Raw genomic sequence first — 144,179 nt, 5'->3', positions numbered from 1 at the left:
CGTCCGATCATTGGGTCCAGCATGGCAAAGAATCATTATAAACAAAAACAAAATAGCAGAACTAACATAACCATAGCAACTTTAAGGGCATATTCAGGAGTGTTCTAGTTCTAGATGCATAATTTATGTTAGTTTTAAAATTTAAATCTAGAAATTATAACAAAATAAACTGGCAGCCCTAGCAGCGTTTTATCTGTGTTTCAAATATAGAAAAAATAGCAATGTATACCAGTTTTAAATTTGACAGTAGAACTGGTCGAAAAAATAAAACTAAAACGGATTGCTGGGGATACGTTTGTTTCAGTTTCATTTACATTATAGACCACCCATATGAATCTTGCAGCTGCTGAATTTGCTCTAAGTAAAGTTGCCAGGTAAAACCATTTTTGCTAAGTTTACCATACCAAAGCTGTACAGAAGAATAGGCTAGGTTGAATTGATCTTTCGGTGAGCCAACTATTAGCAATCTGTTTGTATGGGACCTAGAGGTATTATTATTTGTATTTGGTACAACGGGTACAACTAATATGTCAACTAGTTAGCCGAGTTGGGTAACGGCTACCAAAAACGCCATGCTTATGTTGACATACACTCATAAGACGTAACCTGCGAAGAGCGCGTGCAATACCAGACGCCTCCTTTGTTTGTTTACTGACGGAAGTTGACAGCTGGTAACGTTCATCCCATCGCGAAATCAAACTTACTGAACTTATTCTTGAGTTCATCTCTTGCCATTTGAAAAGTTCGACCTAGGCACCCTTCTCCGTTCTGCCGAATACCGTCATCATTTGACCCTACTCCATATGTTCGCGAAACATGCGCACTTGAAGCCATGTTCCAAGCTGTAGTGTACTCTCCGATTCTATTCTTGCACTTTCCTTTCATAAAGCTTTCATAAAATTCTCAGTACTTGACCGGACAGGACGGGTTCTGAAACAATCTTGTGCAGTATCTAAATAAAGCAAAGTGAAAATAAAGCCTTTTGTGATGTGAAGTGATCTAATAATTTTCTATCGGGAAAAAAATCATTGAAAAGTGCTTTGAATCGGGCAAAACGATACCTTCCGTAACTGTTGGAGCTTGTGATGGAGTGCACAGAAGTGTAGAAAGAAAATCGACCCGAGCTTGTCGCTGGACCAGAAGTCAAAAATCACGGTGATTAATTGCATCACACCCAGGAGAACCGATCCAGGAAAGTCATAGGTGGATTATGACTTCGTACCCAACTTTCGAAAGCAGTAACCCGGAGGAAATTTTCTACTCAACCTATGAACCGTCGAAGGAAGGTACGGGTACAAGTTGAAGTAAAAAAAGAATGGAAAATGGCACCAGGACGGAGAAAAAATCTATTGATCTAGGATGCTTGTTCTTCGTACTCTTAGATTGGATGTGTTTCGCATTTATTTTCGTTTCTGATTGTGCCATCTAGATTATATTTTTCTGGTTGAAAAAAAAAACTATTACATTTATTGTTTCCTTTTTCTCTGGGATTTCTGGTCCTAATTTCTTCTTTTGCTACCATGGATAAAACTACAGAAATACTCGAGTATGCAGTCAAGATTGGCATTGATCCAGAGAAGGAAACCAACCTGATTTATCTCGCCCGGCAAGGATTACTGCATCCGTTGCCGGAAAATTGGAAGCCCTGGTAAGTGTATATTGATTGTTTCGCTCTCGTATATTGACTTAAAGCTCATATCGATTAAATTGTTCAATTTTCGAAGTTATTAAAAAAAATATCCGACGAAAAGAACAAAATTGCTCATATTATACAAAGGGAACTTTTAAAAAAGACGATGGGTTCTTTCGATGTGAGTTTTATTACCGGGCGGATGACTTTGTTTTCATGAAAAAAAAATTTATAATGATACTTGCACCATGTTACAGTATTAGCCTATCTTCCGATCGTCCTGTCTGTTATTGTGGGTAATGCTATATACTTCTCTTTCTGAGTATTTGTAATCGGCATGTTTTGGAAGAGGCTGTACCGAATGGCACCACCCTGCTTATGATGCGTAAGATTGAGATGTCGGGAATTATATAACAGCTGTGCTTAAAACATTCAAATCAGTACTATCCGAAAGAACCAGCGAACTATGACAGAAATAATACATTGTTTATATACACGGTTACAAATCCATTGCCGGTACCATGATTAAGAAATTATGAAAATCATGAATCATGTCTGATAATGATGATTCTATGCGCAAAATGATTCATATCATGAGCAATAATTCATCATTTTGCTCATAGAATCATCAATAAAAGGCATGATCCCATAAGAAAAAATGTTCCATGATTTTCATAATTTCTTAATCATGGAAACGGCAATGGATTTTTAACCGTGTAGCGTTCTTTGTTATAGAAAAGATAAGTAATCAGTAATCTATACAGTTACCCTACAAAAGTCCATCGGAATTTGTAGAAATAATTTAAGCCAAGTTCGGATGGCACTGTATTCGAATTTTATTCAATGTTAAAAATATGACCTGATCAACATCTGAATTTTTTATATAAATAGATTGGAAATTATATGTTATCAACAGAAATATTTTCAAGAGCAATTATGAGAAACGCTTTCGACGTTTTATCTTTTTCATATAGAAAGGCTTTGCAAACATTGTGAAGTCCGACTTTCAATTCGATAAACACTTGACAAAAATAAGCACTTGGTTTTCTCGGGAATGGCTGAGCCGATTATTATAAACGTAAATCCATACGAAAGGACTTATGGTTCAGAAGAATGATATTGGACCCGTATTTGCATGATAGCTCGTGAAAAAATGTAGAAAATATGCAGAAAGATTTCCTTAGAGAATTGCATGTTTTGGTTCAAATTGCAGGTCTTATAACCCCATAGAATGTTATATTGAATATTTCACGTATCCGACTTCCGATTCCGAAATGTGCTTTCAACTCTCCCATAGACGGTTTGACCGATGTTCACAAGCGTAAATGAAATTACAATACATGGAAATTGAATTATTTTCAGATCCATTTTATGGCTCAGTGAACAGTTTTGGAGTTTTGCTAAAACATGGCTTTTGTGGTATTTGACTATTTGACATTTTCGTGGAATTCAACCGAATCTTAGCATACAGAACCGTGACGTTGTAGCGTTTCAAGCATGACGATATGAAAAGCAACAAATTTCTACTGGAAGTAGTGGTCGAATTGTTGAGTTCTGTTCAGATCCGACTTCCGGTTCCGGAGTTACGCGATGATGAGTGTTAAATATTTCAAACTGTCAAAAAAGTGACGGCACAAAGGAGATACAAATTCTGGAACAAACCTTTTTATCCATTTATATTTTCGTAGAATATATACAACTTCCCACAGACTATTTGCCGGTTCATTTTGCTTCAGTAGTTGCCAAAATATATCTCTGTCACTGAGTAACCTTTCCTTGTAAAAATCGTTCTCATAAAATTTCCTAGTTTCATCGATATCTGCTTGCTGACCAACTGCAAATCTTTCCAACAGTTTGAAAAATCGCACAGAATCATTTTCGAGTCGACTTTTAAGTGACGAAATCAATTGATCAAAAACTTCGAGCTGAGATTTCCTAGAAAAAATCCTTCGATTCAAAGTTCTTAGTCTTTTCTTGCATATGTCATGATATTTTGCATATGAATTGCATAAGGAGTGTATCGATGAGTAGTTAGCAACATTCAAACAGTTATTACTCTGAAATGGCTTATTTTTTTGCAGCGTGTTTTGCGGTGACATGTTTGTTTACATGTCAATAACAGCTGCGCAATTGATTGGTTTCGGTACGGTTTATCATTTCAATGATGAGTCGAATTGATCCGGAAACGCGAAAGAAAATTCTGCACACTTGGTGCTCAGAAAGTGGTGTCACGTACAACCACGGAACGACCGAAATCAGCATTTTCGCGAAAAATTTAGTTGATTTGCTGATTTTAGTTAGTTATTTTTTGAGACAACTAAAAAATTCTTACTTTTGCTAATTTAGATTTTTTATTCTCATTCCCTTAATAATAATAAAATATTTGTTGAAATGACTATTTTTTTTAGTTGAATTCACAAATTAAACGTGCTGTCATTTCTTTTTTTTTTCATAAATACGTTTATTTCTTAAGGCAGTTTACATAAGTTTTTCTTCGCCGTAGCATCACTTTTACAAAATATTCTTATTCTAATTTAATTCTAACATAGTCACAACGTTTTGAATTTATTAAAACATATTCTCTTATAGCTTAAATATCATCTTAGGTAACTCGTCATTAATTATGAAATCTACTCGGAAATATTATTTGAACCAAACGATTAACTTCTATAATTTATAAAATAAGCTGCTATTTTCAGACATTTTGTTGATAATTTCATAAACTGTTTCGAGTTTGTTTGTATCATTACATAATTTTTATTCTAATTTAGCTTTTGGTTGAACTCATGGACGCAGCTGGGATCAGAACTAAGTCTTAAAAGGGGCCTTTATTAAATTGAAACTCCAATTTTCTTTATGAAATGATAAATAAGTTTCATGTATGAAAGGTCACGACAAGCAAGAATGTCTCGAACTGGGATATTGGATAGTCTACCTTGGGTACGCAAAGAATTTATTAGTTGAGATCTGACATCACGATACTCCACGCATGTCCAAACGACATGATCAATATCCCGATAACCTTCTCCGCAAGCACAATGATTAGTCTCGGAGAGCCCAATTCGAAGGAGATGTGCATCTAACGTGTAGTGATTGGACATGAGTCTGGACATCACACGAATGAAATCCCTACTCACATCCAGTCCCCTGAACCATGCCTTTGTCGATATTTTCGGAATAATTGAGTGCATCCACCGACCCAGATCATCTCTATCCCAAGATGCTTGCCAGCTGGCAAGTGTTCTTTGGCGAGACGAGCTATAGAATTCGTTGAAAGCAATCGGTCGCTCATAAATTTCACCCTCAATAGCACCACGTTTGGTTAGAATATCGGCTCTTTCATTGCCAGGAATGGAGCAATGAGCCGGGACCCAGACTATAGTGATTAGATAATTATTGTTCAATATGTCGTTCAGGCACTGTTTTATTTTGCCCAGGAAAAACGGTTCATTTTTGCCAGCAGCGTTTGAGCGAATGGCTTCAATTGCACTCAGACTATCTGTGAAGAGGAAATAATGGTTTGGAATTAATGTGACGATTACACTCAAACTATAATGAACTGCTGCTAGCTCTGCTATATAAACAGATGCAGGTTCTTGAAGCCTAAATGAGGCCGAAACATTATTGTTGAACATACCAAACCCTGTCGCTTCTTCAATTCGCGATCCGTCCGTATAAAACATTTTCTCAGAGTCAATATGCCTGAACTTACTTGAAAATATTTTTGGGATTTCCGTCGAGCGTAGATGATCCGGGATTCCACGCACTTCACGCTGCATGGATGTATCGAAAAATAAAGTTGAGTCAGGGGCACTTAGGATGCTGACACGGATAGGAATATATCTTGAAGGGTTGATTTCCTGTGTGCTGTCATTTCTTAGCTAAGGCACATTTCATTTCCATTCAACTAATTTTTCAGTTGAATCAAAGAAACAAAATGTTGTTTTCAACCAATATGAATGGTTGAATTGGCTTCTGCAATCTGCAGCTATATGGCGCCCTGTCACCGAAACGGTAACACCGTAATGACTACTATCCACTAGATGGCACACTACTGCCGACAAAATTTCAGACGCGGTTGTCTTTTCCATATTGGCAGGTATAAATACGATGTTGTATTGGAGAAAAAGACAAGAACATAAACATCTTTTTGAATTTTTTTTCTTTTTAATCACTGTTTTCTTCATTCTCACTGAAAACTTTGAGCACTCGGAAAACAAAAACCTAATACGAATACTTCATCACAATTAGAGTGAAACATTCGAAATTCACTTCACTGTTCCGCGTAAAAACATTATTACGCACAATCGCTTCAAGTGCGCACAAATTCTGAATAAATACGATTTCCACTAACAGTTTACGACATTTTTACATATCGGTTTAGAAATTCAAATAAAGATATATCGAACACATGCGAAAAACATCAAAACAATTTTCAAGCAGTTTCAATAAAACTGTCCTTTTTAGCTTCTTGATGGATTGTTTTGCTTTGACACTTCTCATGAGTTTTTGGCTAATAAACTTGTTAATAATACCCATTTCAGTTTTGTTTTCTTTGTGCTGTGCTTTGTGCTTCAGTAATGATGGTGATAGATAAATAGAAACAAATTTTCTGATTTTAATAACAAAATTAGTTGTCAATGAGAATTTCGTGTTGGATTGAAATATTGCTGGTTTGTGTCCAGGATATTCACCAACTAAACACATTCTCTAAAAATAAGAGTTTTTTCAGCAAAGTAAATTCTCAATTTTAACTAATTTTATAGTTATTTTGGAAATTTTGTTGTTAAAATCAACTAATTCAAAAACAGTAATACGAATTAGGCGCAGAGCTAATTTCGGTCGTTCCGTGACGAAATTGCAAAACGGGTGAAAGTGCACCACACCAGTCTCAAAAATATTATCGTTCGGTAAGATCCTTTCCATGAAGTTCGGTAAGACCCTTTCCATGAAGAATTTGCCCCGAACTTAAAAGTGGTTGAGTACATCAGGAAAAACCCATCAACGTCTTCGCGGGATTTGGCCAAGGAGTTCAACACCACCATCGGGATGATTCAACGGATCAAAGTTTGGAACTCCCTGAAAACGTACAAGAAATATAAGGTGCCGAAAAAGTCCCTGGTACAGCAAGTTCAGGCCAAAACAAGAGCGCGAAAACTGTATAACAGGATTCTACAGAACAAAGACGGATACATCCTGATCGACGACGAAACCTACGCCACCTACGAAATCGGTGTACCAGGACCTGGACGACGCTGACACCACGGTGGCGATGGAAAAGTTTGGGTAGAAGGTGTTGGTCTGGCAAGCAATTTGTACCTGTGGTTTGCGGTCGTCGATTTTCTTCACGAAGGGCACAATTAACGCCAAGGTGTACGAGGAAGAATGTTTGAAGAAGAGAATGCTGCCACTGTACAGAAAGCATAAGACTCCTCCTCTCTTCTGGCCGGATTTGGCTTCAGCCCACTACGCCAACTCCGTTCTACAGTGGTTGTCAAAAAATAATGTATAATTCGTGGAAAAGGGCATCCATCCACCGAACTGCCCGGATCTTCGGCTAATTGAAAGGTATTGGGCAATTGTCAAGGGGCACTTTCGGAAGGAAGGTACAGTGTCCCAAAACATGCAGGAGTTAAAAAAAACTGGACAGCTGCCACCAGGAAAGTCACAAAAGTAACTGTGCAGAATTTAATGAAGAATGTCAAGTCCAAAGTGCGAGCGTTTCACAGAAACTAGGATTTTCTTCAATATAATCAGTGAAATGCATAAAAATGTATTTTTTTCTACAATATATCGAAAACTGATGTCAAAATATGTTTTTTTCGCTTGAATAAAAATTCAATAATCAATGTTACTAACTACTTTTTGATGCAGTCCTTATATTGTTTTGAAATTTCAAAAAAAAATCAAAAATGTTTCATACAGAATTACCTGTAATGTATTGATTTGTATACGTCCATGGGAATTCCATGCAGGATACAAATTTATTACATATTACCAAAACTAAATACAGAATTGTGCCTACTTCTCATCTTCCAACGCAATACAAAATCAAACCCATGTTTTGTTACAATATTTACTTGCTTCTGGTCTGCCGCCTCTTAATTTCGGGTCTTGAGTGTAGTTTATTTGGTCAGATTATTCTTATTATTCGTTTATTAGACCTCGGCTTAAAGCGTCACCAGTATAATGAAAACAAAAATGTATACAAACTTTTTATTCATGATTCAATTCAATTTTTCAAACTGTTTTTTATAGTAACCAATGAGCTTCAAGCAATCTTGTATATTTTACTTGTATACGAATATGGAATTGCCATTAAAGTCTCATCAGTTCTGCATGTAAAGCTGATATAAAACCACAAAATGGCGAAATAGTTAGCTGTAACAATGCAAAGGTTGATTGCTTGATTTCTTCACTAGTAATGTTGTTATAAAGCACAATGTGCAAATGTCAAAATTGAAAAAACGAAAACAGCTTTGCTAATGCTATTACATATATGAAGTTTTGTGTTAAAAAAAACTTCCACCAGATTTTTTTATCCCTTATCATTAACCAAACTGAAAGTGAATCAAGAAAAAGCACAAAAGAACTGCTCTGAACAGTACAGTGGGCATGTCTGTTGTGATGGTGATTACCTTTCGAAGGTATTTATTGCTGCTGCTTCTTCTATTTGAACCATGCCGAATATATTTGAGTGTAGTGAAATATGTTCAATTTAGATTTTATTGCTATTTTGTTCAGAAACTTGACATCTTTAGCAGTGCTGTCTAGCCGAAATATTGATTATTCAATTTTAAACTACATTCGATTTGCAATGAATAGAATTAGCCGAATAAACAAGAGAAATGAAAATAAGATTTCAAGATTTCCATTTCAGGAATTCGATAGAGTTATTAATTTGTTACCTAAAGTTTTGCTTTTCACCAATCCGCTATATTCTAAAGTACAATGGAAGTAATTTCCTTCGTCCCTACTTGATAAATGAAAAGCTTCATTTTGGAAGAAATGCATGTCCCAATGTTCTTTTTTATGCTCATATTATGTTTTTGTCAGGCAAACTGAGCTTTTAAGATTTTACAGAAAAAAAAAGAAAACAATAAATCGGTATTATAATAACATTATACTTGTTGTTGTTATTATAAAAATCGCTACACGAAAATTTTTCAACTTCTTTGTATAGACGCCAAACAAAAACTAACCGTACGATATGCGTCAAAATTTGACAGAATGTGTATAAAAGTGTTGCCAACGTTGAGAGAATAAAAGTTTACCGATTGGACAAGCGCGGGAATTTTAAAATGAAAATTCCGGTTCTTTTTTTTATCATAAGGTATATATTTGCAGCATAATATCGCTAATGGTTGTACATTTTATTCTAGCGCTTTATAATCACATCGTGTCAACTATGATGCTAGGTAATTGCAGTGCTTTTATGGATTTAAATTTCTAATATATGACTTAAACGTAATGTTAAACTTGCAATACGACATCTATATCGTATTAGTCTTGATTTCATGTCAGTTCGGTGCTGTCACTTAATGCTTATGATTACTTTAGGTCATTGCCTTGCTTGATTTCCGCAATTTTTCAATCTGCAACTGCTTAAATTGTGCAACGCATTTTGGCGACTCCCTGACATAATTGATTAATTCCTTTATCGTTCCAATAAACTTTCTTGCCAATAAAACTCTTTCAATTGAATCGTGAACAAAATTACTTGCATTATATTTATGTATCAAATCATGTTACTACCCATGCTACCTGCTGGGCCTGGGCATCGCACCACTTTTACACCGGTTCCGCATAATGGTACGATGGCAGATCCGACCAAAACAAAGTGTCTCCTTTGTTGGATTGTAGGAAGGGCAGCTGACGCTTATGGAGGCATTCTTTTCTGTATTTGGCTGTTGATGACGCCGGTCACAATGAACAGTTTGCTTGATTTGATGCATCCACAGATCCCCTAGTGCACCAAATACTTCTAACCGACTTTGTCGACCTTTTCCTTCTCGAACGTCTCCGTAACATCTGAACGGAACTTGGTTACAAAAATAAAACTTCAAGCCTAGGAATCTGTTTGGTTTTCACTCTATTACGACGCGTTTCTGTTGCAGCATTTTTTTTGACGAAACTTCGCACATATAATCATTACACTCTGAACATGTTTTAGCAAGTTATACACAAAAGGAATTGCTATATTGTTCCTAGTACAATGTTTGGACTTACGGTGAAACTCTCAAAGAGTGAGCACGTCGTCTGCTGTTAGTGCGGTAAAAATTCTAGTATTTCGCGAGTAAGAAAGATTTTTTGCAATGCAGCTAGGTTTTCTCTGGTAGTGCAGTGAAAAAGAAAATCCATTGGACTAAACACGAAAAATTACTGATACTAAAATTTAGGTTCCTATGCCGTCGGCCCACGTCACCTCAAGTGAGGTGCCGCCAAACAGGTGATGGAAGATCGATTTCAAGCAAAAATGACATAAGGGTAACGTGATGATTATTACAAACGTAAATCAAAGTATGCCATATTTGCTGATGTAATGAAAAAAATTGTACATGGTCTTTAATAGGAAGCAAATCTTCCTGTCGATTTATTCGATTTTTCCTGCAACACGTTTTCCAATACACTTATAGAGTGTACTATTATTTTCGTTTCGTGCAATAGCTCTGAGTATATGAAAAAAAACGATGTATACGATTAAAATTCGAATCGACCACGTTTATTCCACAAACTTAGCATCAATTATTCTTCGATAATTTTTCTTAGGACCAAAGCAATGGTATTCAAATTAGTCGTAGCTGCTGATTGTAGGCCAACTAATCAATAAAACAGTATGTTGCATCAGTTTACGAGATTGATATAGGATCCAATTGTCCGGTATGCTGAATGTGCTTAGGAGCTGTCCATAAAAGACGTCACGCTTTGTTGACGATTTTTGACTCCCCTTGCCCTCTTTGTCACAAATTGTCACAGAAGTAAAGACCCCCCATCCCCTATATCACATGTCACGAATTCGAAATAAATAAAATTCATCTCAATACATTCTCAATATGTATGACAAACCATACCAATATGAGGGAAAATCGATTTATTAAATGCTGTCATTAGATTAAAAAATATCCCTGACATTACAAAATAATCGGAATTATTTAATTAATATCAATTATATAAATTAACAAAAGTATTTGGTTGGAATTGATGAAACATTTAAATCATCTGTTTTATTCCTCCTAGCGGTACACAGGTATATTATTGTTTTAGGTAAACAATAATATTTCCTTAGTGTAGCATACAGGGCTGAGAAAATAAAGACCAAAACCTCATCAAAACGAGATCACTGCCGAAGAATCTTTTCATGATCAGTTGTTCAGTGAATTTTAAATCACATCGATCAATATCGGTACTGATCTTCCGGTGGTACCCTGAATTATGTGATATGCACATTGAGTATGATGGTGTTAGCGTGTAACAGTGGGTGACAGTGCGGGATAACGGTGGCTTGCGTTGAGTCAAAGGCCGAGAACGAGTGTCTAGAATATAAGTGGATATCTGCGAAAAGAAGAATATCACATTGGCGATCCTGCCATGATAAACTGAACTGGAGAATCTTAAATTCATTATCATCATAAGTATGATTAAGATGATTTACAGACGACGAGAAAGCAGAAAAAAAGAAAGAACGATGTTAAGCTTTTTTTTCAAGTGTTGCCAGAAGTGCGCAATGAGTGAGCCAAGTTCAGCTCATGGCAAATAAAATTAAAAATAATCAGCAATAAAAACGATAAGAGATGCGTTGGGTTAAGCAAATAAACAACATGGAGTACATTGCACCGAGTAAAGCTCAAGGTCAATATTAAAAAAAGAATAACTGTTGCGTCGGGTTAAGCCCATGGCCAACATAAAGTTCATTGAACCGAGTTTAGTTCATGGTCTATATTAAAAGAAAAAAAAAGAATAACTGTTGCGTCGGGTTTTCTGCAGATTTTTTTTGAATTTTTTTCTGGTAAATCAGAAAAGGGTTGAAGGATTGAAATATAAATGGAGGCAGATGTTGAAGACTGGCATTGACAGCTTATAAGACAGATAACCGCGGTTAGCCTCAATCAAAACCACGGTTAGATCTCTGTAGGTAGACTACAAATATATCTCGGTAATTACAATTGTTATTAACTGATATTTATTAATACTGTTGTTGATGGGGAGGATGTGGTATCCTGAATTATGTGATATGCACATTGAGTATGATTATGTGTAGCAGTGGGTGACAGTGCGGGATAACGGTGGCTTGCGTTGAGTCAAAGGCCGCGAACAAGTGTCTAGAATATAAGTGGATATCTGCGAAAAGGAGAATATCACACTTCCGTCACACAATGTGTAGTGATTTTGAGCTAAAATGATTTTTGATTTATATAAGTTCAATCATTAGATGATTCGATAAGCTTTGATGTTGGTGGAGTCCCCCTGTCACAAAAGGTCACGTTTTATGAAACACCCCCCTCCCCCTTGCGGCGTGACGTTTTTTATGGACAGCCCCTTATAAAATAAATATTTTGTCATTAACTTCCGATACTAGATCAATAAAAATGCCGTGTAATTTGTAATTGGTGGACTGGATGGAAGTGGACATCTGCTTTGTACTGCACGTAAATTTTTTGTTGATAAATTGAAAATAAAACAGACTAATTTATCCATGCATCAGTAATATTTGTTCTATCATGATTACCTTTCTTATCGGTAAAGTATATCAAAAACCGAAACAAGTTGCGTTTTTTGTAGTTATAATTTTTCTACCAGCTCCGTGATATGTGGCCAGAAACCGATACACAGCGGTTGAAGTAAAAGTTTTTCGCATAGCATCTGCAGTGTTTACTGGATAAAAAAGAACGACAAACGTTGCGCTCGGTAGAGAAAGATTGTTCGGAAAGCAAACATTTACTTTACGCTCAATCATCCAAGCCACCCTAGATTGAGCTCATTGCTCTTACCTTTTGGCTTGCTATAAGGTCGTGTCGGAACAGGATGTCTAGGAGTGAGCAGAGATATGTCAGTTTGTGCTGGTTGTTGGTCGCACTTCACAGAGCAATCAATAATACATGAATGAAAACCATACTGGAACCCTTTTCGGTGCCAATTTCGGTCAAAGTGGTTAATGGACAGACCTTCTTCAGTGCGAGAGCTACGGCCGGTAACTTGTTCCTATTCAATTCGTTAAAGTATTTACATACCCATAGTATCAATAACCGAAAACAGAACCTAAGCAGATCTAAGTAGGACTAGAAAACATTATAAATACAGATGCAGAAAACCGCACTGAATGGGACCTGCATGAATTACCACATGCATTCTATATGCAGTGTCAGTAAACAGTTATTATGTATGATTACTAAACAGAGAACAAACATCCACACACCTAAGCAAAAAGTGTAAATTTACTTCTTCTGAGACCGACAGCAAAGGATACCCCAGGACTATAGCTGTTAGGTAAGGTAAGGTAAAAGATCACACATTCGAGAGTCAATAATGACTGCATTGAACAGCTTAAGGCCTAAATCGGCTAAGTGCAAGTTAATTTGTTAAACCCGTTTAAATATTTTTTGACGTAAAAACCGGATAAAAACATTGAATGCAAATAACCTCGGTTTAAAAGTCGGTATTCACAATAATTGCATATCCTTACTACATGAGAAAGGCAAAAATGAGACTCCATCGATTATTCACGAATAGCATGAACAGGATTGGTCCGAGATGGCTTCCATGTTTCGATTCGTAAAGAACGGATGATATCTTCTAAACGTGCCTCAGAACTATTCCAATTTTTAGGTCATATTAGTTGATGGTAAAACTCATTATGACTGAAAACGGTTTCAGATTCCAGAAGTAACGGTCGAAAACTCCAAAATGAAACTCATATAGAGTTCTCAGAGATGGCTTGAGGTTTGAGAACAGATAATAATTTGAGTACATAGAGAAGCAATAGGAGCCCTGAATCGTTGATCTTACACTCCGGGACAAAAATTGAGTTTTACAGGTGTCTTAATCTCTCATACGATGTAGTTCACACAGACTTAATTTGTCAAATGACATGAAATTTCATTTGTAATGACTTATTGTTGGATTAGCATGAATTTTACTGGTTTAGTCTGTAATGTGTAATCGGCTTGAGGGTTAGACTGTATGAATTTAAATGCTTCTTTTACCAGCCAAGCAGATGTGTGCTTCTGTGGCTCAGTCGATCAACGGACGTACTTTGTGATCTGATGGTTCTCGTTTCATATCACAGTAGTCGCTTTTATAACTTTTTCTTGTTTATTTCAATGAATTTGATGTCATGGAGTTTTAGACATAATATTGTGAATATGTATGCACGTAAATTTGCGTGAACTGCGACGTTCCATTTATGTGCATTTAATAAAATGAAAAATTACAGGATTTTTTTCGAGGAATGTAGCTCTTATGTACCAACGTACAGGGCCGGTGAAAGAGGTGGGTACGGTGGGTTGTACTACCCATCCGAAAATTCCAAAGGTGGGTAATTATCCACCTGAAATTTCGATCGATAAACAATGGTAATATTAGTATGATTCATAATTAGAAGATTTGTAACTTAGAATAATAATGGAAGGATGTGAAGATATGCAACAGCAAGGTGAGACGTGATTTCTGTTTGCTCAAACGAACCTTCACATCTCACCTTTCCGTTCTTTATCTTCACATAAATAAAAAAAAACTTTTGACGTAGGATTACATTTTTGTTTTCTATACTGGGGTGCAAATTCAAAATACAGAAAATAAGACCGTACAAACAGCGGTCAGGTTTTGAACATCTACATTTTTAACTGATATTCGATATCACAGATAATGATGATCGAATCTTCAATTAGTAACAAAGTATTTCTAATTTTTCCAGTTTCTCAAACCATTGTCATAATTTCCTCCAACAGATACGGCAATTTTATATACATAAGCTGCGGTTTCTACAAGATTTCTGCTCTTGAATGAGTGCGTTCGCATTTAAGAAAATCGCTCATAAAAACAAGATTCAGTATCGCATTGACTTGCACTCTGTGCGGTTCGATACTACCCTACAAAAACACATCGTTCAAAAAGTCCAGGAAATAACTAGGATTTTCAAAACTTGCTTAATTTTAAAGTCATAATACCACAAATCTTTATTTTTAATCCGAATATGGATAACACTTCTCAAACTTGTTGGGCTTGCGTGGTTTTATCCCTTTGAAAAGCAATGTTTTATCAATAAACGGAAATAGTTATTTTCATTTTTTCATCAATAAATAAGTAACGTCACTTATATGTCGGTAGGCTTAGTGTTTGTAGTCCGATTGACGTGAAAGTTTGACACCTATCATCTTAAATTTGGAACTTTCGGAAAATGAGGTTAATATGACATTTCTTTGAATCAGTCCCGGAACCTTTCGACTAAAGTGATATGCACATCAGCGGCTAGACCGTTTGTGGATTTATTTTCCGCACGAGACACATTTTGATCGAAATTCGGCAATTTTTTCATATTCGAGGATATTGCAGGGTAACCTCAATCACGAACTACTGGACGAACGAGTTCAGCACCTTCCATCATCAATCCCAACAAACTTAACTGTCAGGGTAACAAAAATTCTCAAAAAGTTAATTGCGAAAATTCACTGACACAAATAAGTTTGAAGGGAACACAAAAGACAGCTGTCTCAATCCTCAAAGCAACTTCAACTAGTGTCAAAATTACTGCCAAAGTAATTTTGACACTAGTTGAGTAGTCCTACGTCAACCGTTTGAACAACTCCATAGTAGTTTTATGTCGTATTTAATGCTTAAATGTGCAATTTTGTTTTGAAACAAAAAATCGGAAACGTTTAAAACTTCGAATTTACGCGTTTAATGCAAAGTTATATCGAAACAAAATATTAAAAAAATCGATCTTGCTCTTTTAAGGGATAAATAAAATTTTCATTAAAATTAAGGTATACTTGAAAATAGGGGGTCGTTCCCCCAGATACGAAAAATTACCCACCTGGCCTTAACAAGTTTCACCGGCCCTGCCAACGTATTGGGCCATATGAATAAAACGTAGCATGCTTGAATTTCGGTAGTAAATGCTGCATGTGGATCACGTTCCTGTCAAAAGCAGAGACTTTACTACACAACAACGTTCGAACATGTAGTATTTACTACAATTTTTCGGTAGGTAGCTCCAGAGGTTGCTACTCGTGTATTTGCTGATAAAGTGAAGTAGAATAATTAAAACAAAACCAAACGTGTTTTACTCTGTGGACTATGTTTTTGAGAAGATACTACAAACAACAGACTTTACTACATTTTATTCATACGGCCCATTGTCTCGGAGGACTTGCCACTGCGAGTGGAAGGTCTTATAGTTAAAAAAAAAAAGATTTTCATATGGAGTTACGGAATTACTAGATTACATATGCAAAATATGCCTTAGTAATGTCTCAAAGAGGTTTTTTCGGGATCCAGTCCCAGATATATCGGGAGTAGAGGTCAACTTTCTAGAATATATTCTCATATTAACAATTAAGAGAAAGGCATAAACAAATATATAGACTAGACACTGGTGATCTTTTTTTGATGCACATCACGGTCCTCCGTAAAACTGGCAACAATGACGTTAAACTGGCACCGCTGCTGAGTTCCTATATTTACAATTCACATGTCAAACTATTTGAACACTATTTCAAATTGCATGTATAAGGTCAGCAAATACCTGGCGATGATGAAAGTGTTTGTATTTATGCTGTTCAATTGGATAATTGTGTTAATCTGCATGGGAGTAGCAAATTAGGCTGTTTAACGACAAGTTCTCCTTCTTCGTTTGGCATTTTGCATTTAGAAAAACTTCGATCTTTTTCATACAACGCATTTGCCACTACGACCAGGTAGTAGCTAGGCCATGATATCCGGATAACTTTCTGAGAGCAGCTCAACTGAACGAGGAAAACCAAGGCTTTTCCTGATGAAGAAGGTATTCTTCAAGTGATCATTCGAACATTCAAATTCAGTTTTTTAACATCTACTACATACTATACTGAATCTTAGTTTTTTCGCAAGCTGAAGATTTTCATACAAAGTGCAACAATTTAATTGAAGTGCAGCCATGTTCACAAAAGTATTCTGCGGAGAAATTTGGCAATCGAATAAACTATAATAACCATTGTAGATATTTATATGAATCTTTGGAAAGAGATTGCGAATAACTAAGAGTTAGAAAACAAAAGCTGATATAAATACATTTCACCCCTTTCGATTATTAACATACTATTCTAAACAACAAATCAAAAATGCTGCTTTTGTATACAGATATGCCATGTTCAAGATCGGTCATATTTGATCATTTCGGTATGGTGTGAAATAGACCCAATACATTTTGTTCATCGCATCAATTTTGTATTTTTTTATTGGTAATAATATTAATAATAAGACCACTGGAGGCAATATACAAAACATCGGAGCTAGATCGTACTAGAAGCCGCAGCGATGAAGACGAACTGTAATATATATTTTAATTAACAAAAGAAACTAACATTAATATTAATAAAAACTTACTACTGATGAAATTGATTTAAATATTTCCATATTATTAGTCATGTGCAGAGCCGCGGGAAACATCTCCTACGCCTCTGAGGATAAGGCAAATGGACCGTGGCCCGATACATTGGACTTACACTTAGTCACGTTCGTAAATGACCATATCTTCCTGCAACCTGATGTGTTCTAGAGCATCTTGTCGGTTTGAAAAATTATGTATTTTCATGAAAACACGCAACCCCCATTCATAAATCAGAACTGAGCTAAAAAATTCGCTATGCTGAAAAAAATTGTTTAAATCTAGCTATCAAATCCATCTTAAACAAGTTCTTAACCTACCATTCCAAATTCTTGTTCTGGAAGCAGTTTTTGTTCCAGATAAATAATCATTCTTAACTTATGATTCTCGTCTAAGATATTGGATAGTTCATTCCAACTCGTTAATTCCATTATTTTGGAAAGGTATCTACCGTATTTTTTGTACTTAATAAAAATGTGCCGCAGTTCATTCTCAAAATCAGTGAACGTACTTAAAATGTATTCAAGAGATAAGTGAAGACAATCTCTGAAAAAAATCCTCATTATATTCAAGAAATTGTTTTTAAGAATAACCCAATCACCTTTGCTCGACCCGAATCGTATTTCGCGGTGGGAATTTAGCTACAAAATTTTCCAGCATTGTCACACATTTTTCCATCTCGATTTGTTCATAATCCTTTTCAACGAGTTTTGGAGCATTTTCACATGATGAGCTAGGACCACCAATAAGTTCCTTTGTACTACATGGGATTACAACGTCATTTTTTTCTGTATTTTGAATTGGCTGGACTGAATCAGATTCTTGATTTAGCCGGGTTCGTTTTATTTTATAATTTGTTCGCCTATATTTTTCCATCTTGCCTGTTTTATTAACCTGTTGCTTGCTTTCAATACCCATCCTGCGGGCTTTTCCATTCTTTTTCAAACTGGTGTTGCGATTTTTCTTGTTGATTTTGTTTTTTATTTTCAAAAGTTGTCCTTTAATTAGAGTGTTTATAAGGCAGTCAGTAAATCTTTCGAAACAAGTGGGGCAAATATACGACTCATAGTCACAGTAATCAACATATTCAGTTAATCTGTTCTTCACTCCTGATCTACTTTCGGTAAAAAAATTGTAGAATTTTTCTTTGAAAGCTATTAATAGAAGGGTACCGATCTCAATTGCTGCATTATTAGGATATTTGAATCCGTTTGCATGAAGATGATGTTTCAATCTACAGAACGAATAACGATTTTGCAGGATCTGCAATACTCCGTGTTTCAGAACCATTCGTTTACGACACCTTCTATGTTTTAGTTTTGTCACTGCATATCCAACAACATATACGAGAGCATTCATCTCGGCTATATTTGGAAATTGGACTTTATCAAAATCTATTGATTGAAAATAACGCAATGAACAATTTTCCGTATCGATTGCCAGTGGATCTTGTTCCGACTCTTTTACGTTATCAACTAAAGTAACAATCTCATCATATTCACAGTTCGTATTTGTAGTAGCATCCAAACATCTAGCAACACTACTGTATTTTAAAGCAGCTGCAAATTGGTAGCAGTTTGGTGTATCATTGAACCCACAACTGCGTCGAATACTTGAAAACTCATTTTCCAACGCATCATGACAAATGAAATTGGATCGAATGAAGGGTACCCCATATTTGGTATTCAGAATAGTCCATAGCTCTCGGATCGCTTGTATATTATGTACATATCCACTCAAACATGGAGGATGCCGTTGTATTGATGTTAACGAATCATTCGCTTCCTGTACTGCCTGAAATATCGAATGAATAAATGCCAAACAAAAAATTGTTCACACTATATTACAACAGAAGGATCAAAGCAAGTCGCTGGAACGAACATCATGGTCTTGAAAATGTCCTCCATGTTGTTTAAGAACTCCCAATGATTGCTATTTCCTTTAATTGAGGCTCTCAACGGCTGCAAACATTGTGGTATTATCAAAACATGGAAATCAAGTGCTTCGTGTATGTACTGATTCAGATAGACAGATTCGTTATAGATTTATTTTAGAGATTATGCGTGTAAAAATTTTATGGGGAATCATTGTGTAATATATTTTTATCGACGATGTTTATAAAACTAAATTCAATTTTCTTGCTGTAATTGCGATCAGCTTACAACATGAAGAATTACAAATACTTGCCTTGAGTTTATCTGATTCATTACGTGAATTGAATACGTCAAACAAGTTGTCGAAAATTTCAATAAATTCGGCGGTATCATTTGCTTCAGCTCTCAGATTCTCTAACTGTACATGCAATTTTATAGCGTTTGCGGTTGTTCTGCTCAAAGTACGAGTAGCATTTTTTACACTCATTTTTGAAAACGGTGGCAAGAAAACAGCTTTTCTAGTTAACTTTGGAACCAACCGAGGTACGTTTTGTACATCTAGAGAGAATAGTTCGCGTATATATCGGAAAGAAGCAATCTTATTCTTATAAAGAACGTTTTTGGAGAATAGATTATTACGCATTGATTTAATCAAACGCGGACTGTCGTAAAATAGCACTACTGGATTTCCATCAACAAAAAACATTGGGTTTTTTGTATTCACCCCTAACACCTCTGCCGTTTGAATATTGGTTGCGTGTTGGTCCATTATAACTGTGATTGGAATGAAACCTGCAGTTGATAGATGTTTTACAGCTTCAACGATTACTCTAGCTTGACAACTACTGCCAAGTGTTGAATTAGCTAGAAAATAACCAAAAACCTGGAATATTTTAAAAACACACTTTGAATTATATTTTCGGAGTTATTAACAAACTCACCTGCTTGTATTTTGAGCATACCCCTCTAGCCATAATAGTGATGGCTTCATTTGCCAAATTAAAGATGTTGTTGTTTTCGAATGTTTTTACCTCTCCGTCATCAGGCAGACCATGGAATCGATCTGTCTTTGCATGATATTCTAGAGTAGGTTTTTTTGACATACCATCGATTAGAATAGAAACTATTCTGTCAACAGTACTCATAGATTTCGCAGACACAGCCATTCGTCTTAAAATTTGTTCATTAAATCCTGGTGTTAGCCCAATATTCTGTTGCCACCTTGACACTGTTCGAGGATTTGGTAGACAAATGACTTCCGCCAGCCGTAATGATCTATATCCTGTTGCAGATCTTATCTTTTGTCGTGTTGCTAGGGGTTTGATATGATGGTAACGCCTAGCATATTTGTTATTCATTGAGTTTTCGATTGATTCCAATAAAATAGGATTTTGTTGTACATATCTCAACACATTCATTTCATATTTCGTAAACTTCTGTTTCGCCTTCAATTGTGTCCGTAGCTCATGAATTTTATGATTTTTAGAAACCAGCGAATTTTTTCGTCTCTTACACAAAAGGCGAAGGCTTCTAAGCTGTTTCTTTTCGCATCTCAATGCTGTTTGAAGTCTAGAAACTTTAATTTTTTCTTCTTCATATAAGTGATGCAGCGAAAAGTTCGTCGTATCTGAATCTGTAAAAGTTCATGTTTTGAAGTAAATAGCAGAAAATAGATTCAAACGTGATTGGAAAATTTTACTGATTGCATTCAAACGTGATTGGAACGTTTCACTGATTGCACAGACGCAAATCTTAAATTCCAATCAAAATGTGCTATTATTAACATAACACTCGTCCAATCATAATCCAACAAAGGGTGTAGCTGGGTTTGCATATAAAAGCTGTCCCAAACATAAATTAAATTAATATAAACTATAAAAATGTTCAAACTTTTCGAGTTGTTTTTATTCGTACTTACAATTTTGGTACCACTCTAGATTGTACATTAATAATAAATCATTTATGAGTACATTACGCTGTATTATTCTCACATTTAAAAAAAGTGGATCAGTATTATATCAGACTTTCAAAATATTAAATCAATCGAAAAACCATGCGTCTCCATCAAATTATCATAAGATGGAGACGCATGGTATTTAATTAGGAAATCATACACATCATCATACATACTCGCCTTCAAAACTAAATACGATGCGTTTCCATCTACAACTTAAGTTCAGGTCTTGGGTATTGAAGTAATTAATAATAATGAAAGAAATTCATTCCTGATGTTATTTACACACATTTTTTTTTCATTTTACATTTATTGTATTCAAATCAAATAAATCAACCAATACATTGTAGTCAACACTGTATCTCACATTTTTGCTATATTTAGTGAAAGCTCTGAAAAACATTAAAAATATAGTTCTTTTGCAGAAAAAAGTATTCTCAGATATCTAGCGCAAAATCAAGAAAAATTAGAAGCCAAGCGAAATCCAAATAAACTGTTCGTCGACGTTCTGTATCCCATGCTATGAATAGCCAAGTGGCATGAAATGGCTCAACAAGACAATTAAACTCAAACGGCTTAAGCCATTGAAGACGCACATTGAAATATGAGGGAGGAAATTATATGGTCTGGTGCAGTTTTTCATGAGGTGGTGTAGGAAGCCTCGTGAAAATCGACGGGAAAATTATGACAGTTTCTAACTTCAACTTTTTGCGGGATAATGTGAAGGTTTCGTTGATCCAGGCGAGACTATAATATAAATTCGGCTTTCAGCAGAATAGCGAGAATTTTGGATCGATTTTAAAAAGAACAGGCTTTACTAATGAAGACTAGTAGCTACTAACAGTTCTAAGAAATAATATGAAACCAGATAGAAATCTAACATTTCTAACTAGAGCCTTGTTCGAAAGATCGCTCAACCAGCGGGTGATAGATTAATGTCATAAGTGTAAAAGATTATGTGATGTATTTGGACTAAAATCAATCCGTTGTTAACATTCGTTAACATTACTCACGTTACAGAATGGCTATTGACGGGTAGACATGAAAAATATTTCCCCAAAGAGAGTATTGCAACATGACTGCATTTTTTCGTCCTTCGGTACACATGTTCATAAACTAATTTTGTTCGACCCGCTTTGATTCTCTTTAAATTCTGGTCGGAGTACGTACGTATATGTACGATGCATGATTGCATGATTCTTTTTCGTTGTTTCAATCTCCAAGGCAAGCACAAGAGATGCATAAACCACTAGTATTAAATACTCTGCGTTTCCTTCTAAGAAAACTTCAGTGAAGACGCGAGGTTGTTTGTTAATTTTTGTCTTTATAGTATCCTAATCTCCAAGGCACAATGTGTTTATGAATCCTCCATTATTTCAGACGGATGGTAACTCAAATAAAAACTATAATTTAGAAAGTTCATGCCGAATCATACCTGTTTGGAAGTCTGAAAAATGCGACTGATTAATCATATTCCAGAATCGAATTAAAAAATAAATGGTATGTAATGCTTTGACGGACTCAGTAAAATTGTTTTGAAACTTGAACTAAATCGTTACATACCAGTCACCTTGTTAGATCCAAACTCGGTAGGGATAGCGTCTGGTTTCAAGCTACATTGGATTGAATACATTAATAATTAATTCAAATAATAATAATACTATTACCCTTTTGCAGTATTCGATTGATCATTGAAAAATGAAGGCATGAAATGCCTCGAACATATCCGCCGATGCTTCATGTTTGAGTTTTTTCCTTCCGCTTCGTCGAATCCACAAAATCGAATCCATTCTTCAAGACTAGGAAAAAGCGCATTTTAAATATTATTCAAATACTAAAGAATACAAGAATATAAAAAAAATAAAGTATATTACCGTTCGGTTTCCTTTGGGAATTGGAACAAAGAAACAGTCGGAGATTTTCTTCGACAGTTTTTCAGCACGCAAAGCTTCCCCATCTTTCAAAACAAACAATTTGTTACCATTAGCGACAACGATAACATTTGTTTATTTTCACTCACGGCATACTCCCAATCGAAATGATGTCAATGCAATCATTCTTGCGCGCCACCAAGTGGTGAGTGCAGTCATTTTATAAGGTACCGAAAGAACTCTACAATGAATCGAAATTATTTCAGTTTTTCTTCGGCAGTCTCATGTCTTATTATTTGTCTTTGAGAAAGGCATCATCACACCAAACCAGTTTTTTTCTAATAAAGTTTCATATTATGTATATGATGTGTAAATAGCATTTAACAAAACAATTGAAGGAAGTATCCGATTTCTGGAGTGGTCACCACTTGGTACGTGTCAGGACAATTAAAAATTACTTTTCTTGGTGACAATGACATCACTGGTCCTCGTGTAAAAGCTGCCCTCTCAGCAGGCCGTTCAATTTTGTTGGTTTTTGGGCGCTTGTTGAACGACATATTGCACGAAATATTCGTTCAATTTACTGGAACGGTTTGTTGTTGTTTTTGTCTTGCAAAAATAGTGTGAAAATTAAGTGTTACCTTTACATAGAAACAAAATTTGTTGTTATTCTACGTGAAGTAGAAGTATTGTACTGGTATGTAGTGTTAGTTTAAAAAACTAAGTGGAAAAAACTTCGGAAATTGTCCAGTAAAACTAGTCCAACGGGGCTCCAACTCCTCATATTAAAAATGGCTCAACAATGGACCTCTCTCTGCCGGGTTTGTTGAACAAAAAAAATGGCATTCGGTTCAACGGTCTGCTTCAAAATCGGCAAACGAAGGTCCCGTGTTGGCCTCCCGTTGAACGATTGATTGGACTTTCATTGAACCAATGATCCAACGTATTGGACCAATGAAGGACCACCGTTGAACGTGTTTTCTGAGTGGGTGCCCATACTTGCATATCAGTCCCATATGGAAAATAGGTATGTCGAGAAAAAGGCGATCAAAATTATCCGGCAGAAAAAAATGCCCTTGATTGTTGTTGGACGAAGAAATAGGTGGTTTTAAACAATCATAGTCTAGCTTGATACGGATGTAAATCAGGCTTGAAAAACTACTGCTTGTTTCGTTATTTATGCGTGTACATGCTCAATAAAATTCCAGCACACACCCACATTATCTTTCTGTTCGGTGGACATATAAGTTTTTTTTCCAATGGAAATAAAGGGTAAACCGTATAAAGGACTTGTTGTTTAGACATGTGATTACCGATGAGGTCATTTCAAAGCTACGATGTAAACTTTGCGGAATCGAGACAGGAGTTAAATAATTTCCCTCGTGCACAGCAACGCACAACGAGCGTGACATCGGCACAGGATGTCTCTCAGGTATCGGATAACCGGGCTCAACCTCCGTCATTGCTGTGTTAATAAAATATTATGGAAGGGTAAAGTAGCCACAGATAAAATGAAACGACACTCTATTTCGATTCATCCGACCAATATTTCAACACAAATTGAAATTTGATTTGCATGAAAAACTAAATAAATATATATATATATATATATATATATATATATATATATATATATATATATATATATATATATATATATATATATATATATATATATATATATATATATATTTAAACTTTGGAGGGCCGAGAGTCATATATCACGATTTAGCTCAACTGAGCAAATACCTGCGTGTACAGAACGGATCAGGGTCATTTCGCCGAAAGCCGTTTCGCCGATAGCCATTTCGCTGAAAAGGTTATTTCGCCGAAAGGGTTATTTCACCGAATGACATTTCGCCGAATGGGCCATTTCGCCGAATTCCATTTCGGCGAATGCCATTTCGCCGAAAGCCATTTCGCCGTATCATTTCGTCGAATTCTGAAATCGTCTTAAAATTGTAATTGGAATTGATTTAAAATGAAGACAAATTAAAGATGATAGCGTAAACGCGCGTTTTGTTGACCTACACTTGTACTTCTTGAATAAAAATTGATTCTTGTACTGTTGAATAAAGATTGATTCATGAACCTCAGAACGGAGTTCCCAAGAAAACTTGTTGACTATTAGTTACTAAGCATCAAAGCAATTGCATAGGTGTACCAGGCAAAAGTATGTGGTATTTTCCGTTTATTAAGTGAAAATGAAAAAAATATCTAATGCGGCTACGCCACATCGTTTTGGTTCATGTGCTGTCCGACCTCGCTATCGCTCGTTCGGACCTAACTAATGCAAAGAAACCTAGTTTTGAGTAGACCGGGCAAACGAGGTGGTTACAGCTTTGTATGCAAGAGGCCGTCGCTTCCGACGGCGGGTTGGCGGCCGACTCAGCTGGCGTCGGTTTTGTGCCGCCGAGCCATCTTGGCTTCGGTTATGTGGCTGCGCCACATCAGTTATACAAGAGACATAACATACAGGAGACATGACCCTTTCGGCGAAAAAACCCTTTCGGCAAAATGACCCTTTCGACGAAATGACCCTTTCGGCGAAACGATTTTTGGTGAAATGATCTATTCGGCGAAACGACTTTCGGCGAAATGGCATTTGGCGAAACGACTTTCGACGAAATGACCCGCTCTCGCTTTATTCAACTAGTTGACAGTGAAAAAGCTGGATCTTTCATTCGTAGTACCAGGTCTAGCCAACTCGTCCGAGATAGTTAATGACTGACAATTTCCAGCATCCGAATTTCCAACTGCGGGAGAAATCTCAACTGCATCATTCATCTTATGAGGTCCTGTCTCGTACGATGAAGATGCAATAGTTACATCATCCCGCATTTGAAACTCAGATACTTGAGTGAATTACGTATCCATCTCAACAAGCCTTACCAAAAGATTTTTGCCTTGCAGAACTAACAAACGGCCCATAATCGTAAAAGATCAAGAAAGATAAGAAAGATTATGTAGGATATCACAATGAATGAACTAACACTATAAACAACTAAGCATTGTATAAGAGCAAATAAATAGTAATAAATTTACTATTGATGGCTTTAGCTCAACTGGAATTCATATAAAATGAATAATATGAAGTCATCGCTCGGCGAAGACCGGTTATAGTCAGTCTAACTGTGACACGGAACTTTGAGCACCGCAAGGGCAATGCCCACAAATGTTCCGTTTACGACTGCCTTTTTTAGGCTTCTGCAGTCATTCAGTCATCGACACGGAAATACACCTTAACTTGCGAATTCCCGTTTTAGTGGCCTTTTACGACATGGAACAGAAAACCTGTGGATCAATTCTTGGTTGAAATAATACCGCCGGATGCCACACGGCTTACCTGTTTGAAGGTCTACCATTGGGAAAGGTGGACCGTAGTGTTATTATTACCCAAGTAGCAAATGTAACTTATTGAAATTTCAAGAGGTTCTACAATTGTTTTAGAATTGTGTTTTATGTTAGATATGTTCAGAAAGATTTTTAAATATATTAAAATCGTTTGTGAAACTTATACCTGTTACGTTTTACGATAATACCGAAAAAATCACTATAGAACAATTTTAAGTATATCTAACACAATTGTGCAGCAAATCAACAACTTGCCCACGTTGCACTAGTAGTTATAGAAGCTCTGCCAAAATTTTCACATCGTCATGTAAAAACGAAGTAACTAAAACAATGGTTCAACTTATCAAAAATTTTCCAAATGGCTGTACCTTATGATCAAAAAAGAATCGTAATTTTCATTTTAAAATTCCCGCACTTGTCCAATCGGGAAACTTTTATTCTCTCAACGTTGGCAACACTTTTATATACATTCTGTCAAATTTTGACGCATATCGTACGATTAGTTTTTGTTTATCGTCTATACAAAGAAGTTGAAAAATTTTCGTGTGGCGATTTTTATAATGGATGAAAATTTAGAACAACGTGCGTGCATCAAATTTTGTGTTGCAAATGAATTTAAGTGTTCCGAAACGTTGAAAATGTTAGAAAAGGCCTTTGGTGAATCGTGTCTTGGAAAAATAAGGTATAAACGCTTCAAAGGTGGTCGTACAAGCTTTGATCATGATGAGATCCCTGGCCGCCCAACAACATCTGTGACTGAAGAAAACATTGAATCGGCGAAGCAAATCAAGTTGCAAAATCGTTCTGTACCGATCAGAGAGATTGCTATGTTGTTGGGCATCTCTTATGGATCAGCCGAACACATTTGGCCAAAGAGATGATTTCCAACGCAGATAGCGACCCCACATTCATCGAATGCATCATAACTGGTGATGAGGTGTGGATATATGAATATGACGTCGAAACCGCACAACAATCGACCGAATGGCGCTTCGAAGGCGAGCCGTTGTTCTAAATTTTCATCCATTATAAAAATCGCCACACGAAAATTTTTCAACTTCTTTGTATGGACGCCAAACAAAAACTAATCGTACGATATGCGTCAAAATTTGACAGAATGTGTATAAAAGTGTTGCCAACGTTGAGAGAATAAAAGTTTACCGATTGGACAAGCTCGGGAATTTTATAATGAAAATTCCGGTTCTTTTTGCCTTTCTCATATAGAAAGGCTATGCAATCACTGTGAAAACCGACTTTTGAACCGAGTCCCGGAGGGCCGAGTGTCATATACCATTCGACTCAGTTCGTCGAGTACGCAAAATGTATGTGTGTGTGTGTATGTGCGTATGTGTGTATGTAACGTTTTTTTGCACTAACTTTTCTCGGAGACGGCTGAACCGATTTTCACAGACTTAGATTCAAATGAAAGGTCTTGTGGTCCCATACAAAATTCCTGAATATTATTTGGATCCGACTTTCGGTTCGGGTAAAATGTGCTAAAAATTGTGAAAATAAGTGCACTAACTTTTCTCAGAGTTGGCTAAACCGATTTTCACAAACTTAGATTCAAATGAAAGGTCTTGAGGTCCCATAAAAAAATCCTGAATATTATTTGGATCCGACTTTCGATTCGGGAGTTATGGGGTAAAATGTGCAAAAAAAAGAAAATATATGTACTAACTTTTCTCATAGATGGCGCGACCGATTTTCACAAACTTAGGTTCAAATGAAAGGTCTTGTGGTCCCATACGTAATTCCTGAATTTCATGCGGATCCAACTTCTGGATCCGGAAATATAGGGTAAAGTGGGTTAAAAATTGTATACTGTCACGAAAAATGGGGAAAAACCTTAAAAAGTTTTCTTAATCGACCTCAAATGTTTTCCAATTGATAGTTTTTATCAGTAAACGGTCAAACAAACCGATTTCGGCTATTCTTTTAAGAATCGAAGAAAAATATTTTGAAGAATACCACAGTATTATATATGATAGTACTTCGCAATATAAACTATTTTGCTGCCGAGTCCGCATTGTCTTGACTGCTTCATGAAATTTTAGGTCAGTGTGTGCAGTTTTCTTCATTTTTAGAAAAAACAATTCGAAACTTGCAAATAAGTTGTACCAGATTTATCTGCTTGAAATAACCGTAAAACTTGCCGACGTGAGAATATTATCATAAAAGTTTCAGAAATACAGCATTACATACGCAATGAAAACAAAAATCGAATCAGATAAGTTGTATTCGGTTTTCATCTCGCGAAAAAACAGACAGACCTGACATCACTTTTCAAAGATATTGAATGAAAAATTTCTCCTTTCAATATTTACATGTTTATATTCCCTTTTATTTAGGTAAAATAAATCATTACGTTGCGTGAACCATTTTCTTTTCAACACACTGTTATCCTCGATGCCATATTGGAAAATATTGAAGAAAAATTCATTTCAAGATTTTTCAGATTAATTGAAACATCAATATGATTAAAATCGTCTGAAAAGGTGTATGAATGTTTGATAATTTTCTTATACATATTTTAAACACTCTTCTGATCATATCCATTGAAAAGAATTTGTTATTTTCATAGAAATTGATGTGTAATCATCAAAACACGTACATTCGCAGGCGCTTGAAAATTTCAGGCATACGAAGACATGTTTCACCATAAAAATGCAGTTCGTTGTCGATTTTCTATTTACTAAAACATAAAAAATCAATTCTAAAATATGTAGAATTACCATTTATTTTTTTTTTTTCATAAATACGTTTATTTCTTAAGGCAGTTTACATAAGTTTTTCTTCGCCGTAGCATAACTTTTACATAATATTCTTATCCTAATTTAATTCTAACATAGTCACAACGTTTTGCATTTATTAAAACATATTCTCTTATTACTTAAATATCATCTTAGGTAACTCGTCATTAATTATGAAATCTACTCGGAAATATTATTTGAACCAAACGATTACCTATTATAAATTATAAAATAAGCTGTTATTTTCAGACATTTTGTTAATAATTTCATAAACTGTTTCGAGTTTGTTTGTATCATTACATTATTTTTATTCTAATTTAGCTATTGGTTGAACTCATGGACGCAGCTGGGATCAGAACTAAGTCTTGAAAGGGGCCTTTATTAAATTGAAACTCCAGTTTTCTTTATGAAATGATAAATAAGTTTCATGTATGAAAGGTCACGACAAGCAAGAATGTCTCGAACTGGGATATTGGATAGTCTACCTTGGGTACGCAAAGAATTTATTAGTTGAGATCTGACATCACGATACTCCACGCATGTCCAAACGACATGATCAATATATCGATAACCTTCGCCACAAGCACAATGATTAGTCTCGGAGAGCCCAATTCGAAGGAGATGTGCATCTAACGTGTAGTGATTGGACATGAGTCTAGACATCACACGAATGAAATCTCTACTCACATCCAGTCCCCTGAACCATGCCTTTGTCGATATTTTCGGAATAATTGAGTGCATCCACCGACCCAGATCATCTTTATCCCAAGAAGCTTGCCAGCTGGCAAGTGTTCTTTGGCGAGACGAGCTATAGAATTCGTTGAAAGCAATTGGTCTCTCATAAATTTCACCCTCAATAGCACCACGTTTGGCTAAAATATCGGCTCTTTCATTGCCAGGAATGGAGCAATGAGCCGGGACCCAGACTATAGTGATTAGATAATTATTGTTCAATATGTCGTTCAGGCACTGTTTTATTTTGCCCAGGAAAAACGGTTCAGTCTTGCCAGTCATGTTTGAGCGAATGGCTTCAATTGCACTCAGACTATCTGTGAAGAGGAAATAATGGTTTGGAATTAATGTGACGATTACACTCAAACTATAATGAACTGCTGCTAGCTCTGCTATATAAACAGATGCAGGTTCTTGAAGCCTAAATGAGGCCGAAACATTATTGTTGAACATACCAAACCCTGTCGCTTCTTCAATTCGCGATCCGTCCGTGTAAAACATTTTCTCAGAGTCAATATGCCTGAACTTACTTGAAAATATTTTTGGGATTTCCGTCGAACGTAGATGATCCGGGATTCCACGCACTTCGCGCTGCATGGATGTATCGAAAAATAAAGTTGAGTCAGGGACATTTAGGAGGCTGACACGGATAGGAATATATCTTGAAGGGTTGATTTCCTGTGACATATGGTTAAAATATACTGTCATGAATTTTGTTTGAGATCGAAGCTCGACTAGTCGTTCGAAATTATTAATTACCATGGGATTCAGCACCTCACATCTTATTAGCAGGCGTGATGAAAGCTCCCAAAATCGATCTTTTAATGGAAGAACTCCCGCCAGAACTTCAAGACTCATTGTATGTGTCGAATGCATGCACCCTAAAGCAATTCGCAAACAACGATACTGAATTCGCTCCAGTTTGATAATATGAGAGTTTGCAGCGGAACGAAAGCAAACGCATCCATATTCCATCACTGAAAGTATCGTTGTCTGATACAATTTTATTAGATCTTCCGGATGAGCACCCCACCAAGATCCTGTTATTGTTCGAAGAAAATTTACTCTTTGTTGGCATTTTGTTATCAGAAACCTAATGTGTCCTCCCCACGTGCATTTGGAATCGAACCACACCCCGAGGTATTTAAAAGTTGAAACCTGTTGGATCATTCTTCCCATCATATGGAGCTGAAGCTGCGCGGGATCATGCTTTCTTGAAAAGACGACTAACTCTGTTTTCTCCGCAGAGAATTCGATACCAAGATGAACAGCCCAATCGGACAAGTTATCTAAGGTATCTTGCAATGGTTTATGCAGATCAATAGCTTTGGGTCCAGTAACTGAAACCACGCCATCATCTGCCAATTGTCTTAGTGTACATGGGGTTACTAGACAGTTGTCAATGTCATTTACGTAAAAATTATAGAGGAGCGGACTGAGGCATGAGCCTTGCGGGAGACCCATGTAACTATTTCTGAGTGTTGCCAAATCGCCATGTGAAAAATGCATGTGTTTCTCTGACAAAAGGTTGTGCAAATAATTATTTATAACCGCTGGGAGTCCATTTTGGTGAAGCTTGTCTGAAAGAACATCAATGGAAACTGAATCAAATGCTCCTTTAATGTCTAAAAATACAGATGCCATTTGTTGCTTTTGAGCGAAGGCAATTTGGATGTCAAACGAAAGTAATGCAAGGCAATCATTCGTCCCTTTATTTCTACGGAAGCCAAACTGAGTATCTGACAACAAACCGTTCGTCTCGACCCAAGTGTCGAGACGTCGTAGAATAATTTTTTCGAACAATTTTCTGATGCAGATGAAGGTCGCGAAGAAGAAAAAGGTCCCAAAAGAGGCCGGGCCCATTCCCGCGAGGAAGGCTAGGGACAAAGGAGAGGCTTTGTTGGTTAAGGCCGACAAAGAAAAGTACGCCGATGTGCTCAAGGCCATGCGGAGCGAGGCAAAGCTAGCCGAGCTTGGCAAAGAGGTTCGCAGCATCCGTCGTACGAAGACGGGAGAGATGCTGCTCGAGCTTAAAAAGGGAGCTCAGGGCGGAACGGAGCTTGTTGCGCTTGCCCAACAAGTCCTGGGCGATACGGCCGAAGTTAGAGCCCTACGTAACGAGGTTGCACTCCAGTGCAAACGGTTGGACGAAATCGCCACCGCAGAAGAACTTGCCATGGCCATCAAGGAGCAAGGAGGTGTGGACGTCTTACGGGAATCCATACGCATGAGGAAAGGACCACAGGGCACCCAGATAGCTACATTTAAGCTATCGGCCACGGATGCCAATAAGGTCCTCAAAGTGGGCAGGCTAAAGGTCGGATGGTCGGTATGCCCAGTGACCGCTTACCAACCGCCGGTGGTCGACATGTGCTTCAGGTGTTTCGAACCTGGCCACAAGTCGTGGAACTGCAAAGGCCCAGACCGGAGCAACCTCTGCAAGCGTTGCGGCGGCGAGGGGCACAAGGCGTATGCATGCGAAAGAACGCCACGTTGCATGCTATGCGCGAGCAAGAAGAAGGCCACAAACCACGTCATGGGCGGACCTACTTGCTCAACAAGTGGAGGGAGTAAAACAGCATGCAAGTAGTACAGCTGAACCTAAATCACTGTGCAGCTGGCCAGCAATTGCTGCACCAGTCAGTGACGGAATGGGGCATTGATGTCGCGATTCTTTCGGATCCCTATCACACACCGGTAGATAACGGGAACTGGGTGTCTGACGAAGCCAAGACGGTGGCGATCTTGACGACTGGTCGATACCCAGTGCAAGAGGTGGTGAAAACACAAGCGGAGGGAGTAGCCATAGCTAAGGTAAACGGAGTTTACTATTGTAGCTGCTACGCACCACCGAGATGGTCAATAGACCAGTTCACTCGGATGGTCGACATGTTGACCGCAGACCTGGTGGGTCGGAAGCCGGTGGTGATAGCCGGAGACTTCAACGCCTGGGCAACGGCTTGGGGCAGCCGCTTCACCAATAGGAGAGGACAGACGTTACTGGAGGCCCTCGCCAAGTTGGACGTCGTGTTAGCGAATGATGGACTGAAAAGTACCTTCCAGCGGAATGGAGTCGAGTCGTTTATCGACCTGACTTTCTGTAGTCCCGGCTTAGCTGGAGATCTTAATTGGAGAGTTGATGATGGCTACACCCATAGCGACCATCTAGCCATTCGCTACACGATCGGCCAATTGGCGAGAAGCACAAGGAGGAGAAATACTCCCAAAACTCTAGCGTGGAAGGTGGCTAACTTCGACCGCGAAACGTTTTGCGCTGCCCTCGAATTAGAGGAGCACAACGCGAACCTGAGAGGGGACGAGTTGGTCGCTATCTTGTCACGGGCGTGTGACGCGACCATGCCTAGAAAGGCTCAACCGAGGACCAATAGACCACCGGTCTACTGGTGGAACGAGCAAATTGCACGCCTTCGCGCATCCTGCCTCAGGGCTAGAAGAAGGATGCAAATAGCTCGATCAGCGGAGATGAGGATGGAGAGGAACACGGCGTTCAAAGCGGCGAAGCTAGCACTAAACAAGGCCATCAGCGCAAGCAAAAGAGCCTGTTTCGACAAGCTATGCGAGGGAGCCAACTCCAACCCATGGGGCGATGCCTACAGGATGGTGATGGCCAAAACGAGAGGGGCGCTAGCACCCCCTGAACGTAGTCCGGCGAGGTTGAAGGAAATCATAACGGTTCTCTTTCCCCACCACGACACGTCCCCCTGGCAGCCGGCTCCGCTACCAGCGAATGAAGTCGTAAAGGTGACGAACGAAGAGTTGCTCACTGCGGCAAGATCGCTCGATACAAAGAAAGCCCCGGGGCCAGACGGTATCCCGAACGTGGCTCTAAAGGCGGCTATAATGACAAAACCGGACATGTTCAGGGAGGTCATACAGAGATGTCTGGACGAGCGTATGTTCCCAGACATTTGGAAAAGACAAAGGTTGGTACTATTACCGAAACCTGGGAAACCCCCAGGGGATCCTTCGGCGTATAGACCAATCTGTCTGATAGACACTGTGGGTAAGCTCCTTGAGAAAATCATCCTCAACAGGCTAGCCCCCTTCATAGAGGAGGCAGGAGGACTGTCCGGTCAACAGTACGGGTTCCGCAGAGGCAGGTCGACGGTGGACGCCATAACATCGGTGGTAACCACGGCGGAGGTAGCTATACAGCGCAAACGACGAGGGATCCGCTACTGTGCGGTAGTAACGCTAGACGTCAAGAACGCGTTCAATAGTGCTTGCTGGGCAGACATTGCTGATTCCCTACTTCGACTAGGAGTACCGGAAGGGCTGTACAAGATTCTGGAAAGCTACTTCCAGAACCGAGTATTGCTCTACGAGACCGACGAAGGCACACGTAGCACTCCAATCACGGCTGGAGTACCACAGGGATCTATCTTGGGCCCGATCCTGTGGAATATAATGTACGATGGAGTACTGAGGTTGAGGCTCCCTCCGGGTGTCAAGATAGTCGGGTTCGCGGACGACGTCACGCTGACAGTCTACGGCGAATCCATCGAAGAGGTCGAACTGAGTGCATCACACTCAATTTGCTTGGTGGAGGACTGGCTGCGTAGTAGGAAACTGCAACTCGCGCACCACAAAACAGAGGTGATGGTGGTAAACAACCGCAAATCGGAACAGGAGGCGCTGGTACATGCCGGAGATTGCGTGATCCCCTCCAAGAGATCACTGAAGCAATTGGGTGTGATGCTTGACGACAAACTCAGTTTCAGCAAGCACGTTGAATACGCCTGCAAGCGCGCATCAACAGCGATCGCGGCGCTCTCCCGTTTGATGGCCAACAGCTCGCCTGTGCGCTCCAGTAAACGAAGGTTACTGGCAGGAGTGGCAGTTTCGATCCTCAGGTACGGCAGCCCGGTATGGGCGTCGGCACTGAATGTGGAACGCAACGCACAGATGCTGGAGAGTACGCATAGACTGATGTGTCTTCGCGTAATCAGTGCATACCGCACTGTATCGAGGGATGCGGCCTGCGTGGTTGCAAGCATGATGCCTATCAGTCTGATAGTGAAGGAAGACGCGGAGCGCTACAGCATGCGAGGAGACAGGAACGCCCGTAGGGCCTCCAAAGCCGCTTCTCTACGCAGATGGCAACAAGAGTGGGACAGCTCAACCAAGGGCAGGTGGACACATCGGCTCATACCTAGAGTCTCGAGCTGGTTAGATAGACCTCACGGAGAAGTGAACTTCGGCCTGACGCAATTCCTCACAGGCCACGGGTGCTTCAGATGGTACCTCCACAGGTTCGGCCACGCGACATCCCCTGTATGTCCTGGCTGCCCAGACGAGATCGAGACGGCTGAACACGTCTTGTTCGCATGTTCCCGTTTCGCGGCTCAAAGGAGTGAGCTACTGGAGGCATGCGGCAGGGACACCACACCGGAAAACCTGATCCAGAGAATGTGCCACTGCGTAGAGAACTGGAACGCAGTGTCGACCGCGGCATCCCAAATTGCGGGCATATTGCAGCGGAAATGGAGTGCGGATCAACGCGTACCGTAGTAGGCTCAAGAGGGATCAGCGAATAAACGTCGGTCCGGGAGAACCTTCTTCGTCGGGAAGCTCTTCGTCGGAGTAGTCTAGATCCATCGTCGGGGACTAGACGAGTAGTACGTAAAACTGCTAGGGCGCCAGTGAACCGGAAGCTATCCTCCAACCGGAATCACTGGATCGACCCAGGCATCCTCTCGGTCGGGCGTTGACGGGTATCGAAAGCGTCGGTTTCGGGAGGGCCTCCTTCGTCGGGGAACTCTCCGTCGGTGTAGGCTAGATCCTTCGGCGGGGGCTAGTCGAGTAGCCGCCACAACACCGATTCGAGTCGTCGAGGCGCCAGCGAACCGGAAGCCATGCTCCAACCGGAATCGCGGGACCGACCTCGGCACTCCATCGGGTGTCCCGTGTGGTGTAAGAGACTCGGTGTCGGGAGATTCTCCTTCGCCGGGGAAATCTCCGTCGGAGTAGTCTAGATCCTTCGTCGGGGACTAGACGAGTAAATCGTGGTGTAATACCGCTAGGATCGTCAGGGCGCCAGCGAACCGGAAGCTATCCTCCAACCGGAATCATTGGACCGACCCAGGCATCCTCTCGGTCGGGCGTTGACGGGAATCGAAAGCGTCGGTTTCGGGAGGGCCTCCTTCGTCGGGGAACTCTCCGTCGGTGTAGGCTAGATCCTTCGGCGGGGGCTAGTCGAGTAGCCGCCACAACACCGATCCGAGTCGTCGAGGCGCCAGCGAACCGGAAGCCATGCTCCAACTGGAATCGCGGGACCGACCTCGGCACTCCATCGGGTGTCCCGTGTGGCGTAAGAGACTCGGTGTCGGGAGATTCTCCTTCGCCGGGGAAATCTCCGTCGGAGTAGTCTAGATCCTTTGTCGGGGACTAGATGAGTAGATCGTCGCGTGATACCGATAGGATCGTCTGAGCGCCAGTGAACCGGAAGCCACGCTCCAACCGGAATCATTGGATCGACTTAGGCATCCTTTCGGTCGGGTCGTAGACGCGTACCGTAAGCGTCGGTTCGGGAGGACTTCCCTCGTCGGGGAACCCTCCGTCGGTGTAGACTAGATCATTCGGCGGAGACTAGTCGAGTAGTTCCGCGACGTAGCACCAGTTTTGGGTCGCCGAGGCGCCAGTGAACCGGAAGTTACCCTCCAGCCGGCATCACTGGACCGACCTCGTCATCCAACTGGTCGATCCCTCGAGAGCAGGATGCTGATCCCCATTCTGCGTAAAACTGGGAAGGGTGCTGTGAGCACCAATAGCCTTCCACCCCGAAGTAATACCTAGCGGTGGTGCCGGGGAGGTAGGGTTGGAGATCCAAGGTGTTTTAGTGGGTAGTTCCAATCAACAGTTGGGTAGTCCTGTGGAGAGTCCCACACTCCGTGAGTAAATGCATTTCACCTTGTAAAAAAAAAAAAAAAAAAAAAAAACACCCTCAAGCATAGAGTTCTTGAAACGACCAACACCATGCTTGAGTAAATCATCTACCGAAAGACTCGCTTCGGTAACAACACCGTCAATTTCGACATCTTTGGAGGGTATGTAAACTTTATACTCTTTATTGAAATGTTCCGAAGAGACAATATCATTCGCGTGTTTCAAATTATTTACCACAACACGAATTTTATCGTTATTTACTTTTATGATCTCTTTGATTGAAGAGTATCGTGATGTCAAACCTTTATTAATTTGAAAAATGTTTAATGGCTTTGATATACGTCTAAAAAAGACTATCCAAGGCCCAGAAGAGCTCTCCTGATATTTTTTCGTTCGTGGGGGTATCGGATTCATGCTAGGATTTACGTCCATGGATTCATCCATTACATTAAAATTTTTAACTAAACTTTAAAATAAAATTTGAAACCAACACTACACAGTACTCAATCAAAAGGAAAAGAAAAAACTTCTACCTTGAAATTGTTGTCTATCTCCGTTGCACTGCCGTGTAGATACTCGTTGCTCTAGATGTTCTTGTTGGATGTATCTGGACGTTGATACAATGCTGAAGCTCACTGTAGCGATAGAATATGATGTGATGCTACTGCTACCTGACATCCAGCACCACTCGAATTCCGATTTGCTTTCGTCTTCGCCAGCTGTAACCAGCGCAGGTCACCGGTGTATACCTGCGTGTTGTATGGCAGTGGAAAGACCGAGTTGTCTTGTCTCCTTCTTCCTAGTGCTCCGCACCGATATGCTTCTGCACCGAAGTGCCTTCGCACCGGTGTGCCTTTGCACTCTCCTGCTTCTATGTGCCTTTGCACTCTTCCTCTTCGATGTGCCTTTGCACTCTCCTGCTCAGCACTTGTGGCTGTATATTGCAGCCTGGGTAGAGTTTGGGAAACGCCCTTTGTTGTTTCCTTCACCAGCTTGGCCCAGCACTAGGGCTCTTTTATGCAGCACGACTATACGTTTTAACGGCTGCTGCCAACAGGTTTCTACCTGTAGTTCAACCGTTGTCGTATTTAACGCGTGTAAACCAACCAGCGTTATTAAACTGTACGCTTCTATACACAACCTTCTCGGTTGAACGGCTATTACTGAATCTTCCATTTATTGAAAATCACATGTGAAACTTATTCATTAGAAATTATGTTTGCTATGGTTTTGTAAACATCAATTCAATTCTTGTTTACATCAAGTAGTAGTTTCTACGAGTTTTACAGTTGCTTTTTCACAGATTTAATTGCTGCAGTTGTAATATGATCGATGCATGAGTTTTTGTATCAGTTGCTCAATAATTGTGAATAAATGTTCGTGACAACGGAGGAACTTAAATATATGTTGCACAACACAGAAAAGTTGCGCTTTTTCCATAACACAGCAGTTACTACAATAGTAATATGAACTAATTTGATAAATTTCACAATCTGTATAAAAATACAGGACAGCAACCTAACGTGCTACTTGGGTAGCCAGTTGAGAACCGCTACCGACACTTCACGGCTATCTAGAAAGAGCTCAGAAAGAGAAATTGACATTGAAGATCGATTTTCATTGGAGGCTGAGCAGCCGGTAATTTTTTTCTTCTAGGACTCCATAAGGTTTTTTTCAGTTTTTTTTTGTAAGATTTGTCGTTTTTTCCATTATAACTATTTGGAAAAAATAGGTTAAAAAAGTTTGAGCTTTTTCGAAGAAAGAAAATCAATTTTGGGAAAATAAAGTATGCAAAGTGGCTTTTTGTGACAAAGCCTATATGTCCAGAAAGTTGCATGCAAATCTGAGAGGGTGCTTTGTTCCCACATTTATTCGAGTTGGTGCGAAAGTCGTCTCTACCGAAATCCGTAAAAATAATTTGATGTGTATTAGATATTGTGGAAAAAGTATCATAACAGTACTAGGATGGATAAAAACAATTTATTTTTTTTTAAATAAAGGAAGAACTAAGTTTTCAAGGGGAGCGAAAACTTTCCCCTTCTTCCAAGCAAATTCTGGATACCATCATTGAACAAAAATCCTTCGGAATTGGCGACGCGTTGCTCTGCAAATTTCTCTTATTACCCATTTCACAACACGCTGGTCTTACCAAACACAGAACATTGTCCTACGGCCGAAGTGAATTCAGTCGATATTTTTCTTCCTACGAAATCTTGAAATAAATTCTTTTCTTCGTCTCTCGTAATAATACGAAGCCTTAATGATTTCATCTCTAGCCCATAAAAAGAAAACTAAGAAACCAAAATAAGACAGAACAAAATCAATCTTTAGTTGTTGAAATTATAATTTTAAAATACATTCTATTAACAGAGGAACTAAAAACATCACTCTTTATATTAAAACCATTGTTTCAAATTGATCAAATCGAGAAGCATAAACTCGGAAAATAGTTATGATGAACTAGCCAGCAAATGCGCTTGAACCGCATCCCATCCGTTAAGTTTATTGCACAGATGTTGATGATTCTTTTTATATTGCACGTACAAGCAACAGTACCTTCACGGTCGACCATTCAACCATAACACCCACGTGTAATTTTTTATGTATCATGAAAATACACATAGCATAAGTTGAATAAATAGAATATTGTAGTGGGTTGACAGGTAAATTAAGTAACGTTGCTGCACGGTCTATGGTGGAAAATATGTAGCAATGGAAACATAATGCTGTAACTTGTGTGTACGTGATGCTGTGGACAACCTGTGAAGTCTATCACCTACACACAAACGTTGATGGCATGAAATGCGCACCCTGTGCTGATGCATGACTAAACTCATAGAGGAACGCTTATGACTATGCATAATGTCGTCCGTTTTTATAATTTCCTGGAGTGAAGGAAAACAATCGCAATTACTCAGTACACTGCATCATATTTGCCATAAACACACACATTACCCTCTACGATAGATGGTAAAGCAGGAAGCAGGATGCCCATTGTCGGATGTAGCGAGTAATAGTAATTGAAATTTATTAACATTCCCTGATAAATTGCTTTGTACTGTGGGATACTGGAATAACTTAATGTTGGGATAAGCTTTTCAGGCTTATCAGTATTTCTATATTGGTTTGGTTCCAACGTGTTTTAAAAGTTGAGAACCCGCCTTCATGACTATTCGTAACTATTTTTAATGAATAGCTGCGATTATGGATTCGAAATATGTCATCAACGCCAACATCGTAAAATTACTGTGGTTAAACGGTTAGGAAAAATTGGACAAGTATTATGGGGTTCCTTCAGATTACACCTTCTAATATAGGCTACGAGAGTTTCGTGTTTTAAGCGGCTCCCCGATGCTGTTACATAGGATAACGTAAAAAAAACCTGAAATTGTGTTGGCCAATCGGAAAATTAGGAGAGCGAACTCGCAGATGACACATGATGAAAAAAAATATCCTGCTAATGATGAGTGCACATACTCCGTAGTCAAAAACACAAACGCGAGCGCATTTCGGAAGCGTAATTGGCCGTATTGATGCAGATGCGAGTAAACATTTGGCATTCATTGGTAACTGTTGATGAAACCTGAATATTACAAGCCAGTGATCAATATACAATAATAGGAAATAGGAGTGATGCACAAAAAAACAGAGCCGAAGCCGCAATGTTACCGGAAAAAATGATGCCTTTTTCATTTTCATTTTCTCCTGTATATTACAGCAGAAATTCCCCGAAATTTAAAAAGTTTAGAAAATAATTTTGAAGACTTCTGTTGCATAATACTACTACATTGATATACTACATTTGAGTTTAAGTAAGTGAAAATCTATTCATATGTGAGATGCTCCATTTTATCACATTTGATTATTATTGTCGGTACTTCCGGAACCGAAAGCTGGATATCGGCATAGTGACATTCGATTCATTTAACCATACACTAATATGACCTACAAATTTATTTACGATTCTCTATGACCAATTAAATTTTGGAAAAATAATGTACCGGTAGCCGGATAAAATTCAGTAGATAAATCATGGGACTATCCATGGTTTGTTTGATTACAGACTCTCATAATCTGCAAGCTAGAGAAATTAACTAGCAAATCGGATTGAAATGAAATTCAGGAACTTTGTACGGGACTGTGAGACCTTTCATTTTAATCTAAGTTTGTGAAAATCGGTTTAGCCATCTCCGAGAAAAGTAAGTGACAATATTTGTCACACACATACACACTCACACATTTGCTCAGCTAATCGAGTTGCTGTTAAAGACTGTTCCAGAAAGTATGGACGCAACCAAAAACCGGTGCCATTTCGCAATGGTTCAGCATCTGTCAGTTTCAATGGCTGCGTCCTGTTGTTTACACTCTTCTCTAACCACTTGTGCAGTTGTTTATTCGGTTTTCATTAGTTTGTTTCGAAATACGTGGACTTTTAGCAGTACAACGTCGAAAAATTGTGCACAGGACGCGGACTGTCACTGAGAAAGATAGCAAAAATGGAAGGAGTAAGTGAAAAAGCCGTACGAAAGGTCCTGCTAACCCTCGGTTGGATAAACGTATACTGAAGGCGTTCGATCAAAAGAAGGAGGTTCAACGGATCAAAGTTCGGAACTCACAGAAAAACGAACGAAACCTACCCCAAGGAAGACTCTCGAGCGCTGCCCGGACCGCAATATTATACGAAATTGGTGTACAAGGACCTGGACGACGCTGACACCATGGTGGCGATGGAAACGTTTGGGCAGAAAGTGTTGGTCTGGCAAGCAATTTGTACCTGTGGTTTGCGGTCGTCGATTTTCTTCACGAAGGTCACAATTAATGCCAAGGTGTACAAGGAAGAATGTTTGAAGAAGAAAATGCTGCCAATGTACAGAAAGCATAAGGCTCCTCCTCTCTTCTGGCCGGATTTGGCTTCAGTCCACTACGCCAGCTCCGTTCTACAGTGGTTGTCAAAACAATAATGTACAATTCGTGGAAAAGGACATCAACCCACCGAACTGCCCGGATCTTCAGCCAATTGAAAGGTATTGGGCAATTGTCAAGCGGCACTTTCGGAAGGACGGTACAGTGTCCCAAAACATGCAGGAGTTAAAAAAACTGGACAGCTGCCACCAGGAAAGTCACAAAAGTAACTGTGCAAAATTTAATAAAGAATGCCAAGTCCAAAGTGCGAGCGTTTCACAGAAACTAGGATTTTCTTCAATATAATCAGAGCAATGCATAAAAATGTAATTTTTCTACAATATATCGAAAACTGATGTCAAAATATGTTTTTTTCGCTTTTTTGTTCAATAACCAATGTTGCTAACTACTTTTCGGGACACTCCTTATCCGTTCCCGGATTCCGGAGTTACCTACAATAGTGGAACTAATTTCGTTTACTAAGAGATGGTCTTACAGACCTGAGAACTGTTTCACTCTGTAGGTTAACTAGTTGATGGACAAACCTTTTTATTTTTCGAGAATCAAAGAAAATTATTTTGCGAAAATCCACACATTTATATATGAGGATATGAGAGATCGGAGAAAGGAATCATAACACCACTACGTGGATCAAAACAGATTTTTACAAGTAATATTTTGAAACTTTCATAAAACCTTTTGCATGGTATAACAACTTAGAGTGAGAATTAAACAATTGAACATTCTTAATTCAACTCTCTCACAAAAATTTTGTGTCAATGTGACGTTTAAAGTGTATCTATAATACATTTGTTGTGGGCTATAGGACTAATTACTTTTTAGAAAATATTGATGAATTCGATGATCTACCGTTGCATTTTTTGACATCAAATAAGTTTCATAATACAAAAAAGGATGAAATACGAATGACTTTTATGTTTCATTTTCAGAACGCTTTCACTAGTTATGACGCAACGTAGCTAATTTATATCACAATAAAAATTTTTTTATTTGTTATAATTCTTATTTTTATCTATGCATTCGCGATAAAAATGAAAGCGCTTTTTTTAGTTCTGAAAAAACTTAAAGTCGGCAATAAAATTCAAAACATTCTTACTATAGAACTGACCCGAGTAAGTTTATTGTTGATCGTAAAACAGGTTTGAAAACTTTTTTGAATTTGTAATCATTTCGAAATAGATTAAACGCAGGAGTATGCTGGTTCTTTATTTTGCTTTAAAAACCATATGATGAACTGTCCACTTTGCTGAACTCCACAAAAGCCTTTTGAAAACCGCAAAAGCCTTTTGAAAAACTCCACAAAAGCCTTTTGAAAACCATTATAAGATCATAATCTTATAATGGTTTTCAAAAGGCTTTTGTGGAGTTTTCAGTTTCAATGTGAGAATTACGGTGAAATACTCAAGAGAGCTACAAGTATTTACTAAAATTGAAAATGTTACTTGAGATAGCCTTACAGAAAAATGAAATAATCGCCCTTATTCTGAATAACGACGTATTGATTTTTCGATCGAATGTGGTTCGACCGAATCATAGCTACCTTTGATTTTGCTAGCGTTATGGGGAATACTAGAGTGACTATAAGTGGTTGTAGGCACTCTAGGGAATACAAATGAAATACGAGGGAAAAAACGATACGACGTTATTCAGAATAAGGGCGAATGTGTGTTCGTCTTCATGATGTTTGTTAAAAAAATGACGGGGGCGACTATTTTTGAGTTCACCTCGGGCACCAGAAATGCTCACTACGGCTCCAGTGTAAAACACCTTTTCACAGTTGACTGTTCTAAATGTATTATAAAAGATATTAGGGGCTACTTGGGGGCGTATGTGATCCGGCATTTCACGAATCTCTTATCTCATGGATGTGTCGAAAAACACAGTAGAATCAGAAGTATCCAAGAAATGAGCACGGTTTGAAACAAACGAAGAAGGATTAATATTCTGAGCCATGTAATCAAAATACAAGGACACAAAACGGGTCTGTACTAGATATTATATTCTCAGGTGAAACAGTGTTTTGATTGGCTTATTGATTACTCTTGTTTTGAGAAGGAACTTGGTGAATTACAAAAAAATGAATACTTTTGCCATTACCAATGAATTTCCTGTTGCTAAAGAAACCTAAACAGTATATTTTCTATTGAATACTTACTTCTATTTCACCATCTCCTTTCAGCTACAGCAAGCAGGTCAAGGCTTACTACTACTATGATCGGTACACGAGAAAATCACAGTGGGAGCACCCGATAGACGTCCTGTACCGACAAAAGGTTGTTGATGCCAGGAAGGCCTTCTCGTTGGACCGGTCCGATTCAACATCACTGGCTGATTCGGGCTTCCGCAGCCTGAAATCCGGCGCAAGTAATTTAAGTAATAATAGTAGCGGAAGTGGCAGCGGAGGTAGTGGCAGTGGGTGCGAAGCAAAAACACCCGGATCTGAGATTGGTGCAGCGGTAGAAGCTCTTTTTGGTGAAACTATTGGAGATTGCTTTAAGCAGCATCGAACATGTGACGGTCATACGGGTTCTGTTTCAGCGTCTGCTGAGTCCGATCGTGAAGATAGTGTCAAAGAAGTAAACGTTGTGAAGGTGGAGGCAGAAAAAGACGAAGCAAGTGAAAAGAGCGATGTTGAATTAGGCGAAGAAGCTGGTACCGAGGGCGCCAACAGAGATTCGAGTAAAGAAAATAACCATCAAACATCGGGTAATACGGAACAAACATTGGCGGGACAAGAAACGATGGCTTCCGGATCACGAATTTCATTCAATTTGGGATCGAGTGTGAGAGACCGTTCAGAAGCTAGTATGTCTCGAGGATCATTTCCCGGTTTTACCCTAACTGGAACCGGATCGCAGTTCTTGAAAACAAACAAGAAACCAGAGTTTGACAGTTTAGAATTAGGGAAGAAAGAAGAAGTTAAAGGTATTTTAAGGGATTCTAGTCTAACGTTTGTAAGAAATAAAGGGACACCCAATGAAGATTCTTCGGAAGACAGAAAGAGCGTTCGATTTGATATTGATTTGAATGCGGAGCTTAAATCATTTAATAAACTGGAAGCGGTGCGAGATGACTCTTTAATAAATTTTGATGAGATTGTAGAAGGATCCGATAATGATGCGGAAGTGGAGGAAGAGGTAGTGGAGAGTTTAGAGAAAAAGGCTTCTAGTTCAACGGAAACTTCCGGAGAGGATTCGGATGCCAGCGAGGAAGCAGATAGCAAAGCGGAGGTAGCGAGAAGATTTTCTGTTGATCGTGGTAGCGATGATTCTATTCGATTGTTGAAATATTCGATCGCTGATGAGAAAGCAAGATACAAATCAAAGCTTGAAGACGAATTGAAAAATCTGCAAATCAAAAATGAATCTGACACTAAAACCGAATTGGCCAAGGAGCGAAAACGTCATGAAGAACAATTAGATAAAGAAAGAGACAAACTGAAGGAACAACATCTGAAAAATATTGACGAGATCAAAGAATTTTATCAGGTCAAACTAAACGAGATGAAGGCTGATTACGAAGAGGAAAATGAGAAAGAATATAGAATCTATCAAGAAACGCTTCAAGAAGAGTTCGATCGAAGAGTAAAGGAAGTCACCGATGAACACAGAGCTACGATGGCTACTCTTCAGAAAAACCACGATGAAATTGTCGAGGAGCTCGAGCGTGATTTAAAAACCGAAGAAGAGTTACTGAAGAAAGAGCACGGTAAAAATTTAACAGAAATGAAAATCAAATTAGCTCACGAGCTGGATGTTGAGCGACAACGCATGAGAGAGACGGGCGAGGATCGACTGTATGAGAAAATTCGCTGTGAAAAGCGGTTGCTAGAAGACAAATATAAATGTTTGAAGGAGAAGTACACCCGATTGAAGACCGATGTCCGGATTTCCTTGGAAAGACGTAAGAAACGAAGAGAACAGCAGCAGCATAGTTTGCTTAGCAATAGCTACGAAACCGATGATCGTACCAATTCAAGACCAACTCCTCACTATCACTATGAGGGAAAATCCAGTACTCTTGCACAAACTTCAGTTATGATGAATTCGGAAAAATCTTCTATAAGTACACCGCCACCATCGGTTGCCTCCAAAAGATTTCCTGTGAAAAATTACACAATGGAAAACAAAAATAAGTTGTTGCATTACAATGGCAACGGGCACCATCAGGTAGCTTCCCCGGCACTGTCTGATCCACGAAAACCGTACGTCCTCAACAATAATCGTCTGCAGAATATGGATGACACCAGTCAAAGTGAAACGACATATTCAAAAAACTACTTTCAAATCCGTAACATGTTCGCCAACGTTCGCGACGAAAATTGTAGCTCAGATTCAGAGTTCGATAGAAATCACGAGAAAAGTAACAACCCTATAAGTCGACAGAAACGCAAGCTTTTCACCAAAACAAAATCTGCCTCAACGTCAAAACTGAATTCGTCAAAGCATGAACGGGAGCGGCCCTGCACTCCCGTTGAGAATCTAAGGATTCAGCTGAAGAAGCTCGAAGAGTTGGAAGACCAGATTCCGGACTGTAACATGGACACACCTTATCACCTACGCTATCCATTCAGTGATCTAGAGAACAATGGTGGCAGTACTGAGTTAGACTTCTTCAAGCATCGGATTCTACTCGAGCGGGACTCGGTTATGCGTGCGAAAGAATCACTACGAACCCAGAAAAATTTGTTCAAATCAAAACAGCGTGATATCTCGATCAAACACACAATGAAGAATAAACACACGATGGATCAAATCTTTAATGTAAGTTTTTACTTGAAAACCAGCAATTTGTTTACCTGTGTATAAACTTTCAATTTCTTAGGAGGAGAAAGAATTGACCGAGATGGAAGTTTCGTTGCATAGAACTCGGGCTCTGTTGGGCGAAAAAGTTATCCGACTACGTCATCTGGAACGGTCGCTACAAAAGCTGTCGGAAAAGGATCGTCCAACATTACCGGAGAATATAGAAATTAATATGAAACCAAAGGAAACGCTGAGTGATCTGTCATCCTATTCCAGTTCCGGTTTCAGTAGTACTGATGTGCCTACGGAACATGGAAATGTTCGTCATCAGCTCGTTGCAAAAGAGTCCAATGAGACACTTAAGTATTTGGAGCATCTACATAGTGAGATTCAGGATATCTGGAACATTTTGAGTAAGTTCAACCATCCGTAAGTCACCATCTCTGCCCAATGTAATTTAAAATTTTGTTTCTTTAATTTCAGATCCAACTCATCAGGCCACTGGCTACGAAGAGCTGGATTATCTAAATAATCCTTCTCAACATTTCTGCGATATGGTTATGTCGCCAAAGCAAGGTGGAATTTCAAGCTTGGGCACTGCAACGTCACACCAACAGATTCACCAGCAGAAACAGCAACAACAGCACCACTACACTGTGAATCTGCTGGAAAAAACTCGGGATCTGAAGAATTGGTTGCGACAGGCAAAATCTGAGCACGAACTTCTGAAAAAGAAATCCTTTGGATAAGATCAGACGTGTAGGTGCTAGAGAACAGAGTTTTCAATACATATTTTGAAAGTCTGACAAATTTTGAAAAACCGATTTCTCAAACTTTTCAGACATTTGGGAATCTAAATTCTTATCACAACAGTTTTGTTGAAATTTACTCAGTAAGTCGATATACAGCAATTTAAAAGAATGGACTTGGTTTTTTTTTGTAACAGGTTATTTTGAATTCAAGGTTTTTTTTTCAAAATTGCATAACTTGGGAAAAACTCGCTTTCGGTGACGCTCTGAACGAATGAGCACGTTGTTTATTTCGCCGGAGTGTTTCTCAAGAAAGAATGAATTTTAATCTGTATTGCGGCGGCTCTGTGTTGCGACACATCAAGGTTATCACTGACGATCCAGTGAAATGAAAGTCTGAGGCTTGTTTGCGACAAAATCTGCCCAAATTAGATCTGGTAATCATTTATTTGTGTATTATGAATCATCTTAAAACTTATTACAGTTACTCAATTAGGCTGCATGTATAAATTACGAACTTTTGAGTTTACTGCACCCATTGGGGTCTGTGTAGACCTTACTGCAACTGATTTAGCTGCTTTTGTCCAAGATTCTCGATTTTTTCTGTAGTTGTTGCTTGTTGTTTATATTGAGAGAGCTCGCGATTCACGAGATCCCAATTCCGTTTGATAGGTCGCAACTCCGGGCAGTTGGGTGGATTCGACTCTTTCAGTACAACATGGACTCTATTCGCTTTATACCATTCCAAAACGTCTTTGGCGTAGATACTAAATCAGGCCAGAATAGCGAGGGAGCATATGAATGGTAACAATCGCCTATTTAGGCATATTTCACGGTATATTTCCTTGTTTGCGATTCCGGTAGTGATGAAGCTTTGGCTACCAAATTGCTGTACGGCGACTTCCGAATAAATTGCGGGAAACGATCGGTTGAAGATTTCATGTTTATTATTTCCTCACACGTTTTCCATGCTATTTCCTACTGTTTTTAAAATGATAACATAGAATAAGACATAACACAAAGAAAGTGATAGCTACTCAATGAATCGGTAAGATGTTTGCCAGAGAATAATAGTCTAGGCTTTCATCAATTATATGACAGTGGATCCCATCTTATAATCCCTACTTTCCTCGCGGTTCAACCTTTGATAAACCGCTCCCATAGTATATGAACGTACCATTAAACTATAGTGTGATATTAAATTTTAGATAAATTCGATGTTAGTAGTTTGAATCCAATTAGTTGTGAGACCAGAAGATAAACTGAGAGAATGTTAAAGTAAGTTAAGGATAACTAAGAACATGAAGATGCAATCGACAGAAATTAGCAGACAATTTAACTACAACACTTTATAAAATTGTTCCAACTTTATTTAATTACATGCACAAATAACTATAAGAAACAAGAAAAAAAAAACATTTTAAATGAAACATTTTCATTTCAACTAATGTATGCTGAAATTTGAAGAAAATCGCATATTTGGACAGTTTGCTGTGCTCATAATGTTTTGGTTTTGGATTCAGTTGAACACAATACGATTGAATTTTCAATACGAGTAAAAACTAACAGTTTGTCACTCTATTATTAAATATACAGGAATATACAGAAAAATTTAAAAAAAAGTACGAATTGGTCCAGTCATAAAGACAAATATTAATTACGACAGAGATTATTTTAACATTCCATATTAGAATTTAATAAACAAATAATGGATAAAAATTTGTGTAACAGAAAAACAAGTATGAAAGAAAAATATTTAACACGATCTTGTCGGCAAAATATCAAGAAAAAAACTGTATCACTTTTACGTCTGGTTTGAAACTACGAATTACTACATTGTATACGTGAAAGTATGTTTGGAACCTGAAAATTGTATTAATTTGATATTACTTAATACATGCTAGATTAACTCACTACTGATATTCATATCATCTCAACACAGACCTTCTCTGGAATTCATCTTATAAAAAAGCTAGCAAATGAAATAAAATAATTTTTAGTTTGAAAACGAAGTCAAGATGATACCGCGATCCACGATTAGAAACTTCAACAAAACTGATTACATTTGCTTTTATTTTAACCGATGAAAACGGTCGACGGTGCGGGATGTAGGTAACCAGGTCGCCGACAGGACAACAAATTTTGAATGAAATTCAAACTAACAAATGTTTTAAGGACATCTAGTCGAATAAACTACTAATACAACCCAGTTCTAAAATAATGTTACAATAAAAATGAGTTTTTATTTCTGTGAAAGAACTCATTTTGCTTTAGAGATAATCAGTCTAAAATTCAAACCATATGAAGTAGTCTTTTGTTATAAATGCTTTAGAGAATAAAATTAGTTTTCCTTTCACACCTGCAGGTGGTTCTTCAAATCGTTAGCTTGAAAATTGTAAAAATAAACATACCATGAACATACCTTTAACATCGAGTCAGGTCAATTTATCACACGATATTCGACTTCAAGACGTCCGTTTTCAACATTACGATATCGTTGTGATCGGATACACTACGGAATCAATATACGCAAATTCACTGATATTCAGTGGATTCCTTTTTAAAAACTGTGCTTATTATCGTCACTCAGGGTTTTTTTCAATAAAATTTTTTGTTCCGGCCTTTTCGCGTACAAGCTTTACGTAGCTGATTCCATCTAACGAGGGTCCATGGTCACTTTGTGGCTCATCTCATCATCCATTGCTTTATTGTTGGCGTTGTGAGTGGTTTTTTATTTACGAGTTGAGTTCAAATTCCGATGGATACCATTGACTTCCGATGGATACCGCTGACCTCCGTCTTCTATTTCCAGAATGACCTGTTGTCCGTGAATGCGAAACTGATATGTGTTCTGTTGGAGTCTCCTGCTTCTTCCGCTTGCGGTAATAAGCTTTGTATTTCGCTTGGAGATTCTTCGATTGCACCATAATCAACACGATGACAACGACAGTCAAATTCGAAATGAATGGTTTCTGAGGCGGTGCTATGCATTTTATATAGCAAATCTGCAGAAAGTTTACTACAAACTACAACTGGTTGAAAAATGGGCCGTATACAGTATAGTGAAATAAAATTTCGCATAATTCTTTGGGTATAAAATTATGGTTCTAAAAAGCACCTTGGACAATTTTAATGTCGATTATTTCATTTCTAATTTAAATATTTTAGTAAAAGATACTATCAAAATGCTGTACGGGATTAATTTCTGGCATCCCAGAAGAGCCAAATTGTATAATTTTCTAAAATATTATACACTGATTGGATATAAACGATTTTAAACACTGTTGCGAATTTAGAACTGTGAAAATTGCAAAAAACTGGTCAAATTATCATAGATTTGCACTACACTGATAATTTTAATTTTCGATTTACAAAGAAGCAATCTTTATAGTTCTTTAGGTAACATTTGGAGCCATTAGAAGGGCTAATTTTGCATAATCTTCCACATTATTGTCCATTTTCCGTTGTATTTTGCTCCAATGCAAACGACCACCAACAGGATGATGTAATCGATCTTCTTCGAAGGGAAACTGGCTCTGCGAATTGAGCGTTTGAGGTTTTGTACAACCCTAAAGGGCTGCTCTTATTACTAGCGACTGCTCCACCTGACGACCGAAGTCCAAATGAAAGCATTGACGACTGCTCCACCTGATGATTGAAGTCCAAATAAAAGCACGACCTAAGCGTTTGCGGCTTTATACCACGCAAAAGGTCAGCTTTCATTGCCAACTGCTCCACCTGACGACCGAAGTCCAAATGAGAGCATGACCTGAGCGTTTGAGGTTTGATACCACGCAAAAGGTCTGCTCTTATTATTGACAACTGCTCCACCTGTCGACCGAAGTCCAAATGAAAGGCCTGCTTTCATTGCCATCTGCTCCACCGGACGACTGAAGTCCAAATGAGAGTTGCGACCTGAGCGTTTGAGGTTTTTAACCACGCAGAACGTGCACTCTCCGAAGCTGCTGGTTGATTATATCATTCCCACGACGTCCGCTTCCATCCAACGCACTAGAAGAAATGATCGATTTTCGACCACGGTCGAGCAGTCAGTTGAAGATATGTGCTTGACTACCTCAAAATCGTCGTCCTTGCGCGAAAAACCCAAGCTAAAGTAAAGAGTTTTCCGCGTTGTTTTCAAATTTTGGAAAACGTAATTTTTGAGTTGTTTGTGGTTATCTCACACTGTTCAATTCCTGATCCAATTCAAATTCCTGATCATATTTTTGATGAAATAGTGAAAAAAATATTTTGCTGCCATTAATACCAGTCGAGATATTCACGATAAAGTTCTGCCCATTCTTCCTTATGGCTAATTTTGAAAAGGCACCCCATAGTAAAGTAAGTCGTATTCGTGACAAAAATACCTGGTATCTCTGCTCAGAAGCTGGGCAGTTGTTTTAACCCCTTCGCTGCCTGTTGTACTGAAGTTTACAGAACTTTTATCTCAAGAATAAATAGAGCAAATAGAGAAATAAATCGTCTGGTGGATTAAAGCAGACCCTGTCAGCTTGATGAGAAATCAGTCTTCAGTTCAGCAACGCCATCGCACGGCATCACATTCAACATATCATATCAATTGTATGGACGCACAGTGCTGCTATTTTCGCGCTCAAGAATTTGACATTTTTCTCAATTACTTGTATGTACAATATTCGATGCGGGCTCGCCTGAGGGAGCCATACTCGCAAAAAAGAATGTTGCCAATGATTTGCTTGGGAAATGTGTGAGCTGGACATCTTGTTAATATGATGTCTTTGATCAAAGGCAATTGCAGTTTTGTAAGGTAATATTCTAGCAACAAGAATTATTTGTTTGCTCAATAAAAACATCAACAAGTATGTATCTGTCAAAGACGACTGAATTTTTAGAGTAGACGATTTAGTGTGGTAACTTTTCAGCCCTATTATATATATATATATATATATATATATATATATATATATATATATATATATATATATATATATATATATATATATATATATATATATATATATATATATATATATATATATATATATATATATATATATATATATATATATATGATTTGGTTATTACCATGAGGACATTATTTGCTTCCGCAATTCTGAGATTTTTGTGTAGGGAAAATTCTAAACCTACTTGTATTGTGTAATGGGGAAAAGGAACTTATATACTAACTCACTAACTAATACAGAGAGCGAATCGATTCAATTGAAGATTGCATTGATTTTTTGCCGGAATTTGCTTATAATATTATGTGATATTACATCTAATGGTTCTATATTTGTGAGTCTGTGTAACTCATTTGTACTAAACCAGGGAGGACACTTCAAAATCATTTTCAGAATTTTATTCTGAATCTGAAGCAGTACTGCATAAAGCATGGCTGATCTGAAAATTTGTTTATAAATTAACAATTTGTTTTTTAGATAGAGCCTAAAATTTCTGTTGAAAAGAGGATATAAACATTTAATATATTTATTACACTTTGCCTGGATTCCTTCAATGTGATCCTTGAAAGTGAGTTTTTTGTCATAAGTTAAACCTAAGTATTTTGCTTGATCAGACCATTTCAATTCCTAGCTATTCAATTTGAGAATGTGATTATTGTTTGGTTTAAGAAAAGAAGCTCTTGGCTTATGAATAAAGATAATTAATTTTGTTTTGCTGCATTTGGTTTAATTTTCCATTTTGACGGATAATCACTGAAAATATTTAAACTTTTTTGTAGGCGACTGCAGATCACTCTTAGAATTCTACCTGTGGCTAACAGACTTATGTCGTCACAGAATAGCGATTTCTGACAACCAACGCGTTGGTTAGATTTGAAAGATCAGAAGTGAACATATTATACAAGATTGGAGCTATGCTCGAACCATGCGGAACACCTGCTCGTACGGGTAGCAATTTAGATTCACAATTCTGATAGCTAACCTGAAGAGTACGATCAGTTACATAATTTTGAATCATTTTGATCAAATAAATAGGAAACTGGAAATCGGACATTTTTGCTATTAAACCTTTGTGCGAAACACAGCCGAATGCTTTTTCTATGTCTAGAAAAGCAACTCCAGTGGATAACCCAGAAGATTTATTTGTTTCTATCATGTTCGTAACTCTTACAAGTTGTTGAGTAGTTGAATGTTCATGACGAAATCCAAACTGCTCTGGTAAAAAAATTGAATTCTCTTTTATATGAGACATCAATCTCAACAAGATCATTTTTTCAAAAAGTTTACTGATAGAAGAAAGTTAGCTAATTGGTCGATAACTTGATGTTTCTGCTAGATTTTTATCAGGTTTGAGGATGGGATTTACTTTAGCGTTTTTCCATCTTTTTGGGAAGTAAGCTAATGAAAAACACTTGTTGAAATTTTTAACCAGGAGTTTGAAGGCAACATCGGGAAGATTTTTAATAAGAATATTAAAAATTCCATCATTACCAGGAGCCTTCATGTTTTTAAGTTTTCTAATAATTGATTTAATTTCATCGAAATTCGTCTCAATAATGTCATCTTGTGATAACACTTGGGTTGAAATATGATCATATTTCAGTGAGACTTCATTTTCAATAGGACTCACAACGTTCAAATTAAAATTGTGGACACTCTCGAACTGCTGAACAAGTTTTTGAGCTTTTTCGCCATTTGTAAGAAGTATTTGATTTCCTTCCTTGAGAGCAGGAATCGGTTTCTTAAAAACCTTAGAAAGTTTCCAGAAAGGTTTAGAATATGGTTTAATTTGTTCAATTTCTTTATCGAAATTTTCATTTCGCAAAAGAATAAATCTATGTTTAATTTCTTTTTGTAAATCCTTAACTATGTTCTTCATAGCAGGATCACGAGAACGTTGATATTGTCGTCGACGAACATTCTTCAACCGAATGAGCAGTTGAAGATTGTCATCGATGATAGGAGAATTTAATTTAGTTTGACCTTTGGGAATTGAAAGATTTCTAGCTTCGATAATGTAATGATTCAAATTATCAAATGCTGTGTCGATGTTCGCAGAATTTTCTAAAATGGTTTTATGATCCACATGATTTTCAATGTGAGATCTATAATCCTACCAATTAGCTCTATGATAGTTGAATTTAGAACTAATTGGATTAATTATAGCTTCGTTGGAAAGTCGGAACGTTACTGGAAGATGATCTGAGTCAAAGTCAGCATGTGTAATCGGTTCACTACAAATGTGACTTTGATCTGTTAGAACCAGATCAATTGTAGACGGGTTTTTCACGGAAGAGAAACAAGTCGGATTACTGGGATGAAGAACTGTGAAGTTACCAGCTAAGAGTTGTTTATGAAGTATTTTACCATTACTGTTATTTTGCATACAATTCCACTGGACATGCTTAGCATTTAAGTCCCCTATTACGAAAAATTGTGAGTTTTTGCAAATCGCCTTTAAAAAAATTTAAATGTTCGCCGGTGCATTGGAATGGCAAATATGCTCCAGCGATGAAAAAAATTCCATGAATGGTTTCAACTTCGATTCCCAAGCTTTCAATAACTTTAGTATTGAAAGAAGGTAAAATTCGATGTTTAATTTGCCGTTGGACAAAAATGGCAACTCCACCACCCATTCCAGTAAACCTGTCAATTCGATGAACCACATAATGTGGATTACTTTTCAATTTGACATTTGGTTTAAGAAAAGTTTCTGTCACAATGGCAATATGAATTTTGTGAACTTTGAGAAAATTATAAAATTCATCTTCACTCGATTTCAAAGATCGAGCATTCCAATTTAAAATATTCAAATAATTATTTAACATCACTGTTAAATTTTAAATTCATTATATTATTTGCAAATTGCCATCCGATTTGAAATGCTTCAAAAAGTGATGAAGTCGCATTCATTCGGATGATCATTTGAAACAGTTGATCTTGTAGGTAGATCATTTTATTTTCAGTTATATCACCTAAATCGACTTCTTTTAAACAAGCGAATGGCATTGAAGGAATATTGGTAGGTAGACTGCCATTCGAAGAAGATGATTTGGCCGATCTACCTATTGTAAATTGTTTTCGCTATAAGATGAACTGCAAGGCCTGTGTTTCCTGTGTTTTGATAAAAATTAAAATCAAAAAAAAAATTAAAATTAAAATTAAACCAGAAATTAAGTTTAGAAGCTGTGAAGATGTTATTCATAGAACAAGGTTCACAAAGCTCAGAGATGTGATATTACTTATTTTAGATTGAAAAAAAAACTTCCATGTTTTTTTCATGTTTTATTTCCCGTCATTCTTCTAAAAGGTAAGTTTCCAGGGCAAACATTATGTTTGTGACAGTAGTACAGGTGTTACTATATTTCATACTGTGTACGGACTTTCCTACAACATGTAGTTTCATATTTTAAAGCCATCTTGACTCTTTAGTGGCGCATAATCAGCGTATGCAGGTGGATGAGTATGGTTGTTTCTGAACGATTTATGTTCATTTTACTGCGGAAACTTCTCTGCTAGAGATGTTCCGTACGCGACCAGGAAAGGAAAATCTATCTCATCGTAAGGCACTATATAAGAATCTGATAATTTCTAAAATTGTGTGCTCTGTTTGTGCTGCCCTCCGGAGGATTGGATGTGAGGAAGCTAGCTTCATACCATACTCGTTTAAAATGAGCAAATCACAAGTTTAATGTTTATTTCGCTGTTTTTTCATATCTTTATAAGAACTAAGAAAAGTGCCATCAGTGCATTCTGCTACACCTACATTATCGTTACAAAATTTTTTGAAGCGTCAGAAGTTTGCTGACATAGCCATCCAGTATGAAGCATAGCGAAGAACATTCATCCAAAGGAATGAACTCCATTCGAGCAGATCTCGGGTTTATATCTGAAACTAGAGACTGTATTGTTTAATTCATTTTTTCATGTGCTTCTCAAGCGGGTTTGTTACTTGTATCGATGTTTTACTTTATATCTAACCTCGCAAATATGTTGAATTAAATGAAGTACTGTTTTGTTATTTTTTAAGTCTGTCGATTAAACTAAATATTCCTCACAGGTTTCTATGTTCACTCACTCAGATCTATTTCCAAATATTTTGTTTATTCGTTGAGGTACTTCACGCTGGTGGCTTGCTTGGGGTGGGCGGTGCTACAACTATCAGGAGGCAGTCTGGTAGGTGCTGTATTTCTTGTGCGATTTGCTGTAGCTAGTTTTAGTTAGGCAATAATGGATGGTAGCGTTGTTCCTATCCAAGAGATAATATTTTAGTTTTATTTCAAGTGTGCTATCTTAAACGAAGCCAACATAAATTGCAGTTGCTATATGTGTGCGCGGTTGATTGTTGTTGAGTCATTGGGCCGACAAGTTACTAAGGAATGTTTACAACGGAACTAAAACGATTTCAGGAAAAAAAAAATAAAACAGCAGATAAGCACATCCAGAAGTTGGTTTGAGATTTTGATGGCGCTTTCGCACAAATCTAAATTAATAAGCTTTCGATAAAGATTCATACAAATACTAATGATTTTTTTGTCAGTACTCCATAAGACTCGTATGTTTTCAACTCAATGATGTATAAACTGGTGGCGCTGATCTCATGACTGTTATGTCTACTGTTTTTTCAGTGTATACATAAATAGCGTTTACTTTGAATTAATCAACGTTGAATTTATCGAAGATCTTGGTTTCAAGTGTTTTTGTTAAAAAATGTGAATAATAGAAGAGTGAATAATAGAAGAGAAATTAAAGAGTCACTTACTCATACGGCCATTTGAATAATGAACCTGCAGATATGAAACTTAACAAAATGTATCGTCTTTTTACTCAAGCTACACGGAAAATACGAACTACCTATTGTTTGACTTCTTTTTACTTAATTTCAAGTTCTTTTGAATCTTTTCTTTCATTCGCTCCTTCCATTGTTGTCAAACCACCAGCAAAATCAACTGTTTTATTCGGGCGTTTCCTTTCACTACAAGTATAAATGTATTACAAGAAAATACGCAGAAGTAAATTTTACTAAAGATCTGAAATTAGATTTTTTTCAAAGATTTTCTTCAGTGTCGGAAAATAACTGTCGAACTGTCGAAAACAAACATGCTCTCGATCAGGGTTATTTTTTACCATTTCAACTAGAGTGCCCATAACCAGAGCAATCGACCTGTCAATAACGACACTGCCAACCCGAATAAAAAATTGTAGAAAAACAATACGATTTGTTGTTACAAAACCTTCCAAAATTTTGCTTTGACCACTGAAAAATATTTTAATGTATTGTTATACACTATTAAATTATTTGTGACCATGCCTTTTACAATAGAATGTATAGGTTGTTAAGTATCGTAACAATTAAAATCATAAAATTTTCCCATACATGTTTTCTTGAAAAACAATCAAATGTACAGTTTGCATATTGTTTAAAACACCACGTGTACAGAAAACTCAATTGTGAATCGTAGAAACAATATATTGAATGGTAGAAACAATATGTTGAATCGTGAAAAATTAAAAAAATCTTGTCAAGATACAATAAAATGTATTGTAACCCATAGATCTAATTGCGAATCAATTGTTTGTGCTGTAAAACCAATGGTTCATTTTTTTACAGGAACCTTTCGGATCAAATGTTCTGAATTGTTGCCAACATTACGGATAAGAAGTCTTCACTCTGGTTATAGGCACTCGAATTTCAACAACTACTTGATCATCAGATTTCAACCAAAAGGCAAAATTAACCGCCAAACCGTCTGAAACAAGTTCCAACAAATTGAGGTGTTGGTTTCGTTTTCGCGCCTTTTGATATCACGCCTTTTTTGTGAGAACAGAAAAACACCTGCTTACACCTGAATCTCAAACCCAGATTAAGTTTCTTGTTCGATCTCTAATTGCAGCTGTGTTCCACGATAAGAACTCTGTTCCAGAACTGGATCTGGACTCCGGATCTGAATTCTGGAATAGAATTGTGACACTGTGTTTTAGGAATGAATTCCAAGCCTGAGAACTTAGTTCTGTTTCTTAAAATTAGGGTTTAAAATTCAGTTTTTGCATTCAGTTTAATAATTAAGGCTCAAAGTCCAGCTCCAGAATTCAGATCCAGTTCCATAGATAGTTCCAGAATTGAATCTGGATTTTGGTCCTGAGCGTTGGATTGGAATTCTGAAAATAAATTCCGACTCCCACAATTTCTAAAATTCCGTTTTAGGATTCAGCTTCAGAATCCAAGTCCAGCCCCAGAACTCGATTCCAGAATTCTGATCAAGTTCTAGGTTTTAGTTGAAAGTTTTTTTTAGTCCAGAATCCAATTCCAGAAGTCAATTTCAGAAATGGACCTGGATTCCGAATCTGAGTTCAGGGCCGAAATTCTGGAACTAAAAGATCAGGACCTAGTTCTATTTCTAAAATTTGATTTCAGAATTCCAGAATTAAGGTTCAGAATTCAGTTCCGAAATTCAGGTCCCGACTCAGAATGTAAATCCTAGTTCAGTATTCAGGTCCAGTATTCTGGAACTAAAATTCAGATTCAGACTAGAATCCCGGTCCAGAATTCAGTTCCTGAATACTGAACCTGAATCTAGGCCCTGTTCTAGAATTCTGGTATAAACCTCAATTCCCGGTCCAGGATTCCAGACCCGGAATTCAGCTTCTGACCCAGGATTCATCCGTGGATCTGGACCTGAACCTACTCTATGACTTTTTCAGATTCTGATTCAAATCTTGGGTTCGGGTCTGAATCCAGACCTAAATTTACCATATTACTGGTTCAATTTTAGATCCTGGTCCTGGACCCACTATATTACTAATCCAAATGCTGAGCCAAGCAAAGATCCAGCTCTAGAAACTGGTCCTGTACCTGGAATTACCATAATAAATGTCCAGATCCAATCATATGATTAGACAAAGTGCAGTTCCACGATCCGAATCTCGATTTGGAATTAAACGAATCTACTTTTAAAAACAAATCTATTTTCTTCGTATTCACATCCACGGGTTATGCAACTGACATTACCCACCCACTTTTTCTGCCATACCTATCTTTATTATGTTAGCAATTCTAGAAAGAACTCTAATGACCCCCATTCACAAATTTTTGTTAGGTTAGGTAAAACACAATCAAAGCAATACATGAAACTTATTGACGGATTCGCCATGACAGTTAGGATTCTCTTCCAAAATAATGTCTAGGGCAGTGCAGTAGCATGCCATGGAAGAAAAAAAAACAGAAATAAACATAAATAGACAAAAACCTATTTTCAATCAATGATATATGGACGAATCATCTCAAAATCATCAGCGTCATAGTTTCTAAATCAACCCAATGACTCCCAACACCATTAACCGCGGCGCTAGTTTCGACTCGTTATTACCTATGATTACTAGCTATCAAGTTTATCTTTGCACATGTGTCTTATCATCTAAAATGTTTCAATTTCTGATCTACGTGTTCTTCTGTTTACAAAATAGTGCTCGAATGTGGATAGAACAAATATACAGGGTATAAATCTAGGCTCGTGATAGCGGCTTACGTGGAGTATTACTGCAGCAGTTGACAGAAAACGAATGTTAGATTTTATAGCCAGATTTGCGCCGGATTCATAGCTTACATTTTTAAATGTCTTTAAAAAAATGAATTGGTATCACATCTTTTATTATGCTCGATTTTTTCCATTTTTTTTTAATTTCATTAACACAAACTCAAATACATTGTTTATGTTTGTTTTTCAGTGTACTGTATAAGCATGTAGAACCATATGTGCTAGGCCATTTTTTTGTTTGTAATTTAAATAAAATATAAAGATCGACAATTTCTGTGCGGATAGTAAAAATTTTAAATCATTATTTTTAATAATAAACATCGAGTGATAAAATGAAATGAAAGAGGGAAAACAATTACAATTCTATCTTACCGATATAACTGGACAGATTTTTTGCTAAATTATAGGTGTAAATATCACTATAACTGTTAAAGGCGAAAGATATTTAAAAACAAAAAAAACACAAACATAAAAATTAATTGCCATTCTGTGATGTTAAGGAAAATTAGTTCGGGCTCACCCCTGGACGTACCCCTCATTTCCACAGTTTGTCGGACATCATGTGATAGAGGGGATTAAGTATTCATCTTCTGAGTAGAATTTAAAAGAAACATAACAAAGAAGCTCACGCTTACTATTGCACACGCGGTCTTGCACTATCTCTCGCATTCTTTCACGCTCAGACAAAACACACCACAATTTAAGCTCTAGCTTTCTTTCGTCATCGTTCAGTCACCCAGTTCCGTTGTAAAGGTATAGTCGGTCACCTCCATTAGGCCACAAGAGGTGGAATCATCGGCTTTTCCTTCATCCAGCTGGTACAGATAGCTTAGCAGGCGTTCCTCCTCGTTGCCGACCAGGTGCAGCATCGGCCGATGGTACTCGGGATGCTGGGGATGGTGCTGCAGATGTCGGTCTCACATGTGAATCGTGGCCGCCGTGTAGCGTGCCTCACCTCGCCGCCAGGACCATTTATTCGGACGGTACTGTGCGGGGTGGAAAAGAAAAATGTTTATTTATATGTTTGAATTAAAAGCTGCAATTTTGATGTAGCAGACCCTGTCAGCTTGGAGCGAAATCAATCTTCAGTTCAGCAACGCCATCGCACGGCATCACATTCAACATATCATGTCAATTGTATGGGTGCGCAGCCCTGCTATTTTGGCGCGCACGAATTTGACATTTCTCTCCCCTACTTCTATGTATGAGATTCGATGCAGACTCACCTGAGGGCGACATGCTTGCAAAAAAGGATGTTGCCAATGATTTGTTCGGGAAATGTGAGAGCTGGATATCTTGTTAATATGATGTCTTTGGATGTAGTCAATGAATGATTATGGATTACATGAAAGAAATATGAATGAAAATCTGAGACTAGTCGGCTTTAAGGTCTGAGGACAGAGGGTCGCGTGTTGAGTTTTAAATCGACCACGTGGCTCGCTTTGCGCATCGTATTTCTCTTCTACTCTCTCGTATATGAGCAAACTGTACCGGGTTGCCAGCATACATTTTATTATTTTGATGAGAAGTTTTATCACATCAATCTATCGTATGGGTTGATTCCAATGAACAAGGAAAAAATATTCAACTTTCACAAAGATTGAAAGTCTGTGTCGAGCCAATTTTATTTCTGTCTCCTTTTTCGGAATGCTATCAGGAAACCAAAGCAAAAAAAAAGGTGGATGCATTGAAACTGACTTTGTTTCACAGAAAAATACAAGACTTTTTTTATCTCGATAACATATATGTTTTTATGTACTAGTTGCATCTAAACTAAATTATCTAGACTTTGTCACGGTAGATTTATGATACAAGCCTTCAAAGCCGAGATATTCGATGAACAAGTAGAGGTATGCATTTCCGAGCGTTCCAATTTTCAGTCAGAAAAAAATACAACACGACCGCTAAACTCAATGAATCATTTTGAAAATTTCACAGAATATTCTCAACTAAATTTCAAAGACATTGTCAGGTGGATTTTTCTATATACAGGGTCCGGCACTCGAAGTGTAACCAATTAAAAAGGCCATAAATTCAGTTTGGAAAATTACTTTTACTTAATTAAAAGTACAAAATGTGTAAAAATAATACAAAATTCAGAATCAATTCACTTTTGCTCGATATGACCATCTTTTGCCTTGACTTGATGACTTGAGAGAGCAAAGGAGTTGCTTCGTTTGGCCGAAAGCGGTCAATTTCCGAACATTGTATTTTCTGACGAGAAAATTTTTCCAATTGAGCAATTCGTAAACTCTCAAAACGATAGGGTTTACTTGACCGACCGTTCATACGAGAATTTGAGTCATCGATTGGCCACCAGGAGGCAGCACCCGCAACAGATAATGGTTTGGGCCGCTGTAACCGCAGATGGGCGCTCTCCAATCGTTTTCATCGAGCCTGGCGTCAAGGTAAATGCGACATATTATCGGGAAAGTATTCTGGAGGTTGCTTTGAAGCCGTGGGCAGACAAACATCTCGGTGGCAGACCATGGACGTTTCAGCAGGACTCGGCACCGTCTCACAAAGCTCGAGTGAACCAAGAATGGCTGAAAAACAACGTTCCGAACTTCATCACGTCCACACAATGGCTCTCGAATTCACCAGATGCGAATCCAATGGATTATTCTCTTTGGGCCATTTTGGAGAGCAAAGTCCGAACTAAAAGATACACCAGTCTCGAGGCGCTGAAAAAAGTTATTGTCCGCGAGTGGGCCAAAATACCTGCAAGTCACATTCGGTCAAACGAAGCAACTCCTTCGCTCTCTCAAGTCGTCAAGGCAAAAGGTGGTCATATCGAGCAAAAGTGAATTGATTCTGAATTTTGTATTATTTTTACATATTTTGTACTTTGAATTAAGTAAAAGTAATTTTCCAAACTGAATTTATGGCCTTTTTAATTGGTTACACTTCGAGTGCCGGACCCTGTATTGCGAGGTGCTACACTGCAAGCACTGTACCTGGGTCAGGTACAGGCAGCACACCAAGTTCAGTGGTGTCCACAACGACGGCAGAGCAACTGAGATAGCAGAAAACGACAGAAGACTGCCAATTGGAAACAGCAGTAGACTGCCAATTGGAAATCGTTGGATGAGCTTCACGTCGTTCTTTACGATAAAGGAACAGAGACATCAGCTACAAGGTAGATTTAATTTAAGTAATTTTTTTTATTTCTCTTATATCTGAAATTTAACTAAACATAAGTTTTCATTTTGATATTATTAATTCACAAAAAAAAAATTAATGTAATGGATGATCTCATGGAAGTATACTAGTAAGAGCTTAAATACTCCGAGGACTAAACATTATCCAGAGGGTACCACTGGGCCATGGATAGTCTATCTTCGAAAAAAAAGAAAATATTTTAAATTTGATGCAAATTACAAAGGATTTGACATCACATTTCTCTGAAGTTAAAGAAATATGTAAAGTTAATAGAGATAAAATTCGAGTTGTTGTCAACGACTTGAAACAGGCAAACGACATTGTAACCTGTAAATTATTTGCTGTTGAATATAGAGTTTACATTCCATCGAAGGAGGTGGAAATTGACGGTGTTGTGACTGAAGCAAGTAATAAATCTAAATGTATAAAATGTCAAGGGCCTCATAAGGATAATCTTTGCGATAAAGATGTTCAAAAATGTGTTTATTATGGGGAGAGTCCTCATGATGATCTTTCAGTATGCGATGCATTTAAGTTGCGTAAAGACAAAATGAAGCTTTCTTTAAAAGCACGGTCTAAGCGCACATATGTAGAAATGCTTAAAACGGTCATACATGTCTCCCCTTTGGAAACCAAAAACGGTTTTTCAAATCTTGCGGAGCCAGAGGAATCTGACTCTGACGGAAATAGTGAAGATACCTCGTTTGTCACTCCTCAAGGGTTTGTTAAGAGGAGATTATCAAACCACAAAATACCAAAAAAGACACCTAAAATTACACCTTCAAAAAAAAGATCCCCGTGTTAAAGTTAAAAAGCCAAATTTAAAACCAAAAACTGTGCCTCCTGGTTTGTCAAATTCACAAAACAATCCAGGAACTAGCTCAAAAAAAGACAATAATGCAGTGGGCTCCGTTTCACATTCACCAACAGGATTACTGAAGTTTTCGGAAATTGTAGAATGGATTTTCGCAGCGTTCAATATTTCTGAAACTCTACAGACCATCATTACGGCATTCCTTCCAATAGCTAGAACTTTTTTGAAACAGTTATCAGCTCAATGGCCAGCTCTCTCAGGTTTTGTATCATTTGATGGATAATTTATCATCCGCCGCAAATGATTCAATCACTGTCCTGCAGTGGAATTGTCGAAGCATCATGCCAAAACTTGACTCATTTAAAGTTTTGTTGCATAGTCAAAAATGTGCTTTGTGCGAAACATGGCTTACATCAAACATGGCCTTTAATTTTAATGACTTTAACATTATACGTCTCGATGGAGACTCCCCGCATGGTGGAGTGCTTTTAGGAATTAAGAAATGTTATTCCTTTTATAGATTAAACATTCCTTCGACTTCTAGTATAGAAGGAGGAACTCCTCAGAATTTTGAAAAATTCTTGACTTTAGAAACCAAGTACAAGAGCATACTTCGGGCCAAGAAATGTAGCTATTGGAGACATTTTGTCGAAAGTTTGTCAAGAGAAACCTCAATGAGCACTCTTTGGAATACGACCAGACGAATGAGGAATCGTAACGTAGGAAATGAGAGTGAGGAATACTCGAACCGATGGATATTTGATTTTGCGAGCAAAGTTTGTCCAGATTCTGTTCCTACGCATAGCATTATTAGGGAATCTTTTCCAAATAATGCTTTCATGGCCCCTTTTCAATGATGGAATTTTCCATAGCACTCATGTCTTGTAACAATAACACTCCTGGGTTGGACAGCATTAAATTCAGCTTGGTGAAGAATCTGCCCGACCTCGCAAAAAGACGTTTGTTGGAATTGTTCAACAAGTTTATTGAGCAAAATATTGTTCCACCTGACTGGAGGCAAGTGAAAGTTATCGCCATTCAAAAGCCGGGGAAACCAGCTTCCAATCACAACTCATATAGGCCCATTGCGATGTTGTCCTGCATCAGAAAATTGTTCGAAAAAATTATTCTACGACGTCTCGACACTTGGGTCGAGACGAACGGTTTGTTGTCAGATACTTAGTTTGGCTTCCGTAGAAATAAAGGGACGAATGATTGCCTTGCATTACTTTCGTCTGACATCCAAATTGCCTTCGCTCAAAAGCAACAAATGGCATCTGTATTTTTAGACATTAAAGGAGCATTTGATTCAGTTTCCATTGATGTTCTTTCAGACAAGCTCCACCAACATGGACTCCCAGCGGTTATAAATAATTATTTGCACAACCTTTTGTCAGAGAAACGCATGCATTTTTCACATGGCGATTTGGCAACATTCAGAATTAGCTACGTGGGTCTACCACAAGGCTCATGCCTCAGTCCGCTCCTTTATAATTTTTACGTGAATGACATTGACAGCTGTCTAGTAACCCCATGTACACTAAGACAATTGGCAGATGATGGCGTAGTTTCAGTTACTGGACCAAAAGCTATTGATCTGCAAAAACCATTGCAAGATACCTTAGATAACTTGTCCGTTTGTTTATAACATGTTTATAAGACAATATAATATATTAAATACAGGTCGACATCGACCATCAGAAAAGTAAACGTACAACGCCCTATTCAATCGAATTGTCTTCTGGTATGTATTTAAACGCATTCCAGGATAGTTGAATTGATGGAACAACTCCAGTGATTGGAGAACGTTTTCAAGTTCGAGTACTGATTCAAAAGAGAATATTTTCTCTTTTATTGCTTTACGTCATAACAAAAATAATCACATGAATCTCCAGGAGCCGTCGGTTTTACTGCGGCCCGGCTCAATTTTTGTAAGTCCGGCAGGTGGCCACCCTGTTCCCCGGTAACATCGGCAAAAGTGAAGTTACTCTAACCATAAAATAAGCTAGCCATTGTAAACACTAAATAAAAATAAATACAAACTCAAACAATGAGTCTTGACATGAGGATGAGTGTAATAAAAAATACATGACCAAACCACGATCACAACACTTCGATACCTTTTGCATCTTTGATTCGAAGCAGTATAGAATAGAAAAAAAAATTGAATCATTTGTTAGACTTGTTGGCAGTGCCCAAGGTATCCACCGTAATACTCACTCTGATGAGCAGCTGACCGCTCTTGGTGTGCGGATTTCGGTATGCGTACAGCACCCAGCAACCGCAGCTTAGCAGAATACCGCAGATGACCATCATCGACACCAGTAAACTGCTGCTGGATGAGTGCTGTTCCATGGCCACATGGAAGGCCGGAACCTTGTTCACACTGTCGTCCCCGCTGGAACTGCTTGCTCCGTTTTTGTTGTTCACATTCTTCGACAACTGAATCTCGGTTTCGTGCCGATAGGTTCCATTCGCTTCGCTGCCCTCTGTGCTGATTTCCATCGGCTCTCCGTAGTTATTGCCCTTCTGGCCCAACGCGGGACACACGGCAATGTCCATGATTTGTGTCTTGTCGCAACCTGACCGAAGGAGAATATATTTTAGTTAACTGATTTGTTGTAGCCCATATCGTGTAGTTGGTTTAGACAGTTTACCTTTCTGTATCCAGTCTTGTCGTTTGCGGTCGACTCCGGTAGAGCATCGGTTGAGTGTGGGACACCAAATGCACTAGAAAATTAGCATAATTCTTATGATTTTTAAACAAATAAAAAGGTTTTCAATATATCTATTTATCCATTAGCTGAATTACCCGGTATACGACAATGCAGGAACGACCGAAATTAGTTCAGCGCCTAATTCGTTTTACTGTTTTTGAATTAATTGAAATTATTAACAACAAAATTGCCAAAATAACTAATCAATTAGTTAAAATTAAAAATTAACTTTGCTAAAAAAAAAGCTTTTGTTTTTAGAGAATGTGATTAGTTGTCAAATATTCTAGACACAAACCACAAAACTTTCAATCCAATACGAAATTTTCATTACCAACTAATTTTGTGGTTGAAATAAAAAAATGACGCTGTCTATCACCATAACTGCTTGAAGACAGCACAAAGAAAGCAAAAATGAAATTGGTTTTATTATTAAGTTTATTAGTCAAAAACTTATGAGAAGTGTCAAAAAAACACAATTCATTAAAAAGCTAAAAAAGATAGTCTAGTTGAAACTGCTTGGAAATTGTACTGATGTTTTTTACATGTGTTATGATATAAACATATTTAAATTTCTAAATCGATATTTAAAAATGCAGTAAACTCTTAGTGGAAAGTGTTTTTGTCGTAAATACGACTTACTTTACTATGGGGCGCCTTTTCAAAATTAGCCATATGAAAGAATGGGCAGAACTTAATCGTGAATATCTCGACTTTTACTAATGGCAGCAACATAATTCTTTCACTATTTCTTCAAACATATGATTAGGAATTCAGGATAATATTTTGAACAGTGCGAGATAACCACAAACAACTCAAAAATTAAGTTTTCTCAAAATTTAAAAACAACGCGTAAATCTCTTCACTTTCGCATGGGTTTTTCGCGCAAAAACGACGACTTTGAGGTAGTCAGGCACATATCTTCAACTGAACGTTATAAAAGGGGAACCGTAGTCGAAAATCGATTATTTCTTGTGCGTTGGATGGAAGCAGACGTCGGGGCGAGAAGACGCATCCAAACAGCGGCATCGGAGAGCGCACCTTCTGCGTGGTTGAAAACCTCAAACGCTCAGGTTGTAGTTCTCTTTTGCCTCCCGGTCGTCAAGGCGAGAAGACGCATTTAACCAGTTTCGCATCATTTGGCACTGCGAGTGGATGTCTTGCGGGTTGTACGCAAAGCTAGTTTCAACTCAAACAAGAGCGATTGCATCATGCAACAAAGTTTCTGGTCGTTTGCATTGGAGAGAAAGAGAACGAAAAACGAAAAGTGGACAACATTATATAAAATCAGCCGTTCTCATGGCTCTAAATGTTATCTAAAGAACTATTAAGATTACTTCTTTGCAAATCGAAGGTAAAAATCATCTGTTTAATGAAAATCCCAAATAATTTGATTTCCTTCGTGCACTTTTCGTTGTGCGAAAATCGTTCGAGAAAAATGTTCCGAACTGTGCTAAATGTCGTAGAGTATTCCACAATTTGGTCCTTCTAAAAGGCAGAAATCAATGCTGTACAGCATCTTGATAGTTTCTTCCAATGAAATGTGCAAATCCGAAATGAAATAATCGACGTCAAAATTTTATACGTGCTTATATGTGTGGCCGTTGGAACCGCCCATTTGTGAAAGAGCTACAAACGAAATCACGAAAAAAAGGAAACCTCTTCAGAAAATAATACTCTTGGTTGTTCTATATATTTTGCCAGCTACAACCTACAAAGATTAGCAATTTTTCATCACGCGTAATTTATTCTTATGATGATGATAGTTGTGGGGGATTTCAATATAGTTGCCTTAAAACAATATTATAGTAAATTCATCGATTTCATGAGCAACTATATGAAGTTGGATATGAAATCTGCTCCTTCACAAGCTACTACCCATGTATTGATCTTGTATTTGCTAGGAACATAAATGTAGAAAGCCGTAGATATATTTCATACTTTTCATATCACAGGCCTATTGTATCATTGATCAATCCAGCAGTTTAAAGTTTTCTTTACTAGAAGATTGTAATCGGTTGTGAACGCTATACCTACACAAACCATATCCACCACGAACGCTTTCATAAAAGGTTCTTTACAGAGCCACCATTATTTAATTATAAAGAACTATACTGGTTATTTCCTAATATTTAATTGTGTCTCAGAATGTTTAATGTAACTAATCTGTACTTTAGTCTAGGTGCAAATTCTAGTAGTGAAAAGTTTCACAATTCACACAATCGATCAACTATCAATTCGAATTCGAAAGTATAAAGAAATCGTGTCAGTTTTATTCGTATTCCCGACATCCAGTTATGTCTCTGACATTACACACCCGTACTTTTTTGTGCAGATTTTGGGCACTATTGATAGGAATGTAAATAACCATGTTTTTCACGTGGAACAGTGAAGTGAGTGTCGTATGCTGCACTCTAATTGTATATGTCAAACGAAATTCGTTGTATCTTCCAACATGACAATATTGGATTATGGTTTATTCACCAGAAAGCTGCATCCAAACAAGAAGAAAGGCAAGTTTTCTTCTGTTCAGAACATAGTTTTTGATCTAGAAAATAAGATCCAACACAATTTGCGTAGAATACTCCTAATGGGCAGTTGCTTTTGTCTTGTTGTTGTGGCGCTGCTTACGAGCCACCCTGTTGCCATCCTTCCGAGAGAGAGAAAACGATAGACTCCGAGAGAAAAATAACGAACCAGTCAGTACAAGTTCGCCATCACGAGAATATACGCGTTTCAGAATCACAGAAAATAAAACTACTTCTTTTCAAGCTAAACCGTTGTGAATCTGTTTGAAATTACGATCTCTGTCCCCACATTGGTGACCCCGACGAAAGCAGTAATTCATTCGTCCGTTTTCGCAAGGAAATTATCGATAACGTCGTCACGTGAATTATAAAAAAGACGCGCTGATTCCAACCTCAAAATGGAACAACAAGCTGAGACTGCAGCAGCCGTGTCGGTTAAATTACCCGAATTCTGGAAGAATGACCCCCACATGTGGTTCGCACAGGCGGAGGCCAAATTCCACCTGGCACAAATAACGAAGGACGAAACGAAGTTCTGGCATATTATCGCTAGGGTTGATCAAGGTGTTATATGCCATGTGTCAGATTTGGTAGCAAATCCTCCGGCTCAGAATAAATACGCGGCTATTAAGGAACGACTCATTGCTCGTTTCGCGCTCTCGTCTCAAGCCAGACTGGAACAATTGCTTGGCTCATGCGATCTTGGAGACCTCCGTCCTACTCATTTGCTCGCCCGAATGCAAGATGTTGCCGCTGGGCTGAGCGTGGACGAGAATCTCATGAAAATGCTATTCTTACAACGTATGCCGGTCAACGTACGAACCGTATTAGCTATAAGCGACGGTAGTCTTTCCAAGCTGGCCGAGATGGCCGATAGAATGATTGATTCTGCGCTTAATAATGTTGCTGCTATTAATGTTCCACAAGAACCCGCTAGTACTGGCGACAGTTTGGAGGCTCTGAAAGAAGAGATACAAGTACTCAGTGCGGAGCTTCGTCGCCTAAAGGCTGGACCAATACGAAACCGAAGTCGATCTGCGTCGAGAACGAAGACTGGAGCAGATATGTTTTGCTGGTACCATCGCAAATACGGATCTGATGCACAACACTGCAGAGAGCCCTGCTCATTCAATCGAAAAAAAACTAGAAATTCGCCCTCCTGACTCGGCGCAGGTGGGCGCTAACTTCACGAGCCGTCGTCTGGTGATTTTTGACAAAACACTCCGCACAAACTTTCTTATAGATACAGGATCCGATGTATCTATAATTTCCGCGATGAGAAATGACAAGATAAATGGGACAGCGTCGTTCTCCTTACACGCTGCAAATGGAACGAAAATCAATACATATACAAGCAGATTTATTTCTATCGATCTCGGGCTTCGTAGGCGATTCACTTGGCGCTTCATAGTGGCTGACGTCAGCAAGGCGATCATCGGTGCGATCATCGGTGCGAATCGACGGGACAACCAAACTCCGCTCACAAGGGAATCTTGTTCCGGTCGATATCCATGGAATCCGAGTCATCGATTCCCAAGACCCGCTCAATAGTATTATGGCCGAATACCGTGAAATTTTGTTTCCGTCATCAATCCAGAAAGAAGTTATGCACGACGTAACCCACCACATTGTAACTCATGGACCTCCCGTGGCATCGAAAGTTAGGCGAATGCATCCGGAGAAGTTAAAGGCAGCGAAGGATGAATTTCGAATAATGTGCGAAATGGGAATTTGTCGTCCATCCTCTAGTAGCTGGGCCAGTCCTCTCCACTGCGTTCCGAAACGAAATGGAGAATGAAGGTTCGGCGGTGACTACCGCCGTCTAAATAAAGTTACTGTTCCAGATAGGTATCCCGTGCCACACGTCCACGACCTTCTCAACCGTTTCGAAGGTAAGACCATTTTTACAACGCTTGATTAAGTACGGGCCTATTACAACATACCTGTAGAGGAAAAGGATATAGAAAAAACAGCCGTCATCACCCCATTTGGGCTATACGAATTCGCAAGGATGCCATTTGGCTTGTGCAACGCAAGCCAAACCTTTCAACGGTTCATGAATAAGCTGTTTGGAGATTTGGACTTCGTCATTGTTTTCATTGACGACATATGCATTGCCTCAGCAAACGACTCGGAGTACGGTGATCACGTACGTTTAGTTTTGGACCGTTTGAAGGAGAATGGACTGATGATAAATATTGATAAATGTAACTTTTCCAAACCTGAAGTCGAATTTCTCGGATATTGTGTCAACAAGGATGGCATTCGTCCGACGTCATCTCGAGTTGAAGCCATTCTTAATTACGAGCTTCCCACAACTGTTAAGGACCTTCGTCGTTTCCTCGCATTGATCAACGTCTACAAACGATTTATTCCACATGCGGTAACAGTTCAAGAGAATTTACGAAAGCTGATTCCTGGTAATAAAAAAACGATACAAGGGCAGTTGCATGGGAGCCCGGTGCGAAAACATGTTTCGACAGATGCAAACAGTCACTTGCAGAAGCGGCTTTACTTCACTTCCCGGACGCTTCCAAACCACTAGGCCTCATGATCGATGCCTCAAATTTTGCGGCTGGTGCTGTTTTACAACAATTTGATGGCAGCTCTTGGCAACCCCTGGGATTCTTCTCGGCAAAGTTCTCAACGAAATATTCGAGCCAGCAGAAATATTCGACATTCGGCCGTGAACTCACGGCAATGAAGCTGGCAGTAAGATATTTCAGATACCTTGTCGAAGGACGTAAGTTTACGATCTACACGGATCATTATCCACTCACTCACGCATTAACTACCGACCCTAGTAGTCGTTTGCCGCATGAAGAGAGATATTTAAGATACATTGCTGAATTCACGACTGATATACAACATATTAGTGGGAAAAACAACACTGTAGCGGACACTCTATCGAGAGTGGGCGCGCTTGTGGGAAACATAGACTTCCACCGGATTGCTAAGGATCAAAGCAACGATCAGCAACTGAAACAGTTACTGGGGTCAAGAAAAACATCACTGAAGTTGGAACTGAGAAATTGTCCTTACGTAAATAACCCTATTTATTGTGACGTTTCAGCCAACCCTCGTGTACGACCATACATTCCTGAGTGTCATCGTTCGGAAATAATGTCACAGCTTCATGGACTCGCTCATCCTGGTGCAAAAGCAACAAGAAAACTCGTAACAGATCGATTCGTTTGGCCATCAATGAACAAGGATATTAACCATTTCGTTAAAACTTGCCAACAATGTCAGCTATCCAAGGTCACACGACACACGAATGCACCACTCGCGAAGTATGAGGCACCGAAAGCACGTTTTCGTCATATACATATGGATTTGGTAGGTCCTCTTCTGCCGCCAAAGGATTGTAGATATCTGTTGACCATAATCGATCGTTTCACGCGGTGGCCCGAAGCAATTCCGCTTCAGGACATGACGGCACCCACTGTAGCAATGGCACTATATTCGGTGTGGATTGCACGATTTTGTACCCCAGAAACCATTACAACCGATCAGGGACGGCAATTTGAATCAGAACTTTTTAAGGAGCTGGCTCGATTATTAGGTGTACATCACATTCACACAACAACCTACCACCTGCAGGCGAATGGTATGGTGGAGCGATTTCATCGCACGTTGAAGGCTGCTTTAATGTGTAGATGCAAAAAACTGGTACTATCACTTACCGTTGGTACTGCTTGGGCTGCGGTCTGCATATAGAAATGAATTGCTGTGTTCATCTGCCGAACTAGTGTACGGACAGGCACTAAGAATTCCTGGAGAGTTGTACGATCCGCCAGATTTTAATGTTGATCGAACGGAGCTAGCAAATAATCTACATCGTACATTCTCAGAACTCAAAGCACCAGCAGCAACCCGGCACACAAATGAACGCGCATTTGTGCATCCCAATCTGAAAACATGCACTCATGTGTTCGTCCGAGTTGACACCGTCAGAAAACCACTTCAACAACCTTACGAAGGCCCCTACAAAATTCTTCAGAAGAACGATAAATGTGTGAACGTCTCAATTGCTGGCAAAAGAGTGACCATCTCAATAGATCGAATAAAACCAGCACACATCTGTGGAGAAAGTTTTGCGAATCATTCACAAGACGATCACCGTACCAAAGTTACCCCAAGTGGCCACCGCGTCCGTTTCTTGGTGTAACTGGGGGGACTTATGTGGCGCTGCTTACGAGCCACCCTGTTGCCATCCTTCCGAGAGAGAGAAAACGATAGACTCCGAGAGAAAAATAACGAACCAGTTAGTACAAGTTCGCCATCACGAGAATATACGCGTTTCAGAATCACAGAAAATAAAACTACTTCTTTTCAAGCTAAACCGTTGTGAATCTGTTTGAAATTACGATCTCTGTCCCCACATTGTTTTCATTCGTGCTACGCCGTCCGGAGTCCTATTTGTATTCGTTTTTTTCGGTGACAGCTGCAGATAACAAAATCTAATGTTGTGTCTTAGCTAAGAAGTTACAGCACGTTGAATTGGTGAATTTAACTAGAAAATTTGCCATTTTAACTATGGTTCTAGCATTTTTAAAGGAATAAGAAGTAACAAACCCAAGTTAGCAATATCACGATTTTTTTTTGTTGTCCCCCCTGAAAATGTTCAACAAGAAGTATCTGTGGCAAGTTTGATAACGATTCGTTCAGCAGCTCCGGAGTTCTGTCGTTCCAAACATTACACCCCCCTTTTATGAGACCATTACTACACACCCCCACCTCACCCCCTATAATCATATCTAATATATGTAAAATGTATCTATGGTCATCAACAAGTATCGATTCTCATCAAATTATATAATTTTTTTCATGACCCTCCTGTTAATGACACTTGCTACGCTTCCTCTCCTATCAAAATACCCTCATAAGCTTGGATGAATGGGGGTACCGTTACCCTATATGACTAACAATAGGGACCGTTTATAAACCACGTTGACCAAAATTTGGAACTTTTGAGCCTCCCACAAATACGCAATCGGCAATGAGATGCGATGATTCTCAAACGCCTTTACCGGATGAACGATAGGAAAGAGATATTTTCCGCAAATTCGCACTTAAGCAATGCCATACATTTTCTTTGTTTTTCGAATCTGACTTGCTTCAGGTGATGAAGCTGATGAAACATAATTCTGACTTGGTTGGTTGATTTCCGTAATTTTTTTGAGAATAAAAATATGAGACTACGTAGACTTTGCACAAAACCCCCCTCCCCCTTGTAGACACACGTAGTCTTTCATGAAACCACCTCTCGCCCCAGATAGTCTACGTGGTTTATGCATGGCCCCATACAATAGAAGGAGAATTCATCATTTTCATATACGTACGTAACATAATTGGCATACACCTTCATTTTTAAGTAACTAATTGTACACTTACATATAACATACTATATTATCTTAACTTCTAAATGATACCTACTTTGAATTCAGCTCCCTCATGCAGCATACAGGACTGACAGTCCTTAAAGCTGAAGCACGTGGGCTGTGCGTACAGTGTAATCAGTGTGTTGTTCTGAACTTTCGAGCGTCCGAAGTTAACTCTGTGGTATTCATATATAGTTTTTTGCTTCGTGCCTGAAAGTAACAGAGAAAAAAGAAACGCTATTAAAATCTTAATGCTGCTTTCGAACACACAAACAGACTCACGGAAAATGGTCTTATCGATGATGTATGCATCGGACAAGCCCACCTTGACCGGATGTTTATCGTCGTAGATTAGCTGGATGTCTATCGGTATGATTTTGTAAGCGAACACAATGTCGCCGGACTTGTTTAGCGTGGCACTGAACATGAATGAACCATTTTCGGGCCGATCCTGCAGCGAAACGTTTTCCCACACCACCGTGAATGTTTCACCTGAAAACATTGTATGGAATGTTACTCAATTTATTGTTGGTTGCAGATTACAATGCCTACCATCATCACGGAACTTGACAAATGAGTTATTTGACAGACTAGTGTCAAAATTGGCCATTAGTGGAGCTATGTACTGAGTAGATGCCAGCCAAGAGTGAACGTAGTCTCCGGTATATAAAAATCCACCAGTTGCGATCGTGATGTTCCGGATTGGGTATCCATAGTAGGGAAAATCAAAGGACAGCAGTACGGTCTGTGAGATGTATTAGAAAATGTTAAAAAAAACACTTATAAAGAACAAAGGAACAAAATATCATTTTTGGCTAATTAGTTCTATGAAATTGCATTGGGTTTCCGCTAAAAAATGACAGCATGTTTATTCTGTAAGTTCAATTGAGAAATACGAGTTTCAATAAAAAGTTGAGCATGTTTTTAGGCGTTTAAAAAAAAAACAAATCAAAATGAACAATCGTATGAATGACTAATTAAATCAGGAACTATTTTTTTCTTTAAAATACTGATTTCGGTCTCTCTGTGAGTAAAACAAATAAATTGGAAAAGTTCTCAGAACACTCTTAAAGATTTATCTCTTAATTAGATACGTCATTTAGAAGACGGTTTACAATTCTTTTTATTCATTACCCTGCAATGATATGATTAATAACGCAGATGGTCACGCTCATGTAGGTCACTGAAGGCAGGGAAGGAATGTTAGTTCTCTGCTCTCACCAGAGATGTCATTTATACCTCAATTTAATACAGATTAATACATATCTCACAAAAAGTAGAAAGAAAAAAATTTAATTTTAGTATTTGATTACAGTGACGAGATAAAAGTCTATCAATCAATGGACAAATCACAAATTAATATGGAAATTTCTTGTGAAATCCATTTATATTATAATTTGAACTGATATTCAAGGAAGTAATGGCATCATGAAACTTTACTGTCAAACTGAGAGTTTTATGACCTGACTTGACGTTGCATTTTGGGCGTTGAAATTTCATGTCAAATTATAAAGTCAACATTTTCAAACTAGATAAATATATGGAATTACAATTCAATTGTTGTGGATAAAAAAAACTATGACATTTCGGTGTTGAATATTCTTGTGAGTGCGGCAATAACTGATTGAATCTACCATCCAACAACCACAATCTATTGAAACAACATCTTTTAGCATAATTTTGTTGTAAGAATTTCATTTTACTGTGAATACAGATTAATACAGATTTTTTATACGAAGCAATACAGATTTTCTATGAAAATATCTGGCATCTCTGGATCTCACCAGAAGTGTCACAGAAAAGAAGTGGCGTTAGGGGCTGTCAATAAAAGACGTCACACTTTTTTTGGCAATTTTTGATTTTCAATCATTGCACAGTTGTCCGGATCCACAATTTAGGGGGACAAAAACACTTGTGGCTTAGCCTTATACTTTAGAGCTATGATGTCTTCAGAACAAATGATCAGTGAAAGATAAGCCATATTTTGAAGCATATGGTATTAGGGTGGTTCTAATTATTAAGGTGATCCAACAATTATTTTCCGTATGTGTTGAGATAGAGGACTGCATCCTTCGGCAAAAATGTAGTAAAACTTATATTAAGCAACTTTGCCGAAAACACTATTGTAGTATCTCTAACGGTTTTAGTGTTACAGCTATTTTAATAGAGCAACTATATATATATATATATATATATATATATATATATATATATATATATATATATATATATATATATATATATATATATATATATATATATATATATATATATATATATATATATATATATATATATATATATATATATATATATATATATATATATATATATATATATATATATATATATATATATATATATAATCGTTTAGTGAATCTAGAGGATGTATTCAAACGATTTCTTTTAACGTCTGATCCTGTAATAGCATTATCGAATAGAGTAACAACCAACGTGAGTGTACTCCATCTTCCAGATTATGCAGCTGAATTAGTTTTAACACGCTAGAAGACAGCAATACCTTATTTTAATATATAGCTAATAAATGTATTACATGAAAGAGCATTTTTCAATGAAAAAACCCAATGTTTGAACAAAATTTTAAAAATTTGAAAAAATATCTCCGCCGCCATTTTTTTATAAACATGCTCGAAAGTGTTTTCTATCAAATGAAAGAAACCGATTTTTTATCATTTGCTCCAATGTGAGATATAGCAGTTCAAAAATGATCTGTTTTTCAACTAGTTTTGCTCATAACTTCGGTTCTGAAAACGCTACCTGAATGCACTAGTCATGAAAAAATTGGTTTCAACAAACTCTAAAAGATATTCAAAGACACCAAAATCGAGAAGTGAAAATTAAGAAAGCTAGAGCAAATAATCAGATTTTTTTAGGAACACCCTCAGTTGCTATATTAAAATAGCTGTAACACTAAAACCGTTAGAGATACTACAATAGTGTTTTCGGCAAAGTTGCTTGACATAAGTTTTCCTACATTTTTGCCGAAGGATGCAGTCCTCTATCTCAACACATACGGAAAATAATTTTTGAATCACCCTAATAATTAGAACCACCCTAATACCATATGCTTCAAAATATGGCTTATCTTTCACTGATCATTTGTTCTGAAGACATCATAGCTCTAAAGTATAAGGCTAAGCCACAAATGTTTTTGCCCCCCTAAATTGTGGATCCGGACCACTGTGCATTGGATGAGTCGATCAGCTTTGATCTTGGTGGGGGAAAATCACATAGGATCAAGATAAGACATGACATGATGTACGTCTGAAATCGTTGATCCCCCGCTGAGGGGTGTGAAAATTAGTAATAATAGCAATCCTACAGGAATTTATAACTAAGGATTACGCGTGTCAAATAGACTTTTCCAAAATCATGGAACATTGTCAATTTTGTATCTTTGATAAATGCTCTTTTAACACTCGTTATCAACCGATTTCGTAACGTTACGGTTTACACAGTTTCAACATGCATCCTGTGTTCGATTTCGCAACCGTTGTTTCATTTGCAATAAAATGAATACTAGATTAAGAGAAATAAATGCTAGATAAAAATTTCGTGAAAATAATAATATATTGTTAATTTGATAGCATTCTCTACGCAATAGCAATGCTCCATGCAAAATTAGTTTAGAAAAATATTTAACACCAAATAGTGATTAGAGCGACAAAAGACTTTATTTTACTTCCAGCTGGTTGATGCTGATGATGATGTTTATGATGATGCACTATTTTGATTAAACTCAATAAAACGCTTTTTGACATGAATTTTATTCATGGAAGTAACAGGAGCACAGGGTTTGAGCACACAGCAGGCGCTGCGTTTGAAAGGCGCGTTTGAATTGCCCTAGCAAAACTTGCACTCCTCCCGGGTAGATGTGAATAGTAAACGAAAATCAAAATAATAACAAATATTACCATCATATCTTGTCTTGATGTTCCTGTGCTGTCAAAGCAATACTTCAAATTTTCTTGATATTTCATCGAAGGAATCTTCTTGATAGATTAGACAATATCTATTTAGTATCAACATTTGTTATTATATCTTATTTCGTTATTGATGAGGCATACCAATTTCATTAAGTACAATTGATCCAGTGGTTCCTTTTTCAAATAGAATACAATTCAATATACTGCATCAGAATAAGATAAGAGAAATTCTTATGATAAACTATTCACAAAGTAAGAAAATAAAATTACTGAAAAATTCGGCTTTTGCTCTTGCTTTGAAGTTACAATATATGGTAGAATTTTATTTTTTGATGCTATTTTCTCATGCAGACTTTGCAATGAATTTTGATATTTTAACTCTTATTTCAAAATAAAAAATGTTATATTCTACCATTGAGATGTTTGGTTTTAATAATTGGTTTGCAAATCACTTCTACCCGGGCCGTTACTTCTGTGTATGATATTTAAGCTAAACAGTGTAAATTAATCAGCTGCATGACATGCTTTATGATTGAACATCTTTTTCTTATCATTATAATTGTTGATAATCACAACATATATGTTAATGTTATTTGCTGGTTTTATTGATATTGCGACCGACCAAGCAAACTTTTTGAATTTTTTTCATTCTTTGTGTGGTTTATATTCCACATCTGCTTACTACCTATCATAAGATTTCCGAAAGTTAAAAAATCTATAATTCCAAGCGAATGGTGCACCCAAACTCATATACATTGACTAAAATTGTCAGTGCATAACATAAGTTAAACCGTTTGAAGGCATCTTTTTTTACTCAAATTAGGCAAAATTTATTAATTTCTCTAATTTACTCACCCCTCCGTGCACTTTTGCTGATCACAACAGAAATGAATTCCTGCATCATTCATTTCCGAATTTACAAGAAGAAGCTTTTACATCAACAAATACACGTTTTCCTATATGTATATATGTATGTAAACGTTTATTGTATAGATTTTTTCAGGAAATAGGGCAAATCAGTAATATAATTAGGTATTTAAAAAATGCGCTCATTGAAAATATTGGACGTCACATTACAACAACCCTCCCCCCTTCCCCCTGTCACAAAAGGTCACGTTTTGTGAGACTCCCCCTTGCGGCGTGACGTCTTTTAATGACCCCTAAACGAATGTAAGCTTTAAAATCCGTTCCTCAAGCCTAAACGCAGAAAATATATCTTGCAGATAGTCGTTTGCATTGGAGAAAAAGAAAACGAAAAGTAGACTACAATTGAGAAAATTCTACAAAATCAGTCCTTTTAATGGCACTAAATGTTATCTAAAGAACTATTAAGACTGCTTCTTTGCAAATCGAGGGTGAAAATCATCAGTTAAGTACAAATCTTGAATAATTTGATTTGTGGACTTTTCGCTATGCCAAATTTATAACGAACGAACGTTAGCTATCATTCTGGCGCATCGCGTTCGAGAAAAATGTTCCGAACAGTGTTCTATATCGTAGAGAATTCTACAGTTTGGTCCTTCTGAATAGCAAAAATGAAACCCGGTAGCCTTTTGATAGTTTATTTCACTGAAATATGCAAATCCGAAACGACATAATCGACATCAAAATTCTATTAGTTGCTATTTTTGCGACCGTTGGGACCGCCGCCCCTTTGTGAAAAAGCTACAAACGAGATCCACTGTACTAAACTGCCATCCTTTTTTCTAGAATACAAACGCAATCTTTTGAAACAGAATGGTCCTTTTCAATACTGTAAATCTTAAACGGTCAAACGGTATCAAACCGTTTGCTATCTATACACATCTCGAATGCAATCCTACGTCAACCTCGCGGTTGTCTCTGGCATTACATACTCCAAGTTTTTTTTTATTATTGAATTTTCAAATTCGATTTTTTTGTGGAACACCCTGTAGAATTAGAACACTACTGAACATGCTCTAAGTAACAGTGCAATTCGATAGAGGAACGTACTAACGTAAACTACACAAACATTTGTCAGAAAGTAATGTACTAATTACAATTAAATGTTAACTGCTGTTCAGTACACTGTAAAAAACAACACGTTATGGATTTGTAAGGCACATATTAGCCGATCTCACTCTTCCCCCCGCATATATATAACAAAACGCCACCATTATTCCCACTCACCGTTGCTCTCCGATGTGAATTGGAAAGTAAACTGCTGACGTTCATATTATCCAACCGCTTCCAGTACGCATCGCTTGCACTTTTATCAGTCGTCCAAACGCTGTTGTAGTATGTATGGTAGTCTTCCTGTGTGTAGGTGATGTTATGGTTCTGCAAAGTGGTGTTCAGATCAGCTTCGCTTCGTTCAACCGTGTCGATATTGATGGCATCGCTCAGTGGGTCTGCCGTAGTTGTCGTGGTGCTACCATCGACGCCCGCTACTTTAGCGACCCCAAGGCCAGACTTGGTTTCTATGGTTACATTGATTGCACTGCCGCCCGAAGGGGTTGAAACCGTCGTAGGTTCCGCTCCCGGTTTGATAGACACGATAGAAAATTCTTTTCGCTGACCCGTCCCGTTGTAACCTAATAGATGATCGGTGTAGACGGTCGAACTGTTCAAATTCAGTGGTTTCTTCCCGGTGAGATTTTCGTTCATCAATTTTTGCTTCGCTACGCTGGTTTTATTTTCACTTATGTTCGGCTTGTGGCCAAATATCTGTACACTGTCCGGGGTTTCCAATTCGCCGGACATTCTATCTGGTGCTTTCGATGGGCTTGAGCGCCGCACACGGCTCGCTACCGGAGAATCTGTAATGTAGAAAAGAATATGAAGATTGCAGGAAAACTGACCTATGGATGGGCGATGAATGTTTGCAATTAAAAATATGTACACTTAAAAAAAATCAAGAGTTGAAATCTTTTCTGACTAGAAGTAACTAGCTTCGTGCAAAAGGGGCAAATGTTATCGCATTCACAAGGGCGTTGAAGCTGTAATTAGTTGCCTCGTCTTGATGAGCAACGGCGCCGTCGAAGGGTCAGCCGGTCAATCAGCTACGTAGCTCTAGAGCACAGTGGCATGTCTAGAATTTGTCAGAATAGCAGCAACCGTGACTCCTTCATTACATGCGTCAACGATCATGCGGGCATAATATTTACACACCCATTCACGAACATAATCTCGGAGTAGAGCGATTTATGCAATGATAAGGGAAACAGATGCAAGGAAGTGCATTCTTATATATATATCTGCGAAGAGAGGTGACCAGTACAAATATGATGGGTTGAAATTGATACGAATTCCTTCGCCTTAATTACAACTACGAAAAAACATTGTTCTGAAATAGTGAAAATATTCCATCGAAGACGAGCGAATAATTGCAACTACTATTCACACTCTTCATTCGGAAGTATAAAGATAAGGGCCGTTTATTAACAATTCCGTTTGCTATTATTGATTTGTCCGTAATAAAATATTACCGCTTAATGCAGCGTTGCTAATGGCAAATAAATTCGCTACAACATTGACGATGGCGCCGGGTGTTTGTGTTGACCTGCAACGACGTTTGTTATAAGAAAAAAAAACGTAATCAAGTGATCCTGGGAAACGAACATGTGCCACCTGTCATCATATGATAGTGTATATAGAAAACGACTCGACACTCAGATGGTTTTGCTAGATAATGAAGATTTGATTTAATAGTGAACATTTGAATCGAAACCGTCACATAATGACCCGATTTAGAAACAAATCTTCTACATCAATGTATTAACACGTGGATCAATAAGTCGCGGGACTAACCAAGAAAACAAAACTCAGCTTTATTCTCAAACATCTCAATACTTTTTTGTAAAGACTGTACGGACGCAACCAAAAACCGGTGCCATTTGGCAATGGTTCAGAATCTGTCAATTTTTATGGCTGCGTCCTGTTGTTTACACTCTTCTCTAACCACTTGTGCAGTTGTTTATTCGTTTTCATTAGTCTGTTTCGAAATGCGTGGACTTTCAGCAGAACAACGTCGAAAAATTGTGTACAAATGGTGCTCAGAACGCGGACTGTCACTGAGAAAGATAGCAAAAATGGAAGGAGTAAGTGAAAAAGCCGTGCGAAATGCAATCAGGAAGTTCGGTGAGGATAACACCTTTGAGGATAAACCGAAAACGGGTCAAAAAAAAGGTCCTGCTAACCCTCAGTTGGATAAACGTATACTGAAGGCGTTCGAGCAAAAGAAGGAGGTTTCAGGATGTGGCCAAAAAAGTGGGCACTTCGAAGTCAATTGTTCTTCGTGCTAAAGAACGTTTGATTCTTCGAACCTATAAGAAGCAGAAACAACCAAAACATAGTCCGGAACAAGAAGCATCGATCAGGCCGAGAAAGCTGTACAATACGATTCTTGCTGGAAATTTGAACTGCATAATCATGGACGACGAAACTTACGTGAAACTCGATTACAAATTCTTGCCGGGACCACAATATTATACGGTGCGAGAAGGGCAAGTGTTAAACCAGTCCGAGACATCGATTGAAGTCGAAAAATTTGGTAAGAAAGCTATGGTCTGGCAAGCAATTTGTAGCTGCGGTAAGATTTCGAAACCCTTCATCACCACTGCTTCAATGAACAGCGAAATATACATCAAGGAAAGTTCACAAAAGCTACTTCTACCCATGATTCGAAGCCACATGGATCCTGTCTTCTGGCCAAATCTGGCTTCTTGCCACTACTCGAAATCAACGGTAGAATGGTATAGTACCAAAAATGTTACTTTCGTCCCAAAAGACATGAATCCACTAAATTGCCCACAACTTCGACCAATTGAGGAATTTTGAGTATTAACGAAGGCACATCTTAGGAAACATGTCTCGGCAGCCGAAACCAGTTCAAAAAAGATTGGAAAAAAGTGTCAAAACTTGTCGCCAAGAAGTCTGTACGGAATTTAATGAGGAACGTTCGCAAGAAGGTGCGCCAGCTAGTCTACTAAGTAGCAAATGTGGAGAATAATATTCTGTTGTTGTAGTCTAATATTATCAGTATATTGAATAAAATTTGAATATCCAAAACTTGTGAATTATTTACAGCGAAATCAAAATGCGTCATTCAGTAAAAACCATTCAAGCGAAGAGGTTGTGTTTCGATTGTACTGGCTCGTGAGTTAACGGCTGCTACCGAGACAATTCTAAGCTTCAGGTAGTTAAACTGCCCATAGCAAACGCAATATTCGGGGCGTTTCCCGACTGGAAAGCTAGCAACGAAGGCCATCCCGTTCATACGCACAGAGGTGTAGAGACACAGAGGTGCGAGAGCATAGAAGTGACGAGTCACAGAGGTGCCATCGCATAAAGGTGCGAAGACGAAGGGGTGCAAAGGCACAGAGGTGCTAAAGCAACCCAGTGCTGATCTACCAGGTACCAGAATTTGTACGCTGCGTAGGATCAAAAGAGACGGCATATATCGCGAGGTGCTACACTGCAAGCATCGCATTTGATCGCCACCAAGAGCAAAAGCACTGTACCTGGGGTCAGGTACAGCAAGTGCAGTGGTGTTCACAACGAGATAGCAACTAGGCAGAGCAACTGAGATAGCAGTAAACGACAGAAGACTGCCAATTGGAAACAGCAAAAGACTGCCAATTGGAAATCGTTGGAAGAGCTTCACGTCGTTCTTCACGATAAAGGAACAGAGACATCAGCTACAAGGTAGATTTAATTTAATTTATTTTTTATTTCTTATATCTGAAATTTTACTAAACATAAGTTTTTATTTTGGTATTATTAATTTACAAAAAAAATTTAATGTAATGGATGATCTCATGGAAGATCATCCGAATCCGATTCCGGATACTAGTAAAAGTTTAAATACTCCGAGGGCTAAACATTATCCACAGGGTACCACTGGGCCATGGATAGTCTATCTTCGAAAAAAAGAAAAGATTTTAAACTTGATGCAAATTACAAAGGATTTGACATCACATTTCTCTGAAGTTAAAGAAATCTGTAAGGTTAATAGAGATAAAATTCGAGTTGTAGTTAACGACTTGAAACAGGCAAACGATATTGTAACCTGTAAATTATTTGCTATTGAATATCGAGTTTACATTCCATCGAAGGAGGTAGAAATTGACGGTGTTGTGACTGAAGCAAGTCTGACAGCAGATGATTTACTTAAAAATGGAGTTGGCCGTTTTAAAAACTCCATGCTTGAGGGAGTTAAGATACTCGAGTGCAAACAATTGTACTCAGCATCTATTGTCGATGGAAAAAAGTCTTATCGTCCCTCAGATTCGTTTCGCGTAACATTTGCCGGATCTGCATTGCCTAGCCATGTCTATATCGATAAAATTCGTCTTCCTGTTCGGCTTTTCGTACCGCATGTTATGAATTGCACGAACTGTAAAAAATTCGGACATACAGCTACTTACTGTAGTAATAAGTCCAAATGTATCAAATGTCAAGGGCCTCATAAGGATAATCTTTGCGATAAAGATGTTGAAAAATGTGTTTATTGTGGGGAAAGCCCTCATGATGATCTTTCAGTGTGCGCTGCATTTAAGCTGCGTAAAGACAAAATGAAGCTTTCTTTAAAAGCACGGTCTAAGCGCACATATGCAGAAATGCTCAAAACGGTCATACATGTCTCCCCTTTGGAAATCGAAAACGGTTTTTCAAATCTTGCGGAGCCAGAGGAATCTGACTCTGACGGAAATAGTGAAGATACCTCGTTTGTCACTCCTCAAGGGTCTGTTAAGAGGAGATTAACAAACCACAAAATACCAAAAAAGACACCTAAAATTATACCTTCAAAAAAAGATCCCCGTGTTAAAGCTAAAAAGCCAAATTTAAAACCAAAAACTGTGCCTCCTGGTTTGTCAAATTCACAAACCAATCCAGGAACTAGCTCAAGAAAAGACAATAATCCAGTGGGCTCCATTTCACATTCACCAACAGGATTACTGAAATTTTCGGAAATTGTAGAATGGATTTTCGCTGCATTCAATATTTCTGAACCTCTAAAGACCATCATAACAGCATTCCTTCCAATAGCTAGAACTTTTTTGAAACAGTTATCAGCTCAATGGCCAGCTCTTTCAGGTTTTGTATCATTTGATGGATAATTTATCATCCGCCGCAAATGATTCAATCACTGTCCTGCAGTGGAATTGTCGAAGCATCATGCCAAAACTTGATTCATTTAAAGTTTTGTTGCATAGTCAAAAATGTGATGTATTTGCTTTGTGCGAAACATGGCTTACATCAAACATAGCCTTAAATTTTAATGACTTTAACATTATACGTCTCGACAGAGACTCCCCGTATGGTGGAGTGCTTTTAGGAATTAAGAAATGTTATTCCTTTTATAGATTAAACATTCCTTCGACTTCTAGTATAGAAGTTGTTGCTTGTCAAATAAACATTAAAGGAAAGGACATTTGCATTGCTTCGGTATATATTCCTCCAAGAGCTCAAGTTGGACAACGACAGCTTAATGAAATTGTCGAAGCCCTTCCTGCTCCACGTTTGATTTTAGGAGATTTCAATTCGCACGGAATGATGTGGGGTTCCGTTTACAATGATAGCAGATCATCTCTAATATATAATATTTGCGACAATTTTAGCATGACGGTACTAAATATGGGTAGCATGACACGGATCCCAAGACCTCCTGCACGTCCAAGTGCATTAGATTTATCTCTTTGTTCGACTTCAATTCGACTAGATTGCACCTGGAAAGTATTTCCTGATTTACATGGTAGCGATCATTTACCAATCATCATCTCAATTAGCAGTAACAAAGGCATTGCTAATTCAGTTAATATTCCATATGATTTGACAAAAAATATTGACTGGATTAAATACCAAAGTAATATTTCAAGTGTCTTAACTTCAATGGAAGAGCTTCCCCCACTTGAAGAATATGACTTCCTCGTTTGTTCGATTCTGGAGGCCGCAGAACAAGCCCAAACCAAACGATTTCTTGGTCCATCGTCTAACAGAAGACCTCCAAATCCTTGGTGGGACAAAGAGTGCTCAGATGCTAAACACGCGAAACAAAATGCTTTCAAGACGTTTTTAAAACGAGGAGGAGGAACTCCTCAGAATTTTGAAAAATTCTTGGTTTTAGAAACCAAGTACAAGAACATACTTCGGGTTAAGAAATGCAGCTATTGGAGACATTTTGTGGAAGGTTTGTCAAGAGAAACCTCAATGAGCACTCTTTGGAATACGGCCAGACGAATGAGGAATCGTAACGTAGGAAATGAGAGTGAGGAGTACTCGAATCGATGGATATTTGATTTTGCGAGGAAAGTTTGTCCAGATTCCGTTCCTACGCATAGCATTGTTAGGGAGTCTTCTTCAAATGATGATTCCATTGATAGCCCCTTTTCAATGATGGAATTTTCCATAGCACTCATGTCTTGTAACAATAACGCTCCTGGATTGGACAGAATTAAATTCAACTTGGTGAAGAATCTGCCCGACCTCGCAAAAAGACGTTTGTTGGAATTGTTCAACAAGTTTCTTGAGCAAAATATTGTTCCACCTGACTGGAGACAAGTGAAAGTTATCGCCATTCAAAAGCCGGGGAAACCAGCTTCCAATCACAACTCATATAGACCCATTGCGATGTTGTCCTGCATCAGAAAATTGTTCGAAAAAATTATTCTACGACGTCTCGACACTTGGGTCGAGACGAACGGTTTGTTGTCAGATACTCAGTTTGGCTTCCGTAGAAATAAAGGGACGAATGATTGCCTTGCATTACTTTCGTCTGACATCCAAATTGCCTTCGCTCAAAAGCAACAAATGGCATCTGTATTTTTAGACATTAAAGGAGCATTTGATTCAGTTTCCATTGATGTTCTTTCAGACAAGCTCCACCAACATGGACTCCCAGCGGTTATAAATAATTATTTGCACAACCTTTTGTCAGAGAAACGCATGCATTTTTCACATGGCGATTTGGCAACAATCAGAATTAGCTACATGGGTCTCCCGCAAGGCTCATGCCTCAGTCCGCTCCTCTATAATTTTTACGTGAATGACATTGACAGCTGTCTAGTAACCCCATGTACACTAAGACAATTGGCAGATGATGGCGTGGTTTCAGTTACTGGATCCAAAGCTATTGATCTGCAAAAACCATTGCAAGATACCTTAGATAAATTGTCCGTTTGGGCTGTTCATCTTGGTATCGAATTCTCTGCGGAGAAAACAGAGCTGGTCGTCTTTTCAAAAAAGCATGATCCCGCGCAACTTCAGCTTCATATGATGGGAAGAATAATCGAACAGGTTTTGACTTTCAAATACCTCGGGGTGTGGTTTGATTCCAAATGCACGTGGGGAGGACACATTAGGTATCTGATAACGAAATGCCAACAAAGAGTAAATTTTCTTCGAACAATAACAGGGTCTTGGTGGGGTGCTCATCCGCAAGATCTAATAAAATTGTATCAGACAACGATACTTTCAGTGATGGAATATGGATGCGTTTGTTTTCGTTCCGCTGCAAATTCTCATATTATCAAACTTGAGCGAATTCAGTACCGTTGTTTGCGAATTGCTTTAGGCTGCATGCATTCGACACATACAATGAGTCTTGAAGTTCTGGCGGGAGTTCTTCCATTAAAAGATCGATTTTGGGAGCTTTCATCACGCCTGCTAATAAGATGTGATGTGCTGAATCCCATGGTAATTAATAATTTCGAACGACTAGTCGAGCTTCGATCTCAAACAAAATTCATGACAGTATATTTTAACCATATGTCACAGGAAATCAACCCTTCAAGATATATTCCTATCCGTGTCAGCCTCCTAAATGTACCTGACTCAACTTTAATTTTCGACACATCCATGCAGCGCGAAGTGCGTGGAATCCCGGACCACCTACGCTCTATGGAAATCCCAAAAATATTTTCAAGTAAGTTCAGGCATATTAACTCTGAGAAAATGTTTTACACGGACGGATCGCGAATGGAAGAAGCGACAGGGTTTGGTATGTTCAACAATAATGTTTCGGCCTCATTCAAGCTTCAAGAACCTGCATCTGTTTATATAGCAGAGTTAGCAGCAGTTCATTATAGCTTGAATGTAATCGTCACATTATCTCCAAACCATTATTTCCTCTTCACAGATAGTCTGAGTGCAATTGAAGCCATTCGCTCAAACGCTGCTGGCAAAAATGAACCGTTTTTCTTGGGTAAAATAAAACAGTGTCTGAACGACATATTGAATAATAATTATCTAATCACAATAGTTTGGGTTCCGGCTCATTGCTCCATTCCAGGCAATGAAAGAGCCGATATTTTAGCCAAACGTGGTGCTATTGAGGGTGAAATTTATGAGAGACCGATTGCTTTCAACGAATTCTATAGCGCGTCTCGCCAAAGAACACTTGCCAGCTGGCAAGCTTCTTGGGATAAAGATGATCTGGGTCGGTGGATGCACTCAATTATTCCTAAAATATCGACAAAGGCATGGTTCAGGGGACTGGATGTGAGTAGAGATTTCATTCGTGTGATGTCCAGACTCATGTCCAATCACTACACGTTAGATGCACATCTCCTTCGAATTGGACTTTCCGAGACTAATCATTGTGCTTGCGGCGAAGGTTACCGCGATATTGACCATGTTGTTTGGACATGCGTGGAGTTTCGTGATGTCAGATCTCAACTAATAAATTCCTTGCGTACCCAAGGTAGACTATCCAATGTCCCAGTTCGCGACATTCTTGCTTGTCGTGACCTTCCATACATGAAACTTCTTTATCATTTCATTAAATCCATTGGAGTTCCAATTTAAATTTTATTTTATGTTAAACTGTTTTCTCTTCCATGAGTTCAACCAATAGCCAACTATAGGATATTGAATATAAGTGGTGAACTGATACAAACAATCCTGAAATAGTTATAAGATCATGTACAAAATAAATGTATTTTATTTAATGTAATTAAAATAGCAACTCGCTTGATAAAAACAGTGTTTAGATTAACTAATGAGTACCAACATACTAATATGATATTCGAAATGTATTAGGTTTAAACTACTATGTATTGTGGATGCCACGGCGAAGAAAAACTTATGTATATTGCCTATGAAATAAACGTATTTATGAAAAAAAAAAAAAAAATCAAAATGCGTCCATACTTCAGTCTTTAGAATAATTTATCTTTTGCTTTTTGCTTTTTTTAAGCGTTTGTTTCAGCGATAACTGCCTCGTTGAGGTAGAATCTCCTTCCTTGGAGTTTTTAATTTTTTTTAGATCTGCACTTAAATAGTACTCGTTTGAGGCCATATCCGGTGAATATGGTGCAATTTCGCATTGCAGTCAATGAACAAAATGCCATGAGCATCTCAAAGTACGCGGCAACCTGTATGCACTGTCGTATGATATCTTCAAGATGTCAGCGATCTCACTTGACATTGATTTGCGGTTCATAAAAACGATTTTTTTTTTTCATAAATACGTTTATTTCATAGGCAATATACATAAGTTTTTCTTCGCCGTGGCATCCACAATACATAGTAGTTTAAACCTAATACATTTCGAATATCATATTAGTATGTTGGTACTCATTAGTTAATCTAAACACTGTTTTTATCAAGCGAGTTGCTATTTTAAATTACATTAAATAAAATACATTTATTTTGTACATGATCTTATAACTATTTCAGGATTTTTTGTATCAGTTCACCACTTATATTCAATATCCTATAGTTGGCTATTGGTTGAACTCATGGAAGAGAAAACAGTCTAACATAAAATAAAATTTAAATTGGAACTCCAATGGATTTAATGAAATGATAAAGAAGCTTCATGTATGGAAGGTCACGACAAGCAAGAATGTCGCGAACTGGGACATTGGATAGTCTACCTTGGGTACGCAAGGAATTTATTAGTTGAGATCTGACATCACGAAACTCCACGCATGTCCAAACAACATGGTCAATATCGCGGTAACCTTCGCCGCAAGCACAATGATTAGTCTCGGAAAGTCCAATTCGAAGGAGATGTGCATCTAACGTGTAGTGATTGGACATGAGTCTGGACATCACACGAATGAAATCTACTCACATCCAGTCCCCTGAACCATGCCTTTGTCGATATTTTAGGAATAATTGAGTGCATCCACCGACCCAGATCATCTTTATCCCAAGAAGCTTGCCAGCTGGCAAGTGTTCTTTGGCGAGACGCGCTATAGAATTCGTTGAAAGCAATCGGTCTCTCATAAATTTCACCCTCAATAGCACCACGTTTGGCTAAAATATCGGCTCTTTCATTGCCTGGAATGGAGCAATGAGTCGGAACCCAAACTATTGTGATTTGATAATTATTATTCAATATGACGTTCAGGCACTGTTTTATTTTGCCCAAGAAAAAAGGTTCATTTTTGCAAGCGGCGTTTGAGCGAATAGCTTCAATTGCACTAACACTATCTGTGAAAAGAAAATAATGGTTTGGAGATAATGTGACGATTACACTCAAGCTATAATGAACTGCTGCTAACTCTGCTATATAAACAGATGCAATCTTGAAGCCTAAATGAGACCGAAACATTATTGTTGAATATACCAAACCTAGTAGCCTCTTCAATTCGTGATCCGTCCGTGAAAAACATTTTCTCAGAGTCAATATGCCTGAACTTACTTGAAAATATTTTTGGGATTTCCATCGAGCGTAGGTGTTCCGGGATTCCACGCACTTCGCGCTGCATGGATGTGTCGAAAAATAAAGTTGAGACAGGGACATTTAGGAGGCTGACACGGATAGGAATATTGAAGGGTTGATTTCCTGTGACATATGGTTAAAATATACTGTCATGAATCTTGTTTGAGATTGAAGCTCAACTAGCCAAGGGGATTCAGTACCTCACATCTTATTAGCAGTCGCGATGAAAGCTCTCAAAAACGATCTTTCAATGGAAGAACTCCCGCCAGAACTTCAAGAGTCATTGTATGTGTCGAATGCATGCACCCTAAAGCAATTCGCAAACAACGATACTGAATTCGCTCCAGTTTGATAATATGAGAGTTTGCAGCGGAACGAAAGCAAACGCATCCATATTCCATCACTGAAAGTATCGTTGTCTGATACAATTTTATTAGATCTTCCGGATGAGCACCCCACCAAGATCCTATTATTGTTCGAAGAAAATTTACTCTTTGTTGGCATTTCGGCATTTCGATACCTAATGTGTCCTCCTCACGTGCGTTTGGAATCAAACCACACCCCGAGGTATTTAAAAGTTAAAACCTGTTGGATCATTCTTCCCATCATATGAAGCTGAAGCTGCGCTGGATCATGCTTTCTTGAAAAGACGACCAGCTCTGTTTTCTCCGCAGAGAATTCGATACCCAGATGAACAGCCCAAACGGACAAGTTATCTAAGGTATCTTGCAATGGTTTTTGCAGATCAATAGCTTTGGGTCCAGTAACTGAAACTACGCCATCATCTGCCAATTGTCTTAGTGTACATGGGGTTACTAGACAGCTGTCAATGTCATTCACGTAAAAATTATAGAGGAGCGGACTGAGGCATGAGCCTTGCGGTAGACCCATGTAGCTAATTCTGAATGTTGCCAAATCGCCATGTGAAAAATGCATGTGTTTCTCTGACAAAAGGTTGTGCAAATAATTATTTATAACCGGTGGAAGTCCATGTTGGTGGAGCTTGTCTGAAAGAACATCAATGGAAACTGAATCAAATGCTCCTTTAATGTCTAAAAATACAGATGCCATTTGTTGCTTTTGAGCGAAGGCAATTTGGATGTCAGACGAAAGTAATGCAAGGCAATCATTCGTCCCTTTATTTCTACGGAAGCCAAATTGAGTATCTGACAACAAACCGTTCGTCTCGACCCAAGTGTCGAGACGTCGAAGAATATTTTTTTCGAACAATTTTCTGATGCAGGACAACATCGCAATGGGTCTATATGAGTTGTGATTGGAAGCTGGTTTCCCCGGCTTTTGAATGGCGATAACTTTCACTTGCCTCCAGTCAGGTGGAACAATATTTTGCTCAAGAAACTTGTTAAACAATTCCAACAAACGTCTTTTTGCGAGGTCGGGCAGATTCTTCACCAAGTTGAATTTAATTCTGTCCAACCCAGGAGCGTTATTGTTACAAGACATGAGTGCTATGGAAAAATCCATCATTGAAAAGGGGCTATCAATGGAACCATTATTTGGAAAAAATTCCCTTATAATGCTATGCGTAGGAACAGAATCTGGACAAACTTTCCTCGCAAAATCAAATATCCATCGGTTCGAGTATTCCTCACTCTCATTTCCTACGTTACGATTCCTCATTCGTCTGGCCGTATTCCAAAGAGTGCTCATTGAGGTTTCTCTTGACAAACCTTCGACAAAATGTCTCCAATAGCTACATTTCTTGGCCCGAAGTATGCTCTTGTACTTGGTTTCTAAAGTCAAGAAATTTTCAAAATTCTGAGGAGTTCCTCCTCCTCGTTTTAAAAACGTCTTAAAAGCATTTTGTTTCGCGTGCTTAGCATCTGAACACTCTTTGTCCCACCAAGGGTTTGGAGGCCTTCTGTTAGACGATGGACCAAGAAATCGTTTGGTTTGGGCTTGTTCTGCGGCCTCCAGAATCGAACAAACGAGGAAGTCATATTCTTCAAGTGGGGGGAGCTCTTCCATTGAAGTTAAGACACTTGAAATATTACTTTGGTATTTAATCCAGTCAATATTTTTTGTCAAATCATATGGAATATTAACTGAATTAGCAATGCCTTTGTTACTGCTAATCGAGATGATGATTGGTAAAGTAAAAACGATTTCATAAATTTTCACGATTTCCGGTGTAATTACCCACGTGCACATAAATATTTTCTATTTCTACGTTTCGCCTTCGGCTCATCAGTGCATCAGCAGTTTATGTTGAACTGCTAACGCCACTTAACGGTTCAACATAAACCGCTGAGCAGACGTAAAGTTAATGTTATTTGTATATACACTTATTACACCGAAGGGCTATGTCCTTACTAACGTGCCGAACGAAACGAAACTACGTGACGGCATTCTGGTCGTCGAAAGATTGCAGTTATTTAGGGGTTTTAGTACCGCATGGGAATCGTTTTGTGCTGAGTGCATAGAAAATAGTTATGTTTGTTGTGTTATAGATGCGATCTCCACCGATATACATTCTAGTATTAAGGAATTCAATGAAATGTCATATCTTAGAACACATATTTAAATTGGGAACGTGAGTAAGCTTGCTATATTTACTTTCTCTTATAGAAAGGGTATCATCTGTGAAAATTGACTTTCATACCGAAAATAGTATATGAGAAAGGCAAAAAGCAAATAATGTCGCTTAATGTACTCAGAAATGCTAGAACCGATTTCCGCAAAATTAGATTCAAATGAAAGACTTAACGGTCTCTTAAAAGTTCTCCAATTGTCATTCGATCCGACTACCGATTTTGGAAATACAAGGTGGTAAAAATTCCAATGGTCGGATCCGACCCGAACCCGAGTACAGAAAAATATGTTTTTCGAGTTCGGGTGTCGATTTTTTCATTTTTAACGGGTTTCGGTTTTTTTTTGGGTTTCGGAACTTTTTTCGGGTTCGGGTCGGGTACGGGTAAAATTTTTTTTTAATGTGGAACACATTTTTGTTTTCTATATACGGGTGCAAACTAGAAACTCAAGAAAAATACACGTAGAAATGTGGTCAGGTTTTGAACAATTACAGCTCAGTCAATTTTGTATCAATTATTAATATTATGTCACCATTTGATTAGAAATATTTTTACGTATTGATTTGAATGTACATAGCCATGTATTTTCAATTGTATATCATTGAAATGTTGATGAATAGCTAGCAGTGTCCTATTTTGTCTGCAAAAAATCGCCGGCATACCGAATTTCCCTGCCATAGTCGACGGTTTTGAAGGAGTAAGCGATATATCAAAGGGAAAGCATCGCTCTGATTGGTCAATCGAATCAAAAGCGAAGCTGTTGGAAGCACGCGAATCTATAAATAGAAACAAAATTATAGCTAACGTTTCAGTCTTATGCGTAGCTTGCTAGAGGTAGGTTGTTGCTAGACAGCAAGACAAAAAGTGCCATAAAACGATTTGGAGCTTTAACTGGTATGCTCTAATCTTGTATCATGCAAGATCGGATGAAATTCCATGTTATGTCGTTTCGCCTGAGAAAATGACAATGACAATTAATTTCTAATTTATATTAGATGAACTCGATTGATGATGAGATAAAGTTTATCGCTGCAACCAAAATCGCAGAAGGATAGTAATGGTAGAGAAACGCTATAAAAATAACTGCTTGCGTACAAAACTTGAACACGAGCTTGGCGAAGAGAAGCTTAAATATCGATATCCGTATCGCAAGCATGTACAAACATATAATTGTATACATTTGGGCTATTGATGTAATTTCGTCGGCTACAAAACAAATACAAATCACGACTATTAGGTTGTTCGCAACGCTGTTTTATTTCATATGGACTGATCTACTTTAGATCTGCAACTGAAACATGTCAATCACGAAGCTGAGATTTAGTTCTATATTTCGAGTACAAATTTAAAACAGATTTAAAACTGCTTGACGAAATTGTTTTAAATTAATGAATATTCGAAACACGAATAGAAAACTGTTTTTTTTTGCGTGAGCGTCTGTTACGAAATCTGAGAGACGAGATGTCAAAGCGTCGAATGACATTTAAGAAATTATCAAAATAAGCGTTAAATGTTTTGCACTGAATAATACAGTTTCATTTAGAAGCACTCCAGCTCACTATGATCTGTAAAAATATTCATATCGTTTTCGAAATCATTAATTTAGTTTGTTTGTTTCTGATTTGAAACAGTGAAGTGAATAGACACAACACCAATACATTTACAGAAATATATAAAACAGATTTTAAATCTTTCCGTTGAGATCGTCAAGCTCGAGTTTTATTTTTGACATTTTTAAATTATACAACAGTATGTCATTTTAGAACAGATATCCATCACCGCGTTGCGAATAGCCTTAGAGTCTATATTCTGGGTTCTCGTGTTCGGTGTTGGCTCATAATAAAGATCAATCTAAGCAGACTCTCGTGCATTTGTGGATTCAAAAGTGTGACGAATAATTGAAAATATCGATCATTAGAAGTTTTGGTTGCCTTGTTCCACATCAATGGCTCGAACAACCCCAGGCTACGAAGGCCCGGCGGGTGGCCCGCATACTGGTTTTCTACTGGAGCGGTCTCCCTTGGGCGGTGATGGTGATGTTACGGAAGAGAATGAAAAAGAAAGTAAATAGTGTGGAAATGGGGTAAATAGGGGATGTGGGAACAAAATGTCTGAAAACGACAGAGATCTAATTAGTTGCATCGAGATGTTGAAAAGACAGGGAAGGGGGAACGAAAAAGTTAGTGACAAAAAAAAAGATCTTGTTAGTTCCAATGAAGATGGTGGACAGAGACGGGGATCGAGAGAATCGGGCGGATGTTAGTTTCGAACCTGTGGATGGAGATTATACTTTCTGAACGAGGAATAACACATTACACTTGTATATCAATGTGTTTAAGGTACTGGTATATGAGAACACATCCCGATATTAAATAAGACCGTTCAGATAAAGTTCTCAAATGTTCCCGTATTTTCCCCAGGAAATAAGCTTCATTGCCCGGAAAGCTTCTATTGAGCTTAGACTGTCCATGACAATGAAGTAATGGTCTTTGGGCAAGGTTTCAATGATCTCGAGGTAATATCTATCCAACAGGCCATAGATTATTAAAATCCATCCATTTTTAAGGGAAAGGGGGAGAGGGTCTAAACAATGAAAAAATCATAATTTTCGCTATTTATTTCCAGAATTATCGTTCAATAAACTAAATTCAAATGTTTTGCATGATAAAAAGCATAATTCGAGTAACATTTTTTTTATTTTTCGTAGAAAAATATTGAGAAATAAGGCGATGAAGAGGTATTTTTGAGGACGCTTCTAAAAAATCATGATTTGCGGTGTCCACTGTATCTCAGCGCAGACTAATCAGAAGTGAACAAATCAAAGCAGCATAGTGAGAGTAGAAGTTTTTCTAGCCCCCAACGTTCCTGGTTGATTTTTTTTTAATTTTTTTATTTTTGGTGGTTTTTTTCTCGTATTGATGTTTATTTCATAGGCAATATACATAAGCTTTTCTTCGCCGTGGCATCCACAATACATAGTACTTTAAACCTAATACATTTCGAATATCATATTGGTATGTTGGTACTCATTAGTTAATCTAAACACTGTTTTTATCAAGCGAGTTGCTATTTTAAATTACATTGAATAAAATAAATTTATTTTGCACATGATCTTATAATTATTTCAGGTTTGTTTGTATCAGTTCATCACTTTTAATCAATATCATATAGTTGGCTATTGATTGAACTCATGGAAGAGAAAACAGCCTAACATAAAATAAAATTTAAATTGGAACTCCAATGGATTTAATGAAATGATAAAGAAGTTTCATGTATGTAAGGTCACGACAAGCAAGAATGTCGCGAACTGGGACATTCGATAGTCTACCTTGAGTACGCAAGGAATTTATTAGTTGAAATCTGACATCACGATACTCCACGCATGTCCAAACGACATGATCAATATCGCTATAACCTTCGCCACAAGCACAATGGTTAGTTTCGGAAAGTCCAATTAGAAGGAGATGTGCATCTACAGGGTCCGGCACTCGAAGTGTAACCAATTAAAAAGGCCATAAATTCAGTTTGGAAAATTACTTTTACTTAATTCAAAGTACAAAATGTGTAAAAATAATACAAAATTCAGAATCAATTCACATTTGCTCGATATGAAAAACACTTTTGCTCGGTCAAAAAACGAATCGCAAGCTGCCCGAATGTGACTTGCAGGTGTATTTTGGCCCACTCGCGGACAATAACTTTTTTCAGCGCCTCGAGACTGGTGTATCTTTTAGTTCGGACTTTGCTCTCCAAAATGGCCCAAAGAGAATAATCCATTGGATTCGCATCTGGTGAATTCGAGAGCCATTGTGTGGACGTGATGAAGTTCGAAACGTTGTTTTTCAGCCATTCTTGGTTCACTCGAGCTTTGTGAGACGGTGCCGAGTCCTGCTGAAACGTCCATGGTCTGCCACCGAAATGTTTGTCTGCCCACGGCTTCAAAGCAACCTCCAGAATACTTTCCCGATAATATGTCGCATTTACCTTGACGCCAGGCTCGAAGGTCTGAAGTTGGTTACACTTCGAGTGCCGGACCCTGTAACGTGTAGTGATTGGACATGAGTCTGGACATCACACGAATGAAGTCCCTACTCACATCCAGTCCCCTGAACCATGCCTTAGTCGATATTTTAGGAATAATTGAGTGCATCCACCGACCCAGATCATCTTTATCCCAAGAAGCTTGCCAGCTGGCAAGTGTTCTTTGGCGAGACGTTGAAAGCAATCGGTCTCTCATAAATTTCACCCTCAAAAGCACCACGTTTGGTTAAAATATCGGCTCTTCCATTGCCTGGAATAGAGCAATGAGCCGGGACCCAAACTATTGTGATTTATTGTGAATTATTGTTCAATATGTCGTTCAGGCACTGTTTTATTTTGCTCAAGAAAAACGGTTCATTTTTGCCAGCAGCGTTTGAGCAAATGGCTTCAATTGCACTCAAACTATCTGTGAAGAGAAAAAGAATGGTTTGGAGATAGTGTGACGAATTTTTTTTTTGGTGGTTGTTCAAAGTGAAAACTACGATTTTTTACGAAAAAATTCGCCATTTTGTAGCTGTAAAACCTCACCAAAGTAACAAACAACAAAAACATTGAAAAACGTTGGGGTCTGGTTTTTCATATGTAGAAAGTTGAAAAAGTTGAAAAAATTGGTGCAGTAGTTTTTGAATGATGATGGACATAGACTTTCAAAACCTGCTTTCGAGAAAAACGCGTTTAAAGTTTTTTGTCTACAAAATCAATGGAAACAATTTATTACTCCAGGGAACCCGTTGGGTCTAACATTTTCAAGAAATCATATTTTTTCTTTTATAATTTATTATGATGAGACATTATAAGAATTTTAGAATATTTTGTCATGTTTCGAAGTCAATCGAAGTAAAATTCTTGGACCTGTGTACCGAGCTCTTACTTCTTCGCAGTATGAGATAAGCAAAGATAAAGGCCCATAACTCGCAGAGTTTTGTTCCGATAGGCATAAAAGTCTCACAGAATATTCTTGAAATAAAGAATAATAAATATAAAGAAAAAAATAAATGATTTTTCAAAAGTGTTAGACCCTACCCGATCAGATGCACATAACAAAATCATAACGCAAATATATCAGCAGTTGACATGTATAACAATTTGTGTTATTTTGAGATAATTAACAAATGAAAACAGTTGAAAGTTAAAACTAATGATAACAATATAATCAGTTCGCATTCACATCTCATCCAAGTCAGTCGATAAAACAAAACCGCTTACGTTCAGGACAGAAGAAACCAAGTACAGTATTGTGTAGTGAACAATAAAACGACCTCGAAATGAGTGAACCAAACGAACAAAAGCTACCGCCGACACGAAAGAATACAATTGTTGTTGACTTCAGACAGTGCAAAATTCGACCTTCGATACGAGAACTTGAAGGTTTGCTTAAGAAGCAAATGCATCTTGACATTAAACGAGTGCATTTACTTCAATGCAAAAAGACCAATAATGTTGTTTATATCCAGTTCTATAAAGAGTTGGATGCAATTCAATTCGCTAAAGACAATAATAATGTGCACTATGTGGAGCATGAAAATATCAAGTGCAACATTCCAGTATATATGGAAGATAGTGCTATAGAAGTGCGTGTGCATGATCTTCCCTCAAGCGTCTTCGATCCTTATATTCGCAAAACTATGTTCCAATACGGAGAGATTCTCTCTATCGGAAAAGAAAAGTGGAAGAACTTTTTCCCCGGTATTCTAAAGGGCGTACGTTTGTTACGCATGCGCTTGAAGAGGCCTATACCTTCTTATGTGACATTCGGTCAGGATATAAGAATCCCGTGCAAATCACTTGTTACCTATGACAATCAGATGGCCACATGTCAATATTGCCAAAAAGCTGTTCACTACGGTAAGCCATGTGATAAACTGGACAAGGATACAACTACACCAAAGATCAACGGTGCTTCCTTCACACCAACCCCAAGCAACCCCAGTACACCTGTGACAGTCACCAACAACTTGTATGCAAATAGACCTGAATAAAATATCTTAAAAAAAAAACAATATAATAACAAAATCAGTTATGATGTTTTATTTTCATTTGCAAGACTCATGATAAAGTTAATTATTTGAAAAAATGAGTTCTTCCGTTGCATTATATCCAAATATAATGATCAAAATTTCAAAAAACTAAAAGAAGAAATCAGATCACTAAATAAATTATTCATTTCGTAAATAAAATCTTCGCAATTTGGGATTGGAATCATGCTAAAAGTTAGCTGTGATATAGTTTTTCTGTGTCAAATTTGCTATCTAATTTTTTACAACTATTGTTATAAATTTCTACTTTCGTATCTCTGTAGTTATATCAAATGCAATAATAATTGTGATACAAACGTTCCAAAATCTGTTACGAATTTGTTCCCGCTAGAGTCTTTTTTGTTATGATTTTTGTTATTTTAACAGCTTACCAGCCAAAAATATTTCAAAAATTGTTACAAAATATTTTTGAAATAAATTACTCCAGTTGATATAATTCTGTTATTACCATCTGATCGGGTACCCGCCCCTTAACGGAGATATTGATAAGAGTTTTACGCGGTTGATGATAAAGCGATGTTTTGAAGCAACGTGAAACACGATTTTCAAGACTTTTTTTTATGTAATTGTTTCTTTGCACCTAAAAGGCTATGCACAGCACCCTTTTTCATGACATTCCGATTTCAGCACGGTTCGTTGTTGGCAAAAATTTCATGTGAAACGCACTACGATTTCTTTAAGACGGCTACACTGATTTGCGAAAAATTCGAATCTAATAAAATGCCAATCTTCCAATTTTGAGATTACAGGTTGGCTTTTTTTTTAATTTATACGGTCATAGAAGATGATGATATAAAAAAATCATCAAAGCTGGGCTCAAAACTATTTCAACTTTTTCGTCATACTAATTCATGGACATACGAACTATTTTTGGTTGTGCTGGTCTCTGAATACCGTTCCTGGAAGTACCATAAATAATGACAAAAACTTTAAAGAGGAACGCACTTCTACAACTCATAGAATGCTTAATTGATTGTTACAATCTAAACGAAAGGAATAATTTTAACATGACACATGGCTGTTACACGTCGGTATTAAAAACGGTTTTATACTAAAACGTCGAATGACAAAACGTCGAACGACAAAAAGTCCAATGACAAAATATCGAAAGTCACAAAACGTCGAATGTATCAAAAGATCGACTGCGACAGAAGGTCGAATATAACAAAAAGTCGAAGTACCATATAGTCGAAATACCAAAACGTCGAATATAACAGAAGGTCGAATGCCACTAAAGGACGAATACGACAAAATAGTGAATGGTGGGAAAGTATGTAGTAGAAATACACGAGGGCAAGGAACCGAGGCGGCACTAAGCGGCCGAGGTTTTCGCCGACCCGCCGTCGGAAGCGGCGGCCTCTTGCATACGAACCTGTGATCCACTCGCTTGCACGGTTTACTTAAACATAGTTTGTTTGCCTTTTTTAGGGGGCACCTAAACCTGTGATCTACCCGTTTGCCCGGAATATTGGATCGTGTGTCATTTTGAGACATAAAATAATGTCTTCATGAAGTTGATAAAAAACATTCTTGAACATGTAAAGTAGGGAATCACAGAAAGAAAGACGTTCATGAAACAAAATGAATATAATTATTGTAATTAATTATTGTCTTCTAATATTAATGCAACACCCGTCATGTAATAAGAAATGTTGTATATCACTTGTTGTTGTATTGCAAACTTTTCGACAATTTTAAATAACTTGTCATCCTTTTGCACCTGTTTTCCAATCTTTTAGGTTCCTGGTGATCCCTGAAGTATTTTCCTTCCACTAGCTTTTGTTCTTTTCGTAAATTGTCCAATATTTTATAAAATCCGACTATCCTCCGAACGAATAATCCGCCATCTATTGTGTCAACCTTCCAAAGGATTAGTGGTTCGAGGCTCTTTAGAACACTTTAGTGCACATTCAACATACTTATTTCAAATAATGGTTTACTTCACTTTCCATTGCTCTGAGCTTTTTCATGATTGCCGAGAACATAATTTTTAATCACATTTTATGATTTGAAAAGCTTTCGGTACTTTCTCTTGTGGTACAAAAGCCAATGCTTCTACTTTCTTGAATGACATAGAAACATCTTTGTTCTCTATGTACAGTGAGCGAAATCCAGTGCACTTGTACTCTTTTGAAAAAAAATGGTTTGAGATGAAAAAACAATATTTTTGCTGCGAATCCTGAAATATTTTTGATTGTTGCCTTTTCAAAATCTGTGAGTGTGTGAAGTGCAATTACGTAAAGTGATAGTAATTACCAACAACAATTTAAAATTTGGGAATAAACACTTTGTATCATTTTGCTACTATATTCCATTATCGACTTTTAAAGCCGCATACTTTCCCTCGACTTAACCCTGGCAATTAATTTTATTTAACAGTTGATTTTCAGTGAATATATGCCATTCAACACACCCAGAATTCACCCTTACATTGTATTCGACTTAATGTTGTATTCTATCTTCCGTTATATTCGACTATTTGTTACTTTCGACCTTTCGTTATAATCGACGTTTTGTTATTTCGACTTTTTGGCGTATTCGACCATTTGACGCATTCGGCCGTTTGTTCTTTCGACATTTTGGTGTTTCGACCTTTTGTTCATCGACGTTTTGTCATTCGACCTTCTGTCAATGGACATTTTAGTATATATTCATTAAAAAAATTGTCACAGATGATAGCCTTTTCTATAAGAGAAAGGAAATATAGAAAGTACACTCACTTTGCCAATATTATTATGAATTCTAAGAGATGTCATTTCGTTGAATTCCTTAATACTAGAAAGTATATCGTTGGAGATCACTTCTATAACACAACGAACATAATTAAACAAACAATTTTAGAGTTTCAAGTAACGTGTCGATTCTTGTAGTTCATTGTTAACATCAGATTTCCGCTCTCTTTTAATTATCGTGTTCAATTGATAGAAACACGTTCACGTTTAGTGTGACGAGCACAAACCTTGTACTCTGACACCCTCGCCTAATTAATGTATATATGTATATACTTATAGAAAGAAACATCGCCTAACGGCAATGATTGCGATAAAAGATTGCACCCACTCCGATCGGTCGGATCCCATCAGTTTCGAAGCCTTCAACGCTAGCGTTGAACTCAATTAAATACCTCCAAGTGTATTGATGTGCATACTTTTTGTCTGAAGGTCAATCATTTTCTCTGGTGTTTGAATTGAACCGTCGAATGGAACAACTCTGTCCAATAGATCCGGCCACCATTGATTTCATCCAATCAATACAATAGTTTGAAGAATAATAAAAATACACAAAATACTATTATAATATTCTATCGAAATAATCACATTTAATCAGAATTCTAATTTCTCCTGTGCGTGAAAATGATGGTCGAGCCTTCCGCGAAAAATTGTTAGGGCATATTCAGTAGTGTTCTAGTTCTAGATACATAATTTATGTCAGTTACAAAATTTAAATCTGAATTTTATAACAAGAAAAACTGGCAGCCCCAGTAGTGTTTTACTCGTGTTTCAAATATACAAAAAATAGAACGGCATCGTAAGACAGTTTTAAGTTTGACAGAAGAACTGGTCGAATAAATAAAACTAGAGCGGCTTGCTGGAGATACGTTTGTTTCAGTTTCAGTTATATTACAGACCACCCATATGAATCTTGCAGCTGCTGAATTTGCTCTTATAGTCATACATACATTGCATACACTCCCAATCACAGTTTGATCGATAATTGCTGATAATGGCTGCTATTACCGACTAAATTTCAAATAGAATGAGTTCACAATGGTAAGGTCAATAGCAACCAACTTTGCTAAGATGGTCCTTCAGGAAAGTGGATTTCATTACCGGGTACTTATTTTGCATGCTAATAAATTCTGCTTTGAACTTGACTAAATTCAGGCGTTAGCAGTGCTTGATTTCTACCGATAAGGTTTTAAGCAAAATTGAGTATTGAAAATTGATAATGTAATTTCACTGAAGATTTCTCCAACAAACCGACGAAAGTTATATTTTCAATATCACTAAATGCGCTCAATTAAAACATGAAACATTGCACATTGTATTTCTTGCCTATTGGGCCGTAACCTAAGAAAGAAACATTTGTCAGGGAGGTAACGTAATCTTTTGCATCTTTCGAACCTTTCATAAACCGAAAAAGTAGTAGGGTAACGGCTCCCTATTTCATCTGAGCTCCTATTTTCATCTCATCCCTTCACCTCATTATTTTGAACATGAACAATATCTTACAACGTACCTGAACCAAACTGTGAAATGTTTAAAAATGATTATTAAAGCTAGTATCACACTTTTCCATTTGAAGAAATGGTTTTTAATTCTTCGGTGATCCTTTTTTCCATTTAAAACAAACTCACTTTTCAATTTAGGACACATTTTCGTCTCAAGATTTACAGTTCGTCATGTTTCTGAATATCTACTAATCGATTCGTCTCAAAACATGATCACTATTTCGCACAATTACACTACTATTGAATGCTTGATGACTTCACAATTTGTAATGTTCATTTGCCACATGTTTAATTAATGATTCACAACTTAAAAAACTACCCGACAAGCAATCAATGTCTTCAAGAATATGAGATGAAAGTTTTTCACTTAGTTCACTTGATTGCGCATTGTTTTCATCTCATTTGGTGTCGCAAAGTTGCCAAGTTTCGCAAAGTTGCCAAGTAATGTTACAAAAATATTGTTTTCCTTCTTCAAATTATCATCAACAAGTATTTTTTATTATCCGTGACATTAGTTTAATTATATTGTTGATATTTATATTTCAATAAAACTGTTTCGGCTTCGAATATTACCAGAGAGAGCGTGTTGAATACTAAAATGAAATAACCATTGTGGCAAATCTAGTAGCACTAGTTTCTTTCCACTATACTGCCCATATTTGCATATCAGTCCCATATCGATTTTCGCCAATTTTGAGTTAGCTTGAGGAAAGCAATATATTCTCAATGCACTCTCAGAAATTGCAATAAAAGTTTGGAGTCTATTCAGTAAAATGTGAAAAATTATCAACTCATGTCTGTCCCATATGCAAAGTACCCGCATATCAGTCCCATTCAGTGCAAATTTCAATAATTTCATTTGTTGCAATATTGGAATAGCAAAGGTGTATTACCGATATTTCATGTAATAATACTAGATTTAGCATTAGGTAGCACAAAAAATTAATAAATTTGGATATAAAATTTTGATCGTCTTTTTCTCGACATGCCGATTTTCCATATGGGACTGATATGCGAGTATGGGCAGTATATGTCAACATAACACTGTTAAGTGTGTGTGGCTTCATCGACTGTGCCAGATACTTTCATAGAAAATATGTATCTGCTCTCTCTATTTCCACTAATAAAATGAATCAGTTCAAATTGGTTTAAAATTTTAATATAAATGTTTATCAGTGTTCACCACCAAATATTTGAACAAAAGATTTCCATTTTAACATGTGATTTGTCCGTTTATTAATAAACTTTTAAAGAAGTACTGCAACCAAATATAAACAGATACTCAGAGAGAAAAGTCTAACCATTTACAAATCTGTATTAAATTTAGAAAATCTTTATAAAATCTGTACTCTGATTTAAATCAGTATGCGAACGCAAAAATCTATACAAAGAGATAAATCTGAATAAATTGCATCACTGGTTCTGGTTTTTAGAAGAGCTAATGTCTAAATAGCAACAATTCTTTTTTGTTGTTTCTTTTTAAGTTCTCCAAATTAACTGCACAGAAAAATTTTAAATTTAAAACGAAAGGTAACGGAAACGATCCAAAAAATTTTAAACGTCGAAATGATTCCAAACTGTTTTTAAAAATATCGTGTGTTGTCTCATAGTTGGCATTAGGCCCTTTTCAAGACAAATTTTGACATTTTGAACCTGAGAGTGTAATAGTGCAATATTTTGGTTTTGATTGCTGTCGTCATTGCTAATTTATGAGATGAATAAAGGACCAACGATAGGATGATCATGAAACCTTTGAGATGAAATTAGGAGCACAGTAGTGAACATATCAGAAGTGTTTTTAGCTGATTTTTTGAATATTATTTCAATTTCCAAGGAATGTGAATCAATTACCAATGTGGAGCAAGGCGAATTAAGCGGAAATATGAAAAATCGTAGTGATTTTAGTGTCTAAATCAGGTTTTTAAGGTAACATCGTTACAAATTGGATGAAATAGGGAGCCCTTACCCTACTACATTTCGCCAACCCCAAACTCAAACAAACGTCACTACCATTGCACTGAGCTCGTGTGCTTTTTGTCTGTATCCATTAGCAATTTACTTTGGTTTACTTTTTTTCTCCTTTTCACTCACCATCGCCGGTCCGATTAAGTGACGACGGAAGCTTATTACATCACCGGTTTTGTGTAACACACTCTCCATCGGTCCATCGTCGGGCTAAACGACACGGTGCGATAAAAAGTAGAGTTGGTGTTTTTTTTCACTGCTGTCTTCGACCTTCTTTTCTGTTTCAGCAGTGTCTACCGTGGTTGCAGAGTCAGTACAAAATCTTACAATACTCTTGAAGGCAGGTTCGTTAACAGACATACAGAAGGTGTATGAAAATATTTGCTCAGATTTCCACACCATTGAACCTTTTCTACGACCTGCAGTCAATTTACTTGAGATCATGCTCCATTTTAGTATGAAGCTATAATTAGAGTACCGAACCGCAATAAGTTCTCTGATCATTTTAGTAAACTTTAGAAATGATAAGAAAAAGCTTTCTCTGCAAACATTCAACTATCAAGTGCTGATGAGGTCCGCCAAAAATATTGCAATTTTTTTGGTTCAGCATTCCAAGGTTATAGACTCGAGTTCTTGTAGCATCTTCTACCGGATTGAAAATGTTGTATACAATATAGATAGCAATATAGCAGCTTCTGTCAAATTTTCGGCAATCACCAACACTGGTGATAATTAGCATGAGCATTTTTGTGTTAACTAAGCAGCATATGCGGGAAGCTTTAATTTTCTGTTTTAATGGGAAGAAAAGTGCAACTAAAGCACATAAAATACTTGTGGATATTTATGGTGATAATACTGAAACCGATAAATCATGTAGGGAAAGGTTTCGAAATTTTAAGAATGGAGATTTCAGCGTTGAAGTCAGCGTTCGCACCAGAGCGAAAAAATATCAAAGACAAACAGTTGGAGGCATAACTCGACGAAGAGCCGAGTCAAACGCAACAGGAGCTTGCAGAATCATTTGGAAGTGCCTCAACAAGCAGTTTCTGTACGATTAAAATCCTTGGGAAGGATTCATAAGCAAAGCAGTTTGGTGCCTTATGAACTGAAACCGAAAGACATTGAAAGGTGATTTTTCACGTGCGAAAATGGATATTCTATGAGAAAACCAAGAAGAAAAATACTACGCTATATCCAGCCAATTGCTGCCATCGACCTCAACATCAACACCAAAGAGTCGAATATTGATGATTCGAAGATCATGTTGAGCATCCGGTGGGACCGAAAGGGTGTACTATGAGCTGCTACAACCAGACGATACTATAACGGGCTATCGGTATAGGCTGCAACTGTTACGTTTGAGCCGAGCATTACGAGAACAACGGCCGAAATACCAGCTGACATGGATAAAGTTATTCTCCTGCAGGACAACGCTCGGACTAATGTCGCAATAGACGTGAAAAAATATTTGGAAACGCTCAAGTGGGACATTTTGCCACACCCGCCGTATTCTCCTGACATTGCTCCTTCTGATTACTGGTTGTTCCGACGGATGCAGCACGAACTGACAGGTCATCGGTTTACTTCGCAGAAATCAAAAATTTGCTTCAAACTTGAATTTCAGCTCAAAAGACGAGACATTTTTCGAAAATTGCCTCAGAGGCGGGAAAACAATTAACGAGCGATAGACGATATAAATATATTAACCTTTAAATTCTTTTTATTTTGGAATAAATGCATTCTCCACCCAAGAAAACGGACCGAATTAATTTGTTCTCCCGATATCTACACCAGAAATTAAATTCAGGACCAGGATTTAGGAACTGGAACTGAATTCAAGGACTACATTCGGAACCTGAGCAATTATAAAGCTTGCTTCAGATAGAATTGGAACAAAGACAATTGCGTGTATTTCTGTTATTTATTATTGAATTCAAGATCTTTCTTTACACAAATGTAGCGTTTTATGCATACATTTAAGAAAAAATACGGATAAAATTATTCCTGTAACAAGGCTCATTAGGCGGCGCATTCCTTCTTCGTCCATCGTTTTAGTTATCTTATTCCACCAGGTCGTCATCTGATTGATGTCTTTGACAACCTTTCCCTTTGCCTTAAGTCTCCTCTTCATGATTGCCAGTATTTCTCAATAGGGCGACAATGGGGGCAGTTGGGTGGGTTAGGGTTTTTTGGGACAAACTGGACCCCTTTCTCTGCATACCATTCTTGAACGACTTTTCTGTAATGACAGCTTGCCAAATCTGGCCAAAGCATTACGGCATGGTCGTTGGATCGAATGAACGGCAAAATTCGTTTTTGGAGACACTCGTTTTGGTATAGTTCCGATGTCATTGTCTTATTTGTAACGAAAACTTTCGTTTTTTGCCACAGCTGCAAATGCCCTGCCAAATCATAAATTTTCTTGCAAATTTGTCGGTAAAAACAAATTTAAATTTAGCTGGAACATCCCCCCGAGCCAAGTAAAATTTTTGACCTGGGATTTGCCCGAAGTCAGCCTTGACATCGTCCATCAGAAGACACCCGTCGAACTTGGTCAGCACCTGGTCATATAGTTTCCGAGCATGAATATTGACCACACTTTTCTGTTTGATGGTCCGATTTAGCTGGTTGCTAGCTCGATACGACTTGATTCCTTCCTGGAGTTAAGTTCTCCTCACGGTACTATGGGTAGCACCGAATTTACTGGCCAAATCACGGTCCGACAGATTAGGATTCCTCTTAATCGTCTTCAAAATCTTAACACGCAGTTTCCGGTCGACAGTTCCACTCCGACGATTGGCTTGAGGCTTCCGAATCGTCGTCAATGTTTCCTTATACCGTTTGATAACGCGCCATACGGTATTCCTGGACCTGTTTAGCTAACCTAGATGCAGACCACAATGGATTTTCCAAATAACTGTGCACAATTTTTTCCCTTCTTTCGGCTTCCATGTTGATTGTTCACAACGTACAGTCGATTTGCGGAATGTCAAAAATCATACGTAAAGCTGACAAAATTCTCGACATGTGGGCGCCAAGAACTTCCAAATCCGTCCACCAGAAGCGCCACAATATGAGCAAAAGTTTGTTCCAATTCTAAATGAAGCAAGCTTTAATTAGGAAGATCAAGAATTCACATCATGAGTATAGTTCTAGAATACTGGAACTGAGCTCATTTTTTGAATCCAGGTTCCGAATTTAATTGTAGAACTTGAATTCCGAATCTGAATTAAGAAACTGGGTTCAGTTCCAAAATGTAGTTCCAGAATTCAAGTTCCAAATTTGTTTCAATTTGGTTTCGTATTTTGCCTAACTGTATTTCTTTTTTTTAGCCGATAAAATTGAAATAAAACAAAGCATAACTATACCTGCATGTCTCTTTTTTGTCTATGATCTGCTAGTTTCGACAATTTCGAATTCATTTTATGAGCCGAAATGATATGAAGAATCCACTATCTAAAACAACTCATCTTCCCTCTATTTATCGATTCGCACTGATGAACGTCGTGATATAAGGCCGGCCCCGATATCGTTTATACACTGGAACAGTGCAGATGTAAAGATGATTGTTCCAATATGCTAATGATACCGGTCGATTAAAAATTCCTACTGCGGACGATCGTGCCGCGTCGGCTCCAATCAAGCAGATATACTTTGCTGATCGTACGCATCGTCATGATAAATGAATAAATTTTCCATCTCCGCCGGGGGCGCTATTTATGAACATAGTTTGAATCCGTTTGTTTTTGTAATGTTGAAATGTATGCTTCGTTCACAGTTAATACGAGCGGCGAAAACTCATTTCTATGAGTCGTCATTTCAATGTTTGATTATAGTGAATGAAATGTGAATATCTACCTCAGCAATAGTTTTCCCTCTTGATTGCTTGTTTGTGATTGTTCAATATGTTCGTTACGTTTAATGTTCGACTCAACATTTATTCAGAAGATAAGGCTTAACGCAATGGATTATCTGTCATGGTTTGATTAAAAGTCTACATAAGTCAATTGTGTATATAAAATCACTTAAATTGAATTTAAATAATCTCTGAAATCAGATATTCGTTGTCTGAAGCGTTCTGGAAACATAAAAGTGCAATTAAATGATTTCAATTCTAATGTAAATGTACATTGTGTTAACCTCAGAATCACATCAATGGAAAGATTTAAAAAACTTCAACTGTTGTCAACCGATCAGCTGATTAGGAAGCTACGATCCGGCCCAATTGTACTCATTTTCAGTAAAATTTCAATTATGACGCGTGAATGCAACGAAACAATGTCGCTTTTAAATTGAGAATAAACGGTCAGTTGTGTTAACCCAGCGAGCATATTGCCGAAATTTTAAAAAAATGAAATTTTCCATCCAATAATACTCATATCGTTCACGAAACACCGTATCTCAACTAGAAGATCACTGTTTAAGGTAGTGTTTACTTGAACTCCATTACCAGACAGTTTCTTTATCATTGCGATCTGGAATTGCGTGTAAAGCATCTGGGAAACTTATGGTTCTAGATAGATGACGCTTACACAACTAGTGCAGCACTAGTCCATTTGCGTCGGAAATTCCCAGCACTTGCTGGTTCCAAAAATGATGATATTAACTGGACGTCAACATCTCAAGATTTCACTTCACCGTAATTCTTATTGCGGGGATTTATACTAAAAAACTGAAAATCATATAAGAGCTAATAGAGAAAATTCGAGCCGAAATGGCAGTCATACCGCCCGAGATGGAGGTAAATACCACGAAAAACCTAATAAAAGTTTCGTTTTTGATAAATAGCCTAGATCAAGAACTGTTATCTTAATAATAGATTATTTCTGATCTATTGAGAATTGTCAAAATTATTTATTCTTTCAAATGTCCCTATTTAAAAAGCGCTATTTAAATTGATATATCTTCGAGAAATCTTGAAAATATTTTAACACATTGCACAATCTTTAAAGTATGAGAATTTTACGTGCACTTCTCATAAACATGTATAATACTGTGGGATTCTTGAGAATTTTTATTTTGCCTATCAAGTTTCCCCGTTCCGAATTACTATTTCGTCAAATGGGTCATTATTCGTAGTCAAAACCTGCTTTAATCCCCTTACTAGTGTAATGATGCCTTGCTCATATAACTCATGTTTTCATAAATATTACTTATTCTTTTCAGACACTTAAACGATAAGTTAATGATTACTAAGGGATTAAACTTTTATTTGAACCCTGAATAACAACAAAAAAGTTTGTTCGAACATACACTAGCATAACTTTTCCAATTGAAAAAAAAGTTTTAAGTCATTTTTCATTGTCATTTGGGTTTAAATTTGTAAAAATCTACTCAGCTGTCTGAGAAAATTAAGAGAATTCCGTTTTGCCTTTCTCATATAGAAAGGTTATGCAATCACTGTGAAAACCGACTGTTGAACCGATGCCCGGATGGCCGAATGTCATATACCATTCGACTCAGTTCGTCGAATACGCAAAATGTCTGTGTGTGTGTGTGTGTGTGTGTGTGTGTGTGTGTGTGTGTGTGTGTGTGTGTGTGTGTGTGTGTGTGTGTGTGTGTGTGTGTGTGTGTGTGTGTGTGTGCGTATGTGTGTATGTAACGTTTTTTTTGCACTAACTTTTCTCGGAGATGGCTGAACCGATTTTCACAAACTTAGATTCAAATGAAAGGTCTTGTGGTCCCATAAAAAATTCCTGAATATTATTTGAATCCGACTTCCAATTCGGGAGTTCTAGGGTAAATTGTGCAAAAATAAGAAAATATGTGTTCTAACTTTTCTAATAGATAGCGTGACCGATTTTCACAAACTTAGGTTCAAATGAAAAGTCCTGTGGTCCCTTACGTAATTCCTGAATTTCATGCGGATCCAACTTCCGGATCCGGAAATATAGGGTAAAGTGGGTCAAAAACTGTCTACCATCACTGAAAATGGGGAAAAACCTTAAAAATATTTCTAAATCGACCTTAAATCTTTTCCAATTGATAGTTTTTATCAGTAGACGGTCAAACAAACCGATTTCGGTTATTCTTTTAAGAATCGAAGAAAATTATTTTGAAGAATACCACAGTATTTTATATGATGGTATGATTGATATGAGAAAGGCATCATTACACCACTAGATGGATTATAACAGGTTTTTAGTTTTCAACCACTTTTTCCGGGACTTTCGGGACCGAGAACTGGGAATCAGCATAGCTGAAATCGGTTCGTTTGATCAGCAACTAACACAATCTACAAATAGAAACAATTTTGAGTCAAATTCAAAAGAATTTCTCCGTTTTTGCATTATCGCTCTGAAAACCGGAAGTCGGATCCGGACCAAATTTTATAACAATCTATGGGACCATAATACCTTTCTTTTTAATCTAAGTTAGCGAAAATCGGTCTTGCCGTTTCTGAAAAATTGGAATCATTTCTAGTTTTTAGTACACGATCACTTTTTTCATTACTTCCGGAACCGGGAACGAAGATCCAGTATACCCAAAATCACTGTATTTAATCATCAAATTTTCCTCGATTTTTTAGTGTCATGTATGAAAACACGCTCTGGACAATTGCCTCATAGAATAAACGTATTTATTAAAAAAAAAAGTGACCAAAACACAATCAACACTATCTTTCAGCATGAGCACATAGCTCATATTATTGAACTTAGCCATGATCATGTAACCTAATTGACTTACTTTCATAAAAGGAATTCAGACTAGCAGGAATAAAACGCTTCGAAAGATTCAGAATAAAATTGTTAAAGTTACCTTAAAGCGGCCTTCCCGGTTTAATATAAACATGTTGCACAGACGTATACAGAATCATTAGATCTAATATCACATAGTATTATAAGTAGAATCCGACCAAAATATATGCAATCTTTTACTGAATCGATTCACTGTTTATAAAATTAATAAGTTTGTACCTTCCCTTATTCCCCACCAAAAGACAAGCAGGTTTACAATTTTTCCTACGACAAAAATCACAGTATTAATTGTCATAACTAAATCCAGTAGATAATAGAATTAAAAGGTTATACAAATTTCTAGAAAGGGTAGAATCAATTATTATGAAAGAATCTGACCGTCAATTGTTTTCATTCGCAATCAATCTATGCTCTTTGACTAGAATAAGTTTTTAGTTAAATCCACCATCATAAAAAATTTCTATTTATTCAGTGAACCTAAGAATTGTTTCATTTTTAACGTCATTGTGCTCTGTCGTATATTGTATACAAGTCTGTATTTTTTTTACTTGTAAGTTCATGCCCGAACAAACTGAGGAGAGTTGGCATCACTGGGAGTGCGGTGCGGTGCCTGGGTGTTGCTCCCAGAAAAAAGTCTAAATTCAATGTGTATCAGGAAACTCAAATTAAAGTAATTGATCGAAACAGTTATTTTGAGTGATAGTGCAGCTGTGGCAAGTGTGTGTTGTTTAGTGAAAAGTATTATTATTGAACATTGCTGATTCGCAATAATGAAAAATATTCCAGCTACAGAAACTGTGAATTTACCGCTCAAAATTAAACGACGTCAACGATGCAAATTTGTCGCCAAAAATTTAATGACATCCACCGATCGAAGCGCCATCTGCATATCATTGTCAGTGTTATCAGATTTACGTTATCAGATTTTGTATGGAATGGGTGTAAATTCACAAGTCAATCGTATGATTCAAACTGAAGATCTAAAATTGGTCTAAAGCAAACCCATCCTCGAGTTTTACTACTAGGATACGTCCTTAGAGATATTTTTACTCATTTACAATATTTCTATATTTCTCTAAATCGGACTAGACTAAATTCCGTCGATTATTCGGGGAACGTGATCTTTTTTCTTCAGATTAAACGCCAAGTTTAAGACGCGTGCGTTAAGTTTATAACCGTCCATTTTTTTTGCGAGCTGTAAATATAGTTTAGACTGCAAGGAGAATCCATTTGGTATTTTTTTTTGTTTTGTTTAGAGAGTAGATATTGACATTACTTCGTATCGCGTAAGGCGTTGTTGTTCGATTGAAAATAATCAAGAAATATCTTTTGTCGTCAATACGACTTAGGGTGAAGCCAGAGTGAGCGCGACACGCGACGCGATGCGTAACGCGAAAGTTTTCCGATGAGAAATAGTAGCGAGTGTCAAAGTGACAGTAGTAACAAAACAATATAATTTAATTATATTCCTATTAATGAAAAAAAAACATTCTGATCAATCACTGCAGCTCTATCCGAAGTTGTAGCTTTTTTTGCAGAATGCAAATCTTTCTCACGCGACAATGTTTTTTACTCCAGTAGTTTCAACTTTCAAAGTTCTATTTCCAGAAGAAGTGCCGATTGGTTATTCTATTCGGAATTCTCTTCCACTTTCTTGCTGAGAGGCGGAATAGAAGAGCAACTTGGCTAGTTCGAATATTTCAATATGGATAAATGTTATTTCAAATGACCCTTTTTCGACGGTATCAATCATGTCGTTGTCGTTGTACTTTATATTCCTCGAAGATTTTTATGGATATGTTTGATGGCGTAAAATGCCTGTTGAAATAAAGCCAGCTTCTTAGCATTTTCAACCAAAAAATTATAGAAAATGTATGAACTTTTTCCATCGACATAACTCGAAATATTCTCAAAACTCATTGCACTTTCATTGACTGCACATGTCAGTAATTTTTAATATTTTCGGAATCTTTTTCCAACACTTGCGCATTCCGTTAAAACTGCTTCGATTAGAGCTTTGATATCAATAAAAGTATCTTCTCCCGCCATAACGAGAAATAATTTAATAACCTTTGGTCGGTCGTTAATCGCATGAAAAACTGTGCACGTGCTGCTTCGTTGTTTGTCGCACCGAAAATCACTTGTCACTACGCAACGCTTAGTGTTTACTTTGAAATACATGTTGATTTTTTACTGCAAACGAATGAACGAAATACAGAACTTTAAACCGCGCCTCATCGCTTCGCGTCGCTTGTCGCTCCCACTCTGGCTTCACCCTTACTTTACTATGCGGTGCCTTTTCAAAATTCACCCTCTGAGATAGTCATACGATTTTGATCGTGAATATCTCTTGTTGTATCTATCTAATATGATCACAATTTTATGATAAAATTTTCAGTTGTGTGACATAATCTCAAATAATTCAAAATTAAACTTTTCTGACATGTTTGGTATAAACGAGTATCAAAGAGGATAATTCATAAGGCGCCTTTCTCATATTTTTAAAGCTCATAGCTCAGTGAACTGTGGAAGGGTTTATATAATCAAACTACCAATAGAATCAAAATTTTTCAAAATAAACGTGTATAGCAAAAGCATTGAAGTATTTCAATAGTACACTTTTGAAAAACCTGTCTCGTTTGACCCATGTCAACACCAGCCAATCAGAACGCGTTCTGAGGAAGAGAACAAAATATATGCTGGTGTACAACAAATCGTTCGAGAAAAATGTTCCGAACAGTGTTTAATATCGTAATGAGTTCCAGAATTTGGTCCTTCTGAGAGGCAGGAATGAATTGCGTACAGCATCCTGATAGTTTCTTTCAATGAAATGCAAATCCGAAATGAAATAATCGAAAAAAAATCTATATGCTGCTATTTTTTTAGCCATTAGGACCGCCCATTAGTGAAAAAGCTACAGACGAAATAACGTAAAAAGAAACCTCTTAACAAAAATTGGATCAGTTTGGATTCTATCGCCACTGCGAGCAGATGCATTTTGTGTCGTTTGCAAAGCTAGTTTCGCTTCCGACAAGAGCGATTACGTCACAGCTGCCAGTCATTTGCATTGGTGAAAGAGCAACGGTGGAGAGCATCCCACAAAATCAGCCGTTCTAATGGCTCTAAAAGTTTTCTAAAGAACTATTAGGATTTGTTATTCGCAAATCGAAGGTAAATATCCTCAGTTTAGTGCAAATCTAGAACAGTTTGGTTAGATTTGTGCACTTTTCGCTGTGTGAAATTCACAGTAATCAAAATCAAGTGGAGCCTTTGTTTTTTTAATTTTTTTTGTTTTTTTTAATGTCGTAGAGAATTACGCAATTTGACCCTTCTGAATGCTAGAAACGAATTCCTACAGCATATTGATAGTTTCTTACAGTAAATTATGCAAATCCGAAATGAAATATTCGCATTAAAATTCTGTATGCGGCTATTTTTGTAGCCGTTAGGACCGCCCATTAGTGAAAAAGCTACCAACGAAATCACGTAAAAAGAAACCTCTTAACAAAAATTGGATCAGTTTGGATTCTATCACCACTGCGAGCAGATGTATTTTGTGTCGTTTGCAAGGCTAGTTTCGCTTCCGACAAGAGCGATTACGTCACAGCTGCCAGTTGTTTGCATTGGTGAAAAAACAACGAAAAGTGGACAACGGTGGAGAGCATCACACAAAATCAGCCGTTCTAATGGCTCTAAAAGTTTTCTAAAGAACTAAGAATTTGTTATTCGCAAATCGAAGGTAAATATCCTCAGTTTAGTGCACATCTAGAACAGCTTGGTTACCGCTGTGTGGAATTCACAGTAATCGAGATCAAGTGTAGCCTTCTTTGTTTTTGCGAAAAATGTGAAAAAGGGGAATGCTTGCATAATTCATACAATTGATCAACTAATTGATATTCGGAAGTGTTAAGGAACATGTCAGTTGTTTTCGTATTCACGACATCCAGTTATGTCTCTGACATTACTCACCCGCCTTTTTGTAGTATTACGACTATCTATTGCAAAAAAAAACCTGTTTGAATCCACCTAGTGGTGTAATGATGCCTTTCTCATATCAATCATACTATCATATATAGTACTGTGGTATTCTTCAAAATAACTTTCTTTGATTCTTGAAAGAATAACCGAAATCGGTTTGTTTAACCGTCTACTGACAAAAACTATCAATTGGAGAAGATTTGAGGTCGATTTAGAAAACTTTTTACGGGTTTTCGCCCTTTTCAGTGATGGTATAAAATTTTTAACACACTTTACCCTATATTTCCGTATTCGGAAGTCGGATCCGGATGAAATTCAGGAATTACGTATGGGACCACAGAACCTTTCATTTGAACCTAAGTTTATGAAAATCGGTCACGCCATCTATGAGAAAAGTTAGAACACATATTTTCATGTTTTTGCACATTTTACCCCCTAACTCCGGAACCGGAAGTCGGATCCAAATTATATTCAGGAATTATGTGTGGGACTACAAGGCCTTTCATTTGAATCCTGTTAGTTGGTGGACTTATTTTCACAATTTTTTGCACATTTAACCCCATAATTCCGGAACCGGAAGTCGGATCCAAATAATATTCAGGAATTTAGTATGGGGTCACAAGACCTTTCATTTGAATCTAAGTTTGTGAAAGTCGGTTCAGCCATCTCCGAGAAAAGTTATATGGAAAGGCAAAAAACAGAACACAATAAATTAAATGTATAAATTAATAGCGAACCTCACGACAGCCGGCTGTCCGGAGTTTTACGAGTTTCGGAAGAAATTTCGTATTCTAGTAGGGAGCACACATTAATACAACACTAGATCAAATTGCAACGAATTCTCGGTGGCCGGCTACCCAGAGCAATAAACACATGATAATATTATAAGTAATAAGTAGATCACTACCGAGATAAATCCTGATCATTTCCTCGCCCCACTGACACCACTCATTTCCTGTGACACTTGTGATGATGCAGAGAATTCCTCGATCATTAGTAGCAACAATTGTTGAACTAACGTTTCTTCCCTTTCCATATTGACCTGCATGGGCGTGGCCATCTAGGTTATTGATCAGTCCATGTTCTAAGTCGGTTTAGGTTGCACGTTGAGCATGATCTACAAAGTATCATGCCTTTGTTTCAATATGCAATTTCAACTGGTTTCTGATCAATCACGGGAAACTCACGGGCAGTCAACTAAGCGAAGCTAAGCTAAGTTCATGCCCGAACAAACTTTCTTGTTTCTATTCAAGGATAAAAGGAAAGTGTTTTGAGGAATCCACAGGACTTTATATGAGAATAAGAATTACATGAGAAAGGCATCATTACACCACTAGGTGGAATAAAGCAGTTTTTTTTTAATTATAATTTTGAACTAGAGATGAACCAAGGTATTTTAGGAAAAGTGACTATCTAGTTCCAAATAAAACCAAAACGGAGAGTCAATATTTTTCCGGTTTATGTACGTTTGTCTGTGCCTAAGGGTTAACCGTTTCAAAGCCGACATTTATTTGAAATCATCTCTAATAAACTAATTTTACTAGTGCTATTGCAATTTAACAGCCTGAATGTGCGTGATACGGAGTTTTTACGATAAATACAATCGTGCGAGAAAACGATTCACAGTATACAGTATATTTAAGCAGATGTTATCACTTCATAAACCACATGGGTGATGTTTACCAAGTAGACCTTACGATACTTCAAACAACCCATACAAGTCAGCATATTTCTTCACTTGAGACAATCCGTGACCGCGAGTATGGCTAAAGCTGAATGCGGCGGTAGGCGTTGTAAATTTACATTTCACTCCATTGTTTGCATTGCAGTTTTCTATTCAATCGCGCATCTGGGAGACCGACAGCGATGAAGTTTTATTAGTTCAGCCAACCGGCAGGCCAGGCCAGACCCCACCCTCGCTTCCAACCACGTCACTACACTGAGCTGAAGATGCGAAAACAACATTTCAATGGGATCATAACTTTTACTTTCTTCCGTGAAATTTGCCGGCCTCACCAAGTTATATCCTCGCAAAGGTAGTGTTTCATTTGACAACATCGTTTTTGTTTACGTTCGTTTACGTGATCCAAAGCTAAGGCAGTCATTAGACTATACCAGCAGTCCAGCGTTCGTCTGCCATTTTACTGTGGTTGTGAGTTGTGACTCAACAAGACTTGATCCATCTCAATGTTTGTCCATCAGTACACAGACAGTACTGTGCTTTGTTGCTGTTTTGTTCCAGTTCATTTGCTCAATTAACCCTGGAGATGGGGAAAATATACGATAAGATCTTTTCCGAGAGGTTGTGATGAGACCAATGACGAGACAACTTGGCATTGTTAATTTTATGCGTTGTGAATTGAGTGGTTTTCAAGCCTACAGTTGATGATTTATACGTCTGAACACGTTTATATGTAAATAGCAACATTCAAGCTGAATTTGCACAGTGTAGGTTACCAGCAATCCAGTTTCATACAGGATTTATGAGGAACGACTATTGGTACAATAACCCTACACTACGAAATGAGCGAATCTTTCTTCAACGACTATTCGTAATTGATCACGTTTATTATCAATTCGGTTTTTAACATTAGTAAAGACACTATCAATCATAGAATAAGCATAGGCTTCATCTAAAATTTAAGGCAAGGTCTGTGCGATGTTATTTACAATTTCAAAGACGGATGAACGCGAATCGCATTCAGCTGAATATTGGGTCTGAATTCGGGCACTGAATTTTGGATTAATTCAAAATTTAGTTTTAAAATCATGTTTCAGAATTTTGTTCCAGAATTCCGAGACTGGAACAGTTTCGGAACTCAAATTCGGAACTCAGTTTTAGAACTAATATGCAACTAAATTTTGAGCCTGTTTAGTTCGTGAACTCAGGTTTAGTTCCTTATAATGACGTTGTATCATATTTTTACTGATGGTTGGATGGCCCCTCTGAAGTGAATTACAATGGGCTCCTTTTCAAAATTCGTTCTGTGGAAGAATGGGTAGAACTTAGTCGTAAATAACTCGAGTTGCACTAAACGCAACAACATAACACATGGGCTGAGAAATCCCGGGCCTAACACATAGTTTTCCAGTTAATACTAACCTTTAGAAGACAGCAGTTACAATTTCATGTTATTCTATTTATTATTTTGTGAAATATTGTGCTAAGAGTGGCGCTACTTTTGTAATTTTCAGAACCATGGATCAAAACCAATTTTGAGTTTTAATTTAACACTGCTTTTTGATGGAGAAAAAATACCGTTTAAGCGAAGCAATGGGTTGAAAAGTGTTATGGAGACTGCGCTCCATCAGAAACAACAATAAAACGTTAGTTTGCTGACTTCAAACGTCCAAATGAGGCGGTAAAACCAGAAAACATAAAAAAACTACAAGGATCAGCCACAAGGGGTTGTTCGAGCCATTGATGTGGAACAAGGCAACCAAAATTTCTAATGATCTACATTCAAACAGTTCAATCAATCGTCACACTTTTGAATCCGCAATTGCACGAGAGTCTGCTTAGATTGATCTTGATTAAGGAACCAAAACCGAACATTGTTTGTTTTATAGCCGACGAAATTACACCAATATCCCAAATGTATGCAATTATATCTTTGACCATACTTGTGATACGACTTTGATATTAAAGCTTCTTTTCGCCAAGCTTGTGTTCAAGTTTTGTATGCAAGCAGTTATTTCTATAGCGTTCAGTTTCTCTACCATTCTGCGATTTCGGTTGAAACGATAAACTTTTTCTCATTATCAATCGAGTTCACCTTATATAAGTTAGAAATTAATCTTAAACACTCAAAATTTAACGTGGGGTAGTTGTCAATTTTTCAGGCGAAACGACATAACATGGAATTTCATCCGAGCTTGCATGACACAAGATCAGAGCATACCAATTAAGGGCTAAGGCCAGTGTGTTTTAGGGCGTTTTAGAGGGCTACTTTCACGCTTCAAATCTGATTTTCTCAGAAACGGTGATGAATATCAAAAAACCCAATCTCTTAAAAAATTAGTTTAGATTATTCTGTGAAAATTTCAGAATGATTCATTGACTTTAGCGGTCGGGAAAGTCTTTTTCTGAAGGTAGAATTGCATAGCTGAAAACAGAAACTTTCAACTTGTTCATTAAATATCTCACCTTCAAAAGCATGGATCAAAAATCTGTCCTGTCAATGTCAATTAATTTAGATGCGATTAGTGCATAAAAACATATATGTTGTCGCGATGAAAATAAAGTGAAAGTTATTTTTGTGGAGGTAAGTCGATTTCTATGTCGGCGCTATTTTAGTTCCCTGGTAACGTAACGAAACATGAGAGAAAAATAAAATCGGCTCAAAAAGGCTGCCAAACAAGCGGCAGCTTTCTTAGATTTTATGTGATGTTTCTTAGCCACACGGCCACATCGAGAGTCATTTTCAACATTTGCGAGAGAGCATTGAGAGAAATGTATTACGCACAGCGAGCCACGTGGTTTTACGCGACCTACTGACCTCAGCCCTTAAAACTTCAAATCGTTTTATGTCACTTTTTGTCTTGATGTCTAGCAACAACCTGCCTCTAGCATGCTACGCGTAGGAGTGAACCGTTAGCTATAATTTCGCTTCTATTTATAGATTCGCGTGCTTCCAATAGCTGCGCTTTTGCATCGATTGACCAATCAGGGCGATACTTTCCCTTTGATATATCGCTTACTGCTTCAAAACCGGCGTCTATGGCAGGGAAATCCGATATGCCGAAGATTTTTAGCAGACAAAATACGACACTACTCGCTACTAATCAAAATTTCAATCATTTATAATTGAAAATACGTGGCTCGATACATTCAAATCGAATTAATATTAATAATTGATACAAAATATACTGAGCTGTAAGAGTTTAAAACCTGACCATATTTCTACGTGTATTTTTCTTTGAGTTTCTGATTTGCACCCCTATATAGAAAATAACGATGTGTTCCACAACAAAAATCCATTATTATTACATTCTTTTATTCTTTCGGCCGCACTTATCATAAAATAGCTAAAATTTGTATCAACCGTAGCACCGTCTTTTACCAATATCGCACACTAGCAGCAGACATCCGTAACCGTTTCGTTTTCTTTATAGTGTGTACGAAATAGAATAAAGCACGCATCGTTCGTTTTGTGTTTTCTTCGTCCACCGTACCACCACGTACGGGTGTTGTACATATTATCATTCTATATGGCGAAAAAAACTTTGACACACACATGAAAACTTGAAAACTTTGACACACACACAGACATTTGCTCAGTTCGTCGAGCTGATTCGAATGATCAGGAAAGTAGCTGATTCGAATGATATATGACATTCGACCCTCCGGACCTCGATTAAAAAATCGTTTCTCACAGTGATTGCAAAGCCTTTCTATATTAGAAAGTCAAGAACTTGTTGGCTTTATATTGCATGAGGATTTGACTATGAGAAAGCTCTGTTCAAAGTGGGTGCCGCGATTGCTCACTGTTGACCAAAGAGGATAAATCCATAACAATGACAAAACTACATGAATTGAACGTCGAATTGCTCCGACATTCATCGTATTCACCAGATTTGGCCCCCAGCGACTACTGGTTGTTCGCAGACCTGAAAAAAATGTTCGCTGGTAAGAAATTTTGCGCGAATGGAAGGGTTATCGCTGAAACTGAGGCCTATTTTGAGGCAAAAGAGAAATCGTTCTAGAAAAGTGATATTGAAATGTTAGAGCGGCGCTGGAATGATTGCGTTGCTGTTGATGGAGATTACGTTGATAAATACAGTTCATTTTGAAAAAAAAAATCATGTTATCTGGGACTTTTCGGGCCATGTGTTAACCTTTCTTAGTGCTATCAGAAATGTGATCGGCAAATTATGATTAAATTTTCAACGGTGTGAGACAACCAAAAATAACTCGAAAATTTAGTTTTCTCAAACTTTTGGAAACAATGACTCATCAAAGACTGTCCCAGAAAGTATGGACGCAACAAAAAACCGCTGCCATTTCGCAATGGTTCAGAATCTGTCAATTTTTATGGCTGCGTCCTGTTGTTTACACTCTTCTCTAACCACTTGTGCAGTTGTTTATTCGTTTTCATTAGTTTGTTTCGAAATGCATGGACTTTCAGCAGAACAACGTCGAAAACCGAAAACGGGTCGAAAAAAAGGTCCTGCTAACTCTCAGTTGGATAAACGTATACTGAAGGCGTTCGAGCAAAAGAAGGAGGTTTCAGTTCGGGATGTGGCCAAAAAAGTGGGCACTTCGAAGTCAAATGTTCTTCGTGCTAAAGAACGTTTGAATCTTCGAACCTATAAGAAACAGAAACAACCAAAACGTAGTCCGAAACAAGAAGCATCGATCAGGCCGAGGGTTCGAAAGCTGTACAATACGATTCTTGCTGGAAATTTGAACTGCATAATCATGGACGACGAAACCTACGTAAAACTCGATAACAATTCCTTGCCGGGACCACAATATTATACGGTGCGAGAAGGGCAAGTGTTAAACCAGTCCGAGACATCGATTGAAGTCGAAAAATTTGGTAAGAAAGGTCTGGCAAGCAATTTGTAGCTGCGGTAAGATTTCGAAACCCTTCACACCACTGCTTCAATGAACAGCGAAATATACATCAAGGAATGTTTACAAAAACGACTTCTACCCATGATTCGAAGCCACGAGGATCCTGTTGTCTTCTGGCCAGATCTTGCTACTTACCACTACTCGAAATCAACGGTAGAATGGTATACTACCAAAAATGTCACTTTCGTCCCAAAAGACATGAATCCACCAAATACCCACAACTTCGACCAATTGAGGGATTTTGGGCATTAACGAAGGCACATCTTAGGAAGCATGTCTCGGCAGCCGAAACCTTTCAACAGTTCGAAAAAGATTGGAAGAAAGTGTCAAAACTTGTCGCCAAGAAGTCTGTACGGAATTTAATGAGGAACGTTCGCAAGAAGGTGCGCCAGCTAGTCTACAATGGCTAAGTAGCAAATGTCGAGAATAATATTCTGTTGTTGTAGTCTAATATTATCAGTATATCGAATAAAATTTGAATATCTAACACTTGTGAATTATTTACAGCGAAATCAAAGTGCGTCCATACTTTCTGGAATAGTCTTTAGTTTCGCTCTGAAAATTTTCTCGGGTCGTACCACGCCATCCATGCGAGTTTGTTTATTTTTTCTTTTCTTTTTTTTTTGAGATGTCGTTTAGGGCGCGTACCACGTGTTCGTTTCATCCGGAGTCACAGTGGTCCGAAAACGGTAAGAGATTCAAGTTCATAAACGTTCGTATTCAAAAATTACTTAACAGAACAATCCCAGCACATTCGCCGAAGGGGTGCAGCAAAGGAGAAATTCTAGTATTTCGCAATTGGAACAGAATACTGAATGTTAATTGGAAGCAATTAACGTCGCCTCGCTAAATACAGCGAAAAACACGATTGCTCTGATGTGTTTGTGAACATGCCAAGTATACGCTAATGAAGTGTTACGGATCTGTGTCTGTACTGTCTGTACGCTAGATTGACTGCTATCCGACGCACTACCCGGCTACAGTAGAAGTTAACACCGACAATGATTGAAATATTTCGGAATAATTTTGAACATCAGTTTAGCTATCTTTGAGAAATCGTAGTGCGTTCCAAATTAAATTGTTGGGTTCCTTCCAAGATCGAAAACCGAATACCGATAAAACTGAAAAAAGTTACAAACCCGATAAACTCGATAAATTTATGTAAAGCTGACAGTTTTACACCAATTACCCTGTATCTCTTCTGATTGAACAATAAGAATTTTTATGGGATCTTAAGACCTTTCATTTGAATCTTAGATAAAGGAAGTCGGTTTAACTATCTACGAGAAAATTGGGTGACATTATTTCAATTTCGTTACACATATCATCCTGTAGTTCTGGAACCAGAAATCGGATCCGAATAAAATTCCGGGACCTTGTATGGGAGCACAGAACTTTTCATATTTACATATTTGTAGAGTAGTATTAGAAAATTAAGGTGTTTGATACAGGTGAAATTCAATGGCAGGCTATAGGACCAATAATTCTTTCATTAGAATCTAAGTTTGTGAGCAGCCAACACCGAGAGATGGGACTACATTTGGTAATCTTGAAGAACTGGTTCGAATGTTATATGACGGTCGATGCGAAAGTTGATTTTCTCAGTGATTGCATAATCTTTATATATAAGAAGGCAAAAAGGTTTCATCTCCCTGCACAAAACGTCATGAAAAAGGGTGCTGTACACAATTTTTTAAGTGCTGTACACAGCTTTTCAAGTGAGTATCACAAATAATGCTTCACTTTACTTCCAAACATCGCTTTACCATGAAGCGCTCGAAACTTTAACTGGGATAGAGAGGAAAAGTCTTTTTCACGACAATGTAAATATCTCCGTTAAAAAAACGGATTTCAACAAAATATGGCGAGGTATTTATAAATTTTGAAATCTGCTCTTTTCAGATCCATTGAGACAGATATTTTCAAAAAACTGCCATAACATAAAACTGTTTATAACTGTAAACCACGAAACATTACCGTTCTGGCTGACAGAATGACCTTTCATTTGCAACTAGTCGAATCATAATCGGCCCAGACATCTCTGAAATCTTCGCCTCTTTCTACTTTACAAACATACAGACACACTCACACATTTGCTCAGTTCGGCGAGCTGAATCGATTGTCGTATACTCTGCGCGTCTCAGAAAAATTTTCCAAAGTTTGAGCGAATTATATACTCATTTTTATATACATAAGAAACTAAAAAAGCTAAAATTTATGATGGAAAAACTACATTTCGGTCCTCACTAACTTTAGCTGGACAGTTAATAGTTATTTGAACGCTTTAACTTTTTTGTACAATTTAATTCTACTATATTAATGTAACGTTATTACACCATTACAAGAGCCACTAAACTTTCACAGAAGTATTACTAACGTTATAATACAGATACGTATTTCGGAATGCTATGCTATCCTCTCTTATTCTACGATTAAGCTTCCAAAGGGGTCCGAGAAATTGAAAGTGAGAAATGAAAGCGGAACATTTTCTGTGTGTCATCGCAGACATTTTATTTTTCGTTTTTTTTAGAACTCCAATTCATCCGATGAAATAGTAAATGCTGCAACTCTTTTTTTTTCTAATAAGCTCGAAATGTTCACTCTCATTCTATTTTTTTACAAGTCTCTCCTGAATTAAATGATTCTCTAGTGACTGCTTACCCTATTTGGTATGAGATATTTGATTTTGCCTTAAAGATAAAGAAATAAACCTTCGAGGCATTAGTTAGTAACGTAAAATAAACGATTTTAGGAAAAAACAAATTTTCGATTAAGGATTCATTTGCTCTGATCAGTTTGAAAAAAAGCCTTTTTTAATCCACCTAGTGGTGTAATGATGCCTTTCTCATGTTAAAGACTGTCCCAAAAAGTATGGACGCAACCAAAAACCGCTGCCATTACGCAATGGTTCAGAATCTGTCAATTTTTATGGCTGCATCCTATGGTTTACACTCTTCTCTAACCACTTGTGCAGTTGTTTATTCGTATTCATTAGTTTGTTTCGAAATGCGTGGACTTTCAGCAGAACAACGTCGAAAAATTGTGTACAAATGGTGCACAGAACGCGGACTGTCACTGAGAAAGATAGCAAAAATGGAAGGAGTAGAAGAAAAAGCCGTGCGAAATGCAATCAGGAAGTTCGGTGAGGATAACACCTTTGAGGATAAACCGAAAACGGGTCGAAAAAAAGGTCCTGCTAACCCTCAGTGGGATAAACGTATACTGAAGGCGTTCGGGATGTGGCCAAAATAGTGGGCACTTCGAAGTCAAATGTTCTTCGTGCTAAAGAACGTTTGAATCTTCGAACCTATAAGAAACAGAAACAACCAAAACGTAGTCCGAAACAAGAAGCATCGATCAGGCCGAGGGTTCGAAAGCTGTACAATACGATTCTTGCTGGAAATTTGAACTGCATAATCATGGACGACGAAACCTACGTGAAACTCGATTACAAATCCTTGCCGGGACCACAATATTATACGGTACGAGAAGGGCAAGTGTTAAACCAGTCCGAGACATCGATTGAAGTCGAAAAATTTGGTAAGAAAGCTATGGTTTGGCAAGCAATTTGTAGCCCATGATTCGAAGCCACAAGGATCCTGTTGTATTCTGGCTAGATCTTGCTTCTTGCCACTAACCGAAATCAACGATAGAATGTTATACTAACAAAAATGTCACTTTCGTCCCAAAAGACATGAATCCACCAAATTACCCACAACTTCGACCAATTGAGGGATTTTGGGCATTAACGAAGGCACATCTTAGGAAGCATGTCTCGGCAGCCGAAACCTTTCAACAGTTCGAAAAAGATTGGAAAAAAGTGTCAAAACTTGTCGCCAAGAAGTCTGTACGGAATTTTATGAGGAACGTTCGCAAGAAGGTGCGAAAGCTAGTCTACAATGGCTAAGTAGCAAATGTCGAGAATAATATTCTGTTGTTGTAGTCTAATATTATCAGTATATCGAAAAAAAATTGAATATCTAACACTTGTGAATTATTTACAGCGAAATTAAAGTGCGTCCATACTTTCTGGTACAGTCTTTATGACGAAAAGTCGTTTACACAAAAATATCGACATCTCCGTTACAAATTGACGGATTTTGACAGTCTATGGCTTGTTGGATAGCTATTACCGTGCGGAATCTAAGTCTAAAAACATATTTTGTTTACAAAGTCAGTTGTGACAGATATTTTAACATAAAACTTTACATAACTCAAAAAGTAAGCATCCAATTTCAAAACCATTCAATAACGTTCAGGGTGACGGGAAGACCTTTCATTTGCGACTAGTTTGATCAAAATCGGTCCGGCCATCTCTGAGATTTCGACCTCTTTGTTGACAACACACATACAGACCCACACACATACAGACCCACACACACACACGCGCGCGCGCGTACATTTGCATCGATTGGACATCTGCCCTCGGAAAATTTTTCAAAAGTTTGGACGAATTCTATGCCTATTTTTTATATTTATAAAAAAGGCAAAAACAATTCAAATTTAGAAAAACAACGAACAATCGCGGGCTTTTCTGTGTGTGTATGGCTAGTGGAGCGATCCGACTGACTCTAAAAATCAGTCCTCGTTGAACATTACGTCGAAGAGCAATATCTTTTTTGATGTATTGAACCAAAACATGATATCCGGTCACAGATAGTGGCGTTCAAAGTTTACCGTAATGGTTTTTTTTTCTTTGTAGTGTCACTATAAGGACGGCTAAGACCGCTCACGGTCCATCTTGCCAAACCGTAATGGTTTTATCGGTTCTCTGTCCGTCTTTTATTGTTATAAACGTGAACCGCTAAACAGACGGAAAGTTTAGCTCTACTTAAGTAACGTTGTTTTGTTAACTTCAAAGTAGTGATCCTCAGAACATGTTTTACTTCCGAGTTAGTACATCAAATCCACTTTTAACAATAAATTTCACTCGAAGTATAAATAAACAGATTATTCATTTGTTCAGAATGAGTTGTTACTCCATCACAATGTAAAGAAACGGCATCGGCATACAGAAGCCGGGTGACACTAATGAGATCCTCATTGAAGTTTTATAGCGTAGCCAATGGTCGAACGCCTCTACCTATAGGAACGCATTTAGAGCCGATTGCATAGTGAATATAGATTCCGTCTGTCACTGTGAGTATTTGTATGTTTCGGTAGTGTGACGTTAGGTTCAATGTGTGCATTGCACATCTACTGTACGTTCCGCTGCATTGGTGAGTGTGGAGTAGATTGGGCTCATTTTAACCACAGGACTATATCCATCTCTCTCGATTTCGAATTGCGATATATTCGCAGTCTACCTCTCCCCTTTTGTGGATAAAAAAACAGCAACAAGTAACGAATGCGAAGAAAACGTATGAAATCTTCGACTTCTTATATTTTAAGAACATTTCACCACGCAAAAAGTAAAGTCGTGGTAGAAAAAGAAGTGAAAATAAAGAAAATTACACATGCACTGATTTCCACTTCCTGATTTTTTGTGATGTCTCAAAACGGAAAACTCACCTTTTGCATAGTTTACACGGCAATCGGCCAACAGAATCAGCAGAAAAAGTGCACTTTTCAGCATAGCACCTCTCACATTCGCCATTATACTCAATCACACGAGCAGATGGGAAAATTGACACAACTCTTTTCCTCGTTATCCACTTTTGATTTGCTCTGCTTTTCTTTTTTTTTACACCTTTCTGGTTCCAGCCTTCTTGATTTAAAATACGGAACCTCTAATCCAGTACAATGATATCAAAACACACCCGGACGGAATCTAAATCCGATTTGGACCACTTTTTACGTCAGCCAGCAGACCTACAGGAGGGGTTGCAAAAAGTCTGATGGCTGTAAGATCCGACTACTCCGCACAACGCAAAACCGACTCTACGAAATTACTCGTCCACTCGGACACCTTCGCGACTACTAACGGGCTCGAACTGAGTGATGGTGGCAGCAAAGAAACACTCACTCATCTTCGGTTTAGTCAAATTTCACTTCGTCGTCATTTATTGTGAGCTTGTATTCGTGTGAGACCAGCAGGTTTATGTTTTGCAATTTGACATTTCTGGTGGTGTGCTGTCATTCAATGGCGTTATCGTTAACTTGGTATCATAACATAGCTAATTAAGCAGAGGTTACATTGTGCAATAACGCTACGGACTGAACCAAAAATCATACAAAAAACAACTATCGTTTTCGGTTGATTCAGAATCAAATCCAAATTCCAACTACTTTTGATTTAATTCGCTCACTGTTTAGCGAAAAACCGACTCCAATCCGTCAAAATTGTATCAAACGACATACCTATATAAATATATTGAATTTGTGTCAAATTTTGAGTTTTATTCGACTCAACCCTTCAAAGATTTGCAATATTACAGTTGTTGTTTTTTGCCTTCGTGGTTTTTACTAAAATATATCAATTCGTGTCTTTTCTCGATGAACATTAGAAAAGGTCCTAAGCGCAAATGAATGTTTCTCTTGGTTTACTCTCTCTTTCATCTATTACGGTAAATTCCAATAATTTCCAGCAAATTCTACAGTTTCTATCGAAAGTTGATGGTTTTTGCTATTGTCCTATGTGAAGTGTTAGATGGAAGGATTGCTGATTGAGCCGTAATACCCGAAAGAGAAAGTAAACAAAGAGAAACTCTCATTTGCGCTTAGGACCTTTTCTCGTGTTTGTCTTCAAATGTTTGAAAGACAATACATTTGTCGGTTCAGCATAGTATACAATATAACGTAAGAGCACAAATTGGTTTGCGTGGGTCGTTGTATTGAGTTGTAAATGCTTCGAAAATGTTATTTACACAGTTTGTTGAACCGTGAAAATTCATGAAAATACTGCATAATTAACACTACATTCTCATAAAATTCTCTTCCTGGTTTTTTGTGACAAATATTGATATTTCAGTTCAATGAATTGGCTAAACCTACTATGACAGTAACAAATTTTAACTCATACAAATTTCAGACTCGTAAACTGCATCAGTTGTTACAATTCGGGTATCAACTCCTCTTCATATGGAAATAATGTTATGTAAGATTTGTGTGGCTGATTCTATAAGAGCAGTCGAACCTTCGGGACCTATGTTCGAATTTGGAATAATTTTAAAATTTCCCAAAATTTGTTTAATCGTATCTGAGAAACAGACGTAATTTTCTTTTTCGAATTTTTGAGTCACACTACACGGAAAACTCCACGTTCTGAAAACAAAATTATTTGCTAGTCTTATTGAAATTGATTGGTTGAAACCTAGATCATTACCAGGCACTTTTTTATCTATTGTGGAAGCCAGTCTTGATCAGTGCAGTAAAACTTCATTCAATTCAATTGAAACTGAATATGGAACACATTGACGATTTCTCTAATGCAGTACACTTCACTCTCTGACACACACAATGTTTGCTGACGGCCCGAACGGGCAGCATTCAGTTCATCACTCGTTTCTCTTCAATCGAGGCTCAGTTTAACCACAAACGAATTTCCAGACATGACAGTCACGATCTTTTTTTGGCGCACATCTACGGTCCTCCGTGAAACTGGCACCAATGGTGATAAATTGGTTGCACTGCTGAGTTCCCATCATCGCATTCATAATGCAAATGTCAAACCGTGAGAACCCTTTCGATACGTTAGCTCATTTGTATATATTGAGATTTCATGGCACACTTTGGTCGAAATGATAACAATGCAATTAATCTCGCGCTCCACCAAGCGGTGAGTGCGGTCATTTCAGAAGGTACCGGGAACTGACCAGATTTTTTTTATTATTTGTAAGCACAAACATGTCTTTATTATTTGTTTTTGGTTTAACCACCGTCAGTTGATCTCTTGAAGTAACAAAAATCTCTTCCAATAGTATGAGAGAGGCCTTCAAATGAGGTTCATTTAAACATTCGAATTGGTTCAAGATGAAAGACAATCCAGATAGCTGAAACAAATACAAATAATAATACCCCTAAGTCCCATACATTCGGAGCGCTAATGTTTGGTTCACAGAATAATCAATTTAGCCTAGCATGTTTTACTTTCTCGTCATGACAGCTTAGAAAAGTTGAAAAAGAAAATCTCTGGCAACACTACGACATCGAAGCATGCTAGTAATTATCATGAAAACAATGCGTCGCTATCGAATAGCGGATGAAAACATTTAGGAATGAAATGACTTATATTTCAAAACGAAAACTTCCGTGATTTGAGGTATTTTATTTATTCCATTACCAAGTTTCATATTGTTTTTTTTTTATGGAAGAACCATATTCATAACTGACGCCAGTGTGATATTCTTCTGGACCACAAGTGATCGACAAATATCCAACAAGTTGTTGTAGCATATCTGCAAATGTGTATTTATTGACGTTTCAATATGTTAAATAATAAACGATTGAATCAGAGATCAGAGTGCGCTCGCATTCCTCGGTAATATCAATGTTGGAACACTTGCTCTGTTGAACTGCCGTTGTTCCTGATTTGTAGTCATATGCGAGGGAACGGGTACCTTTTTAGTAGCTTTCTCGAACGTCCTCAAATATTGTGCATCATTCTTTCGAATCACACATAGATCAATGTTAGAACCGGATCCTAAATCGTTGAAAACTCCGGCAGTAATTGCCTCACGAACCAACTTTTTGCTCTCCTCTTCATCCATACCACCACCATACTACCAGTATGATACATAAAAAAGACGGCTTAGGCAAGTCAACAATCGCTTAATTGTACCAAGTTTCATCATTAACGTGAAACACGATTTTTTATACTGTTACAAACAATTGTTTCTAAGTACCAAACAGACTGTGTATAGCATCCCTTTTCATGACATTTTGCCTCGGACCGATTTTAGCACGATTTGTTTTTGGCAACATAATCGTTCGAATATGACATATGTAAACCAGATGATGGCAGCATCTTCGAGTTGAAAGCAATTCCATAATTATATTGATTTAAACTACTTACAGCAATAAATGCTGGAAGAACATAACACCCATATACCATTCGAATCAATTCGTCGAGATCAGCAAATGCGTGTGTGACAAATAATTTCACTCAATCACAAACGAATTTCCAGACATGACAATCACGATCTATTTTCGGCGCACATCTATGGTCCTCCGTGAAACTGGCACCAATGGTGATAAATTGGTTGCACTGCTGAGTTTCCATCATCACATTCATAATGCAACTGTCAAACCGTAAGAACCCTTTCGATTCGTTAGCTCATTTCTATATATTGAGATTTTATGGCACACTTTGATTGAAATGATAACAATGCAATTAACCTCGCGCTCCACCAAGCGGTGAGAGCGGCCATTTTAGAAAGTACCGGGAACGAACTAGATTTTTTTGAAATATTTGTAAGCACATACATATCTTTTTTATTTATCTTTGACTCAATTTTCTCGGGGTTGACTCAACCGTTTTTTATATTCTCAGATTCATATGAAAAGTCGTATGCTCCCAAACAAGGTTACTGAATTATGTTTGGATCCGATTTCTGGTTCCGGAACTACAGGAGGATATGCGAAACGAAATTAAAATGGTAACTCATTTCTCTCGTAGATGGCTGAACCGATCTAAGATTCAAATGAAAAGTTTTAAGATCCTATAAAACATCTTGCTCTTCAGTCAGATCCAACTTCCGGGATAGGGGATACAGGGTGATTAGTATAAAAATGTCCATTCCACATACATTCATCAGGTTTATCGGGTTCGCAGATTTGGCGGTAACCAAATAAACTTATTTAAGTTTTAGTGGTATTCAGTTTTCGATTCGGATTTAATTCGCGCTACGATTTTTCAAAGATGTTTACACTTATTTTTGAACATTTTGAAACAAATGTAAACTATACAGCTACTCAGGTGAATTTACCTGACTTCGGCTACACCGATTTTCGGATTCCGATTCCAGTATCGAATCGTTTATAAAAGCTCAATCGTTTTCTCAAAAAAATTTAAATCGACAAAGACAAAATTTATTAATTTTATCCAATTCTGACTTCCGATTCTGGAACTACAGGATGACGAATTTCTAATATGCAAACCGATATAGAAGATGACAATCCCGAAAAGCTTTAAAGTTGAAGTCAAAATTATTGCAATTTATTCGTCATATAAATTTATGGACATACAAATCGTTTCGGGCTATGCTGGTTCCTGAATATCGGTTCTGGAAGTACCGTAAATAACCGTAAACTCTAAAGTGGAACATACTTCGACATCTCACGGAATGTTCCATCGATTGTCATACGTTTAGATTCAAATTCGATCTGGTTTTCAGCTTCGACATTACAGAGTAATGAGTGATTGAAATCTCAAATAGCCGCTTAAAACGACGGTCATTAAAATAATGTCATGAGAACTGAAACAACGCAGAATATTTATGCAAACAACACATGGGGATTGATAAAAAAAGGTATCATCTCACTGCTAGGTAGATTAATCACGTTTTTTTGTTTGCGTTCCAATGGTTGATTGTGTTGCTTTCATGTTTTTAGATGAATTTTCGTTTAGAAAAGTCTGATTTTTTTATAATCAAAGTTGTCATCAATCCATTAAAAGATAAAAAATTCATGTCAAAATTTCAAGCCGTTATTTTGAACTATGCCGCAAATCTAATTTGCTACTTGAGCGTTTAGTTTAAAAGTATTCATCATCAGTGTATCAGGTTTTAAGTTTATTATTAAACTTAAATCCTTATACACTGTTGATGAATACATAAAGTATTCGGAATACGGATCTGTGATTACTACGTTTACTATAAATTTTCAAAGTGTGTATTGTGACGTAAATATAATATAATTAAATGGCGTTAAACAATCTTCTGGAGAGTTTTTACACCTGAACAAACTTCCCTGATTCTTTTTAATGAGCAGTTTTTTCATGAATGCCACAGTAATATTCAATGGTTATTAGGGGTTTGACTAAAAACCAATTTTGTGCTATTGGCACTGTGCTAAATAGGACGATACAAGAAAGAATAAATAATAACTTTAAAAGCAAATTCAGCAGCTAGAAGTTCTATAAGGAAGATCTATAATAGAGCAGAAACTGGAACAAACGTATCCCCAGCAAGCCGTTCTAGTTTTATTTATTCGACCAGTTCTTCTGTCAAATTTAAAACTGGTCTACGGTGCCGTTCTATTTTTTGTATATTTGAAACACGAGTACACTGCTGGGGCTGCCAGTTTTTCTTGTTATAAAATTCAAATTTAAATTTTGTAACGGACATAAATTAAGCATCTAGAACTAGAGCCCTAAAAACTGAATGGTTGTAACATTAAAATATTTTATAAATTCTGTGCATGATGGTTTATGTTGATGAAACTGGTAACACTGGAAATCAAATCGACCCTACCCGAATAAAAAATATTGTACAAAAACAATTTTGCTTTGACCATTGAACAATATTTTAATTTATTGTTATACACTATCAGACCCTGTCAGCTTGGAGCGATCTCAATCTTCAGTTCAACAACGCCATCGCACGGCGTCTCATTCAACATGTCATGTCAATTGTATGGGTGCACAGCCCTGCTATTTTGGCGCGTACGAATTTGACATTTCTCTCCCCTACTTCTATGTATGAGATTCGATGCGGACTCACCTGAGGGCGACATGCTCGCAAAAAAGGATGTTGCCAATTATTTGTTCGGGAAATGTGAGAGCTGGATATCCTGTTAATATGATGTCTTTGACACTATTCAATTAATTGTGAACATGCTTTTTACAGTAGAATGTATAGGTTGTTAAGTATCGTAACAATTCAAACCATAAAATTTCTCATACACGTTTTCTTGGAAAACATTTAAATGTGAAGTTTGCATATTGTATGAAACATCACGTGTACAATTAATTCAATTGTAGAATCGAAGAAACAATATATTGAATTGTTGGAAACGAAAAAACTCTTGTCAAGATACAATAAAATGTATTGTAATCAATAGATCTAATTGTGAATCAATTGTTTATGCTGAAAAATTAATGGTTTATTCTAACACTTTCGAAAAAAAAATCATATTTTTGTCTTTCTCATGTAGAAAGTTTGTACAATCACTTGAAAACCCGAATAGTATAGTATAGTTTATCGAGCTCTATGTTTGTATGTGTGTGCATGTGTCAAATAATCTTACTAGGTTTTCTCGGAGATGGCTGAACCGATTTTGACAAACTTAGATTCAAATGAAAGATCTCACGATCTCATACGGAAATTCTGAATTTCATCCGAATCCGACTTCCGGTTCCAGAGTTATAGGAAAAAGTGTGTTAAATATTGTACACCGTTATTTAAACCGGCGAAACAAAAACCGTAAATAATTTTCTAAACTGGACTCAAAACCGATATTTTCAATCTTAGGGTCAAATGAAAGGTCTTATGATCCCACCAAAAATTACTGCATATTTTCGGATACAACAAAAAATTTAGTTTCGTCGTTTAGAGTACGATGACAAATTTGTCCATCATGTTAGTTGGTGGCTGTACGAACCGACTTCGCTTATATCGGTTCTCGGTTTCCGGTACTGGAAGTACCTATAATAGTGAACTCACTTCGTTTTCTTAAGTATTATATATGAGAAAGGCATCAGTACACCACTAGGTGGAATAGAACAGGTTTTTTATTGTTTTTTTCATAAAAAAAGAATGTTTTGTCAAATTTTCAACTCAATCGAAGCAGAACTCTAGGCTCTGTGCCCCGAGCTCTTGATTCTTCTCAGTATGAGATAAGCAAAGGTAAACTCCCATAACTTTCAGAGTTTTGCTCCGATAAGCTTGAAAAATTCACAGAATAGTGTTGAAATGTTTTACTATAAGAAAATAAAAAGAAAAAAAAAAGATTTTCAACCCTTGTGAAAGATTCAAAAAAATCTACATTTTAAATAACTTTTATTTCATTTTATTTAAAATTCTTATGTTACGGATTGCGATGGTCGCATTGTCTCGATGTATAGCTTTCTTGGAAAGAATTCGATAGTTCCACGACAAAAGGGCCTAACTGTAAATGAGAGCCTCTCTTTGTTTACTTTCTCTTTTGATTATTACGGAGCCATTATTGCAAATTCTCTAAAGTTTCCAATATAAATCGAAAGCTTGTAGTTTTACCTTGAATGTTTTGCGAAGAGTAAAGTGTCAAATATGAAATCAGCTCGGTAAATCATGAAAGAAAAAGTAAACAAAGAGAAACTGTCATTTGCAGTTAGGCCTTTTTGTCGTGGGACGGTCGAATTTTCAGTTTATTCGTGTAAACTAAATGTCCAAACGACATCGATAATAAGAAAAACAGTTACCTTGTACTGGTGCAGTTTTCATTGCCCTTCGCAATGACTTCTATTTGTCAGCATGCGTGAGGTCATAAACTTTCAATCATGCCAGATATTTACCCCAGCTACTAATCTCCCAACGGTTACTATTTTATCCCTTCGAAAGTGTTTGGCACAAATGTTCTAACACCACATTTTGCCTGTCAAATGGTGGTTTCTGTCGACAATCGTAATTACCCTTTTAGCCAAAATAGTAACTGAACTGAATGCGTGTCCCGTTCGTTTCAGGCGTGGTCGCTTGAGGCTCAGCAAGCAAATCAATCTGCACCGCTCACTGGGTTGGGTGTCACGTGTGCATTTTAAAGACCCTATCAATATCACATATTTATTGAATCAGCCAACGTGTGTCCAAGTTCCAACGGAACCGCCCGACGAAAGGTGCAACTCAATAAACAATTATTCCTTCAGAAACCTGTCTGTAAGAAGCAAAACAAAAAAAAATTAACCGTTCAACAGCTGACTTACTCCAAGTGCAAATTTGCGAGGCTGGTACTGTCAACGTAAAATAAATCGCACCTTGTCACGGTGTTCCGAATGTGTGGCGGTGCGTAAGAGTTCACGGTGTCTTACAGAGTTGTGCGATATGTTGATGACTTACTGCATTCACTGCGCTGCGATACGCTGTATAGCCGAGGTTGACCTGCACCGAACTTCAAATCATGGCATGGTGGGTTTACAGTATATAATATTGACAATTTTTATTCACATTGACCGGGCTGGATTTCATCACGTTCTAGCGATCTGAAAAATCAACCAATACAATTTCGCAACATCTACGGAATAAAATGGTTGTCCTTCAAGTAGATGAAGCATCAGGGTTTTTTTTTAGAACGATAGAAAAGCCATTTTTCCATATACAATCGTTTATCGAACCCACTAAGCTTAACGGATAATTTCAAACTTCAATTTGCATGGAGACTTTTCTGTGTAGACACTGAAAGCGTGTCGTTCGATAGGTTTTTGCAGTTTGCCACTTGGTTATAATGGAGTCATGTTTCTGCAGACACGTGAAAAAGACTCCACTAGTGCAACCAGACTGAATTTTGTTGACCTTTAAACTTCGATAGAGTTGTTGTTGACAGTGAACCGTCTATCGCTGTCATGCCAGTGATATAGAGAACCTTTAGTAGTTATCAATCTACTGTAACGCATAACTCATGAACTATTTGAAAATTTAGCATATTTGTGAGATGTTAAGGTATGATTTGATCCACCATCAATTATTGAAGCAATAAAGCTTTCCAACGACTCGACTTCATCTCGATTTGCTAGATAAAAAAGAACATAAAATAAAAAAAGAACAGTAAATTCAACCAATTGATACATTGCCTCGACATCTTAGAGTTAACGCACTGTGCCTTATTAAATTTAAAAAAAGACGGGTGGGTAATGTCACAGACATAACTTGAAGACGTGAATACGAATAAAACTGGCACGCTTCCTTCACAATTCCGGAATTCAGTTAGTTGATCGATTGTGTGAATCAAGCAACCATCCTTCTTCTTCACTACTAGAATTTGAAACTATGCACCTACACTAAAGTAACATCAAACATTCTGACACACAATTAAATATTAAGAGCAAATTCAGCAGCTAGAAGATCTATAATAGCAGCAGCTGGAAGATCTATAATAGAGCAAAAACTAGAACAAACGTATCCCCAGCAAACCGTTCTAGTTTTATTTATTCGACCAGTTCTTCTGTCAAATTTAAAACTGGTCTACGATGCCGTTCTGTTTCTTGTATATTTGAAACACGAGTAAAACACTGCTGGGGCTGCCAGTTTTCTTGTTATAAAATTCAGATTTAAATTTTGTAACTGACATGAATCATGCATCTAAAATTAGAACACTACTGAATATGCCCTAAGAAGTTATTTTCATAATTCGTTACAATACAACAATGGCGTTCAATTTTATGAAGGCGTTCGTGGTGGAGAGTGACGAGTTGAATTCGAATCCCGATAGATGCCACTGATTTCCGTTATCTATTTCCAAGCTGACCTGATGTCCGTGGATGAGATACTGTTATGGTTGGCGTAGGTATAGCCACAAACGAATTTCCAGACATGACAGCCACGATCTTTTTTGGCGCACATCTACGGTCCTCCATGAAACTGAAACAATGGTGATAAACTGGTTTCACTGTTGATTTCCCATCATAACATTTATAACACAAATGTCCAACCGTGAGAACCTTTCGATTCGTTAGCTCATTTGTATATATTGAGATTATATGGTACACTTAATATTTTGTTTGTTTTGATGTAATCAGCTAACACCATGATCTCTCGTGTTTTTATATTAATAGCGAGAGGACAGTTTACAGCAGATATGAATTATAGCAGCTAAATGGGAGTTACAATGTATACGTATCGCGTAGGAAGTAAAGGTAGCTCCTTTACGTTCCATTATGTACTACGAAAAAGTCAGAATAGATTGCATAAATGTTAAAAAATCAAAATCTGCGGTTGACGAGTATATGGAAGAAATGAGCATGATGACCTGGCTTTGGATGCCCATTTGTAGTGCTTTTCCGTTTTTTCGTTTTGCGATTCGTTTTGCTTATATTGTTGGTTATTTTTAACAATTGTCTCTTTATATCATGGCATCGAAATGAGTGTCAATGTTGACATTTGATTCTGTCCTACTCATGGCACACTTTAATCGAAATGATAACAATGCAATGAATCTCGCGCTCCACCAAGCGGTGAGTGCGGTCATTTTAGAAAGTACCGGGTACGAACCAGATTTTTTTAAATTATTGTAGGCACATACATGTCTTTATTATTTATCTTTGGTATAGCGTTCACAACCGATTGTAATCTTCCAATAAAGAAAACATTAATTCGCTGGGTTGATCAATGATACAATGAAAAGTATGAATTATATCTACGGCTTTACATATCGATATTTGTAACGAATACGACATCAATACATGTACCTTCAAGCGTAGTAGTTTGTGAAGGAGCAGATTTCATATCCATATTATACCCCGCAACTATCACCGGCGTATTTTTACGAGAATAGAAAACATTAAATTAAATAAATGTGGATTTTAGTGGTGTTAAGAAACTCTTTCCTTTCGCAACATTTAAATCTGTTATTTCCAGGAGAAATGAAATACAGATTAATCTGTAAATGTGGCACCCCTGTTTCACCCGGCATTTTTCGGCATTCTTGTCAGTAATATGGCTGTCTAAACAGAACACAATGAATTAAATGTATGAATTGATAGCGAACCTCCCGACAGTTCTATGAGCTTCGAACGAAATTTTGGTGTTTGTTAGACAACACATATTAAGATAAAACGCGATAAAATTGCGAAGTATTCTTGGTAGCCGACTACCCAGAGCAATAAACACATGATAATGTTTTTCGAAAATTTACTAACAAACAACCCCTTCCTGTGATGCATGAGGAAATGCATTCGGACGTGGTCGGCGGCGGTATTGATCAGGATGCAGGGATCTTTGCAGTTTACACAATGTGAAGCTACGTGCTACTCCCAAACAAGTTATTTTAAAAAACATTTTGCAAGCTTCATTGTTTCAATTCGATAACGGAGTAGCAAAACACGGGCAGTCTTCTAATGCTAATTCTAATAAGTGATGGAAGAATTTTGGTTAGCTTTCCTTCATGAGCTTTCATATTTTCGTCAAGTATAAAAATGGAATGGCTGAAGATAAAAACGCCAGTGGTATAAAATCAACTCCATTTCCTATTACTGCTGTTGTCAAGTCCCCAGAGGTTCGGAGACTGGTGAAAACCGATAAAACGAAGAATATTTTTTAAGAGTAACCTAATCAAAAATAATATTCACAATACACTACTACTCTTTACAAAACGATGATGATTTACGGATTGTCATATTGTCAGCTCGCTTAGTTAAAGCAATGCGCATCTCTCTCACACAGTGATGGCATTTCACCAGAGTGATACACGCTAATGTCAGATTCTTGTCTACACAGGGGATGCAGAAAGCGAAACATCGCACAAAGAGGAAAGCGCACTTTTTCTCATTATCGAATAGACAGAATGTGAGTGCACAATGGCCCGAAACGGGAAATTACCGTAACAAAAATATGTTCACTATAAAATATTAGTTTATTGTAGTTTGCGTCTTCACAAAAGTTGTTTGTAATCGAATGGCGCTCCTTTTGATGAAAAAAGTTACTAGGGTAGTTCTTATTTAGATTGAAACCTGAAATTAACTTTTTCAATTGAACTCATAAACGATTCCATTCTACAATAAAGTTGTAGTAAATTTTATGATAAGCAACTTTGCTGAAAAACATACCTCTCTATCTCTTCATTTGATCGAGTTACATAATTTTTCCCGAGTAAAACTAGGGTGGCTCCTAAAAAATCAGTTTTTTTGTTCTAACTTTTCTGTAAAACGTTCTATGGAAAAGTTGTCTTCAAAAGAGTTGTTGAACTAATTATTGCGCATAATTTTGCTGAATTAAGCTTTTTCATATGAGCTACCAGTAAAAAGATATGATTGTTTTTTCATCAAAAACTAGTCAAGCTTCAAATATCAATATTTATTAGATGCCAGATCGATAAAAATGTATCCTATGCGGTTACTGAAAGGTCATAATATAAGTATAAATTTAGGAGAAAATTGGAAGGGAGTTATTTTTTTCAAACTTATTTAAATTAGTCTTGAAAATACCTTCAAAAAAATCAAAAACATTGCATAACTCTTAAACGCCTCTTGCTAGTTTTTGTTTTTTCATCAAAAACTGGTTCTGACAAAAGTCTACGTTTGTCTACGAGGGGGGAGGGGGGTTTCGCCTAAAGTCTACGTAGTCTCATTTGTTTTAATTTTTCAAGCAATTTACTTATGTCGTTTTCGTTTTTAAATTGCACTACACCGGTGTAGGTAAAGTTGCACTGAAACCTTTTGTTTTAGCCAATTGCACTACACCAGTGCTACACTTTTTCTGCACCGATACCACTGGTGTAGCACTCATCAAAAGTTTGATGTAGCTCTGTGCAATGGAATCGCTTATGGTAGTCAATGGTTACTGTTTATGTTTTCGTCGTTTTTGTTCGTTTATTCATGCCTCAGTGTAGCACTGCACCGGTGTAGTGCAAATTAAAAACGAAAACGCCATTAGTTTAATTAGCCGGCCGCAGGTTTCCTTCGATTGATCAAAAAGATTGAAATTGCGTATTCAACCAAATGCATGATGCTTGAGAGCAGAATTGCAATTTGTCACGTCGAATGACCTTAACAGACTGACTAAAACATCTTCGACTGTAATTTGTACTGGAAAGTGACAGTGACTATGACCAAGTAGAAGTATACTCAAAGAAGGGCGAATCTATTGTTTTTTCTTTAATTCTTCTATTCCCTATCGAAGTGAAAAATTAAAAGAGAGTACTAACATAAACATAAATAGATAAAGCTAATTATTCTTTGCAAAAAGTCATCGGACATTAAGTTTATTGAAGTAAATAAATAAATTTCAGTTTTTATGATGTCCGATTATTATTTAGTGAGATCGTAATCAAGCAGTGGAAGGAGAAATGAAGATAATGCCAATTGCTCTGCAATCCATGAGCGTTCTGGCGAGTGAAATGCCCAGAGAATTTTAGAAATCGGCAAAGGACCGATGTTAGTAGGGTGACAAAATGATCAAAATTTACCACTCATCTATAGCCGATCACGATTTAATTATGAAACTACCAAATCGCGAGGAAGTCTGAATAGATATTCATATTTTTGTTTTGACGTGAAGTAGTTGTCAGTGTGATTTCTTCCAACCAAAAACGGATTTGAATAATCAAAATGATTGAAATTGCGAGAGTAAACATTTGCCTAAAAATACATCCCAGAGGTTGAAATCGAACCAACCAACTATTTCCACCCATAAAATTGTTGATTTTAATTTTGCAATAATTATGGTTTCGGCTTTACCGGTCTGTAAAATAAGAACGGCTGTTATATACTGCCCGACGTTTCGACCAATGGTTATGGTCTTTTTCAAGGGAAATTGTAAGTTTATCGGTTATGAAAGATATTACAAAAACATTAAAACTGTGTGTCAACTCACTATCTTATTGTTCCTCGTCTAAAAATCGTATGTCCAGAAACGGTTATGTGAAGAAGAAGAGCTCTTGTTGATGTTGTCAGTGCGAGAGAGGAGAAATTATACTTGCTCTTCGTCACACAGAGAAGATGGACATCTCTGCTCTCCCATAGTTAAATTTCTTGCAATTAGATCTACACACTCGTTCAATGTTACTCTAAAGAGAGTACAATTTCACTCACTTTCGTTAAAAGTGGAACTACTCTATAGTGAGTAAAGCTTGTGTACTCACTTTTGAGTAAATATGGTATTTGTCAAATTCTGAGTAACATTTACTCAGTGCTACAAAAAGGAAAATCGGCTCGAGTGAGTAAATATTACTCAACATCATTCGAATTGAATAAGGAATTCTAATAAGGAATTGTTTGCTTTGAACAAATACTGACTCACTTCCATCCAACGAATGAAGGGAGCCGCTACCTGTTCATCGGTCATTGGATCCGTCTGCCTTCCTACGTTGCCCACGTACTGGCGTTTTGTACAGCATTCGTAGAAATGCTGATATATTTTTGTATAGAATAAATAAATAAAATACTTGCTATATGACTGAACACTTTCTTATCGTCTTCTACCTGCGCGAATTGCTTTGAGGTGTATAGTAAGCATTTCGATAATCTGGTTCCGCCTCCGACAAATTTTCACACAACGTTTTCAAAACACTGTGAGTAAAACTTGTTGTCAATTTAAAAACTTAGTAGAAGTTTCTAAATCTTCTAAATCAATATAACTCATTTTCTGACATTTGAATAAAATAAGTAAAAGTGAGTACAAATTACTCACTTGAGAGTAACATTGAATGAACGTGTAGAGTTAGAATAATAAGATATAATTAGCACTCAGTTATGTCTCCAGCATTAGATATTACTACGCAAGTATTGCGCGATGTGAGAAGCCGAAAAGTTAAAAGAATAACGCTCTCTAAATTCAAGATCGTTTTTCCCCAAATAATATTGCTGCCGGGCGAAGGATCATCCTATGTGGTAACCCTTGGCTCAAAACGCGAGAGGTCCAACGTAATCGGTGTACTTTCGAATGGCTGGTGCTAACATTCCAGTGTCAGATGGCTGGAATTGGACTATTATGCTTCAGACTTGGTTTTTGTAGTGCAAAATAGTTGAATGATTAGTGTTAAAAAATCACTTAGTCCCAAACATCTGTTCAGGTCATAGTTCAAACATAAAACTAGCTGAACAAATGAACAAATGACAAAGCTTTACATTATGCATTAAAATATGACAATTTTCATTGGTAGAACCACCACATCACTCTGCTGATTACTACACGCTTAAAAATAGTTACTCAAAAATGAGTAAGATCTCACTCATCTACAGAAAAGTGGAACAACTCTAATTTAGAGTAACTCCGAAGTTACTCAAATTTGAGTTCTTCCACTGGAACCGATATTTGAGTAAAATCTACTCATTTACTGAGCAATACTTTATTTGTACATGTACCAAAAATAGAGTAACTATCACTCAAATTTTTAGTGAAATTTTATTTCACATATACCAAATTTGCAAAAAAAATGCTCCTTTTCTGAGTGTATTGTCTTAAAATATTAAGTAATTGAACTCAATAGTATATCAAGTGGTGGTTGCTTGGAGTAGTGTGTCAACCGCAAATTAACATACATGTCAGTTATGCTCAGGTACCATTCATACACTTATTCCTCATAAATGACATTTGAGCATATTCGGTTCCATTCTGAAGCACAACACAGAGTTTATCATTCCGGTTTTTGCAGACACAACATCGTTTATGTTGAGCGACTCACCCTCAAAATACGCGATCTCACTAACAAAATATACAACCTGTTGCTACAAATGGTTATTACAACTTTTAGACTGATCTTGCGAATAGTAACAAAAAAACGAGTTATTGCGTTAAACTCAAATTTAGAGTAGGAGTTACTCAATATCATTGATGATAACTACTCAATTTTTGACGTTTCCATGTA

General features: G+C 37.6%; 3 protein-coding genes across 5 annotated transcripts; 1 reads left to right on the top strand and 2 right to left on the bottom strand.

The window, feature by feature from the left end:
• Positions 1–907: 907 nt before the first annotated feature.
• LOC131434583 (centrosomal protein of 164 kDa) lies at positions 908–49,306 on the top strand. Its single transcript, XM_058601427.1, has 5 exons — positions 908–1,286; positions 1,537–1,648; positions 43,757–46,340; positions 46,402–46,735; positions 46,806–49,306. The coding sequence occupies exons 1-5, from the start codon at positions 1,211–1,213 to the stop codon at positions 47,069–47,071; spliced, it is 3,372 nt and encodes a 1,123-aa protein (XP_058457410.1). The 5' UTR covers positions 908–1,210; the 3' UTR covers positions 47,072–49,306.
• Positions 12,591–19,997, bottom strand: LOC131434584 (uncharacterized). The gene is made up of 4 exons (XM_058601428.1): positions 17,812–19,997; positions 17,531–17,756; positions 17,210–17,471; positions 12,591–17,151 (listed from the first exon to the last, which is right to left on the bottom strand). The coding sequence occupies exons 1-3, from the start codon at positions 18,567–18,569 to the stop codon at positions 17,331–17,333; spliced, it is 1,125 nt and encodes a 374-aa protein (XP_058457411.1). The 5' UTR covers positions 18,570–19,997; the 3' UTR covers positions 12,591–17,151; positions 17,210–17,330.
• A 5,970-nt stretch (positions 49,307–55,276) lies between the features above and the next one.
• LOC131439030 (plexin domain-containing protein 2) lies at positions 55,277–128,776 on the bottom strand. Of its 3 annotated transcripts, XR_009231043.1 has the most exons (9): positions 128,322–128,776; positions 80,247–80,875; positions 74,701–74,893; positions 74,431–74,640; positions 74,204–74,358; positions 66,180–66,252; positions 65,743–66,104; positions 60,605–65,651; positions 55,277–60,532 (listed from the first exon to the last, which is right to left on the bottom strand). XR_009231043.1 is itself a non-coding variant. In XM_058609527.1 (8 exons), the coding sequence occupies exons 1-8, from the start codon at positions 128,404–128,406 to the stop codon at positions 65,544–65,546; spliced, it is 1,815 nt and encodes a 604-aa protein (XP_058465510.1). In that variant the 5' UTR covers positions 128,407–128,776; the 3' UTR covers positions 55,277–65,543. The 3 variants fall into 3 exon arrangements, 2 of the variants coding, with proteins under 2 accessions (XP_058465510.1, XP_058465511.1); XM_058609527.1 differs by having other exon boundaries at positions 55,277–65,651; XM_058609528.1 differs by lacking the exon at positions 60,605–65,651 and having other exon boundaries at positions 128,322–128,773.
• Positions 128,777–144,179: the final 15,403 nt, after the last annotated feature.

Source organism: Malaya genurostris, chromosome 3, assembly GCF_030247185.1.
Source record: "Malaya genurostris strain Urasoe2022 chromosome 3, Malgen_1.1, whole genome shotgun sequence".
Taxonomy (NCBI): Eukaryota; Metazoa; Arthropoda; class Insecta; order Diptera; family Culicidae; genus Malaya; species Malaya genurostris.
This window is presented reverse-complemented; position numbering and strand designations above follow the sequence as displayed.

What these genes read in the sequence shown, in the direction of transcription:
- LOC131434583 (XM_058601427.1), top strand. Translation starts at nt 1,211, where the DNA reads ATGACTTCGTACCCAACTTTCGAAAGCAGTAACCCGGAGGAAATTTTC. An exon ending in CTATGAACCGTCGAAGGAAG is followed by an intron (nt 1,287 to 1,536) that starts GTACGGGTACAA and finishes ATAAAACTACAG; the next exon opens with AAATACTCGAGTATGCAGTC. An exon ending in GGATATCTGGAACATTTTGA is followed by an intron (nt 46,736 to 46,805) that starts GTAAGTTCAACC and finishes CTTTAATTTCAG; the next exon opens with ATCCAACTCATCAGGCCACT.
- LOC131434584 (XM_058601428.1), bottom strand. Translation starts at nt 18,569, where the DNA reads ATGAATGCTCTCGTATATGTTGTTGGATATGCAGTGACAAAACTAAAA. An exon ending in ACGATTCGGGTCGAGCAAAG is followed by an intron (nt 17,757 to 17,811) that starts GTGATTGGGTTA and finishes GATTTTTTTCAG; the next exon opens with AGATTGTCTTCACTTATCTC. An exon ending in CAGAACAAGAATTTGGAATG is followed by an intron (nt 17,472 to 17,530) that starts GTAGGTTAAGAA and finishes AATTTTTTTCAG; the next exon opens with CATAGCGAATTTTTTAGCTC.
- LOC131439030 (XM_058609527.1), bottom strand. Translation starts at nt 128,406, where the DNA reads ATGGCGAATGTGAGAGGTGCTATGCTGAAAAGTGCACTTTTTCTGCTG. An exon ending in CCGTGTAAACTATGCAAAAG is followed by an intron (nt 80,876 to 128,321) that starts GTGAGTTTTCCG and finishes TCTACATTACAG; the next exon opens with ATTCTCCGGTAGCGAGCCGT. An exon ending in ATGAGGGAGCTGAATTCAAA is followed by an intron (nt 66,253 to 74,203) that starts GTAGGTATCATT and finishes CTAATTTTCTAG; the next exon opens with TGCATTTGGTGTCCCACACT.